The following is a 121,896-nucleotide window of genomic DNA, read 5'->3' as shown; positions in this document are numbered from 1 at the left end:
CTCCTTTCATTATTATTCTGCTCTTTGTATTAAATAAAGAATGCTTTAAATATTTAGAAATTGTATTTTTTACAGAGTAGCTTTCTACATTTCTAAGACTTTCGCATGGTTCTGTAGTTCTGCATAGGCATTTGACTTATTTGCTGTGCACAAGCTATTTCTATTGATATGTTTAAAAACATACTGCCTTCTGCTCAGCATGTGTCTGATCATGTGTGCATGTAGGTGTGCGTGCGTGTGAGAGAGAGAGAGAGAGAGAGAGAGAGAGAGAGAGAGAGAGAGAGAGAGAGAGAGAGAGAGAGAGAGTGACATTTGAAACATTACATGTGTCCTCAGAGTCTGGGAATGCATAGTGTTTGCTATAAACCACATCTCAACCAACTGATAGACAAGTAGGAGGGCACATCAAATGTAAACACCATTAAAACAAACACTTTCGGGTCCCAAAGCCGACCACAGAAACAGACAAATGTCACGACGATCATGTTTTTTTTTCAGGGTAATATTTATTTGCTCCTTTCATTACTCAACTTCAGTTATCATTGCTATCAGGGTTTCACATCAACTCATCATGATTATCTGTTGCTCAGATATACAGCTTATAGAGATATACATATCATTAAATGTATAGATGCAGCATACAGATCCAAAAACATGGATACCTGAGATGACCTTGTCCTCAGTTTTGTTAGGTGTGTAGAACTGTAGCTTGTACAGTAGATCGGGTCTTTCTCTAGTGGCCTGTGCAGAAAACAAAACAAAAAAAAAAACAAAGAAAAAACAGGTTAACATGAGAACATTTGCACCGCAGCAGTCGTTATTACAGGAAACGTCAGGAAGTTCTGGCCTCGAGCTGTAACACCTGTCTGCAGTCATTTCCCTTTGAGCTATAGGCATGGCTGTAATAGTAGGGCTGAGGTTTCACAGCCATAGGTGCTACTATCAAATGCCCAGGTTTCCTTTTCTTTCTCCTCCTCATCGATGGTATAACGGTAGCTCTAAAAATCTGACATAAACATCCTAACAGACTCTTCTCATCCTGGACATAACTTATGCCTCTGGCAAATGATTTGATTTCACTGTACTCAGTATAGTGACAATAAAAGGATCTTGAATCACAAATTTCAAACTCGTCTAATGCACTTCTCTAGACTGTACTGCATTATACAAACACAAAGCCAGAGGAGAATCTGATCTATTCCATTCAGTGAACCTGACAGTCACTACTGTATGTGCATATCCGACTTATTTTTATGTATTGTTTCATTGTTAACAGCCCAAAAAAAACCAAAAAAAAACCAATTGTAACAGATTTTCCACTACACGCTTTTTGTACTCGCTAGTGTAGAAAGCCATAATCCCACATAAGGTATTAAGCGACGTACTTAAAGGCTTCAAACACAATGTTTAACCCACACGTTCTTTAATTTGCATAATTCAGCTTTCTGGACCCCCCTCCCTGGCACATTCGTTCTTGTTCTTGATTTTAACCACATCTGTCTCTCTCTGTGTTTCCCCTTTCCCACTAACTCATTAAAACGAGATACGTTTTCGGTTTATTGGCAACAATTTGTCTCAAAGCCACATCCAGAAAACAGAAGCATGATAAACACTTCCAGTTTAAAAGGAAAACCATTTAGAATTACGGCCTGTTCCAGTTACATGCGTGATCAAGGATAATAAAAGTCATGTATCATTCAGTCATTTCTAAAAATATAGAAATGGGGTGAAAAGGGAAGAAAATCTTCAGCAGCCAAAGAATCTTTTAATGTTCAGTGAACAAACTTCAGTATGTTGTATGAAACTTGTCACTGCAATTAAGAGTGCACCCGGACAAATATGCAGATACCCACGTGCACGTCTTACTTAATTATTTCTAATCTAATCCTATCTTCAGTAACCAAAAATAATCCGTTTGGATCCTTAAAAGCTGCTCCAAAAAGGAGTTTTCCTCATAGAGAGCAAAAGTGTCACATTTGGTCACGTCCAAAATATAAAAATCTGCCTAAACACACACAAACACACACACGCACACACACACACCCCTACCCACTCATTTACCCATTCAGTGTGAATCATTCTCTGTATCATGCTTTAACAGTCACAGTGATCATTTTTGAGGCTTCGTATGTATGTCTCATCCTTTAATACTCAACGTAAACGTGTACAAACTACAACATATAATCTTGTTCAAGAACTACTGTGACTGATTAATTAAGATGTGTAACACACAAATGGCCATTGAGGACACACTTTTGAGCTCTATTTTATTTCAGGTGTGTTTAGGCTACAAGAAAAATAATATTGATTCCTTACTTAGTGACTAAGAAAGTGTTCAAATCAAAGCCTCTACACTTGACACCCATAGGGAGCTCACAACCATCTGAATGCTTACTGCTAACCAGCATGATTCATATACGGCCCTGTGACTCGTGTCTTACACTCTGATTAGCTTAAAGAGAAAACACTATGAACGTAAATGGCCATTAATCTGGTACAGTTCATGTGGTGTATACACACACACACACACACACACACACACGCGCGCGCGCGCGCACTAGGCACTTTAATAGAAACGCATGTGAACCTGCTTATTCATGCAGTTATCTAATCATGTGGCAGAAGCACAATGCATAAAATCATGCAGAGACAGGTCAGGAGCTTCAGTTACCGTTCATGTCAAACATCGGAATGAAAAAGAAAAAAATGAAGAAAAAAAAAATGTCTGTGACTTGAACCGTGGCATGTTTATTGGTGGCAGATGTGGTGGTTTTTCAAACCCTGTTAATCTCTCCTGAGATTTTCATTCTGCACACGGTGTAAAAGAACAGGTGATTGATCAGACCAGCAGACCATCTTCTACTGCTCTATGGTCCAGTCCTGATCCTTACATGCCCAATGTACTGTAGATACTTTCAGTAGTGGAATGGGGTCAGCATGGGCATATGACCAGTCTGCAGCTGTGTGTAACAGCATACTGTGCGTCCTGACACCGTCTTCTATCGTAGCTTGCATTAACTCTTTCAGCAAGTTGTGCTAAAGCAGCTCTACTCTAGAGTCATATCAGATGAGTCGCCCATGATCCTGTTGTCCACAAGAATCGCCATTTCGGAGATGCTCTGACTCAGTCATCTAGCCATCACAATTTGGACCTAGTCAAAGTTTCGCTTAACCTTATGCATGCTCATTTTTCCTGGTCCCAACAAAAGACTACAAAAACCAACTGTCCACTCGGTGTCTAATATAATCCAACCTCTTTACAATGTTCTTCCCTTCACCTGTTTACTTGTATTGGTAAGCATGTTTGACTTGAACCACCGGGGTTGGGGGCATGATTATGGCCTTCACCCTGTGTGTGCAGTTCACATGTTCTCCCTGTGTCTCAGGGGTTTCCTCTAGGGACTCCGATTTCAGCCCCCAAGCCAAAGACTGCTGTGAAACGATAAGCATCTCTAAATTGTCCGTAGTGTGTGAATGTGTGTGTGTGTGATTGTGCTCTGCCTTGTGCCCTGAGGTCCCTGGGATAGACTCCAGACTTCCTGCAACCCTGTGTAGTATTGGTGCTACAGAAAATAGACGGGTGTCAGTGCAGTTAACACTATAGTTGATCATGGTGGTGTATATTAGGCTCATTATAATGTCACATTTTGTCTATTTATTGAAGCTAAAGTAGTCTTTATTCCTGAACTAACAGGACACAGTAGGTTGTTGAGGTTTGGGTTAAACGTGTATTTAACAATATATAAAAATCACAAACCCCGCACCTTCACCGAGTCCTGCTTTACACACATCTTTTAAATAAAGACATCAGGCTCTTGTTCATAACTTGTTTTCTGTATGTTATGGTAATAAATGTGGTGAGGAACAGACAGGAAAAGACAAGAGGTCACACTAATCACTGGTTGACTTCCACTGCTGCTTCGTCAGCCCACTTTTGACATGTTTCTTGTTTAATATTTATGCTGTGGTCGGGTGTTTAGCAAGAAAACGCTTTAGTTACATATTAGTAGCATGTAAAAAAAAAAAAAAAAGCTTCCCCACCTTAGCTTTTTTTTTGGAAACATTATGAATAATCACCACCACTTCACATAACGTACGAGTTTGAAAATCCATCACTTGAGTCAGCTTCAGATCTTGGTGATTAGTAAACACTTCCCCCATGGTGGTAGATAGAAGCAGGTCAACGAAGAGGAAAAAAAACGATCTGTCTTAAGAGTGGGTGGAAGAAGTATGATTTCTGTGAGTGGCAGAAAGTAATTAATCAGTTACTTGAACGAATGAGAGAGGGGGGGGGGAGATATGCATAAAAAGAAGCTCTAACAGAATAGCAGGAAATGTGTAGATATTTAAGTCAAAGTACGAATGAAATTTGCCACGATTACTGATTGAGTTATTCAGAGAAACGCAATATTGTTTCCTAATGACTAGTACTTTTCTCACTACTGTGTAAATTACAGAATGTCGCCTGGCTTTTTTTGACTGAGCAACAGACTGTAAATTCCTTTTTAAATCAATTTCAATGCAATGTGTTTTTGTATCAGAGATTTTTTTTTTTTTTTTTAATCTGGTCAGAAGTTTGTATAAAAATCATTCTGTACAAATCTTAAATATAACACTGAATTTACATTCGGGGTTAAAAATATAGCACCCTCAAATGGTAAACAACACAGATATTAGCCTCCCACTTCCTGTTTAAGGCTGTGATCCAACTAACAACAAACTCGATGATACAAATGAACTTTTTTTTCAAACAAGATTTTCGATTCAAAGTCATCAGATATTCCCTATGAGGGTTGTGTTGAACAAGTAAGAATACAATAACACAAGAAAAAACTTCTCTTTCTCTTACATTTAGCTGAATTGCTTAAGTTAAAAAAATAACCTAATGCTGGACTTTTCTATAGGATTATAATAAATACTTATATAATCTATACGACACGGTCCAACATTTAACACCTGCAGATTTGCTCTTGAAGTTTCAGACCTGCAAAATTTCAATCTAGTAATAATCTAAAACTAATAATAATGACTATATCAAGCTGAAAAAACAACAACAGCAACAACTTACATGCAAAACTTCCCCAGCAGTCTACACCTAGCCCCGCACTTATATCCAGGTGATAAATGACTATTAAATCATGTTAACATCTCTTAAAACTGAGTGCCTGGAAAAAAAAAACGCTTCAAAAACGCATGGATCTGCCCACACATTCTTCTGAACACAAAATCTGATCCAGACAACTCAGAAATATTAGATGTGTCACTGTGATAAGTATAAAACATCACAGGGGTGGTGATAAGAAAAAAGATAAGAAAAAAAATCGTACATATTAATTTAAATTGAAGGGTTTAAGTGTGCAAGAAAATGGCAAAAAAAAAGTGCTTTTGTTGTTTAGTGTCTCTCTATATCTCTCTCTCACACACACACACACACACACACACATACACACTTTGATGGGCATTTGTTAGAGCTGAAAAGGTTAAGATTTTTCCTATGAAACTGAGTGGGTTGTGTCGAGAACATGTTTGAGAGTCAAATTTCCCCCGAGTGTCACCAATATCATCTAAACCATCAGTTTCAAAATGACTTCAGAATTTATTTATATAAAAACAACTACAAGACACATTAACTTCATCCATATATCTAATTAAAAAACTCAACAATCTTGAGATTTCAAACACCTTCATTAGTTCCGTCGACTCCCTGAGGCTCAGATCAGCATTTTATCCGTTTTTTTTCTTCCTCTCTGTCACGAGGATCAGTTTGCTTCTTGCTTGTGTTTATGAAGCAGATTAAATATTACGATGAATGATGTTTGTTCTGAAGTCGATAAATCGAGATGGGAAATTTTTAAAGTCGTTTGAATCTCTTTTTTCATGATGAACCACCTTAAAAAAAAGAAAAGAAAAAAGAGTGAGATAAGAAAAAAAATTGTAATGGTTTAATTTGATGTCATGATATGACACACACACACACACACACACACACACACACACACACACACACACACACACACACACACACACACACACACACACAGTGAGCTGTTTTTAAAAAAAAAAAAAAAAACTAAATTAGTCATTTGAAGGTGACACCAGTGTGCAGAGGTGTGTTTGATGGCTCCGTGGTTAAGCGCAGACCCGCGGCGCCTCTTTTGTTCTACATGATCCTTCTTCATCAGGATCTTCACAATAACCATAGATTCCACACAAACTGCACAACAAACTTTTCCACTCTAATTAGATCTTAACCAGAAGCTCAGACAATCCAGCAATGCTGTGGGACACAACACACACCCTGGGAGGAAATGCACCCAGACACTTATTTCTTGTCATTTAATTTAAAACGCAGCTTTTCGAACAGAACGGCGTTTGTTTTCGTTTGTATGGTGATCGCACAATTTTATCCAACATCTACATATAAGAAAATATACAACCATCTGCTTCTAAGATGACTTCTCTCGCAACATGTTGTTTGGGTTTTTTTTTGTATTCTTGTTTTTGTTACCTTCTCCAACAAAAGCAGGACAGGTCTAAAAAAAGAGAATTAGTTAAAGAATGTGAAAGCGATACGAAGCCACGCCGCAGTTAGTAAAATATGAGCGATCCGGATAAAAAAACATCGAGTGAAATTCGGTGTTCTGTTTTTGACTGGCTGCTGATAACTTACACCTACACACAAGACAATTAATACTGAAACTCTCACAGACAACAAAGATCAAATCTCCACGCACGTCTTCTCGTCTTACTCGGAAACCGTACAATTTAACTGCATATTTTTTACTGGTTATGTCCCAACTAAAGAGTAACAGTCCACTTAAATATATTTATATATATTTGGTAAAAAAAAAACATCGGATCCAAACAACAAAAGCTAAAGAGTTGAAGAACTGGATTAATCTTCAGTGCTTTCGAACTGTCTGGAAAAATGAACTAAATTGTAAAATGAGGTGTGAAGTCAGAAAGTAGAAGATATGATCCAAATGAAGCCTTTATACAACTCTGAACTGATATTACATCAGTCTGTTTACAAGGCTCCTGGTCTCTAGGATTGTTTTTAAATGGTTAGATTCAGGGATACAAATGAAATGAAATGAAAAAAATTGTTCATTTTGTGCAGCTTCTTCTTCTTCTTTTAAAAGCAGGAGTGTTTTTGTGACTATCATTAACCTCTTACTGTTGTCTCTGAGCAAAGCAGCAAGCAGCACACAACCACAAGTGGGAGTACTGATATACTCAGTGAGATACAAAACACACACATACACACACACACACACACATGTAGACATCAAGACAAAAAGGCTGAAAGCTGACTTTTAAAAAGCTTTCTTAAGTGAAAGATACACATCATGACATGCAAGTGTTTTTATATACTAGTGTGAGTGTGATTTTGTGTTTTTTTTTCCCTCCTTTTTTTCTAACACTCAGTAAAGTCTCTTTCTAAAATATACAAACTTGAATCTGTGATATTTCTGGTCATAATTTTCAGTGTATAAACTAACAACGCTGATCTTTAGGCAGCTGGTTGGGGTTTTTTTTGGTGTGTGTTGGTTTTTTTTTGTTGTTTTTTTAATTGTGTTGGAAACATACGCCCACCTCGTGGCTTTTGAGAGTCGTCTGATGTTAAGGCAGCATGGTCAAAACAAAATGAGAAGTCTGTGATAAGAAATATGCCACTTAAATAAGCCAAAACTAAAAGAAACAGCAAAACAACAACAACAAAAAAACACAACTCTGTGATTTTTAATTGCAGAATTACACAGTTAAATGAAGTGTCAGTTGCTGAGTCAGATCCAATGTTTTTGTACAATATATTTGTGTAGTTGTACAGTCGTGTACAAGGAGTTAGGGTTAGTAATCCTGGGGTTATATTTGGTCTTAGACTTTTAGAATATTGCGTTTATTATTTAAGAATTTATCATGTACCGGATTTCATCAGGTCCTGAGAAAGATTTCCTGGTTTATGAGGAATGTATTTGAATTAAGAATAAAAAATGAAACAAAATCAAACCAATAAACATCTCATTTCGATGCATGACTGATCTTGATCTGATAACAATACCAGATACAAATAAGTGTAGTGTAAATAAAGCTGCAAAAACAAACAAACAAACAATATATATATATATATATATATATATATATATATATATATATATATATATATATATATATATATATATATATATATATATATATACACACACACACACACGTGTGTGTGTGTGTGTGTTCATATTAGATTTAGTTTTTCAGGCTGGTGCACATCAAGACTCAAAGAATGTTTGTCTTAACACAAAGATTGTGAACTTAAACATAAGCCAAATTACGCCCGAAAAACAAAACTGAGAAGGCTTGTGGTTTTCTGAAAAAAGAAGAAGAAGAAAAAAAAGGTCATGCATATTATTCAGGGCTGTGCAATATTTTGAGATGGATTCAATATTTCTTATGTGGCATTTACACATCCTATGTTTTCTGCTTGGCATCTCAGCATTCAAATTCAGCCCACGCTATCTGCACGCACACACACACGCACACACACACACACACACACACACACACACACACACACACACACACACACCTTTTGCATTGCTCATCCTGAAACGGTACTTTAACCCTACATATTTTTATAACTCATCAGTTAATTGTCACTTGTATTTTTTTTACCCAATTAACTGCATGGGATAAACACGACACGTAGTAAAAAGTCACTACAGCGGTTGGTTAAACTACTGCAGCTGGGCAAGCAAAAGGTTAAAGGTCACAGCTGTTGAATAAAGCTCCACTGCTCCACAACACAACACAAACCTGACTGTGTGTCTGAAACACACTTAAATGAACAACACACTGTTCTGTCCTAAGATGAACTTGTGGCAATTTTAGGACTTAGATTTAGAAACCTGATGATATGAATAAATGTACAGCATTAAATAAACTTTCAGACGCTGATGATTGTGTGTTTCTGTGTCTCTCTCTCTTGTCTCGGTTTTTCTCTATACTGCCGTTATTTCAGCTATTCGCACCTTTTAACTGTAAAAAGTTTACTCTTCATGCATTCGGTGTGTAAAATGTCACGTCACATGTCACATATCATCCACTTTCACAATCTAATATTACACATGTCTATTTGGGAACACATGAAGCTTAGGAGCCCTTTTCACAAGAACTCGATGCTTCCAAATCATGACTTTAGGTCCCTTGCTCAATTTCCTCATTCAAAGCAGAACAACCAGGCCATCGATTACGGCTCGTTTAAATACTGTACCACGCTATAGAAGTCCACTGCAGTTTCACTTTTCCTCAGTGACGGCTGACAGTGCTCAGCTTTCACAAGATGTAATCTGCTCGCGTCGTCATTAATGTCACTCTCTTTTTCAGTTTTCACTCAAAGACTGTTTGGTATATCAGCCAGACCCAATAGTAGTGTTTTTACTGACCTGCTATTATTATTACCATCATTTATTTGCATTATTACTATTATTATTATTATTATTATTATTATTATTATTATTATTATTATCATTATTACAACTAAAAGAGAAAATGTCAGGCCCAGTGCTGAAATGTGTGCATTGTTTCAAATTATGGCTCAAATTATGACTATAAATCTATACAAAAAAAAATATCGGAAACACGAATGACACGATCAACAAACTGATCCTACTTCCAGCTATTTCTGTATTCATTAGGTTATGAATAAGTGCTTGATTCACCATCATCATTTATTCCTCATTGGGTTATAAATTACAGCACAATTGTTATTTTCTGTTCGCTTCCCTTCACATGTTTGTTAGTCACACCATTACCAAAGACTGCATGATGAGAAAAGATCATTTAGAATTTCCTGTTTGCTATAAACTCTCTAATTCCCAAAGTACACACAACAGTGCAAAAACAACAGTATCTTTTTTTTAAAGATTTCAAACTCAGTCATGACTTAAGTACTCGATCCTAACAATACTATAAGTATAGAATTAACAGACTGTCTATTATATATTTATATATATATATATATATATATATATATATATATATATATATATATATATATATATATATATATATGTGTGTGTGTGTGTGTGTGTGTTTGTGTGTGCGTGTGTGTGAATGCAGCAACCTTCTATTGTTTAGAATGCCACTATATGGTTCTGCATGCTCTCTCTCTCTCTCTCTCTCTCTCTCTCTCTCTCTCTCTCTCTCTCTCTCTCACACACACACACACACACAAATTAAAGAAAAAAAACCCCCACACATATAGACTATGATTCCTCCATCGTCATGATCACACTCAAACACAACAATTAAAAGATCAAATAACAAAAAACCAAAAAGAAATAGTTCCTCTGTATATGATCTAGGGTTCCATCATGCAGACAAATTTAATCAAGCCGTATCTTTAAAAATCCAGATTGTGTCCTTTTTCCCAGAAAGCTGTAAGCACTACAGATGAGGAAAAGCTACTAGTGCTACTGACTAAACATTGTATAATGGACAGAAAGAGAGCTAAATCACAAACTGAAAGATAATTGCAATGAGAGAGTGGAAAGAGTGACTAAAACACCCAATTCTTGTAACATTATAAATACTATTTCTTGTAAAAAAAAAAAAAAAAAAAAAAAAAGTTGAGGTTAGCTGAGATGTACTGTAGGAAACGATTCGACCTGTAGGTCACAAAAAAAAGAAAGATCAATAGTCTATCATATCAAAAAGCAAAAAGATTAACATCCAGCAAGTATTTATACATACCGTAAGAGCTTATTGTTGGGCTTTTGGTTCACTGAACTCTACATTTCAGTGTTAAATTTAAAGTCTGTCTTCATCATAAACCATACAGTACATTTGTCACAAAGAATTAAAAAATAAGTGGACTAATTTCTAAATCTAAATTTGACTTTTGCTTGAATCATTTGTTTTTAATGTACTCTGAAAAGGTGTACACTTACTACAAGTCTGTGGGCCTATATTAGTGATATGACCAACAAAAAAAACTGTATTCAAATATATAATTACATAACATTAATAATTATATTAGCATTAACATATTTTGCATTTGATTAGTTTAAGGGCTGAAAGGCTAAGCAAAAAAGGAAGCAATGTAGCTGGAACATTTTGTCTTTCAGGCTTAATTCTTTTTTTTCTATAATAAATACACAAAGCAGAAATTGAGTCTTGAATTTACACACAAATGCTATTTTGTTTTTAATATATAAAAGCCAAACGTTTAGCCTGTGTGACCAGTATAATGCTAGTAATGATGTGTGCTAACATTTCACTAAACTATCAAACTAAAACATTATAATGTCCAAAATATTCCAAATTACACACTGACCCAAAGAATCGATTGAAAAATGATCATATTATGAATATTATGACATATTATATACATTATATGTCTCACTATTCTGTGTGAGCTTTCACATCAGTAAACAGGCTGTTGTGTGTTTTGTTTACATTAGTAAGCTAATTACGGATGTTGCTAAGGTGTAAAGAGTAGAGGTTAATTTATAATGAACGTCATATTTACATCGCTGTGAAGTTAAAAGAGATAAGACTCAAATAACACCCGTAGTCTGCGTGTGGAAAAACGTCTTTAAACAGCTTGACCTTTTTGTTTTCAGACTGAAAGCAACAGCAGAAACCTCCAGTGTGTGGGTTATGACGAATAATAAATATAGACTATTAACATAAACACTATATACGATATAATAATACCTTTCACCATGCATTAAAATAACCTGATGAAACAGGTTGCAGTCTGAACAGGTGAAAAGTGTAGAATACTGTGTAAAATACTGTATTTTAAAAGCACATTATGTTAAAAACACACAGCAGATTATTAGTAAAGTCGTGAATCCGCGTAGTTGATAATATGATAATACAAACCACACTCAAAGTGAGCGCTACAGGTCTTACAGCTGTTGTTATACGATCAAATAAACGTCCACGTATAATATGATCTGATATAGTGAAATAGATCCAGTGTCAGTAATAGTATCTGTACTACACGTGTTTATCACGAATGTACATGACTGGAAATATACAGTAAAACTGCCACATGAAGCTCGTATGAGACTAAAATCTAAGTAATGTTTATTATATGTGGTTGACTAATTTTTTTTATTGTGCTACTATATATTTATTTTTTTTTTCAATTAACTTAATATACTCAAACAGGATTATTTAATAGTTTATGTCAGCATTTTCCTTATCTTCCTGTAATGTAGGCTACGGTTTATGGCAAATAAATATTTATCGTCTAAATTCTAACTCAATTGTTCCACGTTTACATTAAACATTAAAATGTATAATTGAATGAATTCTTAATCAGTTGCAAAAATAATGTCTTGACTGTGCTTTTTACACGTTTTACAGCAACCGCGTTGGGACATTATCTGAAAGTAAACAGTGATCTGACAAAGATTAGCTTCAATTTGCTAAAAATCAAACGCTCCGTAGGTATTTATCGGTTTTTATTACTTTATGCCCAATTCAAATACTTCTTATATTACACTATGAATCTACAGCGCTATAATTATATTATATTTTATATATATATTAATCACAAATATTATATTATAATAAGGTGCTCGTGTACATTAATAGTGACAAATACTGTCAATTGAGAGGCTATAAAAGTCTAAGTGTTTTAATATGAGCTGTTAATAAGGACATTGGAGTATATAAAATAAGATATATTAATCTCTTCCCTAATGGCGTGACGTCTTGTGAAGAGAAAAACAAAACAAAAAACACGCTGAGTCTGTATTGAATACACAAAGTATTCATTAGTTTAAAAACGCTGCCCCCTTCCGGTAAAATACGGTAGTGCAGCTTCTATCAGGGAGCATGTGAACGCGAAAACAAAGCAGGACTGAAACGGCACCTACTCATCAGCCGTTTTCTCTTGAATGAATATTCACTCTACATTTCTGACAGCTGTAACATTTACTTGTAATGAAAAAAATAGTGCAGAATGAAATCTACAATATGACACGAGATGATAAGAGAAAATAACACTATATCCTTCTTTAGTTCACAGCTGTTTTGCCTTGCACTGTAAAGTAGGTTAGCAAACATATAATGCAATGTGTTTTTGCGAGGAAAATTGTTTCTGTTCAACCTTTACTAATTCCTAACCATTACTGCATTACACCTACCATATATATCACAGAATCAGCTTCCTTTTAAAGTGAGTTTAATGTAAGCTGCTATTATAAATCCATAAACAATTACTTGGGTGTTAAAAAAACAAACAATCAAAAAAAATACCCTACCAATTAAATTTAATCATATCAATATCAGAGGTAAGATGTAGGGATAATAATTGTTCAGATGTGTATTTGAATAGGTAAAAAATTTCTTTCTCCTGTTTTTTCTTTTTGAATTTAAAATACATCGCACAATTTAAAGAATCATAGAAAAGCAAAATACAAAATGGACTAGAATAAGTAAACGGGAGAAAAATACCAAACAAAACAAAACAATACAAAACAAAAGAACAACCGGAACAATGTAATGTTTGCGCTATAAAATGTGCCACAATAATGTAGGAGTTTCATATTCTCTTACAAACCTCTTGAGTTTAGTCAGATGTGGTCAAATATAAAGCATCGGGTTTTTCAGTGCCAGAAACAGATTGTTAGTAACTGCTTTTATATGTGACAAGGCACAACAAAGCATCACCGCAGAAATCAAAAGTAATACAAATTCTATTTGAAATCCTCTAGTCATTCTCAAACAAATATCACTAATTTAATTAAAAAGCAAACAGATCCAGAGGAGGTTCAATCTCTAGTCACAAATTAGTCAAAAAGGAATAAGATACAAACACAGATTAATGATCAGTGAAAAATAAATATTCATAAAGAATACCACATTGCATTAGCAGGCAGGCAGCTAAGAATCTAATTAGTTTGCTCTTGGAGAGATAAAAATCTTTGCTGAGCATGGCCCATAAGGGAAAATAAAATAAAACAAGTAGCTAAAAATAAATATGTTGGTGAAATCTTGTAGCATTTACAACCTGTAATAATTCTGTTCAGTGAAGAGAAACATTTATAAGAAGACCAGATAAGTATAAATGCTTTTTAATGTTTTAAAAAAACAAAACCTTAGTGCTAAGATATTAATCTCAAAGACAAACACTAGCGAACCTATGTACTCAACAAAAAAAGCACCTCGTAGCACCTATATCAGGACTGATCAACACTGAACAACACTTTTTCTTTCAGCTTTCGACCACCGCGATCACGTTTCAATACCAGTGTGTCAGAGGTATTACACACAAAACTGATTACTAATTTTACCAGAATGTTTCTGTAATTCCACATATTGTTCATCGCTTCTTTACACTTAAAAAAATAAGCTTTTGTTTTTAGCATTTGCAGCTTGCAGTTGAGCTGACTCAAAGCACAACCCCCGTTTTGGGCCTTGACCACCCACACCCACACAGTGCATCTGACTTATGCATCAGCAACCTTATTTGAACCTGGTGAGTTCTTCAAGAAAATTTGCTGATTCTTACCTACATTACAAGGAACCTGTGAGAAATGACTTAACAACTTCACAAACAGGAATTTGTTTAGTTAACTATGACCATAAATAAGACTGAAACTTGACTAAGATGATCAAACAGGCAATTTCTTAGTCATGTTCTACCAAATCTGATACCGATACTGATCTTTTACCTGTGACATTAACTTGACATTTTAAAATCGCTGCCTTATTTCATATTTACCAGAAATTTCAATTCACAATCAAATCAGGCTGTAAATTTAGTTTCCATGAAATTACTGTAGTTGGCTTACTAGTTTATTTGCCATACTATAATTTATATAACATACAACTTATTAATGATCATACTTAATCTAGTGTTATTAAAATAAATTATATAAAAACTTTAATCATATAAAACATTGAATTTACATAATTGAAAAAAATATATACATACTTGACATTTAGCTACATATAAAACTAAAAAACCTGCATAGAAATAAAAATAAGTATCTACATATTAAATGATTTTAAACTGAATTGTAGAATTGTCAATTTCTGTAAATCCAAAATAAATAATTGTATGTACTAATCTACAAAACATAATAATAGTAATAATAATAACACAAGCAGATCTGACAGAATAGTTTGTATTTTTGATTAATGCCTGTACTCAGCATTAGCAAGCAAGTGTTTTGGATTACAAAAAAAAAAGGCGTGAAATATGTGATTTAAAAGTGAGCTACCAAAAGCAATATTTAGTGGTCAGTCCCGGTTGTCAAAAATGACGTGTCACCTATATGGTGGTCAGATATACTCAAAAAATGACGTGGTGCCTGAATAAAATGGCTGAATAAAATACTCTTCGGCAAACCAGTCACATTCTAAAGAGGCTGATGAAGCATGACTAAAAACCAAAAAGATATTCGAGTAAATATTTTCAGATCAAGAATATCTTAGACTTAGCATGGATCTGCTATAATGCACACTGTACTCTATATAGACATATGTATAATTTCTTACCTTTTGCTAATTCCTGTGTCTACTCTGAACTAACCATATTATAGCCATGAGTATTGCATTATCTGTAACATATAAGTAGCTAAAGTATTCTTCAGTCTAAATTCTAGATCAGTTTAAAGGAGTAATTAAGGGAGTTTTTTGCTGCTGGGTGCTGAGTCATCTGTGTCATGGCTGCCCACACACAGCCCCACGCAGCTTTGCTCAGTGCACCGTGAGCTCCTGGGCCAGCGGTTTTGCACAAATGTCTCAAACCTTCCTCGTTTACAGTAATCGGTACCAGTGTGGGGTATTTGCCTCTGTGAAGGGGGTATTTGAACCACATTGCTCTCAGTGACATCAACGAATCACTAAAATATACACAAGAAATCGAGAAGAGCACCATAATTACTCAGATCCTCAAGAATGTCTGTTTTGTTGTCCTTCGCTTGTTTGACTTTACAAAGTGGAATAGGTGAAACTAGCTTAAACAGATTTGAAACTGTGACTTTGAAAGGAAGTAGCCAGTCTGACGTTATATGTATTTCACAAAACACCTAAATCTTATGCAAAGATTTGTAAGAATTCAAATGAGTGAGACAGTTATTAGAGTTTAGTTGAATTTCATGCACAAATTTAACACCCAGCAGTTAACATTTACATTTAAAGCATTTAGCAAACGCCCTTATCCAGAGCGACTTGCATCATTATCTCATTTTACACAACAGAGCAATTGAGGGTTAAGGGCTTGGCTCAGGGGCCCAGCAGTGATAGATTGGTGGATGTGGGATTCAAAACTCACAACATTCCAATTAGTAGTCCAATACCTTAACCAATAGGCTATCCTACCCCTAATATTTACTCTTCATTCTGAATCGTGAATCCTAATGGATTTGCATGAGATCATGAGGCCATGATGTGTTGAGATGAGATCACACAGCCCTCCCCATACAGTACAGCTAATATCCTGAACTAAAGATAGCCTGGAGGCGGGATCTCTGTTTTTCCCACAATAAGTAGAGGACAGATCAAGCGCTTTACTGGGAAAACCAAGAGGTCAAATGGGCTTCCTGTTTGGTCATACACTCAGCAAAAACATCTGCACATAAATTTCTTTGTAAAAATAAATAAAAAAATTGTATTTTCCTCTGTTTCAAACAGGGAAAAAACCACATTTGTTTGCTATTACATCCTAGTTAATAACTGAGTTAATTCTAGTCATGTAAGCAAGATTTTGAATATAACTGTATGTCATTGCAACTTGTCATAATGGAGCACTGGGAAGAAATACACCATGGATTGATTGCCAGTCCATCATAGGACACCACGCATACACATATTCACGTACAGACATGCACACCTAAAGGCATTTTAGTATAGCCAATCCACCTGCCTGCATGTTGGGTTTTTTTTTGGAAGGTGGGATAAAACCCAAACTGACATGTAATGAACTTGCAAAACTCTGCATTAGACAGTAAAACCCGCGTTAGCTCATGACTGAACCTCAGACCCTGGAGCCATGACTCAGCAACACTAACAACTGTGCCACCATGCCTCAGAGTTTTGTTTTTTTTAAATACGCAACTTATCACATGTTGTCTAGGTATAAATTGACACCCTACAGCTGCAATAAAATATGACAAAACAGTGAAATCGTGTTTCATTGCCTGTCAGCTGTGTACATATCTACTGCTGTGCTAATATGGTTCATGCTCTTACATACAATGCAGTGCTATAGCATTGTTCTGGCCCGCCGACTGCCAACTACAGTACAACGATCCTAAACACTTTCAGCAGCAAAAGCCTCACACTGACTCATTCACCGCTTTATTGATCATTCGAATAGTATTGATCAGGTACTGACTTACCATTCTGTTCTTCATTCTCCAAGAAGCCATAAAGACTGTACTGAACAAACCTCCTAAAGAAGAAACAGCTTGTTTCCTCCCCCACATTCACACACACCCATCTCAAAGGGCCAAAGGGATCCAGATGAGTCAAAAAAGCTAGAGTGGGTTAACAGAATGGAACGCACACAAGGCGCTGACACACCAAACCACGGCTTCCTCTCCCCCACATGCCTTTCATAACTCCAGAGATGACTGGCTAAGTTCCCACAGTGGTGCAGGGTAAACCTGTCTGGACCTCTAACACCAAAGGAACGCAAGCTAACCCCTGGCCAAGATGTGTGTGGGCATGTAAAAGAGAACGACTGAGTTAAAGTCTTCTAATACATCCTACACAACATCCCAGAGAACCTATCTTGGGCTTAATGGAGGACCGAAAAAAAGGCTTGTTTGTTTTAGAAGAAAGGTCATAAAAATGCACATGCATCGGATATGATGTAACATGGCTTTTCAAGCTGGAGTTTGTGGAAGCCTGAGATCCATGGGAAAAAAGAAGTTCCTCCTACGCAACCATAACAAACACGTACACACTGTTTTGCTCTGGTCTTTTTCTTTGATGAGTCAAATCAAGTGTTTCCCTTGTAAATCTCTACTATTTTAGGGTAGTAGAAAAATTAAAGGAAGAATATCTTCAAGATACACTCACCATGCACTTTATTAGAAACATCTGTACATCAGCTCATTCATGCAATTATTTAATCAACCAATCGTGGGATAAGGACAGGCAGCTTTAGCTAATTAGGAAATCATCAACCATCAGAATGAGGAAGAATCTCATCTCAGTAATTTTGACTGTGGGGATGATTATTGGTGCCAGATGGGCTGGGCTTGCACTGTCTGAATGGCGCAATGAAGAAAAAAACATTAGCAGTTCTGCATAAGGAAACATCTCAATGGAGAATGGACAGCCTTCAAGTTGACAGAAAGGGCTACAGTTACTCAGTTAACCACTCTGTACAGTTGTGGTGAGCAGAAAAGCATCACAGAACACACAACACATCGAAACCTGAGGCAGATGGGTTACAAAAGAGGAAAACCATATCGTCTGTTCCAGGAATTGTATGATGAAGTCATGTCAACAAGGACCAAAATATTAAAGGAATATCTTGTGGAATCCACAATATGAAAAAGTGAGGCGGATTTCAAAAAACAAAGAGAGACACCACCCAGTATTAGTAGTAGTGATCCTAATAAATAGCTTAGTCAGAGAATTTCTCACTAGCTATCTAACTAGCTACCTTCAACTGTCTATTGGTACAGTTTTACACACCATAAACACACCAAATGTATACAATAGGTTGTGAGTTCAAATGCCAGGTCCACCGATCTACCACCACCAAGCCCCTGAGCAAAGCCCTTAACCCTCAACAGCTCAGTTGTATAAAAATGAGCTAAAATGTAAGTCACTCTGGATAAGACAGTCTGCCAATTGCCATAAATATAAATGCATAGGATTTAAGATTATTACAACAGAACTACATTATTACAATCACATCTGTTGTCACTTCCTCATATAGTCTCGGGGAGTTTTTCCTTTCCACCATCGACTCTAGCTTGCTTTTTAGGCATAAATATAAAATTTTAAACTATATCAATTTTATTCTGATTTTTTATATTCCTGTAGATCTGCATTGTGAAAATGTCTATAGCTATACAAATAAAACCAAACTGAATTATCTACAGGTTTGATGATGCCCATAGACCTGATTTTTATACAAATAACATTTAAAAATTTACAACTAGGAAGTCAAAACTAATAGGAGAGAAACACATCGAATAAAGTCACTTTCAAACACTACCGGAATTTTAATGCTGCAAAGGCAAACCTATTGAACCCAATGAAACAAATGAGTCATGGTATAGGTTTCTGCCTTCTGTTTCGCTCTTATACCCTTGTGAGTACTCTGCAGCAGGAATCCCATCTTAACTTTCAGTCTTACGAATAATACATCTTAAATCATATGACATACCATGTGTCAACTGAGGTGAATAAAAATGTAAAAAATTTGAATATAAAATCCCCTGCTGACGGATTTAATAGGAAGACCCTTGCACAATCATGCAGGTTTCTTGTCAGTCAGTCATGTGACAGCAGTGCAATGCATAAAATCCAATAAGATACAGCACAAGAGCTTTAGTAAATATTCACATCAAACCTCAAAATGTGGGAAAAATGTGATCTTGGTTGAATGAGCTTGTCTGTGGCATGGTTGTTCGTGGCAGGTCTGGATTTAGTGTTTCAGGGATTTCTGGTATTTTCATTTACACCAGTCTCTAGAGTAGAATACCAAAAAAAAAGAAAAGAAAAAAGAAAAAAAAAAAAAAAAGAAAGGGACAGTTGGAATGAAATGCCTTAGTGACGACGAAGGTCAGAAGAAAACGGTCAGGCTGAAAGAAAGGCTCACCTGTGCTGAACAGATGAGCATCTCAGAATAGAACAGCATGCCCAAACATTGAGGTAAATGGGTTACAAATGCAGACCACCACATAAGGTTCCACTACAAATCACAAAAAAACAGCAGAAGATGTTTTTAGAATCTTATGCTGTCCAGTTGAGCTGCTGCCACATTGATAGATTGATTGAATAATTGTATGAATGAGCAAGGTTAACAAGTGTTCCTATTAAAGTGGCCAGTAAATGTGAAGGCATCATACAACAGGAATATATATATATATATATATATTCTGTTTTACTTTATGCCAGTAAATATTACAGACTAAGGCATTTAATCAGTACAGCACTGTTAATGTGTATTTTTCCAAGAAACACTGAAGAGAAAATAATGACAGATCTGAAATGTGATTTAATAGCAACTTGCTTTTTTAAGACAATGCAGATAACATGAGCTAGTTGAGATTTTTGGGAACACATTGGCACGCTCTGTATCCTGTCTGTTTGCAATAGAGGAACCGATCTAGCTTTTGTGTAATGCAATATCAGATTGTAATATGACTTATAATTATTAGGTCTTTATAGTATGGGATTTATTTTAACAGCAACGGGAGATTACAACTACATGTGGTCTTTGAGGACAACAACCTCCTCATCAATACACAATTGGCAGAAATTATATTTATATTCGCACCCTCCAGTGTCACCCAATTGAGGATGAGGTTCCCTTTTAAGTCTGGTTCCTCTCAAGGTTTCTTCCTCTTCCACAGATTTTCCTCACCACAGTCGCCTCAGTCACCTCAAGCTTGTTCAGTGTGGATAAATACAAACACATTTAAATATAAGTCAAATATTAATCTTAAACATCTTTAAGATATTAATCTTTGAGTAATATTAAACTTTTTGTATTAGGTTTATGTTCTGTAAATCTGCTATGAGACAATGCCCATTGTTAAAAGAGTTATGCCAATACATTCACATTGAATTGAACTGAATGATTCACATCCGTTTTCATGAAGCTCCACCTCTGTGATCAAAAATGACTGACAGCCAAACATAATCAAGCATTCAAGTCTGTTTTCAAACTGGATTTCTCAGCTACATTACATTACAAAGACCCCGACTTTACTGTTTTATCATGCTCTACACACACTATATTGGCAAAAGTTTTGGGACACCAGTCCAAATAATTGAATTCAGGTGTTCCAATCACTTCCATGGAGACAGTGAACGAATGGGTCACTCTCAGGAGCTCAGTGAATTCAGTGAATTCATGCATGGTTCAGTGAATTCATGCATGGTTCAGTGAATTCATGCACCATTTTCACCTCTGCAATAAGTCCATTCCCCAATTTCCTCACTACTAAATATGTCAACTGTTAGTGGTATTATAACAAAGTGGAAGCAATTTGGAACAACAGCAACTTTTTCAGGGGTTGTGTTTGGCACTTAGTTCTAAGAACTAAGCATACCAAAATATATTGGACAATTTTGTGCTCCTTGAAGTTGATTTGAAGCTGTTATCACTGCAAAGGGTGGACCAATTTCGTAGTAAACCCTACAGATTAAGAATAGGATGTCATTAAATTTAATGTGTGTGTTTCATGTGTACAATACAGTGTATCCTTTAAGTTATTTGTACCAGTAAGAGATCATTAAAAAAAATTAAAAAAATTAAAACAACATTAATAACACCATTAAAGTAAATGAGTTGCTGAAGCTTATTCATCTCGCTCAGATTCAGTCTTTATTCTTTTGGATTTTGGGTCGTAAAACAGAACAGAATGAAGAACTGATACTGTATGATCTGATATGCCTGAAAGTGAAGTAAATATTTTTGTCCTATTTTTTCAAAACCCGAGTTGGTGTGTCAGATATAAGAATGTCAGGGAGTCTCTTTAAGTCTGTTAGTCACATCTCCATTTACAATCAGTTCACTGCTGCTGTTCTCAGAAGTTAGTCGACTTATTTCCCATTTTTATAACTATAAAGCAGCAAAATCTAATTAGTTATCACATTCCGAAGTAAAACACATTAGTAACATGGTATAATATGTATCTCTATATATGTGAAATATAGATTCAGATATACTGTATAAAGTGCCTGCTGTCTCTTGACTCATTAGCATTTGCCACGTCTCTTCTATTTTCTATTTATTTATGATCTGTTAGTTTTGCTCTAGTTGACATATATCAAGTTTGTAACTTTGCGCAGCACAGATGTGTTTAAAGAATAGGCCACATTGTTCTTTGTCTTCCCTTCACTATTACAAACATGTTTAAAGGAGAGACGTCGTGTTTGTGACCTGAACTTTGCTTTACTGACACCGTATGTTATTCCTGTGCTAACCTTCTTTTGCTAGAATTTAGCAGTACTCCTGTTGCTGTGTGTCCTTAAACGGAAGTTCTGATAATTGCTCAAGGTGACGTCAATTCCCATGACTGCATGACCACAGTATTTTTCACATGACCTTTATAATTCAAAAAACATGTAGAGCTTTGTTTTAAATGTAATTACATCGCATTACTTTTTACTCTGGTGAGAGTTTGCATTCGTGTCTTCTTGCTTTATTTTTGGAAAATGTATCTAAGCTCTGGGCATCATACAGCAGTCACTACAGTAAAACTTGTAAGATATAAAAATATTAAATATGAATCTTATCATTATTATTAATTAATATACATTAATTTCTAACTCTCTCACACAGTTTTTCTCACTCTCTCTCACACACACACACAATCTCACTCACTCACTCCGTTTCAGTAACCACTGGTCAGGGTCACAGTGGATCCGGAGCCTTTTCCGACTACACAAGATTGAAACATACCCAAATATGCCAATCCAAGGCAGGTTGTGTCATCAGGGATTTATTCTGACCTACATTCATTCTAACTGACAGAATAATAAAAAGGGAATTAATATACAAGTCTGCTGAAGTCTGAAAGAACTGTCAAATGTGATTTACTCGTGTGTAATAAAGAACCAAATCACTTCTATTGTGTTGCGGATTTCAGACAGGACATGGCTACATCTAAGATTCGAGAGTTAGTAAAGCAAAGATCAACATAATACATTTATTTATCAGACAACTCAGAAAAAATAAGGGAATTTAACTGTTACTTTTTAAATAAGACCTGTTTGCTAATGCCTTTAGTGTTTCTTTGTAAAATGGTCTAATATCAGATGCTCAATTTGTTTAATCTAAAATTTCATCAGTGAGAGTGAGAGAGAGAGAGAGAGAGAGAGAGAGAGAGAGAGAGAGAGAGAGAGAGATATCGCTCATAGAAAAGGCCATGATGACAAAACTCCAATGACACAACTTCAGGCGTTCACAATGAACTTCCTCTGTATCTAGGAAGAAAAAAATACTCTAAAGAACTGAGTGCAACAAAAAAGAAAAATAGATGGATGGATTTACAGTATCTTTATCATGAAAAAATAACATGTACTTTTCCTCTCCTCACACGTCTGATGAAAAGACTCACACGGCAGAGATCTACAGGCAAACATTAGGACCTCCTTTCGCACTTGGTACTACATAAAGACCTAAAGCTACATATGACAATAAGGAACTAGGGGACTAAGGGGACATAGTGCATGTGTGCAAATTTGTGACAAGAGACTGGGATAAAAGTTAGAGATAAATTGTAACAATTTTAAACTTTTGAACTTGTATTCTGTTTGAATGCTTTGAGACAATAGAATAGAAGAAGCATTTTATTTTGTCACATCTACATCCACAGCACACTGAAATTCTTTCCTCACATATCCCAACCTTTGGAGCCTGGGGTCAGAGCACAGGGCCAGCCATGACACAGCACTTCTGGAGCATAGAGGTTTAAGGGCCTTGCTCAAGAGCCCAACAGTGGCCGAGCTGGGGCTTGAACCTCAATTCTCTGACCGCTTGAGCCACTACTGCCCCAATGCCAAGTGTTAAAAGGGCTATACAAATAAACTGAATTGAATTGACAGTGCAAAACTACGACCAATATGCTTTCTAAGTCTAATCTAGTCTAGAGTCTAAGTGAGGATGCTTCGGTCATAAGCTTAAGACAGATAGCAGATAGTGACAGTTTTATAGCAGCATTAGTAAGGAAGTGTGAAAAAATGACAATGTAAGGAAAAAGTGCAAAATTATAGATGTTTCAGAGGATAAACTGGGAAACGTTTTAACAAGACAATAGTCTTCTTGACTCTGAGCTTTTGTCGAGCATTCACTGGAGTTTCCAAATTCTTCACACATTTGCAGTTGAAGGACCCCTCGAAGTTCTCTAGATACTCTAATAGCAATGGCTGTATGGAAAAAAAAAATCATTTGCACCATTAAGTAATGGTGCTATATGTCCACCAGTGAGTTGTGGGAGTTTCTGGTGGGTGGAGCCACCCACATGATGGATGGAATCATTTTGTCTGCAGGGAAAATTCCATTTAACAATAACGTCCATGTGATGTGAGTACATCAAAATGTAGAACATTTTACTAACTATTCTAAATACAATGAGTTTACGTTTCAGGCAAGTGAGTCCACACACACACACACACACACACACACACACACACACACACACACACAGACACACACACACAGCAGGATATCTTACTCCTCCTTCTTCTACTAAAGCCTGTGAGAAAGAAGTGTAGGTGTTTTCTCACTGGATCGGTCTCCTTAGAGAAGCAACACACACAAAAACGCTGATCAATATTCTCCCATTACATGCATCCTCTGGGGAATGGGAAACCCTAGAGGGGCTCATCATGAGTTCCACTCAACACTACACACACACAGTCTCTCTGTGCTACACTGCACCTCTAAAGACGATCAATATTCATTAAATTCCACTACAATGACTTATGCTTTTCCCACATAGAGGTTACAGGGAAGTGTCATCCTCATAGGGCACATTGATTAGTGATGCTGCTGCGGGCTATTCGGCTGGAATGACCAAGGAGCTTTAGAGACAGCTTTGGTGTCTGCGTGATTGACAATTGAATTAATGGACACAGTAAATATGCAGCATTGTTGTGATGACATATGTTCAGAAGAAGATCCACATTAACTCATCTTTCACAGGTTTCTTCTGCCGTGCCTAACAAGTCAAAGGCTTTTTTTTATTATTTGCTGAAAGTTATACAGAAAAAAAAATTATTATATAAAAATGAAAAATACTGTCAATTCATTAAGTTATCTAATCCGCCAACCATGGTCAAGAGATACAGGTAAGAGAAAAACATCAAATAGAATAAAGAAATAAAGAATAAAGAAAAAGTCTGATCTCTGTAACTGTAACAGTGGTATTGTTATTTTTGTCTTGAGTTGAGCTGGTTTGAGTATTTTAGAAGATGCTGATCTTGGATTTTCCTACACAACAGCCTGTAGTGAGTGAGTGAGTGAGTGAGTTTACACAGAATGGTACAAAAAAACATCCTGAGAGAGATCAGAAGAGAATGCTAATGCAATTTTTTCTTTTCTTTAGCAGCATTCTTTATAAACTCTAGAGATTGAGATTTATGGGTCAAACTTTCAGGTCATCAGTTTCTGAGATACTCAAACCAGCCCATCAGTCACCAATTCAATCACACCTTTTCTCCACTCTGATTTGAACATTAATGGAAGCTCTTGTCCTGTATCTGATATTAATCTCAAGTTTTAAAGCCATATTTTTTTACTTTTCTTCCAGCTGGTCATGCAATTGAAGTTGGCATGCTGGTAAAATTGAGAAACCTACTTTAATATAGTACATTTGGCTGAGTGACAGATAATCACAGTATTAGTATCGCACAATATTTGCAGTATACAAATATTGTATACAGATATATCACCATATTCTTTATCACGAGCCATTTTCATTGCAGATAAATTATTCATACTATATAATACTAGATCAACAAAGCTATATTCAGCCTCAGTTTTCATCGTCTATGATGCCACCTTGTGGACAAAATTATATAGCAATCTCTAACTTCAACTCACTAGAGAACAGTCTAAATTTTCACATGTACAGAACAAACGTGATACGCAATTTCCTTCGACATGACGTTTTCTTACGGAGGTTTATATGGTCGTTTCTCATAAAACCAAAAAAAAAAAACTATTCCACTTCATATCAAGATGGGTGTGTTAACAAATGTGTCAGCAGAGAAGAGTGCAGTTACAAAAGACAAAAATTATCTTAACTAATAGTGAGTCTTTATTGTTACTAGTTTATTGAATGTAAACTTTCACCGGATCTCTTCATGACTCTTAAGAGCTAATCTTCAACTCGTAAATTAGCCGTTTCTTGGCAACATCCACAACCTGATGACTTGTACACCAACAACATTTAGGTCTGTAAAACTTTAACATTTATACATGTCTCCAATATTCATCAACTTTTTAAAGTTTGTATCTCAAAAACACAACATGTTGATCCACAGTAATGTAAATCACTAAGCAGTCCATTTAAAATCCAATAGGTCAAATATAAACTGGTTTACACCTCATTTGGGTCCATAATATAGTGCAATTGTCTGGCAATAAAGCTGATTCTGATTCAATTGTTGGTGCGTCACTTCATTAAAATTTAGACCGCAGCGCCATCTGGTGGCTCAGCCCCTGTCACAACAAGCAAACAAGCAAAAGTGTCCAGTGTTACACACAACATTTCTGCCAAATATGGATGGATTTGAATGTAATTGGAAAAAATGCTTTACAATTTTTTTTAGAAAGGTATTTTGAATAATCAAGTAGTTTTCATTGCTATAATAATAATAATAATAATAATAATAATAATAATAATAATAATAATAGGATCTTAATCATCTTTACATGTTCCTGTATAGCATATTATGATATAAACGGCACATAAAGCCTGTCTTACATCAAGTCAGCATATCCTCATCTGTTTCCTTAGTTTGTTCAATTAGTTAACAAACAACAATCACCAATTTACAATCACCTTCACACTTTAAATGGAAGGAAAATGGTGTCAAAGCAGTGAGGTTTTTAAAACATGCAGCACTTAAGAGAACTTCACTTAAACAATTTGTTCAATAACAATGATTTGTTCACAAATGAAACAACACCATTGTTAAAAGGCCCTGCATCTCGCTAAGGTCATTAGTAGGGAGAGAACGTTTCATGGAACAGTAAAATTGGCCTTTGCATTATTAATGCCACCACGTGCAAAGAAATGCTCTGAAATGGTTTCATATACCTACATAGACCCTATTAATAAAGCACACTCAAGTCAACCATTTAAATTTTTAGTTCATATTGTACTTTGGCATGTTTTATGGCACGTCTCACCGTCTCTGACGTTGAGTCATTAATTTGTAAACAACCCTCATCAGTATGTGTAGGACTACCACTGTGTGCAAATGTCAGAGCAAATTTAATTAAAGTTTTATTTGTGGTATATTGACTGCAATAACAAAAGGACTGTGAACCACAAACTAAACTAATCTGTCAGACAGCATTTTAATTAGGCCCAAAGCACCCAGTTTTAACTATAGAGTAATAAGTTATTCATTAAACCCGTGGTTCTCAAACCTGTAACGCCACATTTTCTAATATACAGTATGCCTATAAACATAGCTCTTCCTGGTTCTATTAAAATTGCCTTTAGCTGATGTTGTTAATACTAGTTTTACCTGAGGTACCTCACTAAGGTTTAGATCATAAAATCATCATCCCTGGCCATAATCTAATCCGACTGAGTTAAAGTGATTTGGATAGGTTTTATTTTTTAGTTAAAAGTACGCCTGAAAATAGTTTATAATCTATCTAGAACTCAATTTAGGACCCGCGGTATTTGATATTAAGAGCTAAACCGCTATCCCTGTAGTTCCGTAAATGTCCACTAGGTGTCACCAAAACCTAAGATACAGTAAATCTTTTACCTTCTGTATGTTTAAAAGACACGAATACTAGTATTTTCCTTGCATGATTTAAAAAGAAGCTTGAACAGGCGGCAAGCGTATACTTTAATTCCAGTGTTAATACAGTACAAACATTTGTGGAGATCAGTTTAATCTCGGTCTGTGTTTGTACTCAGACACTATAAGTACAGGCTGTATCATGTCTGTATTATGTTTTTGCTTCTCTATTTACTAAACTGATTATAACTGTTTGAAATGTTTTAACTGTATTAACATTGGGATATTTACTTGAAATAACAGGTGATTAAATTATAACCTAAAGTATCTACCAGCACATCCCAGCTGGTCAGGATGCTGCACTAAAGCCTAGTCATTGCAAAACCACGCAAAAGATAACAATAGACAGAAGCCTCTTTAACAAATGTGACTTTGTGTCACTGTTTCCTCTTCTGTGGAAGCCACTAAGAGAATTTACTGGAAACAAGTTTCGCCAAACTAGCAGACAGCCCCATATGTTCACACCTAAGTACATAAAGCATGATATTTATTCATACTGCATATGCTTATTTACACTTATTTATTATTTACACCTATTATACATTATTTATTATAGGCTCTATATCCAGTCAGCATTATATTATAAAGCACGAAAATATCCTTAAACGTCTTTAACGAGCACATTTTATTCTTTTATTTATAGGCTAATCATTCTTCTGTATGTTGTACATAACATTTTGGAATAAATGAATGAATGAATGAATGAATGAATGAATGAATGAGTAAATAAATAAATAAATAAATAAATAAATAAATAAATAGATAGATAGATAGATAGATAGATAGATAGATAGATAGATAGATAAATAAATAAATAGTTGTATAATCTTTTCTGTTAAGTCTGTTCCTTCTTTCAGTATGACTAATATGGGACATTTACACTTATTTCTCATCTGGCAGGTTGATGCTTCACTGGAAATTACCCTTTAATTCACATTTTCATGAATGTAGCGCACGCGCCATTCGACTTAAACCACATGAATGGAAACGAGAGGAAGTTCAATGACGCTATTGTACATTAAAGGAACAGAAAACGGCAATTTCATATATTTAAAAAAAAGAAAGAAAGAAAGAAAGAAAGAAAAAGAAAAAGAAAAAAGACAACAGACAATGGACTCGAATCACGGGCTGCTTAAGGTTCAGATATTTCTGATTGTGTGGCCCTTCGCCGTGGCGCCGCTGTGATGACGTTAAAACCGCTTTCATGCGTTTACACGCCTCGAGGCTCTTCTATTCTACCCGGATACAGAGGCGCGCGTGCTTTCGAAACACACCCCCAGACACGCCCCCTCCCGGACACGCCCCCATCTTAGGGCTTAGTGACGCAGAAACATGAAAAGACGACGTGACTCAACACAGTAACCACGCCGCGGATCCCCGCTTATTGCACACGCATATGACCTAAAAAAACGAACGTGAACACCAGCTACTGCATGCAGGACTCTGGGATGTCCGATAAAGCATTTGGGGGGGGGAAATAAATAAAATAATAAATAAATGACAACAATAACATGAAATAATAATAAATTAGCACACCTTATATTAAACATGCCAGAATGCATGATTTCATGGAGAGTTCAAGATCATTTGCATTTCCTCTCTAGTTGTATCTTTTTGAAATAAAAGGAAGAGGAAGTGAAGAAACACTCCTACTTCACCGCACAAGTTCCTCTTGTGTCATCGACCAATGACAGTAAAGTCACCTAACTCGGAAATTCTCTGAACTGTGATATATATATATATATATATATATTTTTACATAATACAACAACCTTTTTTCAGTTCAAACTGCGCTGAACATAATAATAATAATAATTTCAAGGTGTCTGTGCACATAATTCAGTCAAGTACAAATTTGGCACATGTGCAAAACCTGTCTGCAAAGTTCAGTGTAACTTATAGAACAGGACTGCTTAGTTAAAACAGGTGCTGAAAACGGTCATTTAAAAAAAGGTGTGTTTTTCCGCCCGTATTCGGGACAGTAGGAGTTGAGTGTACAAATACTTACCGATTATTCTAGTAGAGTCATTAGTGAGCCCTCGGATAACTTCAGTTAGAATGACTAAACTGAGATTTAAGTGAGCTTTTTGCACAAAACTGCTTAAGTTATATACAACGAATAAATGAACTAAACGCACCTTCCTGTTTCTTTTAGTTTGAATTTGATTCTTTTCCTCTCGGCTCGTCGGTGACTTGACTCATTCATGGAGTGGAGCCTGTGTTTGAGTCTGTCCGGCTCGACGCCACGCCCACTTCTCAGGAGCGTCAGACTCGCCGCAGATTCAAATCTTCCTGCTTGTGTGAATGGAGTTTAGCCCATAAAGCGGTTAACGCCTCGAGATCACTGTATACAACACGCCCTATCACTATTACTACTTCTACCCAAAGTAAAAAATACATAAACATTGAATAAAGTTAGATGACAAGACGCTTGTTGCTAGGAAAAAGGGCCAAAACTGTTTTTAATAGAGGCTCGAGTTGCCCATGTAGCCAAATGAGTGTTTAGAGGAAACACATTGCAGCTGCATGCTGTTTTGGGCGGTTCTGGTTTTGGCAACAGAGAGGAAGGAAAAAAGCTGAAAATACATTTGCAGCTTGGCTGAATATTAAGTCAGGTTTCTTTCAATGGGAAGGTTAGGATGATGAGGTGTGAGAAAAAGACTGGGGGGGGGGGGGGGTGTTTGTAGGAGTTTGCCTTCAGAAAGCCTGTTCTCACACGCTTAAAGGTGGGTGTGAAAACCAAATTCACATCAACTGAATAACCACGAAGTCATTCAGTCAGTTACAATGAACTCTTACTTCCTTTGTCTGAAATAAATGTCTGCTGTTAATATGTCTGTGAAATCCAAACACTTATGTTTGAACACGCAGCCAGCCAAATCCCCAAAAAGAACACCAAGTGTGAGAAGGGTCACATTTGAAGGTTACCGATCCTTCTACATCCTATTCTTTATTCACATTCCAGACATCATTTGGCTGCCTCACATTGTACTAGATTGTCAATTATGTACATTAAGTAGAGCAGCAGTCAAAGGCCCTATTCTGTCCAGCAAAACAAAAAATGAGTATGAGGTTTTGCAAACATGAGTTTTCATCAAAAATTTGTGAGTGCATTTAAAGTGATGCTCTTTTATTTCTTTTTTTTTTTTTTTTTGCCACATCAGGAAGCCAGGCTGAGGTTGCATCAGAAATATTGTAGTATTTGTTTTAGATAATGATAAGCTGTATCATTATCTTTTTTAAAAATCTGGTACTGCTGTGAGCTTAAAATTTTTTTTTTTTAAAAACGCACTAACCAAACATTTAGCGATATAAACATGCAACAGTTTTGCTCGGTTGTGCTGAAAGCTAAAAACAGCATGCTGCAGGACATGTTCTTTAAATACTGCATGCCGGTGGTTACATGGTTCTTGCAGCATAAGTTGCTGGAATTGTAGAGCACATTACTGTAGATTTGCTCAGACACTAGAGCAGGCACTAATTAGCTCTCAGACCCATTTCACGTGGTAGTGTAGTGTGTTTAGTAACTTATCATGGTACCTTGCCATGATTCTGGGTTGGTTTCAGATATAACGAATTATTTAACTTTCTAAAGAGACCCACAAGACTAATGCCCAGTCATTCTCTCCTAGTGTTGCTACACCACTTACACCACTTACAGGAAGCGCTGCTCTGACAGTTTCTATGCTTTTTATCAGTTGTTTGCTGACATTGCAAAGACCCAAGCCTTCCGTGTTATTTATGAAATGAAACACACACTACTCCTAAAGTTCCTTTCACATACAATGAAAGCTTTGAACATGAACAGTCCTTTCACTTCATCCCATAGTGGAGTGAGACAGCAGACACAACAACCAAAAATGTAGCTATGCAAATAGTGTGGAATGTGAGTGGGTGTGTTTGGCAATGTGTTTCCAGGCTGGGAAATGTTTTTCATTTGCACAGGAATGGTCTTGTTCAACAGTTCAGTCAGTCATAGCAAATACTGACAAAAAAAAACAAAACAATACGCTGCATAATAAAATTACATATTTTTAAACAGACAAAGTGTGAACCATTAAAAATCCTTATCTCATATCATTTATTATCACTATTACCACAAGCACAAACACGGATACAAATTATTTACATAACTGCAATGCAGAAGTGGTCAACTTTAAGCCTGAACCAGGCCTTTCCATGAAACCTGGGCCATCCTTTCAAAAGGATTTCATGTTAATTGTGTGTTCTAGTCTCCCTTGGAAGACATTTGTAAAAAGAACATGTTATGTTCACGCCTTCTGTGGGTCAGAGGAAAAGTTTTGTAATATTGCCGAGCCACCATCCTGTAAGAGCAAAGGACTGAGATGCAGCAGGCCTCGAACAGGAACGCCCAACTGACTGAACTTCAACAGCAGCTCAGGGAAAGTGGAGCATCCTAAAGAAGAGAAAAACAGTTCAACAGATACGAGTCAGAGGCATAATAGAAGCTTTTCAGCTCCATTCAGGGACACTTTGTATTATTGTCTTCCTGCTCTCTGTTTTCTTCTGGAAAGTGCTAAAATAATTTGGGTATTGCATCAACACTGCAAATTCAATAAAAGCAAAACAAGCACATATTGATGAACGTCAGTGAAGAAATCAGAGGTCTCTCACATTGTTATATTTTTATCTCTTATGCAATTGATTAACAGATGTGTTAATAAACAGATGTGAGCAATAAGTTTTTACCATCAAGGTCTACAGTGGCCATCTTCCTGAAGCTAGGAATTGAGTGATAGACCAAGAAGCAGGCTAAAATGCTGGTGTCTGTATCGTCACTGGTAGACTGCCTTCTAATGTACTCCTGTAGCACATGTCTGTTGTCTGTGTAGGAAAAGATCAAAGGTCAGAGAATAGGACGATATGCTCGCCTCCATTCAATGCAGAAGCTTTTTCTAAGAGAGAGAAAGAGAGAGGTTTCTTCAGGACGTTTTTAAGCTTACTAAGTACTGTTATTACACACTGCTAGAAAAATAACCTTTGTAGTACTTGCAGACATTGGAGCTTTCAGTTGCTTTTGTAAGGAGGTAAAAAGATTTACACAAGTAATTCCAGATTTTAGGACATGCATTTTTAGGTTGACGTCTTGAACACTGCTTTTTTTTGCGGCACTGCAAGCTGTAAACAAATTCATTGGATTTGACAGAGAAGCTGAAATTCAAGTGCCAAGCATAAGCACAGTTAGACAAAAATAGACTTCATGTTAAAGCTAGAATTAATTTCCACACAGTTGCACTTTGTCCATGCACAAAGGAATTATTTATAATCGTGCTATCCGGATAAAGATGGGTTCCCTTTTCAATCTGGTTCCTCCACAGTTTCTTCCTCATATCGTCTCGGGGAGGTTTTCCAACCAGCTTCTGGCTTGCTTATTACAGATAAATTAAAAAATGTTACAATTTAATGTTGTAAAACTGCTTTGTGAAAATGTCCATAGCTTAAAGTGCTACACCAACAAATATCATTGTTACCGTTACAATTTCTGCCTTTAGTTTAGTTACTTCCTACTAGCCACCATGCAGGTGCAGTCAGGTGTCCTTAAAAAGACCAACTTCCCCTTAAAGAATCAAATAAAGATCCTGAAACTAGGGATGCTTCGATACCAGACCCAGTTCAAGTATGAGCACAAGTACATGCTTTATGGTATGTTTTTTAAATCAGTATTATATTGATAGCAATAATTAGCAGAGGCATCCTCATGTTATTTAGCTACGTTTATAATTCTTCAGCCACGATAAGCAAACTCATTCATTTTCATTCACTTACCCGAGTTATACGAGTTATCTCAGCTTGAGTAAGATTTTGCAGCGCCGTTTTTTTCTCTCAGTGAACTATAGTGGCTGATCGCCAAGAATATTATAAAAAGTCAGCATACTGAGTCAGCCTTTTCAGAGCAAATTTCACTCAGCATAGTCAGTTTTTTTCCATGCTAGCCAGTGTTTACATCAGTATTGGTGGCTGCTATGTGTTGCCCACAATGAGTGATATGTTTAAGCTGGTTCATCAGATTCTGCTGCAATTTCAGTCTGTTTTGAAATCATTAATAGCATTTTCAACATGCATTTTCAGCATAAATCAACATTTTCATCTGAAGTTGTCATCATAAGTTTGACAACATACACTATGTCACATGGTATCATGGGGTTAACTTCCGGATAAAAAATTTTTTTTAAAAGTCAGAGTCTGAGTAAATGCATAAGATATCAGAGTGCTGCTAGTATTAGTATCGATGCATCCCTTCCTGGCACCATTGTGTGTGTCCGTTGCTTACCACAAAGCCAGCGGTCTAGAGCCTGGTCGGCTGAGCTCTTCATGACGGGCAGGAACTCGGAACTTAGCAGCAGACCACGGCTTTGCCTTTGTGTGTCCCGCAGTCTCTGCTGTAATATTCTGCTCTCACAGAGCTCCAGCACTAACTTCATCTGCCACAGAGAGAACGTCTCACTCAGGTCACCCTGCTCCAGAGCCTTCACGACCTTCAAATCACACAAACACAAAGCATGTTAAAGTGAAGCAGTACTACGAATTAGTTTTCTGCTTGTTGGCTTTTCTAAATGAAAAATAGTAGCTTGAACAAACCAAACATTGCTAAGTTCCAGTTCAATAAGCAACACTTTTAGTGCTACTGTGTTTATCGTCAAAAAAAAAAAAAAAGTGCATTGCAAAAGAATCACAACGTGACTATAACGTTCCTGTTCTTGTTGCACAGCATGAGATAACACTCATATTGAGTTACTGAGGACACTAGGTGTTTGCATACAAACAAAGTCAAAGTAGAGTTTAAAATACTACAGTGATTGATCCTTTCCCTGTTTAGTGGATACCATAATGTTATAAAGAAATAAAATTACCTGATCAATAGAGATATGAGTGGGCAGCATCTCTGGATTTTCCTGGGTCACACATTCATACAGTATAGCTGAGAATAAGGCAACGGTCTCCTGTTTCTGTGGAAGAGAATCACAAACAAGAAAAACAGTAAAATAGACAAGAAAAATAAGAGGAAAAAAAAACGACAATAACAAAAAACAAATACTTCCTGACCTCAGTGTATGAGGATGGGTGGAGCTAAATTAGAAAGCCTTTACAACGTCTTATAGTTTCACTCTATAAAGTCTAAACTAGGTACAATTCTGCAGCCTGTTTTTTTATTGTCAGATGTAATCCGTGTGGCGGTTTGCCATTGTTTTCACTCAACTCACATTCTTCATGTTTTCCGAGTCTTCACAGAAGTACTTTGCAAAGGAAACCAAGGCAGCATCTGACGTGAATGTTGAAATGGCTTCAGGCTACAAGAGACAGATGAAAAGAGAGAGGAGAGATATGACAGAGTAAAAAGGTCATGCACCCAAAAGCATTCCAATCTAACAGAAACGTTGATGTGAGATGGTAGTTTCTGGTTTAATAAGCTTTTTTCTGTGTGAGCTACTAGTATTATTTAAGTCTTTCCTCCAAACTCCCAACACTCCCACTGTGTGTAATCAGTTCATGGATGAGGAACGTTGCACTACTACTACAAACGATTTCTCAACATAAACCTGATGATAAAGTTTGCATGAGACAGATATCTGAGCCCATCTGTTTCTGTGCTGCACAGTTTAGTTATTTAGGATGAAAAATAAACATTTACACTAATTCGTGTTTTTAAATACATACTGTATTGCTATTAAATAGCTTATAAAAGTCCAATTGTGGAGTTGCATATTATCAATATTTTTTTTTGTGGAGTTTTCTACATATTATGGAGTACATATAAAATTCCACAGATGGAATTGTGTGGGGGAAAAAGTGTGTGTTGTAAATATTCTCATTAGTAGAAACACAAGGTCTCTCATAGCCTTCCAAACGTTTTAAAAGAAAAGTACTAGGCTTACATACAGCATGTACATGGAATTAAATGAAACACTTTTTTCCCCATTCTGTTGCAACTGGAATGTTGGTTTTGGAACAAGAAATGCAAACGCTCAAATGTTGGTTTCTGTGTGAGCGAAAAGATTTTTCGATTTCTTTTAGGAGCCTGGTCTGGACTATTTAATTAAAAAAAAAAAAAAAAAAAGAAAGAAAAAAGGTAGTAAAAACAGTAGTATATATGCATCTGTGCTCTTAGATTTAAATCCTCACTCATAAAAGCTAATATGGCACTAAAGTGGACCTAAAACTACAGTAAATATTTCCAGACCAAACAAGTCTGTTGTATGGTCTGAATGTTAATGTGCCACTTTCTTCTTCTTCTTTTTTTTTTTTTATTTTAAAATCAGCCACACTGACAGACCTTGAAAGTGCGCACTTCTGGGTTTCTGTTGTTCACACTAGCAGCCAGAAGACTTTTCCAACCCCGAGGATCATCCTTGTAGGGCAGCTGTCCAGCACGCAGCTTCACATAAAGAACGCCATCTCTGGAAAGGATGGACCTGGAGCGAAAAACACACGGCTCGGCATCTGCATTTATACCCAAACACAAGACATCAGGCGTGTTACAGAACATAGCTCTGTTTAGACTTACTGCAGATGCGGAGTTCCTTTTGTCAGATCGATGTTCAGTTCCCAGTATCTCGGACCCTTCACTTTAATCTGTGCACACACAGGATTCACTTGTTTTTACTTTGGACAGAAAATCTTCACTGCCATTATAATACACGTCCATACAAGTACACATTTCAGATGAAAGAAAAAAACGGACCACTTTTTTAATCTGGATCTAGTCTGATTTAGATTAAAGATGCAGGCTTCAGTAGTGGTGTCATGTTGCTAAGGAGCATTTAGTGTCTTTTTGCAGTTTACAAATATATTTCACCCAGAAACAAACGTCTCACGTAAAACCTAATATCTCAATGCAATGATATAATAATGCTAATCTAAACAGCACATCACACACCAACATATTAGAAACAAAAATCCTCTACTAATAAACCTGTTTAACCAACTAGTTAATCATTCGATTTTTTCTTTTGACGGATCGATTATGCATTGCTTTTAATTCATTTCTTTTGAATGTTACCTGTTTCAGGAGATGAAGTTCGGGGAGCATAGTGGGAGCCATCAATTCCACAGTTGTCTCCTCATACCACTGTGTTTCCTATTAAACACACAATTGTTTGCTTTTAATCTCGAAAACCAGTACTCAGTCAGTACATGGCACTGTGTGTAATCAAACACAAAGGTAGGGGGCATCTCAGTAATTGTAGTTAACAGTGTGTTTCCAATCCTCGGGTGGCATGGGGTAATTTAAAGTCAACCCCCACCATCCCATCAACTCAACCATAAATTCAGGATTTAGAGTTGACTGCAGTTGCTTCACTGAAAACTACACAGCATACATGTACATGTTCATATGCAGTACCTTGTAGGTGACGTCAAGCAAGGCATAACACGGTTTCAGAGTGTCTACATCCACAGGAACGAGTAACCGAGGCTCAGCTGCCAGCACACAGAGGTGACGCAAGGCCTGGAGATGATACCTAAAAGGATTGTTGGGGGAAGCAACACACAAACACCTTTGTCTGAATCTCAACCGACAAATAAACCACAAACTAGTTAAAGGTGCATTTAAGAGCGACCAGATTAAACCGATCCTGAGACAAGCACAATAAATATTCTTAACGAGACCACTGAAATACCCTTAAACACATGGAGGTTCCAAAAAAAAAAAAAAAAACCCCAAAAAACCCCACTGAATTTAGAAAAACAGTGAGAGAAGGGAGACTGTGTAGTGAGTTTACCTATTATCTGTGCTATGAGCCGGGAAGTGAGGATAAAGAGCACAGAGAAGGGCAGCAATGGCGGAGTTTGAGGTGCTGAGTGTGTACCTGTGAACAAAGCCGCATGAAGCGTTATTGTTCCAAGCGGTAAAATGGTCCTTCATTGTTTCATGAGTGATCAGTTTTAGTTTAAAAACGCTATTTGAGCCATTTGAATGGCTTTCGCTTAAAAATAACAGCTGCACTGTGTGTATGAATGTGCTCGAGTAGGTTCAGGAGGGGAAAAGAGGCCCTTGTGGCATGTTCATCATTCTCTCTCTCTTTCCCTCCTTCGAATCCCTTACACAAGCACAACATTCACAGGCTACAGCTTTTACACCTGCATCAGCACTGCTGTTGTAACATGGGGAGGAGAAAGATAGAGGTTTCTGAGGAATTTCTGATCCAAGATGTTTCTGCAACGTTCTGTTACACAAGACATTATGTAGTCAGACTTTCTTCACGTTTTTTTCAGTAGTGAGTTTAAAACAAAACAAAAAAAAAGACCTTCACTGTTAAGAATAATTTTCCTGAAATTATTTGAAATATTTAAGATGTGACACAAAATGATGCAAAAATAAAAGCATAAAATGTCAAAAGATGAAAACAGAAGCGTGTAGAAGCGTTAGTTTTGCTTCATTTATTTAATACACATATCATGTGCTTTTCAATAGAAGAAAGCTGTATTTGTGAGCATGTTCGTATCACCCAAAGGTGCATCACCCAGTGATATAGCTACAAGATGAACTGACCTGCCTCCTCCGAGAAAGAGCAGGCCCAAGGCCATGTGGTGAGCCATATGGAATCCGTAGTTCATCTCACCGAAAGTACGCTTGTGCAGAAAACGGCAGAGCTGAAGCACCTTTAGGTTCCCTGAGCCAGCCATGACCATGGAAGTGGCCAAAAGCACCATGCTCAGACATGTCTGCAGGTTATACTGCCCCGACTGTCAGACAAACACCATAAAAAATAAATAAATAAACAAACAAACAAACATTGAGTGACCGATATAATTTCTCCTTCTTTGAGATGCAACTTACAACTGTAGCTGTAGACGTGGTGCTAGTGAGAGACTTCATGAAGTTTCGGGCAAACTTGTACTGTAGGGGAAAATATATATATAATACATATGTGTATATACATATATAGTAATAAGAACAGCAAGAAATAGCAAGAAGCATGTCTTTACTGACTGAAGGCCTTAAACTATATCTCTAGTGTGGAGTGGTTCTTCTTACCAGGCAGTCAAAGGCATCAGAATTTGCAGATCCAGCAAATCTAAAACCCACAGCCATGCAGGCCCCAGCGATGATATAATCATGAGCTTGTCTGAGCAGAGGAACATGTGGCTTTAGACTGAAAGCTTAAAATCAGGCATGTACTGATGGAAAATTTATAAACAAAGCCCCAAACTAAAATAGCTGGAAAATGCACTACAATAAATAAATAAACAAACAAACAAACAAACAAACACATGAACAAATGAAATGAACTTACACCAAAGTTTCCATGTTCAGATCCTCCGATACTAGTGCATCATCCTGCAGTCCGATGTTCTCTTGAATTATCTACCAACAAACACACTTTCTAGTTAAATATCAGAGTACAGTATGGCTACAGTATTTGTTTTATCGATAAGGTATGGTTCACCAAATATGTCTGCAATGGCTCATTACTACTGTACGCTGAAAATCACTTTAATTATCATTCACATTAATGTGCGTTTCATTATCCGTGATTACTCAGAAATGCCTTGCGGTATTTAAACAAGAGCCTCACTGTCATTTCTTCACTCTGTGTGCACGCGCATCAGTTGGGAAACTATCGCCGATTCATTTAGTCACTTTTGTTCTGTTGGCTAAATTTCTTGTTATTAATGTACCTATCCAAACAGGTGATAAAATCATGAGAAAGGCACTCTTAGCAAATAAAATGTTAGATAGCTTTTATGGCTCCTTTGTCAACATGATCTTTGCAGATAGACACCAAGACAGGGTAAGAAAGCAGCTTATATATTTAAAAAAAAAAAAAGAAAGAAAATCTAGCAAAATTCCAACAGCTTTTTCCAGACCACATTAGAGCAGATACAAGTTGCCACAGCATTTTTGCACTAAAAACAAATACTGATTTCTTACAAACAGCTGGAAATAACTTTCTGAAACAGATGTTGAATGTTTACATCACTGCATTGCAGCATACGATGCAACACATGGAAGTAACCTGTTATTTGCACAACAATCATTGACTTCCTTGGATTGCAGCAATTAAAAAAAAAAAACTAACTAACGCTGCTTTGCATTGCAACGGGTGACTTTCAAAAAGTCGTTGCAAAACATCTTAGTGACCCCTTAACTTCAAAAAGCTAGAGGAAGCTGAGTTGATGTGGACCACATCGTTTATTTACCACCAAACCAGTTGGAGCAGGAATGCAACACTGAAGAGGAAAGTGCCTGTGTGTATAGTGTTTGTGTGTGTCAGTGAAATATGTTGATTTGGTACCTGAGGCACATTGCTAGTCACCCATTCCTCATTAGGCAGTATCTCATCCCACATGATGAGGCATCTGGCCAGAGTCTGTAGACACAAAGCAAGCACTGAGATTCAGTCATCCTCCACTCATTGCTTCTGCTGTCATCTTCCCCCTACAGGTTTCTTTCTATACTCTGGTACATGTTTATACAAGACATGCATGTCTGAGTCCAATTAAAACTTTCAAAAGTGATGGTGAGCTGTTTGATGAAAAATATTTACAGTTGAGCCTGCATATTTACATGCACATTTCATCTCAGCATACATTTCCTGTCTTACGTCAATTAGGGTGTCTACTTAATTACCATAAAAGGTCATTTCACAATAGTAGCTAAAAGATTTATTTATTTTGGCTTTTATTGATTACATCAGAGTTAAAAGTTAACATACAGGATGTATTTTTTGAAATGCCACAGCCCTTTTTCCATCAGAACACCCAGACAACATGATGCTGCCACCACCATGCTTCATCACATTCCTCACACTTTTTGCCCCATAGCTGGTGCTCACATTATCATAATTATGGCCAAGTGGTCCAATTCATTGCTTTGACCAGAGAATGCACTGCCAAAAGGTCTGTTTTTTATGTCTTGGAAAAGGGGATTTTTCCTTGCATGACAGCCTCCATGGAGATATAGGGCTCTCTTATGGAATTTTTCCATTTTATCAAGGGCAAAAACAATAAATGCATTCCATATTAATGTATAATTCTGTCAACTGGCATAGAAAATCCAGAAGGCATTAACATCAATATCTGGACTTTCCATACTGTTTATAGGGACAGATAATGTAAATGTCTGATCTACTATAATACATATATAGTGAAATAAAGCTCAAATAAAAGGTAAAATGAAATATGTGGAGCTGTGAAATGCTGAAACCGAATATCTATAGTCTGGTTGTATATAAACCTCAAGCTGCATCGACTGTAACTACACTAAAACGAAATTCTATAAACAAATACTAGAAATAGTCTACTGTCATGGCAGAGTTTGAAGTCTTAGAGAAACTGTTAAATTGTAACCGGATACAGAAACCATCAGATGCTGGGTCAGACTATTTTGATACATAACAGAAAGTGCAAAGGTGCTTAAAAGGTCCCAGTAAACTTAAGAAGAATCCATCAATCGTTCCATTACTCGTTCCCGCACATTTGTACTCTTCTTCTCACCCTTAGCAGCAGAAATTCAGGCTTGATGAAGTCCAGAAGGAACATGGTGTCTGGGGCTTTCAACCAATCAGCTATAGACCTGAAAGTGAAAGAGAGAGAGAGAGGGAGGTGGGGGTGCGGGTGACATCACACAATCACTGACTGTGAGATACTTAGTACACACTGGGGGTTTTCAAAAAGAACTGTTTTGAACTAGGAAGTGAAGAACAAGCTAGACAGAAAAAGAAACTGGAGCAAGACATGAAAAAAAAAAAAAGACACTTGCCTATTGTTGGTTTTAAGATAGATCATAGCAAGAGCCAAGGTGGCACCAGGGCAGGTCACATCCACATTGATCGTGTCACCTTCCTATAATTAATAATTAACAGTTTCATGGGAGATCAGATTTCACACTGAACACACTGATGTAATTCTGTCCTGAATAATTTGGTAATAGCGTATATATCTTTCTTTCTCTCTCTTTTTTTTTTTTTTTTTTTTTTTTTTAATTTTGACACCTTTATCTGGTAGCTTGGGGATTTATGCTTCTCTCGGTTAATGCCGGTATGTGTGCGTCGGTGTCCTCCCACCATGTACTGGTAAAGCTGCTCCGGCACATTCAGGTCTGTCATGCCGATCAGGTTACTCCCATGCTACAGGTAGAGAGGCTTAGTTGGCATGGGAAAAACACAGCTTAAAGATTCACACACAGTTTACACATATTCACACAATGCTTTTTTAGATGTAACACAATGCTCTGAGAACTCCTGCACTTGTGTTTGAACTTGTCTTCCAAACAAAAATGGCCTTGGATAGAAACGGGAACCTCAAATTACATTTAATTAATTATAATTCTGGTTATTTAATAGGGTTCTTGTATATTTGAGAAAATTGAATCTAATCTATTAATAAGAATAAGACATAACTGCTACTTTAATATTATGATCTGAGAACCACAAATTGTTGCAACTATGCACTATTTGGTGAATGACAAAAAAAAATTGAGATCATAAGTTCCATGATCCGTGATCAAATCATAAGAGATCACAGAGGCATGAGAAAAAAATATTATATGAACTTTTGGAATCTGAAAGGGAGTGCCTCCAGTGCACACAACCACATGAAAGATATTCTTGAAGCATGAGCAGCTTGAAAGATAACAAGCAGGAAGGATGTTGTCAGGTGACCGTGGGAATTGCTAATATACACAAACATGCGAATAAATTGGCATAGCAGGTGACTTGCCATGGGAATGTAGTTTGCATGAAAGAAAACATTCTCAGCATAATCTGGCAGCGCTTACACACTCACCCCAAGGCAAACCATGCCAAGTGCCAGACCTGCTGCTAGAGAATAGGACTCTCTGTCTGAGCAGTATTCCATTTCAGGCCCGGGAGGACGGCCTGTGTGGAGACACACACACACACACACACCTTGTTAAGCATGCTCACGTCCAACCCATTAAATGAGCATTGGGCTTGTGTGATATCGATTGCTCCTTCCTTGTGATTTACCATTAAAAAAATTAATGATTTAATTGTCTAAACGGTTAGACTAAATAAATAAATAAACATGACGCAAGCATTTCCAATTTGTAATTCAGGCGGAGAGTGGATTTTTTAAGTGAAAAAACCATGGATGGACATATAGGTAACATTTTCATTGCTGATCTATTGCTGTTTAAACTGTCGGAATGCGCCCGAGACTTGACTGACACAGTAGATTAATAAAAAATTCATATATATATAATATATTATATAAATATTTAATAATAATAATAATATATATATATATATATATATATATATATATAGATATATATATATATATATATATATATATATAATTAATATATATATAAAATATATATATATATATATATATATATATATATATATATATATATATATATATATATATATATATATATTTCACTGTATATAAAGTTAGCCAAGTTAAAACTATATTCATTTTTCATTATACATTTTATTATATAATTTTTATACATTTCATTGTACATTTTATATTAATAAACTTCACACTCAAGATTGTACAGAAATGATTCTAATCATTATATCACACAAGATTATTGAGCAACCTTTATACTGACCTTATTCATCATTATCATCTAAACACCCATACAAACACATATGAGCACTCCTGCTTATCACCTAGAGCATTTAACAGAACCCCTCTGTGACCACCATCACCCACACACACATCTGTACAACGTTCCGATACAGTGATCCCATTCTGTACTGACCTATCTCTGCAAGCAGCACCTCAGCATTGTGGCGGTGTCCAGTACCCTGGTACACTAGTCCGATACCCACCACTGCTGCCACCTGCACACTGTGTGGCACATCCAGTTCAGTGGATGTGGGTGGAAGCAGAGCAGGCACATGGATGCTCAGCAGGCGTGTGACTGACATGTCCATAGTGCCCAGCTTAGCTGCTGAAACACCCAACAAGAGCCCTATGCTCGTCATCTCATGGCCCTGAGGAAGAAAAATAAAAATCTTCAAAATTCAAACGTTAGAATTCAAATCTTTCTAAAGGTTCAGTCAATGCAAACATTTGACTGTGCAAAATTACTCTCATTGGCCAATAAATTAGGATCACCTAAATATCTCTATCCAATCAGCCATGAACATGGCAGCAGTGAACTTCATAAAACCTTGCAGATCAAGAGCTTCAGTTCAGGTTCACACTGAACATCAGAATGAGGACTAATGTCATCTCAGTGACTCAAGGCACAATTTCATCAGTTTCAATTTGATCAAAAATATCACCCATTCTGATCGCTGTGTTAAAGGATGCTCTCGAATTGTATGCACTGCGCCGCTGCCACATGATTTGGTGAAAGCATAAGAACATTAAGCTGCCTCTAATAAAGGACTGGAATGCTGAGGGGTATTTTTTCCTCCTGAATTCATCAGTGTAGAAATTATTTCGATAGAGAATACCTCGGAACTGGGACAAACATGATGGTGTTTAATTTACAAATCAAATCTAAAGGGTCCAACGGCAAGTAGAAGAAATAGACGGTTCTTCATTCATTAATTCACTTTTCAAATGAATGTGTGTAAAACAGGATGTTTTTCGCGGGCTTCTCGTAATTGAGTACTATGATATTCTAGAAAGCCTAGGCTGTCATTCTCGATGTGGTAAAGGACCAGTGTAAATACGCATGTAAAGATAGAGCCATCGATCTTATATATGCATTGTAACCACCGAAAGTAGTGATAGAGCTTAGCCTGACTGGAAATGAGAAAGCAGTGCAGTGTCATAATGAAACTGTGCTTTAGGTTCGTCTTTCATGTGAGAAAAACAACAGGATGAGAGCAGAAGTAAGAAAAAGACAATTAGAGTGTGTAACTCCAAAACTGGAGAGAATTACACAGACTAAGGAAAGACAGATTGAAATGTCAAACCGTAAATGTAATACAGCGAGCACGGCATGGGAACCAAGCGGGGTCAGCTACTATCATTAATACCCCCTTTTCAACCTGGAAGCTATCTTTTAGCTCCTTTTCAATCCGTCTGAGTTTACACGGGAAACTTTAAATACATTCTACAATAGCTCTTATATCAGCACAGCCTAAATCTGAAAAGAAAGGACGGAAATTAGTCATCCTTCTGGGCCATAGCAATCATTTTCTTTATCTGTGATCCACAAGCTTTCTATTTTGATGTAGGTAAAACAAAAATTAACTAATTCAGGCCAATGACTAGAAAAGTCTTATAATTATAAATATGAAGAAGAAGAAGAAGAAGAGGAAGAAGAAGTAGTACCAGCTGACCTATAAAAGTGCACTGAAAACAATGTGAGAAATGTTTTAAGTACACTTAGTGGCCACTATATTAGGTACACCTACCTTCTATTTACTCATACACATTATGGAGTACAACTGTTAATTGGTTCCTATAAATCAAATCTCATTGTCATTTCCACTGTACTCTGTTAATAATAATAATAATAATAATAATAATAATAATAATAATAATAATAATAATAATAATAATTGGCTAGCAGTGGCCCTGATGTCATGACTTTTTATTGATGAGTAAAGTAGAGAGGAGTTAATGAGCAATGTGCAACTATATTACAGTAAGTTTAATTGCTAAAATAGCCATTGGGTGTATGTAAGTACTTTGGGAAAAAATATCTACTGCTACTCTTACAATATGTTTCCTCAAATGTTAATAATATAAAACTTAGAAGAAACACCTATCCGTATCTTACCAACAAAAATAAAGTAGTCAGAATTTTGAATTCTAGATGATTCTGACCATCTGATGGTACAATATAATAATTAATGCTGTAGATTTCTGGATCCTAGAGTCGATTCCTTTATAAACCCTTTACCTTAGTTAGATAGTCGTGGATATTTAGCGTGGCAAGTTTGGTGAGGTGGCCGTTAAGGCCGAGCGCCATTAGGAAGCCTGCGTACTCGTTGGCAAGCTCAGTGCTCTTCGGTTTGTTGTAGGTGATCCAAGCCGATTCGACACGCGATGCTGGCGCAATCTTCAAGCCTGCTGCCACACCGTTGTGAAAGCTGGGCCAGCTTGCCATATTTGGTGGCACATCAACATTGCCACTGTTCAGGTCCACAGTGGTGTTCCTGGGTGGCGCTCGTCCTGCCAAATAAAGTGAAGGGGAAAAAATGTTTTTCAAACAATTATAGAACTCCTTCGAAATTAACAAAATAATGAGTATCAAAACGTTGACCTGGGAAAGACGTCTGTACGTTTTCATGTTTTGTGATTGAGCTCAGAGATGATCAGATATGGTCTGTTCCACTTTGATTTACAGGGGTGCAGAGTAATACCAAGCCTTTCAGCCACAGATGACTGTGGCATCGATTGGAGCCCAGGGACAATAATTGAAACTGATGTCCCAAGAATAGGTTGAACAATTTTGCCACATGCAAACATTTCCCATCAGCTGCATATAAATGTTTTAGCCATGTATAACTGTATAATCTATCCATCAGCACAGATACTGAATGATACATCCTGCATTACCGTTTCCTGCATACTAAAAAGGGTAAAATTCTGAATGGAAACCAGAAGTCTTTTTCCCCTTTGTAGTTCTAGAGCTAATCCAGTCAACATATTTTTCTGGACCAGAAAATAAGAGCAGATGCCCGGTCTTGGAGAACTGTTTTCTAAGTGTGGTTCTGTTAAGCCACATGACAGAGGAAGAGAGTTATTATCTATGAACATCAAAGAGGAAATAGGCCGGAGAAAACAAGATGCAAACATGAGAGCTTCAAGTAGCCAGAACACCCTTAGTATAATAGCATTTTCATTCAGCATCTGTTTCATATGTACAAAATACTAAATGCTAACTAGTTCTGATGTCTTATTATTTAGACAAAGCAGATTGTTTTGTGCCTGGGCATACCAGTCAGGTTGAGCTTGGGCACAGGCAGGGGCTCGGTCGGCACTGGATGGTACGAAAACAGTGTGAAGAGTCCTCGACCCACAGGGAGAGCCATGGTGCGCTGGCACAGCTGGAGAAGTCTGGCAACACACATGAGAGTGGTACAGTTAAACAAGTGAGAACTGCTTACTATTCTACAGCATTGGAAAAACTATTTTAAAAAATGTACATTTGCAAAAAAACTAATCTTAGAAACATTTTTGTCTATATCCTGTCATATTCTGACACGTATGTTAGCAGCATATACTGTAGATTCCTTGCTGAGCAAATGGCTGACGGTAAAGGTTAAGGGCCTTGCTCAGGGGCCCAGCAGTGGCAGCTTGTTGGACATGGGAATTAAACTCACAACCTTGATTGGTAGCCCAACACCATAACCACTAGGCTCTCCACTCTTCTTCATCAAGGCTCTCTCACTAAATTTAAAACACGACTCAAAACCTATCTATTCAATAGTGCTTATTCCACATGATCTTAGGCTGCACTTAAATGTTTAAGTGTTAAGATAACTGTTTAAAATATTGTTTTATTTATTTATATTTATATATATTTGTTTGAATATGTATTGTGACCTACAGGCACCTATAAATAAAATGTATTATTATTATTATTATTAATTCTCTCCTGTTGTATCCCGCCGGTACTAGTAAAGAAGCTTCTATAATAAATAAGCCCTATGATGATGTAGAATCATCATTACAATCAATAAGTACATAAAAGGGTGGGTTCTCTTACTTGTTCTCCTTCTCCTCAATATACTCATGGTCGCTGACCTCTGGCAGGTGGGGGACGTTGACCCGCACAGGTCTGGAGCTTTGGAGCAACCGGCGAACCTCTTGAACACGAAGGTCACGGCTCCAGATCAGTCCCGTCACCTCTGGGTGAAGATCTGTCATACCATCCTCTTCCTCATCTGCCTCACTCGTTATTGGAGATTCTAGTGGCTCATTTAGGGCTACCATCTTACAAACAAACAAACAAACAAACAAACAAACAAACACACACACACACACACACACACACACACACAGGAGAAACAAATTACTTTCTCTCCCCAAGCATAAATATATTTTTTTTATAAAAAAAAAAAAAAGGAAACTTGTATAAACAGTTTCTATTAAGTTTTTGTCCTTTTATATATGTTCTCAATTTGTTAATGATGGCCTTACAGTGTTCCAGCATTTATACCCCTCTCATGACCGATACCTTTCAACAAGAGATCTACACTACATGCTTTGTAAGCTCTTTGTAAACCACAGCTTCTGCAGTCAGATGAAACCAGGAAGACGTGAAGAAAATCCTTCAGATACAGCTGACCTTTGTCAAGGATTATTCAGAATTAATTAATTGATGACAGCTATATGATAATTAATGTAATTGGGTCATTTGGAACAAAGACAGTTATTAAAGTATGCACACTTTATGTAGCCAGGTTATTGGGTGTTTTTTTTGTTTGTTTTGTTTGTTTTTACCTAAAATCTTTGATTGTTTTTCACTTCATTTTATATGTTGTAATTTTTACATCCTAAAAACCTGCCATTTTAACATGATTTTGTTGTTGCTGTAATGTTTTGGTTTAAATAGTATACAATAACTATCTTAGTTTATTCTAATTGGTAACATAAAAGGGAATCAATGTCCAAAACTTGCATTTTACCAGATGGAGTATATTCTTTATTATTATTTTTTTATTTTACATACTAGTATCTCCTCGAAGTTTTACACTTTTAACAACATTTATTATACTAATTAAATGATAGACCAGTCACCATTAATGTTTCAGATCAAACAACAAATTTATATATTGTGATGCAGTTTTTAAATTAAGGTATTTATTATTAAGAGAAAACAAAATCCAAACCAACATGGTCCTGTGTGAAAAAGTGTTTGCTCACAACAACATCCAAAGAACTGCAGGTCTCACTTGCCCCAGTTAAGGTCAGTGTTCATGACTCCACCATAAGAAAGAGACTGGGCAAAAAAATGTCCTGAATGGCAAAGCTCCAAGATGAAAACTGCCGCTGAGCAAAAACAACATAAAGGCTCGTCTCAGACTTGCCAGAAAACATCTTGATGATCCACAAGACTTTTGGGAAAATACGCTGTAGACTGATGAGACAAACAAACTTTTTGGAAGGTGTGTCCCATTACACCTGGTGTAAAAGTAACACTGCATTTCAGAAAAAGAACCTCATAACAACAGTAAAATATGGTGGTGGTAGTGTGATTGTCTGGGGCTGTTTTGCTGCTTCAGGACCTGAAAGATTTGCTGTGATTAATGAAACCATGAATTCTGCTGTCTACTAAAATTCCTGAAGGACAATGTGCGGCCATCTGTTCGTGACCTCAAGCTGAAGCGAACTTGTCCTATGCAGCAGGACAATGATCACAAAACACACCAGCAAAACCACCTCTGAAATGAATGAATACAAAATGAATACTTTGGAGTGGCCTAGTCAAAGTCCTGACCTGAACCCTATTGAGATGCTGTGGCATGACCGGTTCATGCTCGAAAACCCTCCAATGTGGCTGAATTACAACAATTCTGCAAAGATGAGCGGATCAAAATTTCTCCACAGCGCTGTAGCAGACTCATTGCAAGTTCGATGCATGATTGCAGTTCTTGCTGCAAAGGGGGGACCAACCAGTTATTAGGTTTAGGGGCAAATACTTTTTTACACAGGGCCATGTAGGTTTGGATTTTTTTCCCCTTATTTATTTAAAAACTGCATGTTGTGTTTGCTTGTGTTATCTTTGACAAATATTTACATTTGATTGATGATCTGAAACAAGTGTGGCAAAGAAAAAAAAATTAAAAATCAGGAAGGGGGCAAACACTTTCACACCACTGTATATTTGTGTGTGTATATATATATTTTAAAGGTCTCTGGTACTCTCTGTGATGTATTTCTGGAATTATACTAAACGTTCTATTAAAATAAATTAGTCAAACAAAAGCAAAACAGGAAACCGCAGTTTAGCTTTTTCTAAAACAAATGAAAACTTCCAAAACCTTTTGTGAGTTTAATGCTAGTGTTTCATTAAGCACAATATCGAGCAGAATTATATGTTTGTGTTAATACTTTCATTACAAGCCTAACCACAATCTGTAGATTTTTTGTGGTGCTCAATAAATAACATCCAGCTCAATGAGTTATATCAAAGTTCAAAAACAATGCCACCATCAGGACAGATAAAGGGCAACGGGTTGGCGTTGTTTTTAAATCAGTGGTGCACCTGAGTAAACCCGGGATACGTGCAGGGCAATGCTTTACCTAGAAATAATATTGCTGTGTTTCACTTATGTGCAATACAACGCCTACAGCTAACAGTTTGAGTTTTAACATCTAAGTACATGACTAAGGGCTTGACTCAGATTTGAAGCTGAGAGACTTAAGACTTGACTTGTAAACATCTCTGGTATATAATGCTCTGTGCTTCCTGCATAGTCACTATGTAGGTAGCTGGTAGCTATTTTTAAGCTACTTACCGGTTTTCCTTTGGCCAGGGAAACCTTGTGAGCCTGCTTGGTTAAATCCTGTCGTCCAATCAGAGCACAGACCTCTTCAGACCAATCGGAGCAGGGATGCTCTCTGCACTGGACGATGGCATCACGGATAGGCAGCGCCACACCAAAAGGCACAGACTCCAGATCTTTCAGCATAAAGCCTTAAAATAACAAGACAAAAGCTTAGCTAGATAGAAGCACTAACTTCACTTTTGTGAACAGCCTTGAAGCTTATAGCTAGATATCAATTATATCTCAGGCAAGTAGAACTGGGGTTTTTTAAATCATAGTATGACAAGATGTGGAGTTAACGATGAATGTCAAACACACCTTCAGAGGTCAACCACACCACCAGTTTCTCTGCGAGACAGCCTGCTGGAGAACTCTGCTTTACACTGCTCTGTCTGCAACCAACCACACAAAACACAGCCTGAAAATTAAAGGGCTTCTGAGGCCAAATGTAGATGTTCTGTACAATTATAGTTGTTACGATTACACGTTTTACCCTTTTAGAGCAGTCATATGACAATTACCTTCTTAGGGCAGGCTCAGTGAAACCCTTCTTCTGCCCTAAGGAAAAATAAAGGATGGAACATATCATTTACATTTACATTTACATTTACGGCATTTAGCAGACACCCTTATCCAGAGTGACTTACAACTGAGCAACTGAGGGTTAAGGGCCTTGCTCAGGGGCCCAGCAGTGGCAGCTTGGTGGACCTGGGGTTCGAACCCATGACCTTCCGATCAGTAGCCCAACACCTTAACCACTGAGCTACCACAACAAATGTTTTATAGATGGATCTAGGGTTAGGGTTAGCAAAAGTAAAAGTATGGCACACAGAGCGAATCAATATCATTTGTTTAATATCACCTCAGTCTCATACAAGAAACCTTTGATCTCTGATGTAGAAACCAAGGAGAAATTTTTATAACTGGAGCGCACACACACACGCACATGCACGCACGCAATCCACCCACACAGACACCCCCACTCTCACACACCCCCACTCACAACCACACGAACACCCCCACTCTCACTCACACACTCCACTCACTCACACACTCCACTCACTCACACACTCCACTCACTCACTAAACTCACACACCCCCACTCCACTCACACACCCCCACTCACACACTCCTCTCACACACCCCCACTCACACACTCCTCTCACACACCCCCACTCCACTCCCTCACACACTCCACTCCACTCCCTCACACTCCACTCCACTCCCTCACACACTCCACTCCACTCCCTCACACACTCCACTCCACTCCACTCCCTCACACACTCCACTCCACTCCACTCCCTCACACACTCCACTCCACTCCACTCCCTCACACACTCCACTCCACTCCACTCCCTCACACACTCCACTCCACTCCACTCCCTCACACACTCCACTCCACTCCCTCACACACTCCACTCCACTCCCTCACACACTCCACTCCACTCCCTCACACACTCCACTCCACTCCCTCACACACTCCACTCCACTCACACTCACACACTCCACTCCACTCACACACTCCACTCCACTCACACACTCCACTCCACTCACACACTCCACTCCACTCCACTCACACACTCCACTCACTCACACTCACACACTCCACTCACTCACACTCACACACTCCACTCACTCACACTCACACACTCCACTCACTCACACTCACACACTCCACTCACTCACACTCACACACTCCACTCACTCACACTCACACACTCCACTCACTCACACTCACACACTCCACTCACTCACACTCACACACTCCACTCACTCACACTCACACACTCCACTCACACACTCCACTCACTCACACTCACACACTCCACTCACTCTCTTTCTCTCTCACATGCACACACATCAGAAGAGTGACAGCTCACCTGCAGAGAGCCGGGACAGGTACTTAGACACATTAGATGAAACCGCATTTTCATCTTCCACTACATATAGCGCATAGCTCTGCCAGAGAAAGAGAGAGAGAGAGAAAAAAGAAGGGGAGACAGATGGAGAGAAAAAAATGAACAAATGTGCAAATGACTGTCATTAAAAGTGGGACAGCACCCGTGTGGTTTCGGTTTTCTGCTGCAATGACATTAAAAGTCATTCTGGTTATGTTAGCGAGAAATAGCATATATGCACTGCTTCTAACCAAGACTAAAGTCATCGACCACATTACTGTATACACTAACCACAGAATAGAAGGGAATGCTATCTCTGAATGTCGTATCGGTTTAAGGAAAAGAGAAACCTCCGCTTGAAGTAAAACAATTCCAAATAAGAACATTAGAACAATTGGTTTTATTTATTTTTATTTTATTTTTGAAATTCATTTAAGCAAGCGATAGTTTCAAAGAGATTGAATGGACACTGATCTTTGGTCAGACCTCACAGAGGTTTAAATGGAGTTAACAGAGGCAGATACTGGGGCACACGTAGCTCGTAATTACACGGTGGCTTGTCAACACCTCTATGTCGGTGTGCGTCATCTCACTCGACCTGATGGGAAGAGATGCCCACCCCCACCCCAGTGATTCAGCCCTCCATTTCCATGGCTTAAATTACAGCAGGAAAACTTTACCAATGCAAACACAGAGGCATCTCTCATTTTTTCCACTTATTGACATATGCACAGTAGACGGCACGTACGTGCACACACACACACTTTGAGCATGACTCCGGTGCCTCAGGAAGGCAGCAGCATTAATAAAATGCCATTATAATCAGCTAAGGGTGCTGTATCTTCTAAATTTTTGACATTTCCACAAAACATGATGTCCGAACATAGGGGCATGAGACAAGATCAGAGTTCTGTCCTGAGAACTGACCTTTATTATTATGTTTCCTTTGTTTGAACATAATTATATCTAGAACCTTAACATAATGACACGTTCTACTACAGATATGTACAATCAATTTGGATGATTTAATCCTGTCATCTTGAATTGAAAAATCATGCTGAACATTTATATTTTCATCAGTCTTGTGAGATCTGGATGGATGTGTGGCTGAGGTCTTAAAAAAAGAAATCTACAGATTTACCAACACAATCAGTTTGGTCCTCTCACAAATGCCAGGCAGGTATGGAAATGGGGGCACTTCCTGTCCCCTCAGACAGCTGCTTAGCCACGCAAATACACATGGAACTTCGCCATTCAAGTATGCTGGCCAGCTCATCAACTCCATCTGAGCTTTAGAGACAGACGCACACACACACACACACGCACGCACACACACACACACACAGAGTATTAATTTAGTAACAACTTCAGCATTGTCCAACCCTCAAACCTGCAACACAGAGAATTGCCCATCTTGGCTGTTTGATTCATTGTTAACTCAGTAGAGATGCCTTGCTGCTAATGAGGGGACCCCGAGCCATTGATCAGGTACTTACCCCGATCTATCTTGCAGGTTTCCTTGAAGCTTTTGATGAATGAGGGGTAATCACGCCAGTACAAATCAATGTATTCCTCCTGCTCCAGGTCCCTAATGAAATGAGGAGGGCAAGAGGATTAGAGAAAGAAGTTGTCTGATCAGGTTGTTTATGCAGGTCAGGTGATCAATACGTACACTGATTATAAAACCACTCTATAATACAAGGCGATGGTTTCATGCCGGAATATTCTACATAAGTGCTTATTGCAACAGGTTTATAAGTTGCATTCCACCTCAAAATCTTCTAACAGGCTCAAAAATCTGTTTGAATAGTATTTTTACATTTACTACCTCATTTCTTACCCCTTAAAAATATTGTTTCTATACATTTCAACAACTCGTGAAAGCTACAGCAACAGGGAAGTGATTGCTGAAATCATTAAACACTTAAACAAGCGCATCACAAAATTTCTTTGTCCTTAATAAAGCAGGGTTCTTGGGACAAAAGCGGAAAATGGGCAAGTGTGGGGCTTCCAGCCTACACGCTGTTACCCACTAGAACTTACAATAGGACCCACTTAAGCTTGTGTTTATGTTGAATACAAAAGCGGGCTCTTGACATTTTTTCTGTAACAATTAGGCAAGATCGCTCATCTGACTATTCTGACCTTAACTGAAATGGCAAAGCATTTTTCTCACCCCACCATTTTATTTGATTCACTCCACTTTTTGTTCAGAAAAGTAGGGAATATTTGATATTTACTACAATAAATGCCTAAGTTGCTGTACCTGGCCATCTGTTGGAGGAGGCCCACGAGGGCACGGGCGCCGCTACACTGGAGCTCGTCCAGTTTTAAGTCCTCATACAGCAGATGGAGCACATAGAAAAGTGCTGGGATGTGGGTGAAGAGCAGAGCTGAGGGCTCCAGCCCTGCTGCCGGCCCGCTCTCAGTCATGATACCAGCAGACACTTCTGCATGCAGACTGGACATGCCTGGGGCTGGATACACAGACACCTGGCTGTGGTAGTCTGAGCTACAGAGGTATGCCCAGTCCTTGATGGAGAAGAAATAATGGAATATGTTTGAATGTTAAAGTGACTGCTCTGTATTTGCTCTGCTCAAAACGGTTTCTCACTCATTTCAATCTTTTCTTAAATCATGGACATGTTAGTTCCAAAAGCAAGTGTTTCAAAAGCAGTGTATTTTAATCAAAACTTTATTCAATTCCATAATCAGTTTGTTCTTATTTATTTGATCTTATGTATGTATTTTATTTTGTTATTTGGGTCCCCACTTACTTCGTCAGACCCTGTATCAGCTGGACGTGCCTTCTTGGGAGCAATTACCGGTGAGAGGGGCACTTCAAAAAGCAGCTGTGGAGAAACAGGCTTATAAGTCGAGACCTTTGACGCACGCATTACTATGACGCAATTAAACTAATAATAACAGCCATCTCATATATCCCTCAACAACATAGACACGAACGTTACTGACGTTCCGTGTCCACGACAGCCGCTCCGTGTTGTAGCCCATCAGTGTCATCAGGCATGTGACAAACAGATTCCACTCCTGATGCATGCTGGGTCCTCCGGGAGCGTTGTAGACATTGTACCACTTTACCAGCACCTTCATAGCGGTGTCTTTGGGCAAAATGAACCGAATGGCTTGCAGGGATCGTTTCACTGTAAACACACAGGCGTTAGTAATTTCTCAAATTGAACCCGTGCTGTTCAGCAAATGTAACGCAACCTTCAATCCTCATTAAAAAAATAAGGCGGTGAAAGGTTTATGTTGAGCAGGTTCCAATCAGAGGAGGCAGCAAATTGAAAAGAAAGCAGCTGAGGTATAATGACAGTGCTAGATCTGAGTAGGTGGGAAAAGATAGAGTGGGGAATGGTAATAATAAAAAAAAAAGATAAAATAGATGAGTGCATGGAATGGAGGGTCTTTGCCAATATGGGATTTAAAGGGGACTGTTTGATGAACAGAGGTGGCCCACAGAATCCATGCTGAAGGTAGGAGGGCAATAGGATTAACTGTAAAAGCAGAATAAATGGAAACTTTGTCCGTGGTCAAATTTAAATTCCATAAAATATGAAAATCTGTGTTGTGTGTGTGTGCATGTACATAATTAATCATAAATGGTCATAAAAATGGAATTGGTCTGATAGGCTAAACAAACCTTTGTATAATGCTGAACCATAAAAATGGAGCATAACCAAAGCACAAATTCAACATTTTTCAGAATAAATAAAAATAAATTGCATTAATTTTAACATTCAAACATACAACACGTTATCGGTGCACAAGAGGCAATTAGGCTCTTAATGAATCTGCCAGTATCTTAATTGGCAAATAAACTCCAAAAGGTCAAAACAAAGCTGGTTAAAATGTCACTTTATTAGAAGTAGGGCGTGATTTCCTTCCTAAACCAGATGCCCTATTAAAGGAGGACACACGGGTCATGATATGCCCTCATTTGTGAGGAAGAAAATATGAAGAGTCTTGAATATGAAGTTTTATCTAAAATCCTATTTAAGTGCAGTCATACAAGGGAAAACAGTACACTACAGTATGCTGTAACAGACTATATGACTGGGCTGCCTGTATGTTACATGTTCACACAGAAAATCCTACATTCATTGGGGGTATTTTCTAATTCTGTATTACACAATATTGCATCAAAGGCATTTAAAACAACAGCATTAAAAATTCATGCTCCGAGGCTAGAAAATATGAGGGCGTAGGTGATGATGCTCAGTGATGTGATTGAACACAAAATGTGGGACCAGGGATGCAATCTAATACATAATCTCATAAGTGTCTGTGACAAGCGTGTGTGTGTGTGTGTGTGTATGTGTGTTTGTGTTCTAACCCAGCTCTGATGTAGCCACTTCAGGAATGGTGATCCTCAGCATTGAGCCATTGCTCAGCTCCTGGAACAGAATTGGACAAAAGGACAAACTCAACACAAGGTAAAACAGGTAACAGAAATGTCTATGAAACAATCCAGTAACAACCCAAATGACCTAAAGCTATGTTATAAGAGCTTTAATGAAATGGCATGTCAGCCAAAATCCATAAAGATTGTTGTGACAGGTCTAAAGGAAAAATACTCCTGGCAGTAAAACATGCTTTAGCAGTCTTGACAAATCAGGCCTTGCAGACAGAGCATGGAGCTGAATAATTATGTCAACATCGTGACAGATTCCTGGTGCTCCAGGATGAGTATGCACACATTCGCGCTATTTTGCTTCTATAATGTCAGCCTGGACATCATAAACCAAGGGTTGTTAAGAGCTTTGAGGAAGAATATCATTTAGGACTGCAGCGATGCTAGAATTTCTAGGGTCCTGACAATACCACAGTCATCCATGTCCCTGAATTAGGAAACACATCATTCCTCTCAGAATACAATAGCCAATTTTGATCATCTGTTCACTTATTAATAAAGAACAGGGCAGTCAGCATCACTGTTCAAGTGGCCTGATCAGAAGATTGCTAAGATGTCAAAGCTTCATGCCTCCGAACAAGCATCTGTCCCTTACAGTCTTTGGATTTTAGTCATACTCATTGAGAACCAAGACAACACTTGTCTGCACTACTATAGGTTACACAATCAAGAGATTTTTAATAAATATTTATTTTTAAATGTCCACAGTTATGTATACCACGTATGTAAAGAAAGTGTCATTTCAGCTATTTCTATGGAGGGAACATATCACTCACACTCAAGGGAATTAAAAGAAATGGAATGTAATACAAGATCAGGGTGACACGTGGGCTCTACATTTACACGCCTCGAACACAGCTGGTATGGATTGAACCACTTGAAAGCATAAGTGCTCACATATGGAGAAAAGAAAAATTAAAAGATATTCAGGCTTTTAGATTTAGGGGATTCAAAAGGGTGCATATATTTCAAAGCACCCAGTTCAAAGCACCAAAGTATCCAGTTCCGTGTCAGTGGAATAGAAGTGTGTGTGTGATTGTGTAAGAGAGCAAGAGAGTACTGTTTGCAGGCTGACCAGTGTGAGGCGGTTGCTGACTGGGTCTCGCAGGGCTTGGATATGTGGCGTTGCCTGCTGGAATGGAGAATCCTCTAGCCACGATGACTCATGATGCTGCACTGTTCTCATCTCTGACACCGGGGAAGGCATGTCGGACTAAATGCCGTGGGAAGAGATGGGTGTGGGAGGTTTGGATGATGATAAAAAATAAATAAATGAATAAAAAACATGACACCATAGACTACAAAAGTTATAAGGCATCAGATACAACTGTGACAGTGGCCCAGAAATGGAAAAGCATTCTTTCAGAAAGCCACAGCGAATGTAATGTAAAGTTCTCCTACATATTAAGTGGTTAAATCAATTCGATTTGAACTCCTTCACTGTCAGCTTTTACTTACGGGTTTTTCAGTTTTCTTTTTGTTATTATTATCAATCTAATATAATCGCTGACTTTGTCTTCATTGAGAAAAGAGCAAAGCTTTTCAATGTCATTCTTTAGACAGCTTTTGATTAATGAAGGTGCACTTGTGTTAAAAGTAACTCTAAATTTAAATGGATCATTCTACTGATCCAAACCTCTGACCTATGGAGTAAGCAACAACTGCATTTATTGTTGTACTATGAAATGTCTGCAAGTCAGGACTTTTCCTGCTATTTTAATTTAATTCATGAGACAAAAAGCTTGTAATAATGTTAATAAGATTGTTGCCCTGGAAAGGTTGTCCCCGTTATGTACCTCTGGGAGCCTGCTCATATGGTGGACGGTTGCTTTCGCTGGAGTGCTCACGTTCTCCAAAGGGGTGTTTAAGTGCGGCAGGGCGTTTGGCAAACTGAAGGTTGGTGACAGAAGACCTGGGACAAACACTTTGCTCACCTAAGGAGAAAATAGACAACTTTTTCTAAGCTTCGTCTGTGGACCACCTCAGCTATGAAATCAGCCCCCTTAGTTTTGCAATACAAGAGCATCAGCTTCACAATATAAACACGGCTATAACTTTAAAACTTCTGTAGGATCTCTGGGACTTGCCAATTCCAGCCAAATTACAGAGAACTGCATACTATTACAAACTCTTAGAGCTGTAAAACTCACTGTAAACCATGCAGGAACTTTCACTGCTATATTCTTAAGAGTCATTTTTATTCTTTGGCTTTTGACTCATTATTGATTCATTATGTACTGTTCTTACTGTCTTCGGACACTATATTTCTTATTGTAAACCACTTTGGGTCAAATTCTTGTGTGTTCAATGTGCTCTATAAATATAGTCTGACTTTACATGTAAATTCAAATTCAAATTAAATAAAACATTACAGCACTGATCGAGAACCCAGCTGTTTTGTTTTTACCTTGCAACGGTGAGTGGGCTAGTTACTGCACGTATGCATCGTTTGTTGTATGGCTGTAGTGTGTTTCTGTAGAGATAGTGCTAACAGAACAGCATTTTAAACAAGTCTAATATTCATGCAGTCAGTAACTCCAGCTTTCCTGTGGCAAGATTCATTTGATGTGCTGCGTTTCATTTGGTGTGGCATTTAAATAAAGATTACATAGCAGATTCAGTACCAGTAAGTGGGGACTGTTATCTAGCTTTGACGGCTACGGTTATGACTATGGCACATTTACACATTTCACTCATTCACTATTTGGATGTGCCTTCCTATTCATATAAGCAGCAATGTCAAATGCCATATTAAAATAATAAGCTTGCTGACGTAAATCTTACTACTGAACTGATTATGGTCATGGATAAAGTGTTTACAATTATAGACATCTACAGGCAATCAGTCTGGGGTACAGGATCCGTTTGAATTTGTTTCTTCGGATAGTCTTTATTAAGCACACTGCCAAAATGTAGAAGCAGAAGAACATGAGAAAATATTAGCTCACCTGTGTGACTCCGGTGTACAAGACCAAGCTGCCATTGTTTTCTAATACCAGCAAAGCATCTATGTCCTATATAACAAGAATGAAAGTACACACTTAGAAACTGAAGACTTACGAGTGGGAGATGTACAAACATAGAAATAACATTACAATATAATCCAAATTTAACATGCAATATATAGCAGGATATTGAGAAAAGAAAGTAATGCCAAAAAGAGTAATGCTTTATTTTTTTATATATATATACATATACACACACAATAATAGTTTTTTTTTATATGTTCAAACAACGTAAAAAAAATTCTCACAATAGCAAATGTTATATCCCTATATTGCCCAATTGTCCTAAGAATTATAGTCACAAAAACTGCAGCATTTTATCACTTATAGTCTATATACATGTAATATCTCTATCTGCCCTATAAACAGTCACTACTACTACTACTACTGATTCTGCAGGCTACATTACATTTCCGCATGCATCTTTTATAAATCTTACCGCCAAAGGTGCCGCATCTTTAGCCGGAATGGAGGTAACTGAAGCAAATATGAGCTGGGAAGTTTCATTGCTTTCAAGAAACTTGACGCATCTAGAAGAAGCACCAGAGAGTTGACAAGAAAGCTGTGTAAAAGCTAAAACCAGAACCATTCTTCGGTCTAGCAGGAAAGCGTGCATAAAATAAATGTTTTAAAGAACAAAATCACGAATGAAAACGTAAAGCGTTCTTAAATCATGGCAAGGAAGTGAGTGTATGCTCACCTGAGCTGCTGGTGGGATTCAACCAGGAAGCACAGATATCTGTTCTCACACAAGTCAGAAGTAATGAACACTTTGGATGCCTGGCAGCTCTTCTCCCTAAACAAATATCAATTAGACTTTTGATGATGATGATTATATTTGTTGGTATAAAAAAAAACAACTAGATGAAACCTGATTCACTATTTATCTGATTCCAATCACCACATTGACCCGACTAGCCCAATCTAGCAAGGACATTGTAATCAAACCCCAGGTACACAGAATATAAAGTGTCCTTGGTTTCCATTCCTCAAGCATCAAGAGTAAACAAAACACAGGTATATTAGCTTGTTAAATCTGTAATGTTAACTATACAGTTCTGTGTTTTAAGGAGTAAAGTAGACAACACTCATCACAGTGAGGTGGCTCGAATATTGTTTACAGAAAACGAACTTAGAGGCGTCCATATTTTTTCCCCGGTTTGTAGCTCGAAGGCGCAAAGGTCATAAATGACTTTCAACTTCTGAGTCAATTCGAGCGCTGTATAAAAGTGTGTGGGCCGGGGTACAGGGATGAATAAAGTCAGAAATGTGCTGTGGTGAAAGACCACAGGTGGCCTTAAGGTTATAATAAGAATTCTTAATACAGAAAGGGACGAGTAACTGGTGACGTTTATGTAGAGTGGGTGGAACGTGGGCTGATTGTAAATCGTGTTGAATTTATTGTAATTAAGAATGAATTATCGCATGAAAGCCAGTAGCCAAGGCAAGTAGTGACAAAGATATGATCTTTGCTGAACACTATATGTAAAGCTGTATGTAGTCATGGTGTAGGAAAGTAATCTTTGTAAGTGAGTTAATATGAGAATCAAAATGAATGTGTTGAGTCAAATTAATTATATCAATATTACAGACAGTTTTAGGGTTAAAGAATTTTTCACAAGAATTTTTACATCATACTGTATTTGTTCAGGCAATTTGATCCTATTTTGTGAGATCACTGAGGTCATATGAAAAGCTTCCTGAAACAGTTCTTTATAAAAGTGCTTAAAAAGGTCTGTTTTAAGTTGATAGCTTAGAATCAGAATATGAACCGTTTTAGACGACACAGTGCAATCAGCCAGCCTTTATAGTGTCTGACCTGTAGGAACTAATAGTCTCTGTCCATAGCTGCTCAATGCAGAGGTGAGGCAGGATGGGCTCCATCTCAGGCATTAGTGCTGTTTCATTCAGGGTGCTGTTGGGGGATGTCAGCAGGCTGTGTCCGCGGGCTGACGGTGAGTGGCATGACATGTTGAAGCGCTGTGCTCCCGTAAAAGAAGGTGCTGCCATGCCAGGGGAGTGGGCTCGGCTAATAAACAATCACACACAAGCACAAGAAAAACACTTGTGTTGGAAACACTGCTGCCACTAAAATATGGCTAGTTATTGCCATGCCTGCCTAAGAGGAATGATTAGCGCTCTGATACTGAGAATCTGCATTAATACCATTGATACGTGGACATCTTTCAAAAATGACACATTAATTGCATATACTGTATATCAATAACATGCTATCACACTTGTAGAGTGTAGGAAAAGTAAAGTGGAAATATGCCAATAATTGACAGAAGGTGTTTAAATGAGTTGTGTAGAGCCTGGCTCACCTGAGAGCAGCCATGTTGGAGATACTGGGAGAATGTGCCCGGGAGTGCAGTGAGGGAGAGGCGGGCACACGACTCTGGTTATGCAGCGCATGACAGTGTAGGGGCGAGCCAGGGGAGTCTAGCCGGCTCATGCTCCTCAGGTGGGTGCCAAGGAAAGTGGGCGCGGCTGTGGGGGTCTGAGCCGTCCCATCCTGACTGGGACACTTCAAAACCGTAGACTGCTCCTGCATCATTTACAAAGGATTGTTAAGAGATTTTCTAAATAAAGAAAGAAAAACTAAATACAGCATTAGTATTTCAGAACAGAACTTGCTCCTTAAAATTGCCCTACAAATTATGACAGATAAACAGCACTGCTATTACATTTAGGTATGGAACTGAACATGATTGTTAACAGGAATGGTATAGCTGGATCAGTGTTACCTCTGGTGTGACTTTGCGCAAAGACCAGATAGTATGACTGCACTGCTGTGTGTCATAGGTCATGATGATGGAGGGTTCTGCACAGGAGAACACCACTTGAAGCGCGCTGTCAGATACATACTGCAGCCGCTGCATCTCAAACAGGCATGCTGCAGCAAGACAAATGGGTTAAGCGCTAAATGACAATGTTTCCATATATGCTCTCCTCCAAAATTATTGGATCATCAAGGCCGATTCTTATGTATGTGGATTTGTAACACCAAACACACACACACACCACAATTCATTCTGAGATCAAACAATGAATATGAGAAAGTTGATCAGAATTTCAGATTTCATATCTTGATATGACATTTTAATGTCTTACAGTTTAAACATGGCACCTTTTCAGGAGCCACTGTAGCTCATAAGAGGATAAAGAGACTGCATCTCACCTGTAGACTTGCAGACAACAGGGGCTATTTCATCCAGAGGGTGGAGCATGCTAAATAGTGTCGGAAGAGGCTCCCTGACAAAGGAAAAAACCCAAATGAATACATATATAAACACAGATAAATGTTAACTTATTTTAATTAAATGCAGGGAATGTAACTGGACTGCCAACATCACCACAAACCAATGAGAGGAAATACTAAGAACTCAGTACCTTGAGGGGCTCAGTGGAGCATCAGATGTGACATTTTTGCGCTCAAAAAGCAATCCAAACTTAGTGGGCCACAAAAAGGAGACCTAAATTACATATGATCAGACTGTTACCATGGTAACATTTGTACATCACATGTCATCGTGCTAATTCTTGAAAAAAAATTATCTGTATTAGTGACAGATTATGTAACACCGTAACTATTAGTGAACTCAGATTTTTTTTACCCTAGGCTAATAGAATATATACACTAACTATGAGAAACAAAGCTTGTCCAATATCCAAAGACATATTAATGAAGTACAAAAAAAATCAATCCTGCATTTTAGTGGTACAAAATTCTGGAATATTATATTACACTTTCAAAAGATTTCAAATCAATTGTAAAGCTGCCATTACTTTAGCATAGTACCAAGAGGAATAAATAATGGCATGAATATGACAATTTAGCAGTACACCTGGAACGATTTACCTGAAACGGCAATGGGGATATGAAGTCCTTCCCACTCACAGAGTGTACATTCACACATGTGCTTTGCACGATGCAGACACTCTGTTCAACCGTGTCCTTTTCTACAGTATAAATATAGAGAACAGCTCCACTGAAGCAAGTGTTAAAGGTTCACCTTTACAAATACATAAAAGATACATATGTAGTCACTCTAGCCAACAATGAAAAAGGGGCTTACCCTCTTTCCGGGATTGAGGAACAGTGAAATTACACCACAGGGCCTGTAAGAGATAAGTTTCCGCAACAGACAGCATTTTACATGTTGTATATATGGAGCAACACTGGTGTGCAATTTTATCTCTAAAATGTACTTTTTATGTGGAACACCTATACCTAAAGGTGACTGTGACATTGACATGAGGGAGAAACCTTGAGAGGAACCAGATTCAGAAGGGAACCTCATCCTCATGTGTGTGATGCTGGTGAGTAAATAATATAAATGTAAATAATGTCCTTTCTGTATTTTTGTATTTGAGTGGAATTAAGCAACCAAGAGCTCCTGAGGAACTAACAGGTCAGCATCATTCCTGAGTTCACCACAAACTTAACACTAATTCCTTCCTGCCAAAGTCTTCAAATGATCGCTGAAGATGACATATTATATAATGCTGTAGGTGGGGTTTGGGTTGATGGCTGTATTTTCCAGGAGAAACTACTGTATATAGTGATGTGTGATTTGGTTACAATATGGAGTAAATTCTGAGAGCTCATCATGACTCCATGAAGAATCTTGTTCTTGCACCATCAACAAAACATAATGGCAGTAAGACTGTGGGTGGCTCTATACACCAACATCTTGCATAGTAAAAGGAGTTAAATGTTAAAAGCGTATTAAAACATTATAGCTGGCACAAGTTTAATGCTCATTTGAAACTTGTTTGGGGAAAATGGCTTGCCACACATTAAGAATATTGCGTTGAGCTCCTAAACTTTATTTGGTTGTGTACAATGGTGATGCATGTTTATAATAATCTGACCTTTCAATACAAGCAAGTTTCACAAATAATAGAGAGAAGGCACATAAATGCAGCTATGCTGTGCTGCAGGAGACAAAATGAAACATTTAAAAGTCTAAAAAAGCAAATAAATAATGGATTTGTTTTTTGTTTTATTTTAAGAGTTGTATGTCTTGATTTCATCTGACTACTGAAGGAACGGTCTACAAAGCGCTTACGAATATGTATGAGATCTTTGCAGAAAGATAGTGTTTAGGAGATTTGTACCACCACTGTCAAATTACCAAGAACTGAACTTGACACCAACAGTGATAAAAAGACAAAAAGAAAATGTATCAGGAAGACTGTGAAGAGCACGACTGCAAAACTAAAGGAGCTGCCGGAGAATCTGAAAAGAACTGGTCACTTGCATGTGCATATCTGGAGTAGGCGTAGGGTGAGGTAGGGTAGACTGAAACCCTTACTAACAAAAACACAAAACATCCACATTTGCCTACATGTTTGTCACACAAACAAGTTTATCACCAAAAGGACACTAGCCATGGTGAAACATTGTGATGGCAGCATCGAGTCTGCTTCTCTTAAGCTGAGACTGGGGCACTATACAAGAAAGAGGGAACTAAGGTTACCTCCAAATACAAATCTATTTTGGCACAAGACCTGACAATCAGTGAATGGCCAGGATTATACCCTTGCAATTTGACACAACTGTAGCGGTTTTGTTAGAAAGAGTGGAATATTAAAGTCAAGATATTGAATATATATATACTCAGTTGGGAGGCTCTTATACAAAAAGACAGAGCTGTATTACATTGTATTAAAATATTCAGCTCCATGTTGACATGGCTGCATTACAAAATCTCTGCAGATTTTCATGTGAATCTCCCGTTCTACCAGAAGAACATGGAACTCATTATCATGTTCAGGAATCCAGTCTGAGACAAGTCCTGCTTTGTGACATGGCGCATGATCAGGCTGGAAGCAGGCATGGTAACCTGTGGCCATTAAAAGAAGCACATGGCTAACAACATATTTAATAGTCTGTGGCATTCAAGCGAGGATTGGTTGGAATTAATAGGCCCAAAGTGTGCCAAGAGAACCTCTCTCACACTATTACACTACTTCCACCAGTCTGGATTGTTGACAAGGCAAGGTTGGTAGAATGAACCCATAGATTCACCAAATTCTTACCAGTGATGCTCACAGGTGACCAAACTCTCACCTGTGAGCCTCAGCAGAAATCAGGATTTGTCAGACCAGGCTGTTTTCCCAGTCTTCATCTGTCCAGTTTTGGTGAGTTTGTACCCACTGCAACATTGGCTTTCTGTTCCCAGTGGACAGAAGCAAAACCTGATGTTTTCTTCTTCTGGAGCAGGCCATCCTCCTCAAGGTTTGAATGTTGAAATTCTTTTCTGATCACTATAATTGTACAGAATGGTTACAAAATCTCAAATGCTTTTCGATTTCTATCAGCTCAAGGCAGTCTGGCCAATTTGCTCTAATCAAAAAGTGGTTTCTGTTCACAGAACATCTGTTCACTGGATGTCTTCTCTTCATTGAACCATTATGAGTAAACTCTAGAGAGTGTTCTGTGTAAAAATCCCTGGAGATTAAGAGTTAAGCAAGAAATACGGAACCAAAAACCATGCCACAACCATTCTGATAGTTGATGTGAACATTACCCAAAGCTGCTGATGTGTATCTGCATGATTTTATGCCCTGCTTAGGCTCCGCACAATGAGCTGATTAGATAATTGCATGACAGTGTAGCTCTACATGTGTCCCTAATATACTGCTCCAAGTTTTTGAATGAATTAAGTGATTATGTTCCCAACCCATATTACTGATACCTGCTGAACGGGACTGTCCACAGTGAAAGCCTTGTAAACATATGAAGATTGACTTTTGGTCCCACGGCTCCAGATGACCATGTGTCCGGCTACGTACAGCTCCTCTTCATACTCGGCTTCATCACTCAACACAGCTGAGCTTTTCCTCAGCTGCCAGGACTCCTGCTAGGCAAAGATCAATGTAAAGTGTTTCACAAGACGTCTGTCTGTCTGTGCTGTACAATGATTTTTTTGCGGTTCCTATCAGCTGTCAATAAAAATGATACATATTTCTCGTCTGAAGGATGTTACAATTTGATCTCAAACAGCAAAGACAACTAATCCCTATAATAAACTCTAAGGTGAATGAGGTGTGTGAGAGCAGAGATTTCTGTGCTTGAACGAAGGAAGAGTGTCACCTACTTTCTCTCTCTCCTGGAGGCTGACCTCCTGCAAGGAGCCCACTAATCCGGCCGTTCCATCAGAGCACCAGAGCTCGGGGGCAGGCTGCAGCTGGCGCAGCTGGAGATTCACGGCGCTTGGGTGGCGTTGGCAGTGCTCACGGCCGAACGGGACAAACGGCTGCAGTTCCCCAGCGGCAATCATCATGGCAGCTCTCTCTTCATGCACGTTCGACATGAGTCCCCAATATCAGCATTTTATTTCTGTGTGTGTGTGAGAGAGAGAGAGAATGTTTATATTTACATATGACCCGACAAATGGATTTCTTTCTGTTTTTTGTTTTGTTCTGCTTCAACATTCCACTCTTCCTCATAATTACAGCATTATAAACTGTTAATGTTAGAGAGTTTTACAATCAAAATGTAATTCCCAAAAATATCTTATCAGAGAAAGAGTTTCCAGTTTCTATATTCTAAATAAAACCTAGTGCTGGCTAAGTTTAAAACCCATAACAATAGCCTACACACGTGCTATGGTCATGTGATCTATAAATGGTCAAGTTCAATATGGATGGCTACAATCCATACAGTAAAGGTCTAAATAAATAGGTGTATGTAGTACATTTTGTTTCTGTTTGTTTATTCTTTTTTCACAAGCGTGTGCATCAGAAATACACTCACTGATCAAAATTACTGCAGATGTCCTTCAGCAACATTACTTAACAGACGTATATTTTATCTGGAACTCTGACCTTGTAGATAAAGTAAATACAGGATTTTATGTTTTCGTTTACTTTTGGCTTTAATTATATATCATATATATATATATATATATATATATATATATATATATATATATATATATATATATAGAGAGAGAGAGAGAGAGAGAGAGAGAGAGAGAGAGAGAGAGAGAGAAAGGATTTTCAAAGTTACATCTTATTAATAAATTTTTCCTTTCATTTTCAAGGTTTTTTTTTTTTTTAATGACTAATTACTACCAGACAACACAGTGGCACAGCAGGTAGCATTATTGCCTCACACGCCATGGGTCTAAAATCCTCCGGAGCTCCTGATCCTGTCTTTGTGAAGTTTCTGTGCTGTTTCCATCTTCTAGACAAAACCATGACAGTAAGTAGACTGATTTAAATAAATGTGAACGTCAGTGTGCAGGGTAGCCTGAGATGGACTGTCGTACCTCCCAGAATGTATTTATCCTCACAGCAAATGTTTCAAATCCTTCAATTTGGTCTTGAACATTGATACCAGTTTTAAAAAACAAAAACAATGCTTTCCTTTTTTTATACTTATCTTTAATTCCTACCTAGTTTTCTCAGCTTTTAATAAGTATTTTAACGCTTTTATTAAAGATTGATTTAGTTAGTTATTTGATTTGAGTTTTAAATTAGACCTATTTGACTTATGCTCATGACCAAAGCCCCTGTGCAGCCCCCAGCATGCACAAGCATCCAGCTGAGTCTCCTCATAATGTGCTGTTATGTGTAGATCTAGTTTCTGTTACAGTGATAGAAATTATACTTGACAATATTAAATAACAAAAAAAAAGTGTCTCGTCCCAGCTGATAATATTACACTGTATGTTTCAGAGGCGTGTTGCTGTTAGCTTAGTAACTAGCAAGTTAGCTTCAATGCACAACTATTTTCTAACAGGTCGTTTTAATAAACAATTATTTATGTCATGACCCGACAAACACTCTGAATAAAAACCTGCTCTTATGTCTGTTGCAGACGTTCTGCCTTTCAGACATAAACCGGCATTTTTTTTTTTTTTGCAAAACAAGCTAGCAACTATTAGCAAGCAAGCTATCAGCTAAACAGACCTGGTAATAAGGAATAGTCTGGCTCTTGTCTTGGAGTCCCGTCCTTTCTTTCAGTGGATATCACCAGAATGTACTAGACCGATAATGAAACTAACTAAAAACTAATGATAAGCAGTGAAAATGAAGTAAAAACAGACTTTCAAAAGAACGCGGACATCTTTGCAATCCCGTGAGCCTCTGCACCGAGAACAGCCAATCACAGCGAGTGATTGCACTGCTACACGGAAACGCATGTGAACTGCACATGTATGTAAGGCTGTCCAAGGAAGACTCTAATGCAGTACTCTGTAGAATGCCAGTCAAAGTCTTCCTCCCCGTCTACTTTAAATAGGAACATCTGGTTACTTTTTTAAGTTAATGAGGTTATACCGTCAATTCTAATCCTTTAGCAATCAAATTATGTTGTAGGTCACGAGCTTTGGTTATTTTTCAAGCATCAGACTGAGTGGGAAATCTGGTCTGTATGACGTGTTAGAGTTGGCTAGTTTGAGTATTTCAGGAACTGCTGATCTCCTGAAATTTCCACACAACAGTTTCCAAAGTGCCAAGAGAATACATCTAGTAAGAAACGTTTCTGTGGATAGAAAGACATTGTTGATGAGATGTCAGAAGAGAATGGCAAGGTTTCAGAGGTCTTCCAAGCCGAACCCATCACTCTGACCTGATGACACTTTTCAGTAATTAAATTAGTACTTTATTAATATGTGTGCTTTAACTCTCTACATTTGATTATATTGTCTTCTGGTAAAGTAGGTTCCTGTCTTTTGTATACTATCTGCTTAACTCACTTTGTTCTAGAGTAGTGTGATTTGAATTGTGTTATATTCTATACCATTGTTGATTTTTATAGTGTTGGTCTTTGTTGTTCTCTCAGCTGATTAATCAGGAGTAGTTTCAGTCTCCCTTAAGGTGTGAACTGGGGGCAGGGCTTACCTATTTAAATTGAAGGTTTGTCAGAATCTCTCTCTAACATTAGTGTCTAGTACTGCTTGATATTTTCTACCATACCTTAATTCTCACTCTTGTTTGACTACAAATATGTGCATTAAACCCATCTCTGTACTCAAGGCCTACTCTCGCAGACGCTCTCATCCACAAAGCAGAGGTCACAATCCCAGTAACCTCATCTACCCTCCTCTGTTGTATTACTCCTTTGATTTTCTTGCTCTAACAGAGACTTCCTGGAAGAAATGGACTCACTGCTTAGTGCTTTCCCTTCCGATAGCTCCCCACTGACAGTGCTTGTTGACTTCAACCTTCCCTCTGACAAGCTCCATTCTTCTTCCTCCTGTCTCTTCTCGACTCTTTCTCCCTCACACTCAACAGCTACATCCCCACACACAAAGGAGGCAATGTCCTGGACCTGGTTTTCACCTGTCCTTCTCCAGCTACAGACGTGACTGCTACTCCACTCCACGTCTCTGATCATCACCTGGTATCCTTCACCATCACTCTACCTATCTTACCTAGAACTACCTCTCACCCCCTCGCTCTTACTCGCTGCAACCTTCACTCTGTCTCCCCTTCATCTGTAGCTTCTGGCACTCTTTCTTCCCTTCCTGATACTGAGTCTTTTTCCTCACTACTCTTGGACTCAGCCACAGATACTTTCCTCTCATCTCTTTCCTCAACTATGGACTTCCTCTGCCCTATGTTCACTAAACCCAAGAAAACTTCTTGTTCTGCTCCTTGGCTTTCAGATGTGCTGCGCAACAATCGAAGAGAGCTAAGATCATCAGAGAGAAAGTGGAAGAAATCACAACTTGATGCAGATCTTGATTTTTACAGAACACTTCTTGTCAAGTTCTCCTCAGATGTGACTTCTGCCAAGACTTCCTTCTACAAGGAAAAGCTTGAAGCTTCCTCACATGATCCTTGGAAATTCCACAACATCATCTCTTCTCTGCTCAACCGCACGGCTCCACCTTCTTCATCCTCCCTGACTGCAGAAGACTTTGCTTCTTTCTACCAGGAGAAGATTGAGGAAATCTGCTGGACCTTCACTTCAGCCCAGACCGCACTTACATCTCAGAGTATGCATTCCCCTACACCTTCGTTGTCACATTTCTCAACTGTGGCAGCAGAAGAGATTTTACAACTCATCCAGTCCTCCAATCCTACCACCTGCCCATTGGATCCACTCCCTACCACTATGCTCCAGACCATCTCACAAGACCTCTTGCCCTTCATTTCCACTATCGTCAATAGATCCATAGCATCTGGTCAGGTACCAACTACTTTCAAGAGAGCAAGGGTTATTCCCATCCTAAAGAAACCTGCTCTGGATCCATCAGACATCAGTAACTACAGACCGGTATCACTTCTCTCATTTCTTTCAAAAATTCTTGAACGCATTGTCTATAATCAATTGTCTATCTCTCACAGAACAACCTCCAAGATCCCAAACAGTTTGGCTTTAAAGCAGCTCACTCCACAGAGACAGCCCTTTTGGATGTCTCTGAGAAGCTACATGCTGCTAGATCAGCCAAACTGTCATCCATCCTTATCCTCCTTGACCTTTCAGCATCGTTTGATACGGTCAAGACTCACAAGACTCTCTCTTGGGATTTGCGGATCAGCTTGGGAATGGTTTGCCTCCTATCTGGAAGGACGCTCATATCAGGTAACATGGAGGGGAGTGACATCTGCTCCACGCAGAATCTCCACTGGCGTCCTACAGGGCTCATTACTTGGTCCTCTTCTTTTCTCCCTGTATACTCACTCTCTTGGGGAAGTTATTTCATCACATGGGTTCTCTTACCACTGCTATGCTGATGATACACAACTTATCTTCTCTTTCCCACCCTCAGATGCCACAGCTTCTGACCGGATCTCAGCATGTCTGGCAGAAATTTCATCATGGATGACTGCTCATCAGTTAAAGCTCAATCCTAGCAAAACTGAACTGCTGTTCATCCCAGGTGATTCATCCCCAGGTCATGATCTTGCTATATCCTTGCACAACGATCTGATCTCCCCTTCAGCCACAGCTCGCAACCTTGGGGTAACCATGGACAATCAACTGTCCTTTTCCTCTCATGTTGCTAATGTGACTCGCTCATGTCGGTTTCTTCTCTACAACATTAGAAGGATTCGGCCATTTTTGTCCACACAGACTGCTCAGGTACTTGTTCAGTCTCTTGTCATTTCTAGACTGGATTACTGCAATGCACTGCTGGCAGGTATACCTATGAACGCAAACCGTCCTCTGCAAATGATCCAAAATGCAGCTGCCCAGCTTGTTTTCAACCTGCCAAAGTTCTCGCATACCACCCCGCTGCTGCGATTCCTCCACTGGCTTCCGGTAGCTGCACGCATCCGATTCAAAACACTGATGCTGGCCTACAAAGCCAAAAATGGACCAGCTCCCTCTTACCTCAAAGCCCTCATCATTCCTCGCACTGCACCCCGCACCCTCCGATCTACCAGCACTGCTCGACTGGTTCCACCATCTCTCAGAGTAAGAGGCAAGTATACTAAAGACTCTTCTCTGTTCTGGCACCAAGGTGGTGGAATGAACTTCCCCTAGAGGTCCAGACAGCTGAGTCACTGGCTATTTATTCAGGAAACACTTCAACTAGCACTTCTTTCCTTATCTTTTGCATTTCAAAAAAAAAGCCTTTGACACTTTTTCATTGTAACTTTGAACAAATGTTTTAAACTCATGGTATCTTAAGTATGTAACCTAGTGAACCAGCATTAATGTATTCAGTGTTAGAGATTTAAGCACTTATGTACAAATATGCCAAATGCTGTGAATGTAAATGTAATATATAATCTATACTATATTACCATACATTCCCTAGGGTCATGAGGAACTTAACCTGAGGAGATTATTCCACAAGGCACAAGTTAGGGAACACACTGGACAGAAAACCAGCCTATCACAGGATTATTTCCCAGACACACTCACACAGTAAGAACAATTTTGAAATACCAATCAGCCTGGACTCTGGTAGAAAACCCCCACAGCATGGGGAAAACATGCAAACTCAGGGTGTCCACAGGGCGGAGGCTGGAATTAAACCCCCAACCCCAAATGTGCTGACCACTAAGCCAATGTACTCCCCTGAACCAATATCAGAAATCTCAGGAGGTATCAGGGTGTCTGCCAGACTCCATAAATGTGAACGTAATCACTCTGTAACACTCTGGTAAAGCAGAAAAGCAACTCAGAACATACAACACATTGAAGCTGGACTACAACAGCAGAATACCACATATGGTATAATTAAGTCAGTTTCCAGGAATCTGAGACTACAATTTGCACAAGCTCACCAAAACAAAACAGCTGAAAACTGTAAAAATACAGAGTGAGTGACCAGATTTGGTGTAGCCTCGGAGTCGCTGACAAGAATGGAACAATGCGTTTGTCTGCTTAGATCACATTTGAGGTTCACATCATTAAAACTGTAACTCATTCTTGCATCTTGAGAAAAGTTGGGGATCTGTGCATTTTAGTGAAAATGGGTTTCAGTGAAAGATGTGAAATTGTGTTCTAGCAAATGATCTCAGGTGTGTGCAGCAGTTAAAGAAAAGGCGGGGGATACTTTGTCTGGGCATGAGGCAGGAATACATAAATCCATCCATTTGTGCACATGCATTCAAACATAGGGGAAAAAAATTATACATGGGTTGTATATACAGTGTGTGTGTGAGAGAGAGAGAGAGAGAGAGAGAGAGAGAGAGAGAGAGAGAGAGAGAGAGAAAGAATCTGAGATTCACAAGCAGGTATTTGAGGGGACAAATGTAGTCACAAGCTTACCAGTCAGTAAAAATATTTTATACAGTGTAATATTATGTCAGTGTTATAACAGTGCAGTATTGCATACAGACTGAATAGAAAATATATATATATATATATATTTCCCCCCTGTAGTTTCTTATTTCTAAACCAACCTAAAACTTTTGTGTTCTTTTTGTGTGTGTGTGTGTGTGTGTGTGTGTGTGTGTGTGTGTGTGTGTGTGTGCATGGCAGTGAGATATATTTGTGCATTGCGCACTGAAAGAGAAAATAGAGATAGATGTGTCTGCCAATTGTTCTGTTCATTCCCAGAAGGAGTGGAACTAGAACGCATCATCCCTGTGCTCATTTTACTCAATTATTTTTCAATAAAGCTCCGCCCTCTCACATATGGCAGCCATCACCTCTCAGTCGTGTCTTGGTGTTTTGATATATTATTGGATCCCATCGTTTCTATCTCAACATAGTAAACCATCTGAAATCTATTCATTTTTTTTTTTTAGATGTATGATATGCATAATACATTTGCAGTATCTGTTATAAAGAAGTATATATCAATAAATCCAATGTCAAGTATTGAGAATCATGTATGCAATTTTTTTTAAATGTTGAATAATTATGGTCTTTTTTTGGTCAAGAGAATTATATATTGTTTAATTATATAATAATAATAATATACTTTAGTGACATATGAAAACGAAATGATAAGGAAATTATTTTCCAAAAAGTAGACAGAATGAATCTTATTCCCCTACTTGATGAATCATTTATCTCGCTAATGTCATATTGTGAACTGTATGCAAGGATCGTACAGGCTCCTAATGTTATTGGTCTTGATGGCCATAGTGTCCCAGGAGCAATGCGCCAGAGACCTTGGCCTTGATTAGAGTCCTAATGATGCTCTGAAAGCATAGCTGAACCTAATATCCTGCATGTGGCCAGATATCCAGATGTGTGTTTACAGCATTAGTTAGGGTTGCACTGAAGATGGGGCTTAATTGATATGTCACAGGACTTTCAAGCCTGAAAGCAATGCTACTAATGACTAATACAGTAAATGGTGACATGAAACTATGTGACAGCATTGATCTTTAACACCTAAACATAGGAATGACACTGGATGGGTTTCAAGGCTGGCTGATCCAGCAATATGATGTGTAACTCTAAGGGAATGGATTTGAAATAAAAACAATAATGTTTGTTTTACTGTATAAAATTTATATTCTAAAAACATAAATAAGACAACATGGTGGAAGAGAAGTAACAGCACTGCCACCTCACAGCTCCAGGATTACTGTTTGGGATTTTCGTTGACATTTCTACTTTCAGGAAATTTAGCAGATGGTCTATGGTCGAAGAAGCCATAAGGCTGAACCCTGTTACACAGGAGTTTCTGCATGTTGTCAAAGTGTCAATGTGGTTCTTGGGTTCTTCCTATATAAAGTTCCCTAAATAGGCTCTTTATCCATTGTTGCAATTTGTACTGAAAGATGAATGAATGACTGTTATAATAATAGACTATCATAATGTACAATGCACTATATGGGGATGTGGTAGCCTAGTGCTTAAGGTGCTGGATTACCAATTGGAAGGTTGTGAGTTTGATTCCCATGTCCACCAGGCTGCCTCTGCTAGGCCCCTGAGCAAGGCCCTCAACCCTCAGTTGTATAAAATGAGATAAGAATTTAAGTTGCTTTGGATAAGTGTGTCTGCTAAATGCTGTAAATATATATGGCCAAAGTTATATGGATATCTGATCATCACACCTATTGTATCCTATAGAATTACAGTTTCCTTTCACTGAAGCTACAGGATTTAAACCTGTTCCAGCATAACAATGAATTTGAGCACAAAGCTATAAACTCTATGAAGACAAAAAAGTTGGGGTGGAAGAACATGAGTTTAAATTTTTTAGGATACTATATCTACAGCATCTGTTATCTACAGCACGCGGTGCCAGACCAGGGCCAGGAAGTTAGTGAAGGATCTCAGCCATCCCAACAATGGACTCTTTTCTTTGTTGCACTCAGTGAAACACTTTCGCTCCTTGAAAGCAAACAGAGAGAGAATGAGGAGAAGCTTCTTCCCACAGGCCATTTGGAGTTTAAACCAGGAAACACCCAGGATCTGGCTCTAGATCTGGATCTAGTACTGGAACTCTCCCCTTCACTGTTTTTCTGCACACTTTTTTTTCACTGACACTTTAACTCTGGATTGTCACTTTAACTCTGGACTTGCAAAGCACAGTGCCACATTATACACCTTATACACAGCATAGTGCACATGGACACTTTAAGGACAATAATTAAAACCATACGCATTTATGAATATTTATGTATGTGTATATACAATATTTTTTTCACTTATATTTTCAGATTTTCATATTTCATATATATATATATATTATATAGTTTATACTTTTTTTTATTTATTTACCTCCTTTTGGTTATATTTTTTATCCCAAATTGCATTCCTTATGTTTGAATACCGGAAAAAGTATTTCACTGCATGTTGTACTGTATGTATGTGTATGTGACAAATAAAATTTGATTTGACATGGTTTTAATATTACTCCATTAAAATGTATTCTATAATTTTGCATCCAATGTTTCTGTAACAGGTTCCATATCCACTTTGACCCAGTCAAGGATAAAGTGCTTAGTAAAGATGAATTAATGAATATTCTGTTTCAATATTAGGTTTTAATTCCGGGGTTTGAGGGGTCAGATTGTGAGAACCTTTGATCATTTTGCAATGTGCTAGACATGGCTATGGTGTTATCTTAAAGCTTCTTCCGTATCCACTCTATAGAAAGTGTAATTTGCATCTATTTCTGTTCCAAAATCTCCTTAGGTTCTAACAAATTAATGATGTACTGTAAATCAAGCATAAACAGCCATGGTGCCAGAAACAGTTCAGCTCGAAGTATTTATTTATATAACGCTTGCATAAAACAATCAAAGTTCATCTCTAGCACTTGATGGGTTGCACTGCAAATGCGTCATTGTCGGAACATTCACCACTCTGACCAGCTCTTCTGTCTGTTGTGCTTTAAGCTCTTCTATCTGTGTGATTTATGAAAGTCGGTTCTATTCTTTACCGTCCTCATTAATCACTCTACAGAGATCTGGGCTGGCCGTGGAAAGGAGCAGTGCAGATGAAATCATTTGGGATGCTGTTAAGGTCACTAGCTGAGTAGTGAGTGTTTCTGCCGAGAACTGCGTAAAAACTGACTCATCCTGGGGGCATGCTCACTGCTCGATGCTTCAGCGAGCACTTTACTCAGAACCAATTTTGATCTCAGCCAATTTGTCAACATATTCCACCCCATAGTCCACGAGCTCCGTAATGCATAACTCACTGGCATTTAGCAATTAACCATGTGAGATAATTCATTATAAAACTATTCTTTCTAAAACAGGTGCATGCATATGCAAACACTGTGATCTGTTGCATGTTTATGACAGTAATAATATTGTTCAATTGACACATATGAACAAATACACTTGGATAATGTCTGCTATATGATAAAATCTTACAGTTTTATCATATAGTAAAAAACAAAAAAAGAAGCATGTTGGAATCATAACAAACTCTGGTTTAAATCATCCTAAGAGTAGAATAAATATGTTTCCCAACAGTTTGGCCCCTAATCTATTTAATGTCTTGAGAGATTCTGTTAGCGCTGTGATTGAGGACTGCATTGCAGCAGTCTGATGTGAGCAAACCAGCACAGAAGCACCCAAGAGCCTCATTAAAAAGGCTGCAACTTCACAGACTTTGATATCAACACAACAATAGAAAATTGTGAAGAGGATTGTAAGGGACGCCCAATAATTAACAAATAATCTATAAATATTTACCTGTAGTTCCTATCTCTTCCAATGGATCATGTGACTTGAGAGGAAAATTCTGTTCTAATAATAGAAAAAAAAAACATACACAACCCATGTCACAACCTTACTGACACTTATTTAGAAATGTGGGTTATTAGTGCTAATGTGTGAAAATCTTGTATCCATTCTGTCAGATCTTGGTGAGCGTTCAAGTGTCAGTTGTTCAGTTCAATTTGCATTCTATAGCTATCAAATATCAAGCTGAAAATTTGCAGTTTAGGTAAAACAGGATATTTACAAGCACAGTATCAAAAGTTAAGTATATATAGTGTTTAGGTTATGATGTTAATTTAAGATTGTACTGTACCTAATTGAGTTCTTTTTTTTTTACTGGTGTACACCTTTTGCAAACTGATATAGTCACAAAGAAGGATATATGTGATCATGGTGTGACGATGGGGTGTTCATCCTTAAGTCAGTATTAAGTCCTTAAGTCACTTATGTCAGTAGTGTTACTATCAACCCTTCTTCTTAGCACAAGGTTACTTTTGTTGATATGCACAGTAAAAAGGTGGACAGTTCGGAAGATATTTTCTAAATGTATGAATTAGAAACACATTTGGAATAGCATGTTGCAACCTCCTTGATTTTCAGAACAGTTTAAACTTTACAGCATGCTTTTAGCTTTTACAGCATGCCCAATGTGTTGTTCGGGAATGGTGGATCATGTGGAAATGATTGTGTTTCACAGTCGCTGCAAAATGGACAGCCATTGGAAAGACTTAATGCAAACAGAATTTTCCAGCTCAGAGACAAAGACCGTGAAGGCTAAGTAGGGAGTGAAGAAAAAACAACTCACTGTCATGTTTCTGGAACCATTTAGTAATTAAATGTGTCTCATGGCATTGTATATTATGTCAGTTTAAATGTAATCTGTATTCCCAAAGGGAAGGAGTCATCAGCAATGATCTTGAGATATGTTGTACTTAGATATTCAGACATGCCCCAGACAAGAAAGCTGAAATTCTGATCAATGATATCTTGATTGTAATTATAACATGTTCTCAAGAAATTAATTGAAATCACACTTAAATAGTTAAGCATGGAATAAGAGCTGATAGAATGGTTTAAGTCCCTTCGTTGATGCAGGTTAATACAAGAAGTAAAAATATGTTTGGGAATAATGAGTTAGATAAAATTATAGGCTTTGTTACAGGCTTTTTTTTAAATGTGTTGATCATAATCTGTGTAGTGTATATAGAAAAAAAAGTAAAGCCACAGCGCCCCCTGTGTGATGTGGGGTGTGCTTGTGTATGTATACAAGAGGTGTATCATGTTCATGGAACCTGTTAATAAATAAATTAATTTCTTCATATAAGGTGACTTCAGTGAGTCTTTAAAGAAAATGACCCTTCATCAGTTCCAAAATTCCAGGTGGAGACTTGAGCACAAAACATACAAAGTAAGCAAATGGTCAAGACACACATCAAAAACCCAAGAGCAGAAAAAAACCTTCATTAGATATTTGTAGAAACACAAACGATAATGCATGAGGAAGTCTTCTCTAATGGCCTGTGAACAGTTTGTGGTTTATCTAGTGAGTTTTTAATGAGTTGCAGGTGGGAGTGTTCAGAACTCAGACGACCTTCAACATGGATACATGAATTGACTGGGAAACCTAGTTCACTTGCTCCAGGGGTTGCTCCACAATGTAGGGTGCAGGAATACTTCACTTAAAATTTGGACAGTTTTGTTTAGAAGCATTTATTTTCTTGCCTGGTCAGTAAAAAAGTTAGCTGATCCAGAAAATCATGACTGAGAATGTATGATTTTTAGGCTGGTTAAGGCTAACATGTGCTTCCTCTGGAACATTTAAAACCAGCCAACCACATCTTATCAAAGTACTTCTCATATGGCATCACAAGGCAGTGTAACACTCTTCAAGGAACATATTATCCTCTCTCTTCTGCATGCATGACCTCACAGATGCCCATGATTGATTAGGTTGGTTGGTTACTACAGATGACTGTAGCATCATCAGGATTCAACCTTGCAATCTCCAGACAATAGGGGGAACACTTTACTGTTGCACTTCTTAGGAGCCTTATATTCTATTTTAAGGGTAAGAAAAAGTCAAACAAATTATAAATATTAAAAATGCATAATGTTAATTATTGATCACTGCAATAATAGAATAGTTTGCATACAATACACTCACTGTCAATTTTATCGAGACATATTCATTGGTGCAATTATCTAATTAATGAATCTTGAGGCAGATTTGCAAAGCAAAAATAATCAGATACAGGGCAAAGAGCTTCAATTGATGTTCATATCAAACATCTTAATCGCTGTTACTTTGATTGTGGCATGGGTGTTGGTAGCAAATGGGTTGGTTTGAGTTCTTCAGAAACAGCTGATGTACTAGGACACAGAATGAATTGAAAAACAAAAAATCACAGAGTGAGCATCATTTCTATGGTTGGAAACACCTTGCTGGTCAGAGGAAAATAATGAGATTGACTACCTGCAAGGATACGATAGCTAATATAATCACTCTTTTCAGCTGTGGTGAGCAGTACAGTAGCTTATCCACCTCAAGGTTTCTGAGATTTTTCTGCTCACCATGTTTGCAAATAGTGACCAGCATGTCACATAGAACAATCGTGTCACATAGATCTCATTCATCCTTTTTCTTCCTTGTGATAATTGACATGAACATTAACTGTAACTGCTTGCGTTTATGCATTGTGCAGCTGACACATGATTGGCTGATTGGATAATTTGCATAAATGAGCAGGAGTACACACTATTTATATAGAAAAATTAAATGCATTATATTTTAGATTTTCTACAGTCTCATTCTTGAAAGTTCAACAGACTATGCAATATAAATGGTCAGATTTGGAACAGATCCCGTTGATTTGTTGTACTACAGTATGTGCAAATTCAGTCTTCATATTGTTGAAACCCACTAAATATATTGTTTACAATAAAACAAGCTGTACTAGAGAAAATACCGGATGGAGTGTATAGACCATATGTTTAGCAATGATGTCTCTATAGATTACCACAGCTGTGAAACATAAAGTAATGCACAGTATTTGTCCAAAGGTCTCTCAACAGATACCCATTCCAGAATACCTTAACATTCTCTTTTTGGCTCAATAGACACATCACTATAAATACGTGATTCTTAACACACAGTGTGAAAGCATCTGCATGCCTGTACATTCTAACATATGTTCTTTTTTAGTTTTGATTTGTTTTATTAAATGACCAAAATAGATGTTAAATCCAGACATCCTATGTTGTTCTAAAGCATTAAACATGCATACAATCTACACTAAGGTTGAGAAAGGGCAGTAAGAAATTCTTTGGGTTTTTTATTAAAGAAAGATATGAAAGATACTGTATGTATGCATGTACATATATACAAAATGTCAGTGTAACTGAACATGAAATTGTAAACCAACTCAAAAGTCACAAAGTCATTATTATACAAATATGAGATGTCTGATACATGGTGTGTATTTATTTAGAGCATGTATAAAAGCTCAAACAAGGCTGCCATGAGACCTTGCAATAAATTCCATTCCATCAAATACATGTTCTGTAACAAAATGATTTTAGTATAAAAACCCCATGTAGCAATGAATCATGTTTAAAAAACAAAATTACAATTAATTATACTTAATCTATCCAGTAGGTCAGGACCTAGAGACCATTTTTGGCAAGTAATTAACCAGTTAATAGGTGCAATACTTAGAAAGGGGTTTATTTATGTCTTAGGTCTTTGCTATATAATGAAAAATAATATAAAAAATAATGGATGATAGGTACACTCTCTGTTGTAGAGTTCAACATAAACATATATTCAACATATATAACCTTTTTGCCTTAGTGTAGTCCTCCATTCTTACTAAGACGAGATGTCACGTGCACACCACATTATAATGAATCATACTAATCATGGCATTTAAAAAAAACGTCATTCTCTGCCTTAATTTCAGAACCGATCCAGTAACCAGCACATCAGTCTAGTGGGACTTGTCTGCTGACGTAGCAGCCCAGATCTGATTTAATTGTGTTTCTCATTTCATGAAAAACATTTCAGGCATATAAAACGTGGCGAGGTGGGTGAGGCTATTCAAAGAGACACCAGTCGCGGAGGGAAAGACGCCAGGAGTCTTTTACTGCTAACTTCTTTGAGATTAGAAATCACCTGTTTCAGCACCACGGTCAGCGCTCCAAGAGGGGCCACACGCTCATCCACAACAACCTGAGCACATGTAAGGACTTCCTTTCTTACTCATATGCATTATACCTACTTATAGCTTTCCATGTAGAGCGTTTTTTACACCTTTAAATGCTTACTGCAACTAAGTTATTAGTTGCCATGCATAATACTTTGTTCGGAATTTTTTCTTTTTTTCCAATCTTTGAAAATGAACTTCATTCTAAATGCAGTCTGACATAAATTGTGTTTCTACTAATGCATTGATGCATTTTTTTTATCTTACTGTAACCTATATCAAGTATTTATAGCCAAATGTTTAGTAATATATTTGTGGTTTTAGAAACTTTTCTCGAGATTCCATGTATAGAAAATTTCGCGTAATATGTGAATTTGTTCCTCCGTATTCTGCATGTTACGCATGCATCTGACAGACCTAGGGATTATCCAACTGCTGGAGGGAAAGAAAAAATATATGCTGCTTTTGTGCAGGTTTAAGGCGATGTTACATAGGAGTGCCTCTCAGCTGCTGTTCCTCGTAGCGATCTGCAGTGTCTTTTACACGCGGACCCTCAGTTTGCCGCTCGCTACTACACGGTAAGAGAGCAACAACTAAACAATGAGGTCTTCGTGCATTTTTATATAACTTTTTAGTGGGTTTTTTTGTTTATGCCATTCTTGAACATTCCTTTTTTTGCATCACGGGAATCTGCACGGTCATTCATGGCACAGTCTCGCAATATGTAATGCGTTGTGCGTAATTGGTAACCGATAAGTAATAACTATGAGCTTATGTAAATTTTGAGCTACACATTTTATGTTAAAATGAGAAATTTGACTGTCTAAATGTGCGGCTGGGAACTAAACACGTTGTAAATCCGTCTCCAGCGTCTCTTTTCTATGTATAACCTGCTCTATCCGATATACTGTACTTAACACATCAAAGGTTTAGGATAGGATTATAATGATGTGATGTGTTTATCTGTTCAGGCTTTAAATGAGAGTTTTTTGCATCTAAAATACATTTTTACACAGGTACAAAGCGAAAGTACTAGCTTAACTAGTGTTGCTGTACAATCCCATAACACATAGACTATAATAATAATAATAATAATAATAATAATAATAATAATAACAATAATAATAATAATAATAATAATAATAATAATAATAATAATAATAATAACAATAATAATAACAATAATAATTATTGTTATTATTATTGTTTTTATTATTATTATTATTATTATTATTATTATTATTATTACTATTATATTCAGATGTCTCAACACTGTTGATAGTCTTCTGAAAATTGATTTTCTTAACAAGGTTCCCTCTTATTTGCAGAGCCAGTCGACACGCAGACGGTCTGTTTACCAGCGGCTACAGCAAACTGCTGGGCCAACTGTCAGCCAGACGCTACCTGGAGTCTCTGATTGGCAAACGTGTCAGGTATACTCACTAAGTCCAACATTCAAATACGCTTCCCAAGAGCAGAATAGTAGGCTGCTTAACCATAGGCGAAATGCTCCAGTCCTGTGGATTGATATCAGCCTTTTCCTGTCCTGTACTCTCGTGTACGCTTATTATATTGGGATAATTAGTGCTGAAATACAACATTGTGTCTTTATTTAGTCTTTTTTCTCATCTTCTTCTTCAAAGTATGTTATTAAACATTAAGCTGCTGCCAAACTGCAGTCAGTAACATATATTGTATATGATAAGTAGACTAAGTAGAAATATTTGACCTTAAGTGTGAGAAACAGAAAATTATTTAATTATTTAAATGCATTGAAAGATGTCATGGATTGGCACAGTACAAGACTTGTATTAGGTTGGAGCAATGAATTATTATGTGATATGGTCTGATCTCAATAGATTTTGGTAATCAGATCAGATAATCATTGCACTTGCCTCTCTGTTGGTGCTAAAAATGGGAATTTAAGGGGTTGGGTTGTCATTACAGTCGTTGTAACATAACAGTCTAAAAGTTTTTATATTTGTTATTGAGTTCTTATAGTTTTACAGTCATTTGAAATGAATAGGATGGGTTTAATATGAACTTCATTGTCAAACCAGGCCTAATGTTTTCTGTCAGTGGAAAGTTCCAGAAGCCCTTTTGGAATAAAAAACAATACCTAACATATTATTTTATGTAATTTAATAGTTATAATATATAATATTAAAATATTTTAATTTTTTCATTGTTGATAGGGGATTATCCAGGTTGGGAAATGATATAGTTATTTGAAGTGATGACTATAAAAAGTAATAAAACCAACAGGTATCAGTTCAAAAGAGGATAAACTCATTAAATAAAGAGATATTAAGAGAGTGTGGACTTGTTTGCTGTCAGAAATATTTGAATGCACCGCTTATTTAACATTGCTTAAATATTCAGATAGATAGTGTGTATTTGAAAGGAAAAGGAGCATGTGCTTAGGTTAAGGATCATTTCAGGCAAAACTACTCATTGTAACCTGTGCAGCAAAATAAAACCGGTGTAGTTTTTATTTAAACTCAATTTAGTACATGCATATGTATACTTAATGCAACTCAGTGTCTCATTTCATTTCAGTGATGATCTGGTGGAAGGACAGATGCCAGTTAAGCGTCACTCTGACGCAATATTCACAGATAACTACAGCCGTTTCCGCAAGCAAATGGCCGTAAAAAAGTACCTGAACTCTGTCTTAACAGGAAAGCGTAGGTAGGTTTCCATATATTCAAGCTCTTTTGACCACATAAGATGTTTCAGCCTGTATGACTATAACATTATTGGTAAGTTGGATGGTTTTATGTATTGCACCTTCACCATATTGTATGTACCTTCAGCCTAGAAGATCCTGCCAGTGAGCAAGAGGATTCCACTGGAGGAGAAACCTCCTACCGGGAGAGCTATGACGATATAACTGTAGATGAGCTTCTTAATCATATACCACTGGTAAGTCACAGACAAATGGCAAGATTGGCCAGTACGTAATGGTTAAATTGGGAAGTTTACAATAATTTATGTTAGCTACCAAAATTCAGTTTTACTTGTTGGAGAACTTCCAGTGGAGAAATTCAAGCTCCTTGCTCACTTTCCTCTAGTTTAACTCTTGTTTTTATGAGTATGACTGTATGAGTGTGCCTTTGGAAAATAAGAATGATATATAAATAAGAACGATTCAGATAATCTCTGAAGAATCATGTGTTTGTTTGTTTGGCTGCTCATGTGTCAGTTATCAGTCATGCTCCAATTCTCTTTGTCTCTCTGTCTTTATCACTGTCTGTTTCCTGGCTGTTGTTTTTCTTTGTATTAACACATTTGTGTAATCATCACATACATTTGATTATGAATGCTTGATTCTTTCTCACATTTCTCTTTCCTTTTCTTTGTTTTTTTCCTTCTTTCCCCTCTCGTTTCAGCCACTCTGAAGACCACTTGATAAGAAAACATGATTATCAGTGACTGTAATAGACATTCCATATACAGAGTCTAGTAAAGGATAGCAGCATTTTATTTTGAACTTATGTTTCTCAACATTAAAAAATATGTGAAATGTGGTTACTTATAAAGTAAAGGTTTACATTGTATATAATAAGTACACTTTAAGAGATGGTGACCTTGAAGGTGTATGTGTAGTGAGTTTTGGCCCAAAAACAGACTTCTACATTCTCTGTAATTTCATTAATAAATTGATTGAAAGAATCATGGACTGGCATCTTACAATCAGAGAACAAGCATTTGGACCCGAAGACCACAATTGGAGCATCAACTAGATCCCAGCAGTACTGCATTAGGTTGGAGCAATGAGCGATTATGTAATATGGTCTGATCTCAATGAATTTTGTAAATCAGAATAATTTTATAAGAATCTATTGCTGTTGCTTCTCTTTTGGTTCTCAAGAAAAGGGAATGTAAGGGACTGGGAGGGACTGGGGTATTGGAGAATCTTTATTTTTGCCATTCAATGATAATAAAACTTTGAAGAGCCATTCAAATGTGGGCTGTGTGTATTGTTAGTGAATTTGGTTACAACCCACTGGCTTTTAGTACATTATTTTGGCTGCCAAATGCCTCATGAGTTGACAAATGGCTATATCATTGATCATAAACCAGTGAATTATATACATCATTAACCAAATCTGATACTTTAGTTAGTTGTATGTTTCAGTGGACATGTATTAGATCAATTTTTGACACTTGAGATGAATAAAAAAATTCTAGAAGGAAATACACACGCACTCACACAAAATATACACAAAGGTAATGGAAAAATAGCTGATGTTGTTTTTTTCCCCTCAGAGAAAAATACATGCAATTCAATGCAACGTTATCCAGACTAATCACCTTTATTATAACCTATGATGAAACATTTCTATCCTGTTAGAATGGGTTTGTGTCTTGCTGGCCGTGCCCTCACCATCACCCTCATCACCAGCACAAGGCATGAGGTTCACTGAGTATTTGATGTCTGTGAAAATGACTCACCAGTTTTCAATGCAGATGAAAACCTATGTGAGATTTTATACCGGTATATGAGGCAGAACTCTCTATAGCCATCGTCAACACACCAACTGAGAGAGTTACATGTTAAAGCCTATGCTCAGATTACTGTCTGTGTGTTGGAGTACTGATTAAAAGGTCTTGAGTTCAAATCCCAGCACTGCCAAGCTGACACTGTATGGCCTTTAAGCCTTAACTGTTGTATAAATGACTAAACAACTGTATATATGAGATAAATAGTTAGCTGCTAAATGCACAAATAAAAACAATTAAATGATTTACCAGTGTCTATGTGGGTTTGCTCTCAATAAGTTTTCCTCCCTCCTCCCAGAAACCATGTTAATAGGTTGAACGTGATGTTAAAATTGCCACTAGGTGTGAATATACATGCATGCATGTGTGTATGTGTGAAAGTATGTGTGTGTGGTGCCCTGTAATAGACTGGCATCCCATCCAGGGTGTTTCCCTATATTGCAGTTGTTCCCGGTATAGCCTCCATATCCAGCATGTCCTTGAAAAAAATCTTCATGATAACTGAATAAATAAAATCAATTTCATCTTCTTGATCCTTATCCTCTATTTCTCATAGCTGTAGCTGACCCATTCTATAATGGATTGATAGCTTGAGATAGATGAATAGTGTTAATATGACATGACTGGTGAGTCATTATGTTTACTAGTGTCATGTGTAGCCTTGAAAAACTGAATCATAAATGTCAGAGGCTGCAGAATGCCAGAGCAAACATTCACACAAAGTATTAAGAAAAAGCCGAGACTCTAAAATTAGAAATCATGTCTGAATAACCATCATGTCGAGTTAATACTCATATTAGCATTGACCGGAAAGGTATCATTTAATTCCTTCTGGTATCAATATATCCCAGTTTAGTTATTCGTCAAATCAGAGAAATATATTTGGCTTAACCAAGGCTTGCTTTGTACAATTAGTTGATTAGAAATGTTACTCTGGAAGAAATTAAGTTCTGACATGTTTTGAACTTTGACTTTTATTACTAAACTTGTTACAAGATCATTTTCAGATTAAAGTGACTGAATACACGGCATTCAACTGCTGTAAGTTTGTTTAAAACCACACAATCTGCTAATGAATGAATCTGAAGTTAAATATCCTGGAAATAACTAATATATATCATTAGCTAGAATTTGAATCGCTACCTAGTTAATTGCATTAGCTACAGGAATTTATGCTCAGGAAACTGAAGAAAATTGGAAATAGGATTTACTCCAAAAGATCAGGAAGCCACTTTGCTAAAAAAAATTTTTAAAGTAAGGAAATAAATTGAATTAGTTTTAGTAAGTGTGGCAAAGCCTACCAACTATACTTCGCAGTTTAGCAATATACACTTCCCTCTTTAAATTCACTTAAATTATATAAGATATAGTATACAATGATAAGTTAATGATAAGTTCAACACAGCAGAACACATCGTAAATGATGTTTCGACTTGTACATTAATTCGTACACTCCTTTTTTCCTACCGAGTCACTGAGTTACTATTAAATTGGATGTGAAAACTGAATGGTTAGAATATTCTGAACACTTCTTCCAAAATCTGACCATCTTATGCTTAATGAGCTCATAAAAGCTTATTTAGCTTATTGTATCATGTTTTTTTATAGGAATGCCTGTTCATTATAATATTGCTAGATACATTAATAGGTTAGGAAGCAATAGGTTACTAGGTGTGAATGAGAGGTGAGAACCAATTGCGACGCTGGATTGGGTTGAATTCTGGTGAATATTTAGGTCATCAATTAACACTTTGTCATGTTCCGCAAATCATTCCTGAATATTTTTTGCAGTGTGCATGACCTGTTTCAGTGATTTGTGTTGCAGTAGCTATTTTGTGGGATCAAACCAGTCAGGCTAGCCTTCACTCCCTAGGCATCTCAGAGAGTCTTAGGCACTCATAGCCCTGTTGCCAATTCACTGACTGTCCTTCTTTGGAACACTTTTGGAAGGTACTAACCATTACATGCCAGGATCAACCAATAAAACATAATATTTTGGAGATGCTTTGACCCATGCATCTAGCCATCACAATTTAGTCTTTGCCACGGTGACCCCAATCCTTATGCTTGCTCAGTTTTCCTGCTTCCAACACATCAACCTCGAGAACTGACTGTTCACTTGAAGCATAATATATTTCACCCCTTGCCAGGTGCCATTGTAAAAAGATAATCATTGGTCAGTGGTTTTTAATGCGGGTCTAAAACTGATATCTATAACTATATCTATATCTATATATATATATATATCACTACACAGTGCAATATATATTCACTATGTACTGTTTGTCTTAGAGTAATTGAATTGTAATACAGTATATATTTAAAGTTGTACTATAATTGGATTGTGCTTTCAGTTTTCCACATCTGCCTTATTGTGATATTCTTTAAATCATGAACAATAACTAGTAATTGAGTGCTTACATTTACATTTCTTATTCATGGCAAATGGTAAAAACGGTAAATTGACTATCTATATAACTCTATATATAAAAAAGAAAATCTTTATATTTGTTCACTTGGTCAGGGACTGAGTCCCAGCCATCCAAAATCCCTGCTGAGGAGGTAAGTACAGCAAGAAAAACACAACACAGTTGTTGTTTTTTTGTTTTGTTTTTTTTTGGGAGCATGATGCAGTGCAGTATGTGATAAGTGATTTAAGGTAGGTGGGTGCTGCTACACTTTTGGCTTTATAGGCAAGCATCAGTGATTTAAATCTGATTTTAGCAGCTACCAGAAGCCAGTGAAGAATAGAAATAGCGAGAATAGAAATGGAGTAGTGTGGGAGGACTTGAAGAGGTTGAAAACATGTTGTGCAGCTGCATTCTGGATTAATTACTGAGGTCAGACCTGTCAGAACCGAGTTGTGGTGGTCAGTCTTGAAATGACAAGAGACGGAACAAGCCTCTGTGGATAGAAATGGCTGGGTCCTGCTAATGTTCTAGAGGAAAAAACAGTTAGACAGTTAAGCTATGTGAGGCGAGGACATTTGGTTGTCCATGATTACCCCAAGGCTGTGTAAAGTGACAGATGGAGAGATCTTGTCCAGGGAGATCACAAGAGCTTGACATGGGCATGCTTATACAGCAACTCAGTTTTGCTGGGATTTAATTTTAGCTGATTAACTGACGTTAATGATAAGAGTGTCTGCCAGACATGCTGAGGTCCATACACAAACATGAGTGTCTGAAGGAGGAAAGAAGAGGATGAGTTAAGTGTCTTCTGGCTTGCAATGGTAGAAAAACTGATGCAAGGATATGATCTTATCAAGAGTGTGGGTATAGAGAAAGAACAGAAAAGTAAGCAAGAGCCATGCACTGAGCCTTGAGGGGCACCAGTGGGGAGTCTTCGTGGGGCAGATGTGGCTCCCCACCATAAAAAAATATCATCATAGGTAAGAAGCAAACAATTGCCACGATGTGTTATAAAGCTAGATAAAAGGGTAGCTGCTCTTTTTTTTTTCTGAACTTTGCAGAAATTTACATTTCCAAAAAAAAAAAAATTTTGTTTGTTTCCAAACTTAAACAATTCAGTTTTAAATTCAGATACTGCATGATAAACGTTCAAAAATTCAAATGTCAGAAATATTGAGCTAATTAAGATAAGATCTATATTTCAGACAACTTTTGAACGTTTATCATCAACATTGAACGAAAACCTTTGCAATGAAACAGTTTCCACAGTGATGTTAAAAATGTTATGCTGAGTAAATACCCAGAATAACCATTTACATAAAGTTATAGGTGACCAAACAAGGACAATGTGCCTGCAGATTATATTCCACCAAAGCAGGAATCCTTTATCATGTCAGTAACCACTGTGCATCTATAGCCAGAAATACTGTAATTTCTTTGGTGGTTGTAGGAAACCAAAGAACCCATAAGAAACCCATTCAAACACGAGGAGAAGAATTGTGATGCCTTCCTTATCTATTTCTCTAGAACATAAAAATTGTGATTGCTGAACGCTAAGTTAATCTGTTTTGAAAGCATGTACTCTTCCCTGCAAAACTTAAATGCTGGCCTAATTTACATCAAATCTGTATTGTTACCCCTGACTGCTCAGCTTATACCCCTAGTAAGTATAAAACAAAAACAAAGAAACAAACAAAAACAACACTGGCAAGGATGTGCACATATTAATCCTACTGCATAAAAATACTTTTATTTTATTTGATGTTTATCATTCAAGTATATAAAAGTCATATTCAAATATATAGCTCTTTGCGAGTCAGACAATAATGTCAACGTGCTCTCTAAGATGATACTTCATCTGAATTGTCACAGAATCCAAGTTGTAAAAGCCATTTGTTATACACTACACTATTTATCAAGTATGACCACATTTCAGATAAAACCAAGATCAATCCCGCGTATGAAATAGCATGGTGTAGTTCAGATGCTAGATGATTTTGCCCAGCTGTATGGACACAGGCAGCTCATTAGTGCTCATTACTGCCAGGCTAAATGGACCAGGGGAATGCTGTCCATAAAAATAGACAGGACTCTGTCCACTACACTGACCAGACCCTCTGCTCTGGTAATTGCTGCTGTACCACTTAAAACTGTTCCCCATAGAAATGGACAGCCAGAAACCACTATTCTGTGAGAGGAAAGACAGGCTTTTAGAAACTTTTATATCATTTAGGTTTTTGCTTTTTCATCGACATCCATTTCCGAACTGGTATTTTCCATTTTCTGGTCAAATATTTCTCTGTAAAGAATGGCATATTTGCAAAATTGTTTGTTAAAAATGTTTGTGACATTTTAACCAGAGAGGTGACTGATGTCACACCGTAATGTAGGAGTGACACAGACAAAAAAAAGTGGATGATGAATATATTCACTAGTCACATCTGTAAGTTGATGCTGATAAGGATGCTGCATGTGCTTTAATTAAATGTTCAAGTAAATATCAAATAAATTCTACACAATGACTGTGTAATGTCATGGTGGGAATGGTTTCTAATTGCTTTTGCTTCAATTCACCATTAAAACTTTGATATCAACTTCTATGAAGTGGAGAGGTGTGCATGATGCCAATCCATTATTGGTTAACTATCTTAAATAGGCAGACTCTTTTTGGACACTTGGCATTAAATCACCCTGGACACGGTTGCAGCTTCAGTTAATCCTTATGCTATGATTTTTATTATCAGTAAGTTACATATATATGGGTCTTGCCACAAGTTTGAAAGCACACAATTGTGTAGTAAGCCTTTGTATGCTGTAGCATTACAGTTTCCCTTCAAGCGGTTCAGCCCAAACCTGCTTCAGCATGACAATGCACCTGTGCACAAAGCAAGCCCCATGAAGACATCAACATCAGTTCCTTAGACCTCAGCTGAATGATCACAAAGATTTTAAAGAAGAGTGGAGCTTATTATAAAGCAAATGTGGAATGTCTTGAATGGGATGTTCAACAAGAATGTATAGGTGTGATGGTCAAGTGTCTGGAAACATTTGGCCATATAGTATAATGTATATGGAGTTTCTGCACTTTGACAGCTCTTCCACATTTTAGGAATTGGTACATACCTAAATAATGTAACATGATACACAACATTATTGTGAAGACTTATTGCTTAAAAAGCCTTAAAAAGCACTGAAAAGCAGGAAACGCAATGTTTTGATCAGCTGTGGACGTCTCTCGGCCCCTTCTGTTCAGCTGTGGACGTCTCTCGGCCCCTTCTGATCGGCTGTGGACATCGCTCGGCCCCTTCTGATCGGCTGTGGATGTTGCTCGGCCCCTTCTGCTTGGCTGTGGACATTGCTCGGCCCCTTCTGCTCATCTGTGGACGTCGTTCGGCCCTTCTGCTAAGCTGTGGATATTGCTCTGCCTCTTCTGATCGGCTGTGGATGTTGCTCGGCCCCTTCTGCTTGGCTGTGGACGTTGCTCGGCCCCTTCTGCTCGTCTGTGGACATATTTCTGTGGACGTTACTCGGCCCCTTCTGTCTCGCCACGTTCCTCGCTCCTCCCACCTGCCTCGCCACGTTCCTCGCTCCCCCCACCTGCCTCCCCGCATTCCTTGCTCTTCCCTGATTCTAGCAGGGACCATCCCCCATTTGGACCTTTGATGGTTCTGGGTTGGTGCAGCGGGAGCCACGCTTTAAGGGGGGGTACTGTCAGGAATGGCTGGGACTATTCCCTACCTAGACACTAGGGTTTTCTTTAACTATGAAAATGTCGACTGCTTTTTTGAATTTCTCAACTAAAAAATTTTTAGTCTTACAACACATAATGGAGGGTGACATATGTACAGAAACAACTTTTGTCTTGTATTATATCAGGGGAGTCCTCCTTACATCACCACAATGAAGTGAGTAGTGATACCATACAAGATTTTTAATTGAGTGATAGAGGAGCAAAGTAGAGGAGTAAGATTTAGCCTATGTGCAGATGATTTTTTTGTAGTGGGAACACCTTAGGGATTATTTAGTAATCATAGAAGAGGTGAGCATTTAGCCATTTTTTGAGGATAGTGAAGGATTCTGGTAACTAGATTGAGGTTGTAAATTCATTCCACCACCAGGGCCAGTCAGTTTGAAGGTTCTGGAAAGGAACCTCATGCCTCACAAAGGCACTACCAGGTGTTACCTTATTGTTAACTTATTACAAGTTATGGGAGGGAACATAAATCTCGCTCAGTCTTTCTGTTCCAGACAAGATCATGTACGTGAGAATTCATGCTGAATTCACTGTGGCGGCTCAAGGAAAACTTAGCATGCTGCTGTATTCTGAATTACACGAAGGCAGTTGCTGAGGCTGTTTTGAAGACTTGAGAGTAGTGCGCTGAAGTAGTCCATCAATTTTGAGGTAATAAAAGCCTAAAATATTGAAGTGTATCAGAAATCAGTTACTGACACACTCACAATATACAATGCATGCCTCCAATTTAGAATCGTACAGTAAACTATAAAAATGTAGATTATTGGTACTACATACAGTAAAGAACACACTATAGGACTTGGTCCAGTTGCCGGTTTCTGTATTTAATCTTTCATCTTGTTCTCCAGGCCAACAACAATAGAATCTAAAGACATACAGTCCCAGTTAAAAGTGTCAGTGACTAATGGAAGGAAAAGAAAGACTTTTAACTGTGAATAGAAATATTTGCTGTCTATAGCAATATAAAAACTGATGAATCCCTAGTGGTAATCTATTGCTTGTTTAAGACAAATGTGCAATGAAGCAGATAACAAAAACTGGGCAAATTTCACAAGAAAATATCACTCAATTACTCAAGACTGTCTCCTGTCATTAAAAGGTTAATTCTATAAAATATCTAGCTGCAAAATTAGATTTCTTTGTCGAAACAAATTGGGTCACAAGCAGGTAGGAATCTGTCTTGCTGTGTATGTGAATATATGTGTTTGTGTATAGGTTTTATGTAGAGCACCTTTAAGACATAGTATGCCACAATGACACGTTCAATTGCATAGTTCCATTGGAGCTGATGTATTTTAATAAATCAAATGGAATAGAATAATAGGGAGCCTCTGAGCTCTTTTCCATTTAAAAGGTCATCACTGAAATTAATTATATTGCAAGGAAGAAATAAATGATTAAATATCATTTGACCTCAATCTTTTTGACTGCCGATCTATTTTCTAGCACAAACCATTTCATATATTAAATGTCTCCTTATCCAAGAACTAATGCAGTTATTCCATGAATCTAGCATCTAAATAAGATAGAATATGGGATAAACATAGAGGCATCAGTAAGAGTCACATTTAGCCTCTGCATCATAACACAACCTTCTAGGTTATAGAAAGTCATCACAAAATGGATGGCAGGGTGCAGGAATGGCACCTGAACTGCCAGCTACGCACTGACATTTCAGATGGATCTCAGTATGCCTGAGGAGCCAAGAGTGACAAGGCAGAGACGGCTCTGACGCATCTCCAACTGATGCTGGTGGAGCACAAGCTCTAATGACTAGCTTGGCAGTCCAATGCTATTTTTAATGTGCTCCCATTAACTGGTCTTCACCATTCCCTGTTGGAGGATTCCCTGACTTAATGACTATGCTGGTGATGATGGAGTATGAGCAGTGTTCAGTGTTCCAAATCTGTTTTGTAGTCCATTTCACTCTGCAGATAAACTGAGTACTTTATCACTGAAGGTCCCAAGAGATCATGAGATCAACTCAACATAGCCACAGACTTTGTTGTCTCCAAAATCTATTTGATTAAAGAAAAAATATAACTATGCTTGTATCCAAAAGTATTGGAACATTGGCTTGCTACATGCTGAAGCTCCTCCCAATTAAAGTGGATGCATTTCTCTGTACATTGGCAGATAGATTCTCTGTACATCCTGCTACCATCATGAGTTATCATTATGCTGAGCTCATATGTTTTGGATCATTAGCAGATCCTTTCTTCCTCCACATTTTGTTCTTGAAATCACTTTGGAAGAGCTTAATCTTAGCTCCTTTGTTATGACCTCTATATTTCTGCTCTCAAAGTTTTCATTAAATTATGGAGCATGATACATGGAATCCCAACCAATGTTGGTTTTAGATTTTTCTTAACTGCACATACAGTCTTTCTTCCATAGCCAACCTGTTTGTTAGTTCACCAGCTAGTTCATCAGTTGTTAGTACACCAATAATTTCTTTTTTATTCAGGACAATTTAAAATTCTCTCACGTCTTCATGTTGGTTCATCCTTTAATAACAAATGTGGTCTTCAACGACAAAATCCATGGTTCTCAAAGCTATTAATTAAACATTCAATCTAATATGATAAGGCACAGATAAGACACAGCACGGTCACAGCCAGGCAACAAGACACACCTATCAATCACAAAAAGGGTTGATTAAAAAAAAGGATGTTCAACACATCCAAATGTAAATATCAGCAATTCTGATCCCAAACCCAAATGTCTTTGGTGTATAACAAAAATTAGAATTGCCCTTGGCATTAAAATACATTCAGAGGGGACTGGTTATATTATGTTTGGGTTTCCAGTGTGGTTGCAGGTTTTCATTCCAATCAAGTAAGGGTTACTCCTGTTTTTACCTCTTCTTCTTGGTTGGAATGATAACTTGATCCAGCCCTTTCTGTATAAGACAGGACACCCATTATCTATACAGTACAATAAACTGCAGTTAATTTATCTTATATTACTATATTTTAGTTTCTTTCTCTTTTCTTTTCTCATGCTGAAAATATGAAGCATTTACAATATGAAGAGTTTATCTAAATAATATGCCACATGGTTATAGATTTAAAAAGATTTTTAAAAAATTCTTAAGGTAAAAGCTGCAACTGAAGTGTTGCTATGTGAGGTAGTTTGTTTGAAAGTTGAACCAAATAGAAAGATATTTGTCAATGAAAACGTCTACAGCAAGACTTTAATTATAACGTTCAAATAACTTTTACAGAAAACTTGACTCTCAGTCAATTACAGTATAATGCTAGTAGTCTAGGTGTGGCTTGGGTATGTGGTACAAACATCATGAGTCATGACAGGAATTCAACAAAAACATTCACACCCTTACCGTAAAGCTCAGTGAAGATGTTCAAATGGTAAAACTATGTATAGAAATTTGTTCTAATTCAAACTTTGATAAACAGCTTCTTAACTGTATTTTATTAAATCTTTCTGCAGTTTTTGAAAGCAAACCCTAATAATTCCCAGGATAGGCTTCAGATCCACTGTGACCTTTTGACACTGTGACCAGTTGATTTTAAGTTAATTAGAACAACCTAGTGACACTACATGGTTCATTTCAACCAGCAAATTTGACATGGGCATAACATTTTAACACTAATCCCATTTATCAAACTTACTTGAATGATTTCCTGAATGGACCATACAGTGTACATCAGATGTATGCAATCTTCCCCAATGTGGATCACTTCCCATTTTTTTTAGATCTTGCGAAACTTGGAGGAACTGGTCACCCAAATGAGGATGGGTTTCCTTTTGCATCTGGTTCCTCTGAAGGTTTCTTCCTCATATCATCTCAGAGTTTTCCCCCTGCCACCATGGCCTCATTCTTGCTCATTGGAAATAAATAGAAGCTGCTTTGCGACAATGTCCATTTTTAAAAGAGCTATACAAATAAACTGAATTTAATTTTATTAATTGAACCTGCATCCTTCAAACAAACATGCTAATAGGCTTTTAAACTACTGCAGCTCACACAGTTGATTCCAAATGATTACATGCACCTTGGCTTAAAAAATATTCAATTTTGATTTTGCACAACGTATATTTCATGTTCCTCTAGATTTTTTCACTTTAGATTCAATAGATCAGAATCATAGTGTGTCAAATTTTTTACAATACCAAGTCAACTGTCTCTTTAAACTGTCAGAAAGATTACAGAGATTGACATACCCATGTTTAAATGCTTCCGATTGGCCAATTGTCATAATTATAAGTTAACTGGAACTGTACCTGTGTATTATCATGTGCCATCATCAGTAAATAGCAAACAGATCCAAAAACCTCTACTGCTTAATCGTGGTCAGAAACAGGAAGAAGGTCGGGTGATTTACAAAGAGGATTTTGAAGGCAAAGACAAATTCACAACTCAAACACCACAGGTAAGACAATTTGATACTGTACATCAGGTGTAGAACAGAGTTGAGTGTGTGGATGAATGAAAGTTCAAAGTCTCTGTATATGGTGTGTTGATTAAGAAATGTGATATGATGTTCAGGTGTATGTAAGCTTTTCAGTATGTTTTTTTTTTCCCGCACGTTGTAGTTTGTTACCAGCTTTTTGGAGAAATGTAAAAAATTAGAATTTTTTTGCCCATAATAACGTTGTGTTATATGTATATGGAGGAAAGAGTTTTTTAAAGAATCCAAAGAACACCATCTCAACTGTGAAGCATGGGAGTGGCAGCATATCCCAAAATGAAGGGGGATTATCCTTTAGAATTAATAAATCAAAATCTCAGGTTGTTCAAACACACAGAAAGTTGACTTGGTTGCAACTGGGTCTTCCAGCAGAACAGTGATCATAAGCATACCTCCAAAATTGTAATAAAATGGCTTAAAGAAAACATGTGGAAGTGCTAGAATGGCCATCACAGACCATTAATGAATGAATATTTGTAGCTCATGTTTGAGGCCCATAAAACTGAGTTCCACCCATTTTGTGAAGTGGAATGAGTAAAAAAAAATCATTTCAGAAGAACTTTCATATCATACTCCTGCTCCTGAATGAGCAAATTAAAGGATAATTAAATGTAACTAATGCAAACCTTGTCTGATTGGCTTCAAATCATGAGGTACTGCAATTTTATATACAGACTGTGTTGCTAAGTATAGATAGTTGAATGTATTTCATTTACACACACAATTTTAATTGATTTTTTAATACCTTTAATTATATGCAAGAACACTGACTGACTGATAATTGACACCTAGTATGTCTCAAGCTGCAATATTCAAGGATTACTATTTCCAACATGCCATCAAGGTCACATCTTTGAATAAAAAAAGTAAACAAAATAACTAATTTCTACTATAAGGTAGACTTTTGTGACATTTACATGTCTTTTCAGCTTTTTTTAGAGTTTTGAGTTCATTAACAAATTCAAATGAGTAATTCTTTCTAGACTCTACTAGTAGATTCTAGTGTTTCTTTCCCCTCAGAAACCCTACAGTTAGCTTAGCATGAGAAATGGACTATTGTTTCGGTTAAAAACTATAAATGCAGCTGTGCAAATGCTGGTCCAACTGAACATTTTTGTATGATTTGGTTTATGGCAACATTTACACACTGAAACATTTACTAAAAGATGGATATTTGAGGTCCACTGTCCACAATTCCTACATCGTGTAACATGGCAGATCAGGGTCATAACAATTGCCACAAAGCTTAGAGTAACACCAACCAAAAGACAAATCCAAAATGGTGGGCACAGAGAATAAATGTAATCCAAGATAGTTAAACACTAATAAGGCAAGACAAAGTGATAAACAGTAATAACAGCTCAAAATGTATGCTAGTGGATTTGCAGACATCAAGGCTGCTTTATATGTTTGTCACAAAAAAAACAGCATAACCAACAAGATAAAGTTCAACATGTGGGGGAGGATGCCATCTGGTGTCATAGTGGTGAATTTCCCGTGACTGATCTAACATAATACTGCACCTCTGTTCAAATAGGTGCAAGAGAGCAAAGAAAACAGTGTTTTAGATTTTTTTATTAATCCTTCCACCCATTCCTTTATTTTCTGAACCATTCACCAACACACAGACATGGTCTCAATCCACTGCAAGACACACACTTTAATTTAGAGATAAAAATCAGCCTACAGCACATCACTTTGGATTAAGGAAGGAAACCAGAGTACCTGGAGGAATGAAACGGGATGATGTGCAGACAGGGTAGGTGTGTAAATCAAACCCTCATCCCCCAAACTAATTGCACAGATCAGCCATAATATTAAAACCACCCAGCTAGTATTGTGTAGGTGCCCCTTGGGACATCAAAACAGCTCTGACCATTGAGGCATGGACTCCACACAACCTCTGAAGGTGTGCTGTAGTATCTGGCAAAAGAAAGAAAGAAAGAAAGAAAGAAAGAAAGAAAGAAAGAAAGAAATTTCCATTAATTTTGGTAAGTAACAAGATACTGTCTTCATCAGTTAGACTTGTTTGTTCAGTACAATTGGGTAACTTTTTGCAATGTCACTACTTTATCCTGCTGAAAGAGACCACTGACGTGGTCAGATGCCCATTTGCAAGCAATTTCGGTGGTGGACAGGGGTCAACATGGGCACTTTGAAGTAAGAAGCTTTATACATCGCAAAATGCAATACACTATACATATATTCTGACACATTCCTATAATAGAAAGCATTTTCTTGTATGTCACTTTGTGCTACAGTTGCTTTTCTGTGGGATTAGACCAGACTGGCTATTCTTTGCTCCACATTCTTCAATGATCCTGTCACTGTTTCACCACATGTCCTTACTTGGGTCACTTTGGGAATGTACTATCCAGTGCTTACCAGGACCATCCTGGACCTGCTGATTTGGAGTTGCTATGCTCCAGGGCCCGTATCCCTAAAGAATTTTTGTGCAAAAAGTGGCTCCTAGCGGCCAAATTCTAAGAAAAGTCATGACGTTTTATTTGAATTTCCCCTAAAAGTGACACAAAAATCCCAGTTAATATAAAAGCTATTCCTCAAGATTCCTAGCGCTTAAAAGGGCTCCTAAGGCGAGATCTGCTAAGAGCAGGGAAGATGACTTTTAGTGGCTTAGGAGTTCCCCTAAGCAGCTGCACAAAATGGCCAACAGAGGAGGCATGAGAGATGTCCTGCAAACACTGCATGACAGGGAATTATTGCGACACTACAGATTGGATCGTGCAGGAATCATGTTCGTGGTGGATCTCCTTAGAGATGCAATTACTTCACCAACTCGACGCCACAACGCTATTACACCGGAGAAGAAAGTAATCACAACCCTGAGGTATTTGGCAACAGGGAAAATGCAACAATGCAGCAGTGATGACTTGGGTCTGTCCCAATCCTCTGTCAGCAGAGTCATCACCCAAACACTGACAGCTTTGTCACAACCTAATATTGTGACACAATTTGTTTCATTCCCACTGGATGCCCGCACTTTACACACACATAAAAGGCCACGCCAAGGGCCCCAACTAAACTATAACAGGTAAGCCAAACAATACAAAAATCATGGAAATGAAATGCAAGCAATATGTTAGAGCATCCAAGATCCAAGTAGTGCAATATTTCCATCAAATAATTAAAAATCCTGTATTCTATTGTAGGGCCCACAAGACAACAAGAGCGGTGGTGGAGCGTGGCATAGGCCAGCTTTTGAGGCGCTTTCATGTTCTCCACAGAGAGGTGCGGCTGAGGCCTGAAAAAGTCAGCAAAGTCATCAGAGCCTGTGCAATATTACACAATATTTGCAAGGTTAGACAGATTGCAGAACCTCTGGAGGATGGCGATGAGGATGAGGATGAAGACAACGATGAGGATGGTGGTGAAGAAGATATTCACATTCCACAGGGGAACCTAGCCCAGAGTGGACTGCCTTACAGGGCAAACTTCACAAATTTACATTTCAGGCAAGCTGTAGCCCCATGTCATTTGAGAACTTGTGATGGTATTAAGAACTACCTCAGTTTTACTGCACATCACCTGCAATTGTTAAATGCAAGACACAGAACACAATCTGTAAATGGTTTATTTTTTAGGTGTTCAATTTTAAGGCGGTAGTACTCCTCCTGAAGGGAAAGGACTTTTTTGTTGTTCAAACACATCAATTGTGAATTGCAATCTTCTCTCCTGCAGGGATGCTGACGGAGCAGGTGCTTTGGTTGGGAATGGTTTGGAAGTGCATGCTACAGAAATACATAGGCCTAGTTTAATTTTTTTTTTTGATTAAATTAATTTAATACAATGAGCATGGATAACACATGAAATGGCTTCTGCAATGAATAAACACTGTTGATATGAATAACCCTGTGTCCTACCTTTGCTGCATTTCAAGGGCCTGCATCATTGACGCGTCAATCCCTGTTGGCAGCCCGGTGACACTGACAGAGTGTCCCAGGACTTGAAAGACAGTGTCGGCCACCTGGGACAGCCAGTTTGCAGGTGGTCCACCCCCTAGAAAGAGACAGTCAATGAACACAGTACTTAGGCATGTAAATTAACTTTGCCAGCAGGAGCAAGTTGCCAGATTATGTGGTAGGCTATAGTATTTTGCTCACCTGAGAGTGAGGATTCCCGCTTGTGTGCTGCAATCTCATCCTTTGCCTTGGACTGCAGCACATACCACCTTTTCTCACAATCGTCGCCTGTCCGCACCACCAGTGGAAAAGAGGCATTGATTGTTTGGGATATTGTGTCCCAGGTGCACCTCTTGCCTTGGCTAGTGACAGTTGGGCCAAATTTTCCTCGTAACATACCTTTATGTTCGTTCACCAACTGGGCCAGCAACAAACCTTGCTCCTCAGTCCAGTTCGGCTTGCAATTCCTTTTTTTCTCCATTTTCTGTGTTTGTAGGATATTTGTTAACAAGCCTTCATAAATAGACCAGCCAGCAATCACAGACATTGATAAAAGCTGTTACCCTCGTTAAGACCACACTGAGTTGTAACGTTGTAATTTCTTCTTCATTAAGGACAGCCCCTTGAGATAGGCCATCTTGTTTTCAATGGGGTCCATATGGGAGTGAAAGTACAAAATATGCCAGCTAGGATATTAATGTGAGCAAATAAGACATGAATCATTATTTGAACAGGGTGTAATGAGCTTAAGCTTTCACATATTTTAGATTCTAATGTTGGCTATAACCCCTACAGCTTACTATTCATTTTCCAGATATTTTCTTGAATGTGAAATATTATTTACAATTAGTCTGCATAAGATTAGAGTGTATAATTATGTTTATTGATTTGAGGGTACATCCTTTGCTCATTATCACTAAAAATCATTTTCATCAAACTTGTAGGATCAACCAATCACGGCTTTTGAAATGATGAGTCATATCTAGCAACGGGGTCAACCACACCTCCTCACTAAGATAGGATTTTTCATCCATTCCTTGCTCAGAGTTCACTCAAAATGTTCTGGAATCACTTCTAAGCTAAAACTCCTGGCAAGGAATTTTTAGGTAAAGTTAGGAGCTCTCTGAGAGGATTCTCAGAATCTTTAGGGATACAGGCCCAGGATCTTAGATCCAGGCATCTAAGCATCAGAATTTGTTCCTGATCACAGTCACTCGGATCTTTATGCTTGCCCATTTTTCCTGCTTCCAACACATCGTCTTTGAGAACTGACTGTTCACTTGCCACTGTAACAAAATAATCTCTTTATAATAATAATAATATCATTAGCCAATAAACATGCAAATTACTTTTATGGCTGGTTAGATCTATGATTGTATTCACTGCAGCAGATCCTTTCGTTTGGGTAAGTGGTGAGGTAGGGTATCCATCAGTCAGAATTGGATATTTGTGAGCCAAGTCAAAACTTTGAGCTCAGTCATGTTTCCGAAACCCTTCCTAAACATTTTTTGCAGTGTCACTACTTGAACCTGCCAAGAGACCACTGACATTTAGGAATACATTACCATGGTTATTCATAAAAGGGTGTACTTAGTCTGCAACAATTCACTGATTTCTCCACCAATAACAAGGCAAAAACTTTTTTTTGAAAAATATATACGACTCTTTATTTAGCCATGTAAATATTTACAGTTTTTTTTTAAGGCACACAAATAGTCATTTCATTAATACAATCAAAATTATAAAAGCCAATAAAATTTTCTAGTGGAGAAGGCTGTTTGGTCTTCTCTCTCTCTTTTGGCATTCAATACTTTATAAAACATGTGCAAGGACCACAGACAAAGTGACCTACATCGCGCAACAAAGGAGACCGATATAAAAATTCCACATAACTACAATAAAAAGATTTTTCTAGCAATAAAGACTTCTTTTAAATGTGCAAATAGTTTTTGAGTAAGTGGAACTCAGAGGCGTCGGATACTGCGTTTGCTCCGAGGGGAACCTGCTATAGGGACAGACTGGAAGTGTGACGATGCCTTTATTATGCCACGCTGGCAGGGGGTGGACCCGTGGTACGCTGACTGGCACAGAGAGCAGAAGTCAAAAGCACAGCTAGGCCGCAAACACACCGCCCTTTTCATGGCAGCATCATACCGCGCAGGAGAACCGCAAAGACGGCAACTTCTCAAAGCCTCATGCCTTTTGAGAGATTTAGTAGCCTAGGGGGAAAAAAACGGCTTGTTAGTTTAAGTGACCGGCAATGAACAAGAAATGCTGTTATACCCACTGTAAAACTCATTCCTGACCCAATTTGATTTCACAACTAAATTATGTACAATGTGATGTATAAACCTAAGACAAACCTCAAACACACAAGAACTCCTGCTTACCTCATGAAACTCTGTAAAGCGACTTGGCTTGGTGGAAGTTCTTGATTCATCTGTTTGGCTGTTGCTCTTCTTTGTGGCTTTGTGCCCTGGTGTAGAGGAAGCTACAGACTGCAGGCAAGAAAACACCATCCTGCTAACACCAAAGTCTCTGGTTAAAGACCCTGTCAACCTTCCCGAATCCTGCACACAAAACGAGAGTTCATGTGAAATGAGACAAGTCTGGAAAATAATCAATCCTCATGTTTGACTAATTCATCAGGAAATGCTCCTTACCCTTAACATTTGCTCTGCTGCTCTGCACCTCTGAACAACCTTCGTGTCTTGGTGAAGGATTTTCCGCCATGTCTTACTCACTTTTTTACAGCTGTAGAAGTAAGATTTTCAGTCAGTACAGCTTATTTATTTGTTTAATTTTTTCTTAGGGTTAATTTATGTATAAGGCAGAAAATACCTACCTTATCAAGTCACAATCCCCGAGTAGGCCCAAGATCCTGGTAAGGATGTGCTTCATGTCTTTTTTCAACAGACCAGACAAAATGTCCACGTAGTCCCGGCCCATCTTTGAGCCGATGATGTTATGGATTCCATAGCACTCAGCTAGCTTATTAATGACAGTCCAGTCATAGCTTTGACTTTTCTTGTAGGTTTTTGCCAACTGTCTGCATACTTCCTGCTGGAACTTCAGCACAGGAAGGCAAGTTGATTTAGAGTCAGAATGACCTGGAGACAGTCTGCTTTCCTTTTCATCCACACATTTCTCTGGAGTGTTTGTACAATGTGTGTCACCATCAAAGTGCTCAAGTTGGCTGTTGTGAAGGGAGAGATAGCCGCTGTCTTCAGCGAGACTGGAGCTGCTCAGGAGACCTTCGTCATCAGACAGCAGCACATCTACAGAACCGGGCTTTTCCTTGCAGTTCTCCTTGTTATGAGGCCCTTTAGGGTTGTTTTCCAGATGCGGAGAGGAGATGGATGAAGGCAGGCAGGACGATGGCGCGCATTGCTTCAGCCCTTTTAACTCTTCAGCTTTGTCTTCTGGAGCTCTGCTGCGGGTCAAACACTTCATAGCGATGCCTTTACACTTTGGTCAGCACAAAACTAGAAAGCAATAAAAAAAAGACACAGAATACTTGAATATCACTTTAAATAAAAGAAAATAAACATGACAAAAAAATAAATATCACGAGAAACAAACACAGTCGTTTAGCTAACAATGATAACGGGCTGCAGAAACTAGTCACTTTTATATCGAACTCGGTTTGTTTTTGCTACTAAATTAGAGAGTACTAACAACCTATCAATGTAAAAAAACAAACTAATAATTATATTTACTAGCTAACTTGCAGAAAACGTAGGTCTGTAGAAAAGACGTTAACAAAACATTACTTAAACCTCGAATAAGATTAGAAACGCAAGTTCCTTGTGATTGCAACTATGGCTGTTTTTTAGTAGCTTCCAAAATAAACATTAATTCATTTTTTATATTTAATTTAGATAATGTTTTAATTTGCGCGCCTAAGAAGGCTAACTTAGTGTAGCCACATCACTGAGCTAGCTGCTGCATTGCTGGACCAGTTAAAAGGCTAACTCGCAGCATTAGCTTCGTGTTTAATGGCGGGATTTAGCCAAAGACAAGAGCACAGCTTCTAATTAGAGTCTCAAAATATAAAACAATAGCGTCACTTCATATGTATATATAAACATATATAAATAACACTAAAGCCTTGTTTCTGTGGACACGTTAGTGAACTGTATGTCGTGGTTTAACTAGCCGGCCTCATCTTATCAGTGTGCAGTCGCCGTTAATGCAGTAAATGTACAGTGTGAAGCATAAGCCAACAAAATAAGTAGTATAGCTTACCTCTAAAATAAAGCTCCAGGGTTTTTATGCGAGCTGTAAAAACGTATACACTGTTCTGGCGCGGATTACTGTACTCTAACTCAACATAGTCGATTTACGCGGTCAAATCCGGACACCACTAACTAATGAAAGCAGAGGGAAAAAGCGCCAGTTAATACATAGTTTGAATTTCGCGTCAAAAAACGCGCAAACCAATCAGAACACAACAAAGTACCTTTAACCACCATATAGCCAATTGGAGCTTTCGGCGATACGCGCACGCGCTCCGCTCCGAATTGCACAAGACACTCATGCGCGCCGCTCCAAGTTTACAAGAGCCGCCCTCTAACGCTGCTATTGGCTGATAAGCTCTTTCTCACAAGCAGTTGGTGTCTTTCACTCGCCAGATTTTGGATCCGTCTAAGCCGCTCGTGGCGAAAGAGGTGGGATTTGCCTTAATTCTGATATTTAAAAAAATAATCCATTTGTGTATGTTTATATAAACGATTTATTTCGTCTGATTAAGGAACACGTATTTAGTTCTATATAACTTTCCAACTATATCCTGGTATTATCTAACTTATACATAGTGCCTCGCAAAAGTATTCACACCCACTGAACTTTTCCACATTTTGACAGGTTACAACCACAAAGAAAAATTTATCTAATTGGGATTTTATTAAAAAGACCGAAAGTGGCACATAATTGTGAAATATCTGAAAAGTGTGGTGTGCATTTGTATTCAGCCCCATTTACTCTGGTACCCCTAACTAAAATCCACTGAAACTAACTGCCTTCAGAAGTCACCTAATTAGTAAACAGAGTGCACCTGTGTGTAATTTAATCTCAGTATAAATACAGCTGTACTGTGAAGCCCTCAGAAGTGTGTTAGAGAACATTAGTGAATAAACAGCATCTTGAAGACCAAAGAACACACCAGACAGGTCAGGGATAAAGTTATGGAGAAGTTGAAAGCAGGGTTACGTTATAAATTAATATCCCAAGCCTTGAACATCTCATGGAGCACTGTACAGTCCATCATCCAGAAATGGAAATAGTTGTGCACTCTACAAATTAGATGAAAACGTGTTGGGAGTCTGCAAAAGACTTGAGACTGGGGCAGAGGTTCACCATCCAGCAAGACAATGACCCTGAACATACTGCCAGCGCTACAATGGAATATTCATGTGTTAGAATGGCCCAGTCAAAGTCCAGACCTAAATCCAATTGAGAATCTGTGGCGAGACTTGAAGAAAAATCGCTGTTCACAGATGCTCGCCATCCAATCTGACTGAGCTTGAACTATTTTGCAAAGAAGAATGGGCAAATAATTCACTCTCTAGATGTGCAAAGCTGGTAGACACATACCCCAAAAGACTTGCAGCTATAATTGCAGCAAAAGGTGGTTCTACAAAGTATTGACTCAGTGGGGCTGAATACAAATGCACACCACACGTTTCAGATATTCATTTGAAGAAAAAAGAAAAAAAAACATTGACAGCATTTATCATTTCCCTTCCACTTCACAATTATGCAATAATACATTTTTGTTTGTGGTTGTAACATGTCAAAATGTGAAAAAGTTCAGTGGGTATAAATACTTTTGCAAGGCACTGTAAAATCAAGGCTACAAAAAAACATGTTTTATGTATTAAACAATGAACTAACTATATTTTCTGTAGTGAACTACAGAGGAATTTTCTTAAACAGTTGGAGCTCTAGAAGTCATTTACAGATGTTTTAAATGTCCTTCTGCTATTGTTACACTTACAGAGACAGGCTTGCATGAGAGTTAAGACCCATTACTAAGGTATTTCACACCTCAAGATGGAATGTAGAAAGTGCCTGATAAAGGTTTCTCTGCTTAGAATAGGATTCTCAATGTTTCCAACACCTTTTTCCAACAAAACTACAGACTAGTCAAAGGGTCACCCTCACAAAGCGTATCCAGTGCCATTTAGTCTAATGCTTAACATGACAAAAGACAGTTCCCATGACCACAACCCTGGGCCTGTTTATGATCTGTTTTACTCAATGTGAAACATTTTGCTGAACCAGATTTACTGGATTTATGCTTTGATGGTTTGGCCACTTGCTTCTGTTTTTGGTGGTAGACATAAGATTATTATGATTAATGATAGCACACTGAGATTTTAAATATAGTAATCTATTATATTAAGCTACTAGTAATCTAGAATCTGGGAAATCAAGTCATTCCAGATTCAAATTTTCTGGAATTTTCATCCTGACTTCAGGTCCTTCAGGCTTTTTCTTTTGAAACATTCAGAAGGATTTAGAACATCGGGGTTTAGCGTTGTCAGTGCCATCCTTTAGAGATCTTTCAGTGCAGATATATAGGACAGAATTTAAAAAGCATGAGGAATATCTGTTCAGTATTGGTGTCCTGTTAAAAAAAAAAATTCTGTTAGCAAAACTAAACAGAGAACTGTGACTGTCACTACCATGAGAAACGGTCAAACAATACATTTAAAAGAAAGTATTTATTCAGTATTTTAAATTAATATCATATATATATAGTTCTTGATTTCAGTCATTGACCTTCAACAATGTCCATGAGGGTTTCCTGTTCTGAAAACTGCTGCAGAGACACGCTCATCTCGTCCAGCAGCTCCTCCCCTAATAAAAATCCCTGTACGTCATGCACAGTTTTCCCAATCCGATGGTCGGTGACCCGATCTTGTGCAAAGTTGTAAGTCCTTATTTTTTCTGATCTGCCTTTGGTGCCAATCTGTTACAACAAAGAGGTGAAGATATATAGACTTGGGAAAAGTTATGCATTTTATCAGTTAATATTTTTGTTTATTACAACAATTTGATCTGCTCCGAATAACACAAATATGCAATGGATATGTTTGTGACATACAAAATGCAAACATTTCAGATTTATACATGATTGCTTTTATGTTCTCTGCTCTCTGTTCTGTTACTTTAAACATTTCTTTTAATCCCTAATGAAGCTTAAACCCATGTTGGGAAATTCAACCTGAGCTCAGGCCTGATGTACATTTCTGTGCGTCACTTTCTGGAAAGTTTGCGTCCAGATGTTTCCTATCCCTGTCTGCCAACATAATTGGCAGTGCATAATGCCATCTTGTGCACTAGGGGGCAGTGTCGGGTTTACAGTACATATCCAGACAACAAATCAAAAGAAAGTCTGACTCATCATTTTAGCTGATAATGTGCTGCAGAATCTAACACTTACAGTGTCGCTCGAAAGTTTGGACACCCCAGGTAAAAAAATTGTATTAATGTGCATAAAGAAGCCAAGAAAAGATGGAAAAATCTCCAAAAGGCATCAAATTAAAGATATGACATTCAAAAGGCATCAAATTACAGATTAATATGTCAAAAAAAGTTACATTTTATTTCCATCATTTACACTTTCAAAATAACAGAAAACAAACAAAAAAAAGGTGCCTGCAAAAGTTTGGGCACTTTTGGAGAAACTTCTTTTTGACATAAGAATGTCTAATCTGTAATTTGATGCCTTTTGGAGATTTTTAATTTGATGCCTTTTGGACATTAATACACATTTTTTACCTGGGGTGCCCAAACTTTCAAGCCCTACTGTAAAAAAAATAATCGATGTTTAAACTGCCTATTGTTCTTCAAAATAATCCTTCAGGTCTTGCAAATTCTTTGCTTTTCCAACATCTGCAGCATATTTGACCCCTTTCCAACAGAGAGCATCTGGATTTGAGATGAATCTTTTCATACAGAGGACAACTACAAAAGCTGCAAACATTCACTGATGCTCATGAAAGCAACACGATACATTAGGATCTAAGGGGGTGCAAACTTTTGCACAGCACTATTAGTGTAAATTCAAACTTTGTTTATGATCTTCTAATTTCCATTTAATTCTACACTTCCAGAAGATATTTACGTTTCCTAGAAGACAAATTATTAATTTATTCTGATTATCCTGATAAAAAGTTTGTGCTCACTGGCTCTTAATGTGAACTTTTGAACATCAGTGAATGTCTGCACCTTTTTCTGAGGTGGAAATTATACACGACTCATCACAGTTAGATGGCAAGCAGAAATGAAGACATCACTCCAAGCTCTGAGCTCCTTTCTAAGTAAATTAAATTCAGCATACTATGAAAAGTTCTGTTGAAGCAAAAAGTATTATTGTCACAGCACAGTTTTTTTTAAAATTGATCCTTGTGTCCACATCTCTTTCACCAACGAATCCTTAAACTGCTCGGTTGAGCTTTTGTATGTTTAGATTTAGCCAATAAGAAGAATTGTTAGGGGTCTTATTGCTAGGGCTTAAAGATTAAATACATAAATTAATTTTTAAAAAAAATCCGTGGCAGATCCACCATAATTAATTAGAATTATTAATTAATTCTAAATTAATTTAGAATTATTTCTAATAAATAAATAAATAAGTTATTTTGTCTCTGATAGTTGAAGTGTACCTATAATGAAAATTACAGGTGCCTCTCATCTTTTTAAGTAGGAGAACTTGCACAATTGGTGGCTGACTAAATACTTTTTGGCTCCACTGTACACACTAATCACATTTAGAAAATATTTGAAAATAGATCTGAGTCATTTCAATCCGTTCAGTTGATTTCATGATTAAATGATTCATCCAGATGTGTTTACTCATGTTTTCTGCTGCACGTTTTACCTAAAAGGATTCAGCCCAATTATGTAGCCGTCTAAGATAGACAACATACAACTCAGTGTAAAATAATCTTGTTTTTCACAAAATGCTTGCACGTCTTGCACGAGTTCTGCAACCGGATTCACATGCAGTCCAACACGGAGTACTACTGTAAGCATCGATAAACAAAACTTTCCAGCACTTCTTCAATTCACAGATGTTTAGAAACTATTAACTTTTTAATAGATTATTAAAAAAATTATAATAAATAGTCTTTTTGGAAATTCTGAAATTGATTATGAAAATCTAAGTATGGGAATATAGTGCTTTGGGTTATACATTTTACATTTGTGGCACTGATCAATAATGACTCGGTGAAGATTGAATCATTTGTGAACGAACATATTTGAAGTGTACCTGGAGTTTGCGGGCCTGGTATCTCTTGCTTGTCTCCTCTTCCAGTTTTGCACTATAGAGCTTGGCCCTCAACACCTTCATGGCCTTCTCTTTGTTTTTGATCTGAGATCGCTCCTGCTGACACTCTGACACTGTGCCTGCAATTCCAACAACATTTACCTTCAATATTCAAGATTTTTTTTATTTGCAATGAAAAAATTTTACCTATTCCTCCTTAGACGGTGCAGATAACAATAGAAGTCTAAATTTACGAAAAAAAGAATCAATAGAAAATAATAATGAAAAAAGAACAGCAATAGTTCTAAACATCATAGTATTAAACACTATGATGTTTTAACATGTTGCATGATGTCCCCTTTCCAGAAAGAGCAACTCATTGCACACAACTGCCAGAATTATTTGAAGAGCTCCATCATATAAAGAAGGTTGAGGAATAATTGACCTGTTGGTAAATGGACGATCCTTACAGCACTGTCAGTTGTGTTAACATGTTGTCCTCCAGCTCCACTGGCTCTTTTTGTTTCAATCCTCAGGTCTTTGGGGTTAATTGTAAAAGAGATCTGGGAAAGTAAAGCATGAAAAAAAAAATCAGTACCTTTATATCAAGCCATAAGAAAAAAACATGTCCTTATACAATCATTTTCTTTTTTCATTTTCTTTGCAGGCTGTTCAGGGGCATTGCTTAGTTAATAATATATTCATTATGTGCTATGTTCATCACACCTCTGTAGGCTGTGGCAATACTGCCACCGTCATAGTGCTGGTGTGCATTCGGCCCTGTTTTTCTGTCTTCGGGACTCTCTGGACTCGATGGACGCCTGCTTCAAACTTCATCTTTTTATAGCTCAGTGGGCCACTGATGCTGGCTGAGGCATGTCGTACACCCCCTGAGTTCAACAAGCAAATGCATTAGGGTGCACTTATTCATAACTCACTCATACCTTATTCGTAGCTCACAATAATACTACATAGAATTAACAAAGACAGACTTAGATCACTTGGCATGTACTCCAGCATGTCAAAGCCCCAGCCGTGGAAAGCAGCATAATTCTGATACATGTCAAATATCTCTGCTGTAAAAAGCATGGCCTCTTGACCTCCAACCCCAGCAGTGACCTCTAGGACCAGATCGCTCATGTCTGCTTCTTCCTCGGGGATGAGAAGAGAGAGAATCTACATGAATAAAAAAAAAAAAAAAACATGAATGATTTTTGTAGCTTTTTCCTGAAGCATGGATTTGTGGATCTACCCGTTAGTCACGAGACAGTTGTCTACACTGGTGCTCAGATCACTAAAACTGGTCAGTTAAAGCTGGCATGTTTCCACTCTTTAATTTTCACATTCAGTAAGCCTTCCTGTCAGCTCAGACCAGTCTGGCCATTCTACTATGAGCTCTCTCATGACTTTTCTTGACCCACATAACGTCTTTTGCACTGCACAGTCCTGTGCAAACGCTAAATAATCTAAAAGTGTGAAAGCACCCCAAGATCATCAATTTCTGAAATACTCAAGCTAATGCAAGCACATCGAGACCCTTAGATCACATTTTCCCTGTTCTGATGTTTGATGTGAACATTAACTGAAGCTATTGGCCTGGATGTGCATGACTACTAGCTGGTCGGATAACTGCATTAAGGTTTTGCTGCAGAAATATTTGAAATCTGAACATCTGTTTGCGATATAAAGTGGACCTACCGTTTGTTTTAATTCTTGCATGGCTGCCAGACAGTGCTCCCTTTCTGCCTCTGCAAGCTCGCGCATGTCAGGGTCATTTTCTGTAAAGATAAACGTGACATCCAGCAGGTAAGCATCACTTCACCTGACACTTACAACCAAAATACCTGAAGGTCCTTTTCTACCTTTTAGTAATGACTCGGTCTCGTCAAAATCCTTCTGTTTTGATTCCAGCTCCTTGATCTTTTGGACCAGAGGTGCTAAATCAGTCCCTTTTGCCCTTTTTGCTCTCAGCTCCTCATCGTCTGTTTGTGCGCGTGCCGAATTGACAGCCCTCATACACTCGTTATACTCCGTTTCCTGTGACCTCAGATAGTCCTGCAGGGATTTCCTGTTAAACATCTCATCCGCAGTCATGATCTTTGTGACCATTGCCGAGTTTGTTGGATGGAAGTTTCTTTGGCATCTCGAGGTTTGGTAAACAGGAGCTGCACGTGCACGGCTGGGAGTCAGGATCCTGAGCTCGTGCTTCGACAAAGTCCTAATTCCTCGCTTTGTGTACTTTCCTATTGAATTAAACCTGAGCAGCTGCTTAGTGAAACAGACCAGAGCCATCGTGGGAATGTTTTTACTGCTTATACTACATGTCAGAGCCTTTACAACCCCTAACTAACCTACCACGCTTTCAGTACGACAACAATCAGGTCATGCTCTTACTTCCTGGTTAACGTATTTCAAAATAAAAGTCTCTGTTTTACCGGTGAATAGCGTAATTTTATTTATTTATTTATTTATTTATTTATTTATTTATTTATTTATTTATTTATTTATTTGGTACTACTCTAGAACAAAAATTACAGCAGAATTTGAGTCTCTGTTAATAACCTTTCTGAAAAAATTTTTATTCTTTCATATTATTTTCGGCGATATTATTAGTGAATTTTCCCATTCATTAAACAAAATGAAGCACTAAATAAACATTTCTTTAATAATTTTTTTATGTGTTCGAGCAGGAAAAAGTGCAGAGCAGATTTTACTCCATGGAAAAGCAGTGATTTATTTATTCAGTCAATTTGTTTGGCAGGGAGAAGATTCAGAGCGCACGGTATATTTCGTATGATAGCGGATCAGTTCTGATCTCAGGTCTGTGTGGAGCATCACATGTTTTCCCTGCGTTCCTCTTCTCCTGCTTACTCTCAGGAAGGTGGGTTGTTTATAAAAAACTGCACTTAGCTGTAAATGAGTGTGGGAATGAGACTGTGCATAATACTGTGCAATGTGATGGATTACTGTTTAATTTATTGGATGACCTTCAATAACATTGCTGTTACACACACACACACAAACACACACACACACACACACACACACATTATGTGAGAATAATCAGTTTTGCAACACACATGTTTACATGTCATATTTGGTCAAGAAACAGAGCAGGAGGAGACCCAAGAAGCAGAGCAGGAGGAGAGTGGCTGAGATCGGTTCTGGTTATTCTGTATTTTACTGTTTGTTTCCAACCACACAAATATTCCTCTAAAGTTTTATGTTAAAGCAGGTGTTATCTAAGTATGACGATGCTTTTGTGCATAAGGCAAAATCATTGAAGACACGCAGTAGATGTAAATACCTAGGTGCCAGAATGTGTCCTTGTACACTGAGCGATGGCGGGTTTTTAGTCGAGCAGTGCTAGAGGATCAGAGGGAGCAAGATACGAGGGGGTGTGATGAGTGCTTTGATGTAAGTGGGTGCTAGTCTATTTTTGGCTTTTGTGCAACATCCCGCTGATGTTGTAAAGGAGAAACTGGCATTACTGTGCCAGACTAGTTAGAGGAAAAGGACAATTACTTGTCAATGGTACCAGGATAGTTTGAGGAAAAGAACAGTTACTTGTCCATGGTACCAGGAGAGTTAAAGAGAAAAGGACAGCTGGTTTTCCATGGACTGAATGAATGACATCAACAGGACATAATAGAAGTAGAGATGTTATAGTAGGCTATTCTGATTTGTACTGTTTGTTTTAAAATGTACAAATATTTTTTGAAATCATTTTCCTTAAATTGAAGCAGGTGTTTAATCTAATATATTGGCAAGAGTGACATCTCCTTTATCATTTGTAATGTTGCTCCCATTTAAAACAGTCCGGCTCAAGCCCAGCCATTTTTAGGGTCATGATTGAGGACAATGTCCCGTCCAGAGACAAGCGGTTTCGTGTTGAGGTTTTGTTCAAACCGACTTTTGTTCAACTGATTATTTGGGAAACATTCTCTAACAGCAGTCAAAATGTCATTGTGTGCGTCAAATAAGTTGTAACATTAAAACAGGAGATCATGACTTACTCTGTGCTCAAAGTGATGCTCGCAGTTACAGAGGTTTTCTCTGTGTGAAGAAGTATGATGCTGAACAATTCCAGGATATGCTTTTTCATTGGTTGTTGCGTTAAATCTTACCTAGATACAATAGTGCTACTTTCTGATTGGCTATTGTGTAGCCTCTTTTTTTTTTTTTTTTTTTTGATTGGCTGATAAGTGTCAGGCTCAACTAAGAGCTCCATTATGAACATATAGGCCTACACAGCTAATTAGCAATAAATAATGTCTGTTGTGTGTTATTTAAGACACATAGCCTTTAAATGGATTAAAAGCCTGCAGCACACAATTGCCCAGAATGTCTTTGTATGCTGAAAATGAAAATATTTACCAAGGTCAGAGTGGGAGAACTGGATGGCACAGAGCCCTGACCTCAACATCACCGAATACTTTTCGGATGAATTGGAAGGCAGACTGCCCTCCAGACCTCTTCACTAATGCTCTTGTCGATTAATGAGCACAAATCCCCGCATGCATGCTTCAAAATCGAAGAGAGACTAAATCTATAATGGGATGTTTAGCCACTGTTTACAGTATTTGTGTCACTGATCAACTGTCCACATACCTTTTAACTCCATGGTGTATTTTGGCAAAAGTCATAAATTTTGGCTGCTGCTTCTGTGATTTTATGTATTTTGATTATTATATTTTTGGTTAGCTACATATACCTTATTGTAGAGAGAACGCTATTTATTCACACACTGTGGTGTCACCCAGATGACAATAGATTTCCTTTTGAGTCTGGTTCCTCTTGAGGCTGCTTTCTCATGTCGTTTTAATGAGTATATTTTCACAGTATTTATATTTCTGTAAAGTTGCTTTCAGACAATGTACAAATAAAACTGAATTGAATTGTAATAGTTCTGTTTACTTTTTAGCTGATTAGGTCCTAACTTAAAGCATGGGACTTTGTCACCACATTTAAATGTTACACATTCATACTAATGCCTCTACCTTTTTTTTGTTTGTTTTCTGTCTGTCTCAGTAATTATAGTTCACGATTTAACCAGTCGATGGCAGCAGTATTCCTCACTTCATTCTGTCTTTAGTTTAAGGTTCAGTATGTAAATTGATGCCTGGTGGTTATTCATGTAGCAGTTAGACATCTGTCCTTCAGGATCCAATCTTTTTGACTTATTGTTTTTGTTTTATGATTTGTGTGTGAAAGCTTGTATACTTGTAAAACAAATTCTTTTCAATTTCTTTTTTGCGCTTAGTTCTGTGTTGTCTTATGTAGCTTTATGTCCTTATGTAGCAGCAGGGTACTGGAGGAAATGTTGTTTCATGTGTGCAGGTGTACTGCATCAGCTACATATGGTCGAAATGAAAAGAAAAGCCTCTTTACTTGACTTGAAAACAAGCTCACAAACTGATCTGAAATGGCTGTACACCATCTCATTCGTGTATACATCTATTCAGCCAATCACGTCGCAGCGTTACAGTGCATACAAAAATACAACGAGAACTGAAACATTCTGCAGACGTTTTTTTACGCAGAAAGAATACAGGCTTACTAGAAACTGGGTTAATCCTCTGTATGGTTTCGTGTGATCTATTCAAGGATTGATTATGGGAATTTCCTCGGTATTGTCAAACAACCCAACTATTTGCTACCTCAGTTGTTTGACAATACAGACGAAGATTGAAGGAAATTAAATGTCAGCTCTTGTTTTTAACATGTAATGGAAGTCTATGAGTATGTACTGTACATGTGCTTCACAGCTGTCCTGCATCACGCACGTTTCACTCGCATCACAACTTTTTGCTGTCATTTTAATTGAAAGTTTACAACTGTAAAGTTTTATGTAAACCTGTGCTCATGGTAGTCTTTGATTTTTGTTTTTGAATGACAGGAAAGGAACTTGATGTAGTCTTCACCAAAGAGTGATTATATCAGCTACTATATCATTCCTGGCAGCTCAAACCAATCATCCTCTAATTTACAAGACATTTTTATCCACAGGACTGTCACTAACACAGTGCTTTTATGTTTTTTTGCATTACTTTGTATAAACACTTGAAACTGTGTGCAAGTCCTCGGAAATCACCAATCCATCTAGCACCAACAACCGTGCCACAGTTACATGCTAGTGTTTCTAATAAAATGAATGGTAAGTATGTATGTTTTGTGAATTCTATTTAATATAGTTAAATGTCATTCCTGGGAGCACTTTGGCTTATTTCAGCTCTATTTATAAAAGCAGGAATATTAATGCCACATTGGAGATCACTGTCTGTGTGACTGTGGGTCAGTGCCAGATTTTATTGGTGTGGGAAATGAACATGGGAAATTTAAACATGATGTACTAAAGATTTAAACAACATTTTAATGGTTTTCTCAAGCTTTTTCAGTTCCCTGTGTGTGTTGTCATTTCACTGTCACTGAACACACCACAAAGCTGCTTGCTGACTACTCATGTATGCTGAACGATGCCTGGAAACAACACTGATCAAAGTCGAGCAACCAAGCAGAAAGAAAAGTCACATCTGACGTTGACTTTTTTCTGACCTTGACCAAAAGTTCAAGCAGTTTCTAGAGATTACAGAGTTTCCATGTTGCTCAGCCAGTTTAAAATACTCTTGACATTATGACATTGTGCTTTGTAATGCTTCCTCATAAGTGTTGATTTTTAATTGATTGCACAGCTAATGGGAAAGCTAATTCAGAGAATTGTAGCTGCGTTCACGATCAAGGCTGAATGTGGAGCTGGCAGCTTTTTTTTTTATGTGTAGCAGCTTTGCATGTGAAAGAGGGAAAGGAGAAACGTACGTGTATAGCTTAATGGCTCAGACTGGAAGTTCTTGTTCTATCTTGGTGTTGAACAAATATCCAAATTTTGACCTTTGGCTTGTCCTCATGAGGAAAACTGACTTTTATTTTTTCACAAAATCTCTGCAGCCCAAGAAGCTAAAAGAGCAAAATGGTTTTGATTACAGAGGCAAAAGTTAGTTAGATTTAGGTGTGAATTCATAGTACGAATTAGTTGCATTATTATGCCAGTGGTCTGAAAAACCACTTTGGAGGAAGCCCAGTGGGCAAAACTGGTGCTGTTCCTATAAACATTGTGACATTAAAGTAACGGAAGCACATCCCTGTGTGTCTGTGTCTGTGTCTGTCTGTGTCTGTGTCTGTGTGTGTGTGTGTGTGTGTGTGTGTGTGTGTGGTTTATACACATACATATAGAGATGCTTATGCAACAGTGTATAGTATACAGTATATAGCCAGCTGCAACAAGGTCATTCTGTTGTTTATTTCCAAGGACGCATACGTTTTGATTAATCTTAATATTTTTATTAAGACAGGGTTTTTCTTTGGTCAAAATTGCTCTTCGGTGGTGGCTGACCGACATGGGCATCCACACACAGCAAAAAGTACCCTACATGATCCGCAAGCCCAATATTGACAATAAATGTTAAATTTAAAATAAGTACAAAGAAACAGTTAGTAATCTTTTTTCATGAATAAATAGGATAAGTTACATCACAGTCAGGCTAGATAGTAAAAGAAAGCGATTACAAATTATTTTACATGTAAACATCATCGATACCAAAATATATTTGAAATGTCAAAGGTATCACAATTTATCTATTTACAAATATCACAGCCTGCAGATGAACATTTAACTCGTCTCTTTTTATTAACACTGTAGAACCTTTTTACAAGATCTCTGTAGTCGATTTCATCCTGATGGGGTTCATACGCAGCCACCTTGCAGCATACGTCTAAATGTTGGTCCTTTTTCATTTTAGTATAATCATATCAATTAAAAAGTAGCATTTAAAACGTAGCGTTAAAAGGTGTAATAGTGTAATTTTTTACCATATAAAATGTTATAAAATTAGCAGCTAGCTAGCAACAGCTTGCTTTGTACTTTGATCTAGTTTCATCTCACTCCAGTCTAAACTGATTTTATCGGTAATTTACTACACATTGTCATAGGCCTACACATACTGTGGATTATTAAGGCTAAATTTTAATGAACACTTGCTAAATGGGGTAAGCACACTTACTTTCTCATTTCAGATGTGTATGTTCTTCTAAGAAGTAATGATTTGTTATACACCGGTTCAGACACTGACGGGAAGCCCAGTTGCTTTAACCATTCATTATAATGAATCGGCTCAAGCGGTCTTTAGCGGACGTGTTGTGTGGGAATCCTTGCTGTTAGGACATCGCGAAAGATTTGTCACACACACACACACACACACACACACACACACTGGGTAGATTTTTTTTTGTGTTTATTTAAAGTTATGTCAGCTGAATGTGCGGAATGCTTGTCACAAGTTGTAAGAGAAGATAAGGCAACTTTTTTTTTTGACTGCAATTCACACCCAGCGGTAATTCAGCAAAAATATTCTCTGAATGCACCACGTGAAACATGGATTCGGTCTACCGACCTTTAGGATCAGTTGATTTTGATGCGAGGGAGAGAGCAAAGACAGAACTGAAGACGGAGAGTGCCCGCGCGGGGGTGGGGGTGGGGGGTGAGGGGGTGGGGCGCTGTGCTCGTTCTCTCCATCACTCCGTCAGTAGCCTGCTTCACTCACAAAACCCAATTACACATCAAATAAGGTATTGGCAGGACAAACAATTTTAACTGTAGGAAAAACTCTGTAAGATATATCATTTTGCTAGACAAATTCAAAATTTCTGAAAGCAGCATACAGTAAAATAAAGAAACTAATAAATGTCCATCCATTTTCTACCGCTTATCCGGGGCCGTGTCGAGGGGGCAGCAGTCTAAGCAGGGACACCCAGACTTCCCTCTCCTCAGACACTTACTCCAGCTCTTTCGGGGGAATACCGAGGCGTTCCCAGGCCAGCCGAGAGACATAGTCCCTCCAGCGTGTCCTAGGTCTTCCCCGGGGCCTCCTCCCGGTTGGACATGCCCGGAACACCTCCCCAGGGAGACGTCCAGGAGGCATCCGAAACAGATGCCCGAGCCACCTCAGCTGACCCCCCTCAATGTGGAGGAGCAGCGGCTCTACTCTCCACCCTCCACCCTGCGGAGGAAACTCACTAATAAATGTGTACAGTCCAAATACAATACAGGAAAGGAGCTGGAAAAAATGGAGTTTTTTTCGCCATCGTCGCCTCATTATTGGTGTGGGCATCGGCTTGCTCATTAGGGCTAGATGTTAGAGATAAATATAGTAACTTAATTTTAAACTTTATAATTTGTTTCTATATGTTTCTATACTTCTGTAAAGCTGCTTTGAGACGATGTGAATTGTCTATTATAATTGAATTGAAACCGAATTGAATTTACTGTCTACAAGAATTTGTGTCTTAAAGATTGCGTATAGATTGCTTTTATATATAAATGTGCATTCTTTAAGATGTTCGGTGAAAGAAACTGAGACACGGTGAGTTTTGATACCAAAATATAGTCACATGACTATTCATTATTTAAGCTGGATACAATCAGATTTGTAATTTATTCATAATTTATTTAAGTCAAAAACTACTCGCATGAAGATTTAAACAAGAAATTCATAACAAAAAATCTTACTTGTGCTTATGAATGTGAGTAAATTTAAAGCATAGTAAGTGACTAATGTAAACTTAGACTTGATCAACTTCACAGCATACAATTTTGCATGCAAGGAACTAAGAATGGCATCGAGAACATTTTTAAAAACCACACATTTTATTAATTTATTAGAGTATATATATAATTGAATGTGTTAATGTTCTGTTTTTCAGTCTTTCGGATTTTTGTGAGAGTTACGAAATTCAAATGAACTGTGTCAGGCACACACTTTGTACTTTACAGGTGATTGACATTTGCATTTGAATGTGAAAAAAATGTTACACAAACCTTTGTCAGTCAGGTGGAAAAACTGAAGCTCTGTTTGGCTTACACAAACATTTACCTAGAGCTTTAACTAAAAGACGGATAAATCCAGCCTGATGATTTGTGTTTTAGTGGGGAGTAAATAATAGCCATGGTAAATTGAGCCAGTGGTTAAAACGAGCCACCATTTGTATCTAGATAGATGCACAGAATGCTTTCATATCTGCCATTTTTTGATTCTCTGTGCCATTCAGAAAATAGAGAAGAAACCCTATAACAGTTTGATGGCTGTCACACCCAATCTAAAAGCAGCTTTGTTGGGCTCAATGAACAGAAATATGGTCATTGTTCACATGTGCCCTGATGTTAATCTTGGAGACACTCTTATGATCTAGACCTTTGGTGATATGTCTAGTCACATTCACATGCTGCATTTTAATGCTGTAAAGCCTGCTATATATGGTGCTTCACACACAGGTTATGATGTTCTAAGCCTGTCGGTATCATTATTGTTTTGTTTTAGTCCTAGTAGCCAGGGTGGAGTCCCTGTGTGCAGATCATATATAATGTCTGACATGTTCATGTCTGGAATTTTGTAGACACTAGTTTGAAGGACTGATGTTACTTACAGTCTAATAACATATAACCGTTAATATACCAGATACGGAAAAAATAACTTGTTTTAATGGTATTAATGAGGAGTCCATAAGAACAGAGTGGTTGAAAGGGTATTACTACAATTTTCTTGACTTTGATTGAATGATCAATCAGGCTAATTTGACATTTTTTACAATAATATGTTCTTGAAACTTTTGGATTTTGTGTATTGCAAATTATTGTGTTTTATTCAAGTAACATATAGCTACATAATTGTTTCCTGCATACCAGTTGTGTTGTTCATATTAACATTTTGCCTGGTATATTTCACATCTGTCTGAAATGTTTTGAGTTTGAATTTCATAATCATGTTGTGGATTTTGGACAGAAAAATAAGTTCAAACCCAGCTAAGAACTCCACAGGGAAATATTGCCATTTACACACCCCAAAGCTTACAATAACACATAAAGGATGCTCACCCAAGGCCATAATCTCCAAGTGGATCATTTATACCCATTAAAATATCTTTAGAATTCAGTTAATGAGCACTCAATCTACTCTGCAGCTAAAATATTGGTGTAGATGACTGATTTTGATGACTGTTTTTGAGCAATATGCTTTTTTTAAAATAAAACTATCAGGCAACAAACAGGCCACTATTTACTTGTCTTTTCTTGCAAAAACTTATGTAATACTTAATATATATACAAAAAAACCCACACCTTTTTATACTCTGGTATGTGGCTGTGTTCACAACCAACAAAAATGACTGATTAACTACAGATTAACATCTTGGTTGCATCCTACTGCATGTGCAGTGGCCCCCAAAGAGCTAACAAAACATCAACAGGAGCTCAATGTTGAGTGGTATCACAACAACACAATTACAGTGGAACGCAGTGAAGACATCACAGCCATCAACAAGTGGAGAACATATGGTACAATCATGACATTACCAAGAACAGGACGTCCCGCCAAAATTGATGAGAAGGCAAAGAGAAAACCTGTCAGGAAGGATGGCAAAGAAACCTACAGCAATAGTAATGTTATTTAAAGGTGATTTCTGGCAATTATTTGTATGTTCCCTAAAAGTGATAAACCATATTCTTATATTTGTTTTTTACCTATGGGCCACGGTGGCAAGACATAAGTCTTTTATGACAAAAAAACAACAAACTGTTTCTTCAGCACAGTCCACATGATTGAGTTAAGTCTGAACTTTGAGAAGGTGATACCCATTTCCCCCACTGATTTACCCATTTCTTTGAGAAGGTGATACCCATTTCCCCCACTGATTTACCCATTTCTTTACCAGTTTCATGTGTGTTTGGGGTTGTCTTTGGGTTGTCTTGTTGGAACTGCATCCAAAACCCAACTTTCTGGCTGACAGTTTTAGGTTTTCCAAGAAGATTACCCTAACATTCTTTATCATTTACTTTGCTTTCTGTAAAGCAGCAGTTCCACTGGTAGCAGAACAGCCCCAGAGCATATTGATAAGACCACCATGCTTAACGTTAGGTATGGTGTTTTTAGAATTAAACACCTCTTTTCTCCTTCAAACATATTTCCTAGAAAATACACAGTATATAGCCAGCTGAAAATATTTATCTGAAATTATTTTGTCAAACTGTAACAAGCCTCGTGTTTTGTTCAAGACCATTGATTCAGTTCTTAATGCACTTTTTTATTGATAAGGTCACTTCCACTAGAGCTCTTATTTCACTCCCTGCTTATGATCCCTCAATGCCTGTCCTTTGTTCTGCTGTTTATGACAGGTTTGTGCCTGTGACCTTATCTGTGTTACAGGAGACTGTTGATCAGTTGAAACCCTCAGGATCTCCACATGATGCTGTTCCTCCTCGACTTTTTAAAGAGGTCTTTCCTACTGTAGGGCCGTCTGTTCTTGCAGTGGTTAATAGCAGTCTGTCTTCAGG

At 37.7% G+C, this 121,896-nt stretch overlaps 3 protein-coding genes and 1 long non-coding RNA gene across 15 annotated transcripts; 1 reads left to right on the top strand and 3 right to left on the bottom strand.

Annotated features, from left to right (window-relative positions):
- Positions 1-484: 484 nt before the first annotated feature.
- Positions 485-30,313, bottom strand: LOC113655410. Of its 3 annotated transcripts, XR_007140491.1 has the most exons (4): positions 29,717-30,260; positions 19,808-19,900; positions 5,683-5,889; positions 485-741 (listed from the first exon to the last, which is right to left on the bottom strand). It is a non-coding gene; the product is annotated as an uncharacterized LOC113655410 (long non-coding RNA). The 3 variants fall into 3 exon arrangements; XR_003443712.2 differs by lacking the exon at positions 19,808-19,900 and having other exon boundaries at positions 29,717-30,255; XR_007140490.1 differs by lacking the exons at positions 5,683-5,889; positions 19,808-19,900 and having other exon boundaries at positions 29,717-30,313.
- A 1,459-nt stretch (positions 30,314-31,772) lies between these two features.
- anapc1 (anaphase promoting complex subunit 1) lies at positions 31,773-68,674 on the bottom strand. 5 transcript variants are annotated; one of them, XM_047812649.1, is made up of 48 exons: positions 68,375-68,674; positions 66,556-66,797; positions 66,154-66,318; positions 63,526-63,568; positions 63,309-63,409; positions 62,840-62,922; positions 62,628-62,701; positions 62,194-62,342; positions 61,771-61,994; positions 61,266-61,475; positions 60,147-60,242; positions 59,886-59,976; positions 59,390-59,455; positions 58,238-58,375; positions 57,517-57,654; positions 56,364-56,424; positions 54,974-55,170; positions 54,787-54,861; positions 54,276-54,541; positions 53,506-53,597; positions 53,151-53,299; positions 51,992-52,070; positions 50,633-50,669; positions 50,430-50,503; positions 50,082-50,260; positions 47,327-47,553; positions 46,556-46,674; positions 45,515-45,786; positions 43,409-43,643; positions 42,457-42,548; positions 41,664-41,798; positions 41,432-41,514; positions 41,167-41,245; positions 39,966-40,040; positions 38,964-39,034; positions 38,705-38,795; positions 38,507-38,566; positions 38,219-38,412; positions 37,449-37,535; positions 37,070-37,187; positions 36,728-36,805; positions 36,233-36,300; positions 36,002-36,140; positions 34,932-35,018; positions 34,581-34,676; positions 34,001-34,205; positions 32,419-32,553; positions 31,773-32,125 (listed from the first exon to the last, which is right to left on the bottom strand). In XM_047812649.1, exons 2-48 carry the CDS (start codon positions 66,769-66,771, stop codon positions 31,980-31,982), a joined length of 5,895 nt encoding a protein of 1,964 aa, XP_047668605.1. In that variant the 5' UTR covers positions 66,772-66,797; positions 68,375-68,674; the 3' UTR covers positions 31,773-31,979. The 5 variants fall into 5 exon arrangements, with proteins under 5 accessions (XP_047668605.1, XP_027021649.1, XP_047668607.1 ...); XM_027165848.2 differs by having other exon boundaries at positions 54,983-55,170; XM_047812651.1 differs by having other exon boundaries at positions 66,154-66,315.
- Positions 68,675-80,988: 12,314 nt separating this feature from the next.
- LOC113655365 (vasoactive intestinal peptide) lies at positions 80,989-85,936 on the top strand. Its single transcript, XM_027165872.2, has 6 exons — positions 80,989-81,246; positions 81,684-81,788; positions 82,539-82,643; positions 83,770-83,901; positions 84,027-84,135; positions 84,603-85,936. Coding segments are annotated over exons 1-6 (462 nt in total). The 5' UTR covers positions 80,989-81,244; the 3' UTR covers positions 84,612-85,936.
- A 15,940-nt stretch (positions 85,937-101,876) lies between these two features.
- LOC113655339 (mitochondrial translational release factor 1-like) lies at positions 101,877-111,934 on the bottom strand. 6 transcript variants are annotated; one of them, XR_007140458.1, is made up of 9 exons: positions 111,380-111,934; positions 111,216-111,295; positions 110,510-110,693; positions 110,244-110,407; positions 109,963-110,080; positions 109,521-109,657; positions 107,024-107,213; positions 104,486-104,607; positions 103,103-103,722 (listed from the first exon to the last, which is right to left on the bottom strand). XR_007140458.1 is itself a non-coding variant. In XM_047812839.1 (8 exons), exons 1-8 carry the CDS (start codon positions 111,807-111,809, stop codon positions 103,712-103,714), a joined length of 1,314 nt encoding a protein of 437 aa, XP_047668795.1. In that variant the 5' UTR covers positions 111,810-111,934; the 3' UTR covers positions 103,579-103,711. The 6 variants fall into 6 exon arrangements, 5 of the variants coding, with proteins under 5 accessions (XP_027021636.1, XP_047668796.1, XP_027021635.1 ...); XM_047812839.1 differs by lacking the exon at positions 104,486-104,607 and having other exon boundaries at positions 103,579-103,722; XM_027165832.2 differs by lacking the exons at positions 103,103-103,722; positions 104,486-104,607 and adding an exon at positions 106,052-106,868.
- Between the last annotated feature and the right edge of the window lie 9,962 nt (positions 111,935-121,896).

The sequence above is a fragment of the Tachysurus fulvidraco genome, chromosome 4 (assembly GCF_022655615.1).
Source record: "Tachysurus fulvidraco isolate hzauxx_2018 chromosome 4, HZAU_PFXX_2.0, whole genome shotgun sequence".
In the NCBI taxonomy this organism is placed as follows: domain Eukaryota; kingdom Metazoa; phylum Chordata; class Actinopteri; order Siluriformes; family Bagridae; genus Tachysurus; species Tachysurus fulvidraco.
The sequence above is the reverse complement of the archived record's forward strand: the minus strand, read 5'-3'. Positions and strand labels throughout refer to the sequence as shown.

Excerpts from the sequence above, each read along its gene's own strand:
- anapc1 (XM_047812649.1), bottom strand. The coding sequence starts at position 66,771 with ATGTCGAACGTGCATGAAGAGAGAGCTGCCATGATGATTGCCGCTGGG. Across the intron at positions 54,862-54,973 it reads GGACACGGAACGTCAGTAAC|CTGCTTTTTGAAGTGCCCCT; the intron begins GTTCGTGTCTAT and ends GTTTCTCCACAG. Across the intron at positions 32,554-34,000 it reads TCTAGACCGCTGGCTTTGTG|ACAACAGACATGTGCTACAG; the intron begins GTAAGCAACGGA and ends TTTCCTACACAG.
- LOC113655365 (XM_027165872.2), top strand. Across the intron at positions 81,789-82,538 it reads TTGCCGCTCGCTACTACACG|AGCCAGTCGACACGCAGACG; the intron begins GTAAGAGAGCAA and ends TCTTATTTGCAG. Across the intron at positions 83,902-84,026 it reads GTCTTAACAGGAAAGCGTAG|CCTAGAAGATCCTGCCAGTG; the intron begins GTAGGTTTCCAT and ends ATGTACCTTCAG.
- LOC113655339 (XM_027165832.2), bottom strand. The coding sequence starts at position 111,809 with ATGGCTCTGGTCTGTTTCACTAAGCAGCTGCTCAGGTTTAATTCAATA. Across the intron at positions 110,408-110,509 it reads GTACATGCCAAGTGATCTAA|GGGGTGTACGACATGCCTCA; the intron begins GTCTGTCTTTGT and ends TGTTGAACTCAG. Across the intron at positions 109,658-109,962 it reads GATCGTCCATTTACCAACAG|GCACAGTGTCAGAGTGTCAG; the intron begins GTCAATTATTCC and ends TTGGAATTGCAG.